This window comes from Cuculus canorus, chromosome 1 (genome assembly GCF_017976375.1).
Source record: "Cuculus canorus isolate bCucCan1 chromosome 1, bCucCan1.pri, whole genome shotgun sequence".
NCBI lineage: Eukaryota > Metazoa > Chordata > Aves > Cuculiformes > Cuculidae > Cuculus > Cuculus canorus.
This window is the reverse complement of record NC_071401.1, coordinates 28,950,558-29,068,115: the sequence shown is the minus strand read 5'-3', so window position 1 is coordinate 29,068,115 and position 117,558 is coordinate 28,950,558. Positions and strand designations below refer to the sequence as shown.

General features: G+C 40.5%; 2 protein-coding genes and 2 long non-coding RNA genes across 8 annotated transcripts; 2 read left to right on the top strand and 2 right to left on the bottom strand.

Annotated features, from left to right (window-relative positions):
* The first annotated feature begins 306 nt into the window (after positions 1 to 306).
* TRIM13 (tripartite motif containing 13) lies at positions 307 to 13,723 on the top strand. 3 transcript variants are annotated; one of them, XM_054062169.1, is made up of 2 exons: positions 307 to 470; positions 12,491 to 13,723. In XM_054062169.1, exons 1-2 carry the CDS (start codon positions 423 to 425, stop codon positions 13,721 to 13,723), a joined length of 1,281 nt encoding a protein of 426 aa, XP_053918144.1. In that variant the 5' UTR covers positions 307 to 422. The 3 variants fall into 3 exon arrangements, with proteins under 3 accessions (XP_053918144.1, XP_053918136.1, XP_053918151.1); XM_054062161.1 differs by having other exon boundaries at positions 307 to 668; XM_054062176.1 differs by lacking the exon at positions 307 to 470 and adding an exon at positions 7,192 to 7,554.
* A 1,623-nt stretch (positions 13,724 to 15,346) lies between these two features.
* Positions 15,347 to 18,175, top strand: KCNRG (potassium channel regulator). Its single transcript, XM_009568715.2, has 2 exons — positions 15,347 to 15,925; positions 17,908 to 18,175. Exons 1-2 carry the CDS (start codon positions 15,351 to 15,353, stop codon positions 18,158 to 18,160), a joined length of 828 nt encoding a protein of 275 aa, XP_009567010.2. The 5' UTR covers positions 15,347 to 15,350; the 3' UTR covers positions 18,161 to 18,175.
* Positions 18,176 to 35,318: 17,143 nt separating this feature from the next.
* LOC128851666 (uncharacterized) lies at positions 35,319 to 61,888 on the bottom strand. 2 transcript variants are annotated; one of them, XR_008449090.1, is made up of 3 exons: positions 61,760 to 61,888; positions 40,353 to 40,420; positions 35,319 to 38,757 (listed from the first exon to the last, which is right to left on the bottom strand). It is a non-coding gene; the product is annotated as an uncharacterized LOC128851666 (long non-coding RNA). The 2 variants fall into 2 exon arrangements; XR_008449093.1 differs by lacking the exons at positions 40,353 to 40,420; positions 61,760 to 61,888 and adding an exon at positions 39,082 to 39,337.
* Positions 61,889 to 76,453: 14,565 nt separating this feature from the next.
* LOC128851668 (uncharacterized) lies at positions 76,454 to 115,195 on the bottom strand. 2 transcript variants are annotated; one of them, XR_008449096.1, is made up of 5 exons: positions 114,927 to 115,195; positions 107,981 to 108,103; positions 107,635 to 107,683; positions 85,585 to 85,634; positions 76,454 to 79,538 (listed from the first exon to the last, which is right to left on the bottom strand). It is a non-coding gene; the product is annotated as an uncharacterized LOC128851668 (long non-coding RNA). The 2 variants fall into 2 exon arrangements; XR_008449097.1 differs by lacking the exons at positions 107,635 to 107,683; positions 107,981 to 108,103.
* Positions 115,196 to 117,558: the final 2,363 nt, after the last annotated feature.

Here is a 117,558-nt window from a genome sequence, read left to right as displayed (position 1 = left end):
GGTAGCTTATTATTCACATATTTAGTCCATTTAAGTTAGAGGATTTTTATTGTCTGTCACACACTGTGGGTTTGTTGCAGTAAATGCTAAATGACAGATGTTGATATAGTTAAAAAAAAGCACAAACATCTTAAAAAGAGACTCAACTGCCATTTTTTTCTCTGGGGTCCAGTAAGTCCTTTCTTCCCCAAAATGAGCAATGGGAACACAAACATATCTCGCCACACGAAGTCAGCATTGCCAAATGAGTTGAACCGAAGGGGGTGGGGCTTTGGTGAGCGGAGGTTGGCCCTGCCTTGCTGCCAGCTTCCTGCTCCACTACTTTCTCAACTTGACAAGCTGGTTTTCCAGGCTGGCAAACTGCAGCACTTGTGGGGTAGAGTGCATGCCACAGCTTGGAAAAGTTGCTTTGGACCACACCGATGCCAGTGCCCATGTGCTCAGTAGGCAGGAAGCCTCGGAGGACCAAGGTCGGTACAGCTTTCATCCCTGCACCCACTCTGTCTCCCACCAGGTGTGGAGCCCATCTGCTGAGTGCTCTGACAACTGCTGGTGACAGCTCAATGTCACGATGCGTCATGCAGAAACAGCAGCAAAGATGTGCCTGTGCCCTGAGTGAAGGCTCCACGAGCGGACAAAATCAAGCAGATAACGTTGGTCCAGGAGAGGTAAGGCAGAAGTCAGCCAGTGAGCTGGTAAGAAACATGGCTTGTTCATATGCCCTTGCTGGAGGTTGAGGTGAGCAATTCCAGCAGGATAGTGCTGTATTTGTAAATGTGCTTGGCAGCCTATTTAGAGCGTATTTAACCTCCAAAATTTTAACATTGCACAAAGAATTGCCCCAAGGAAATTAAGATCTGGGCTCTGATAGTCAGAGGTATAATTGTGCTTGGTAATAAAGGGTTAATTCAGCTTCTGCCTTTCTTGAATGTGCATTTCGTTCACTGGGGAGGCCAAGTACTCCAGACCCTCCCACACTGGAAGCAAAATTATGCTTAGCCTGCCTAAACATGTTTGTTGCTCACAGGGTTTTAACTTTTTTCCTTGAACACTATCAACCGAGATATTTTGTCTGGGAGCCATGTGAGAAGAACGGGCCCCATCGGTTTCACAAATGCAGGTGCACTTTGGCCTGCTGAAAGAAGGCAATGGTCATTGACTTGTTCTGTTATCTAGCTCAGAATTTCATTCACAAAATGCAACTCTCTCTCATTAGTCCTGCAAAGTAGATCTACTGGCTGCAGACAAGGATGTTTCAGAAAGGTTCCCTACTATCGCCAAATTCTCTCCCATTGTTAGAGCATGTAATATGACGTGACTAGTTGTTTCGCAGAAAAATAATTCCTCTTCACCCTACTTGTGAAAATCGCTGGGACTTGCTTCTCAGTTACCACGAGCTTTGAGGAGACATTTATACCTGTAAAAAACTAATGAAAAAAGTAGTTATTAAATATGCTTGAGTGGCTTTAGTAATGTTTCCAGGCAACTTGCACAGAAGTAAATGATGGTGCAGGACTGGAAAATCAAGGTTTGTTTATTGAAAGCAGCCCTTCTACTCCCAGGGTCAGGCCTGTGGTTTGGAAGATGATACAGGCAAGGTCTCAGATGAAAAACAGGTTGTGCCTGTACTTTCGGAATCTTCATTATAACAAGTTCTTGTGAGGATTAACATTCTGTAGTACGTCTTCTGTTTTATACAGTTAATCTGACACTTGCCAAGTCTTAGAAGAAATTGTGTATGAAAATTAGTTTTGTTCCTCATTCTTCTATTTACTTTGGAGGTCACTTCTTTCCTCTTTATGCAACACAAACAAAACCCACCAGAGCAGATCTTTGATCTATAGGCAATCACAAACCTCATTAAAACTGACAGGCACGCTGGCCATGCTTCATTCAGGAAGGAACAATTAAGTTCTTTTATGGCATAAGGTAGCTAAAAACTAGAAACCGTTGCCCATGGCACAGGGCTACATGGCCAAGCGCTACGATGAGCTAACTCGGATAAGCAAGCACTAAGTTGGGGAAAGTCAGAGAGATTTCTTTAGGGATTGCTTGTGAACACGGCAGTAAGAGCACAGATTGGTCACAGCTGTGTTTGCCTATGTGCATGTCTGGGACCAGAAACACCACACAAGAGCCAGCAGACAGTGGGAGAAGCAGTGGTGCATGGCTCTGAGAAAAAGCCAAGGGACAGCTTCTTCTGGGCAAGCATCCTGGCTAGAGCAGCAAACTTGGACTGCCGCATAGCACTCCCTCCCATGTGCTTCCTCTGCATGCAAGGAAATGGGATGTGGCTGTACATTTTTTGTAAATAAATGGGATTATGCTAAGGAGAGAACTGAATTCATCATCAATTCTTCCCCCCTCCCTCCACCCCGCAGGAAAATCGGGCAAAGTGTTAACTGCTATATGGGTCAAAGTTCTGTTTGTAAAACTACAGAGCTTTTCAGTATTGGCAAAACAGTCATCAGAGACCCTGCAGATATGAAGGCAGTCTCTGAAATTCAGTCCTCAAAACAGCAGTTGATCATTTCAATCGTTGACAATCCTTCGTGGATCATTAATGCCTGGTATTTCTACAATGCATACTAAAAAGAACTTTTATGGAACAATAACAAGAAACTGCTTTCTCTGATCCCTCGTTTGGAGTGTTTATTTAATAGAGTCCAGATGTATCTATTGAAAAGAAATGTAGTCAGATACGATATAGTCATAAAACTTTTATACATGAGTATGGTGTTTGATACATGGAGCTGCTTTGAAAAGTTTGTGTTGTCTTACAGCATCTTCTTACTGAGCTGCTATCAGCATCAAAGCTCTGACAGATTTATTTCCATATTTAGGTCCCCACAGCAACTGCATAGCACATCTTAGATCATCTCTGTCCATTTGAGGATATGCTTATGCCAGCACAGCTGAATAAAGCAGCATGCTTCAAGAAGTCACTGTCCCGACAACAGAGGGTACTCTATGTATACTCTGACACCTCTGCCACAGGACAGAAAGCCTTAACCTCCTGCAGTGTGATGTGACAGGCAGGCTTGCAAGACTGGAAAATGCCCTCAACTCACCTCTTTCCTTGGCGTTTCACACTAAGAGACAGTTACAGTCTTACAGGTCTTTGGTAGCATGGCTTCAGAAAAGCCTTACTGATGGGGAATACAAACCTGGGGGGGCAGGGGAGGAGGAGGAAGATGCTTTTAACTCTAGACGCATTTATCAATCAGTTTTGTATTACACATCTTCCCTGGCACAAAGGATGCCGGGGGCCCAGAATGAGCAGCCAGTGTGGGTGAAGGGCAAGGCTGTGTTACTTTTGGCAATAGCACTGGCAGTAGCTGGCTGGAAGCACTTGTGAAGCTACAGCCTGCAGGGGCACCTCTGGTTTATGCTGATGTTTGTGCAGGCTGCCACCAAAATGGGCCCTCTTGCTGGCTCATCCTGGCATCGGTATTTCTTTGGCCGTGGAATTAGCTGATGCCAAAACTGATCCTGGTGAAAACTTTTTTCTTTTTTTAAACTGGATCAGCTTTCAGCTCTGTTGGCAAGAAGATCTAGCCTAACATGTGGCTGCGTGAATGTCGGAGCCAGTGGAGAGAAGGCATCAGGAAACCATGACTAAGGGAAGGGAAAGGGATGGAATTATCTCTTTTGCCAGCAGCACAGTCTCAGCTTCGTTTACACCCCTCCCCCCCAGCACTGAATCTACCCCTCAGGATTACAGTTTGAGTCACACTAATGGCTTGGTTCCATAGAACAGGAAAAATCTTGGTTCTCTTTTCCTCGCTTTTCTGATGTTAGGCGTGATGATTGTCTAATCTTGCACTGAACTAGTTTAACTTATTGAATCAGCAGAAAACTAACCCAGGCAAAGAAAAGGGAATAGCGTTCTACTGGCTTAGCGGGTTGAATCAGCTCAGTAAAGCCTCTGCTGAGGGTGGCAGAGCTGGTCCAGGTGAGGAGGGCAGCAGCAGTTAGCTCTGAGGTCACTGACTGAGCCACAGTGTACAGCTTCAGTGTCAGAAATCTCCTGTCATAATGCTTGGTAGAAGAGCCAGGATCTGGGTTCTCTCTGTAGTTTAAAGATGACAGTAAGTGCCATTATCTTACAACAAACACGGTGTTTGTCTCGTAAAGCTGGAAGTTGTCACTATTTTATGATTCCTTTCAACCTCTTACCCCTGTATTTTCAACCCTCTCATGGATAAGCAACATTTATCCTTACACCTCCCTTCAAGCTGGGCCGCTTCTTTGAGCCTAGATTTCCCTTGAGATTGTTTCCTTATTAGATAGGGAAATACTGCCACAGATCTACTGATACTCTTTTCCATCAGCCAGAACTTTTCTCTGAAGCGTTAACAAATGGCCTCTGATGCTGCTTTGAGAAGACATTCTGTGCTTTCAGATGCAGCAATGCAAGTTCATAAGTGAACTGCTATTGAAAAACCTCTATAAACAAAAAAGCATTTACAAAATGCTTGTAGAATCATAGAACCACAGAATCGTTGAGGTTGGGAAAGGTCTTCAAGATCGAGTCCAATCATAAGCCTAACACTGCCAAGTCCTCCACTAAACCATGTCCCTAAATGCCACGTCTACACCTCTTTTAAATACCTGCAGGGATAGTGACTCAACCACTCCCCTGGGCACCTTGTTCCAGAACTTGATAACCCTTTTGGTGGAGTAATTTTTCCTATTATCCAATTTAAACATCCCCTGGAGCAACTTGAGGCCATTTATATAGATAGTATAGAAAGACGGACTTAATGCGTGTAAAACAGTTGTGTGCAACAATATAAATCAGTAAGAATGCCCACACTGTATTTGCTCATGCTCAGTTCAGCCATGGTACGCTGCCTGGGCATGGTCTCTGTGAACCAAGCACTGAAATCCCATGCTGCATTTGCCCAGAAGTTTAAAGTTTCATCTTTGGCAGAAGAAGGACCAGGTAAGGAGAGACAAGAACATTTTGAGATGGCCCTAATGAAAAGGAGATGTCCCAGCTGGGCAGGTCACCACTCTGATCCCTATATAGCTCCTCTTTAATTTATAAAGAGACAAATAAGATTACCCCAGTCCAAAGAATTAATGGAAAGTAAAATATACTCTAAAAATGTTTCAGGAAAAACATTATACGAGAAATATACGAACTATAATGAGTAAGGAATCTAAAATGCCATGTTGTTAATACCTTTAATAATGAATGAGAAGATTAGTAGAATAAATAAATTCTTGATATAAAAATGGCTGTTGAGAAACTGCAGACAAGGGGCCTACACTTGGAAAAGATAAATGACTTGGACATGGTAAATTCAGAAGCACTGGGATATCACTCAAACACCATTTAGGTAGCTGAGGAATGGATTAAAGTATCACTTTTCAGAAACTACCTGGAAATACTTGTTTTTAACAAATGTCAAAGAAGAAACAAACAGCCAGACAATTAAGAAGAAACAAACAGGCTGTCGAAGCACACCTAAAGGTCTTGGTTGCTTTTGCTTGGCAATTCTACCTTCTGGGACCATTCTCCAGTAAAGAGAGGGTGAAATGCCCAAGTCTGTGAACGCTCTGGAGGGGATTGTCAGAAATACTTGTCCTTGGTCAAACTGTTCCAATTGAGTCCAGCTGAGAGGGCAGGCCAGCTTGGATGGAGGCAGGAGAAGGAAAGGTGAGGAAGAAGAGAGCTCTTCCTCTTCTGGCTGCAGTAAAATGGAGTTGGACTCGATGGTCCTTGTGGGTCCCTTCCAACTCAGGTCATTCTATGATTCTGTTCCTTGTGTGGGTAGTTCTGAACATGCATAGTTTCCCATGAGTGACGTGACTGTGGTGGGTGAGTGAAGAGCAGCGGAGTGACAGGGGTACAGAACACAGAGTACTTGCATTTTGGAACCGCTTTTGATGTGTTCCACAAAGTCTAACTCCAAAGTAAGTTCAGTTTTGCTTTGATGTGCCACCTGTTATGTTGCCTGAGGACTAACAGAAGGGCTGCAAGGAAAGATAACCATCCCAAAAATTCCCTGTATTTCCAGCTGCAGTTTCATAGTCCTGTAACTAGAGGGTCTTCCCAGGTAGGGAGGGATCCTCCAGGCAGGATCCTTCTTGCCTCAGAACTACTTGTTGTTATTGAGGGAGTCCTGTATAGGTTTGCCAGGCTGTGCTACGCTCCAACAGACTCACCAGAAAGAAATGGCACCACAGCAAACAGGAACATGTCTCCGTTCTTTATGAAGGACAAGTCTTATGAGAGGCAACTGAGGGAACTGGGGTTGTTTAGCCTGGAGAGGAGGAGGCTGAGGGGAGACCTTATCACTGTCCACAGTTACTGAAAGGAGGTTGTAGCGAGGTGGGTGCTGGTCTCTTCTCCCAAGTAATAAGTGACAGGAAGAGAAAAAATGGCCTCAAGTTGCACTGGAAGAGGTTTAGATTGGAGATTAGAAAAAAATTCTTACTGAAAGAGTGGTGAAGCATTGGAACAGGCTGCCCGGGGAAGTGATGCAGTCTCCATCCATGGAGATGTTCAAAAAGCGTGTAGGCGTGGCACTGTGGGACATGATTTAGTAGGCACGGTGGTGTTGGGGTGATGGTTGGACTGAATGATTTTAGAGGTCTTTTCCAACTGCATCCAGAGAAGAAGCTGGTGAAGGGGCTGGAGAACAAGCCTTATGAGAAGCAACTGAGGGAACTGGGGTTGTTTATCCTGGAGAAAAGGAGGCTGAGGGGAGACCTTATGGCTCTCTACAACTACCTGAAAGGAGGTTATAGAGAGGTAGGCGCTGGTCTCTTCTCTGAAGTGACAGGCGATAGGATGAGACAGAATGGTCTCAAGTTGCACAAGGGGAGGTTTAGGTTAGACATCAGGGAAAATTTCTTCACCAAAAGGGTTGTTGGGCATGGGAACAGGCTGCCCAGGGAGGTGGTGGAGTCACCATCCCTGGAGGTGTTTAAAAGACAGGTAGATGAAGTGCTCAGGGATCTGATTTACTAGTGGACAGGTAAGGTTGGATTCAATTATCTCAATGATCCAGGCAAGCAATTCTATCGTATGAAATTCGTTTGAAGCTCCTCAGCAGGATGGGCCTGTGGGTCTGTGCCTCAGCCTGAGAGGGGTGCCTGGGGTGGGATGGTGCCTGGCTGGGGTGAGGCAAGGTCACAGCAGTGAAGATGCAGAAGGAAGGAAGCCCTATGGACCTTTGTTCACAGCCCTCCTTGAGCGTCCTCCTTGGGATGAGCCGTGCACAAAGCCATGCGCAGGCTTTGTTGGGGGAGAAGCGATCGGGGCTGCAGCAGCGCCGGCGAAGGATCAGCAGGAGAGCAGCTGCCCGGCCCCGTTCTCTGCTGCCGCCCAGACGATGCTGTTTCTCCAGCCGGTGCTTTGGGGAGGCGGCGCCGCGCGGGCCGCAGCCACAGCTCTCCATTAGCGCCGTTCATAATTAACCTCGGAGCGCCGCGCTCCCCCCGCAGCTCCGGGGCGGTGGCGCTGCCCGCGGGGCGGCGATCGCGGAGCGGCCGGGCCTGCGCGGCGGGCGGCGAGGAGGGGGCTGGGCAGCGCCCGCGGTGAGGGAGCGCCGGGGGGAGCGGGCTCGAGACCGGCCGGGGGGGAGAGTGGCGGCTCCGGCGCGGCTTGGGGGGGGGCAGCAGCCTCGTATTTGGGGGGGGGGGGGGCAGCCTCGTGTCCTGAGGGAGGAGGGGGGCAGCAGCAGCCTCCTGTCTCGGGGGGGAGGGGCCGCAGCCTCATGTCTTGGGAGGCCACAGCAGCCTAATGCCTGGGGGGTGGGCAGCAGCCGCGTGTCTAGTTGGGGGTGGAGGAGCAGGAGACTCGTGCCCGGGGAAGCTGCGGGGGGGCAGCAGTCTCGTGCCTGAGGGGGGACGGGGGTCGACACACGACGGCAGCCTCGTGTTTAGTTGGGGAGCGGACAGCATACTCGTATTGGGGGGCGGTGTGTTCGGGTCTCCCCGCTCCTCCCGCGGTGAAGCCCGAACACTCCCCATCAGGCGGTGGCCTCGCTGTCCCCGGGGAGCGAGGAGTGACCCTGAGAACGTGACCCCAACACCCCCCCCGCCCCTCCCGAGGTTCTGTGAGGGGCTCAGGGTCACCCCAGCCCCCGCCCCCCGGCAGAGGTCAGGGTCGCTTTCCTCATCTCTTTTTGGCTGCCTGGATACCTGCGGCACCTGGAGGTCAGTCATAGAATCATAGAATGGTTTGGGTTGGAAGGGATATTAAAGATCATCCAGTTCCAACCCCTGTGCCATGGGCAGGGACACCTCCCACCAGACCAGGCTGCCCACGGCCCCATTCAGCCTGGCCTTGAACACCTCCAGGGACGGGGCAGCCACAGCTTCCCTGGGCAACCTGTGCCAGTTTCTCACTAGTCTCATCGTGAAGAATTTCCTCCTTATGCCTGGTCTAAATCTGCCCCTCTCCAATTTAATGTGATACCCCCTCATCCTATCTCTCCATGCCTTTGTAAAAAGTCCTTCCTCAGCTCTCTTGTAGCCCATTCAGGTGCTGGAAGGTCGCTATAAGATCTCCTTGGAGCCTTCTTCGGGCTGAACAGCCCCAACTCGCAGCCTGTCCTTATAGCAGAGCTGCCTCAGCCCTCTGATCACCTTTTTAGCCCTCTTCTGGACCCATTCCAACAGTTCCATGTCCTTCTTATGTTGAGGATTCCAGAACTGGACACAATATTCCATATGAGGTCTCACAAGAGAGGCACAGAGGGGCAGAATCACCTCCCTCAACCTGCTGGCCACGCTTCTTTTGATGCAGCCCAGGATATGGTTGACCTGGGCTGCGAACACACATTGCCAGCTCACGTCGATCTTCTCATCAATCAACCATCCTCAGTTAAAATGTCTACACTGACCCTTAGGTAGCATTTCCTTGACAGGGTGAGCAAAGATCCATTGCTGGTGGAAGGAGGAGCTCCTTTCCCCCTGCCTTCTGTCTTATCTGTGCTGCACGCTTTCTTGGGCTGGTTCAACACACCAGCCTGGCAGAAGGCTAGTGGCAGTGCTCACCGAGGTTTTGATAAGAAGAGCGGCCTTTGCAAAGGAGGGAAGATAGAGACCTCTCCTGACTCACTCAGCTGCTTGTGGAAATGCAACCTGACTTGGTCGAGTTTTATTTAGACTGCTTACGTGCCATTGATGGAAACATGTAACTCAAGAGTTGTCTTTTTGTTTGAAATGTAGTGAAATTTTGGTTTTGCTTTCAGCTTGCTGCTGGCTGATAAACCCAACTTCTGTGCTGAGAAGCATGCTAGATTGATTCCTCTCTGGAGCGTGAGAAAAAACTACTGTGTTTGGTCTTTGCATTTATGGTTTGATTTGTTTTGCCATTCTTCTTCCTAATGATAGAACTGTTGCGAATTTCTTTTTCTGATGGGTGACATCTGCTGAGTTTGTACCCAGAGAGTTTATGGAGTTGAGGTGAAGGAAGAATCCTCTGTGCCTTTTTCGCCTTTGAATTCTAGGGCTATCCATCTGGATTAGAACTTTGACAGAGAGAGTCCCAATGGAGAAATTGAAATGTTGCTAGTACAAAGGGATGTTTCAAGCCACAGGCAACTTACTCTCTGAAATTAATGTCCTTAAGAATGCAGAAGTTCAGCTGTCCCAATCAGGCATACAAACTGTCAGTATTAGAAGCATAGAATCATAGAGTCGTAGAATCATAGAGTAGTTTGGGTTGGAAGGGACCTTAAAGATCATCTAGTCCCAACCTCTCTGCCATGGGCAGAGACATCCCACTAAATCAGGCTGCCCAAGGCCCCATCCAACCTGGATTTGAACACCAGCGGGAAGGGGCATCCACAGCTTCCCTTGGCAACCTGTTCCAGTGTCTCACCACTCTCATTGTGAAGAAATTCTTCCTTATGTCTAGTCTAAATCTGCTCCTCTCCAGTTTATACCCATTCCCCTTTGTCCTATCCCCACAAGCCTTTATGAATAGTCCCTCCCCAGCTTTCTTGTAGCCCATTTCAGATACTGGAAGGTTGCTCTAGTAGATCTCCTCGGAGCCTTTTCTTCTCCAGGCTGAACAAGCCCAACTCTCTCAGCCTGTCCTCATAGGGAAGGTGCTCCAACCCTCTGATCATCTTTTTAGCCCTCCTCTGGGCCCGTTCCACAGCTATTTTTGGATTGGTATTGCTGGTGTGGCAAGAGTGGAGGGGAAAAGCTCTTAGGCTTGTCCATTCTTCTTCTAAAATCCTGGAGTTCTAATGATGTCACGTAATGGTTTTGAAATTAAGTTGTATTTATAGATCATAATTATTTAATTGGATAAGTGGGGTTGGAATGCACCAGGACAGTTTAATTTGGATCATGAAACCATTTTGTGTATGTATTTTTGTATGTTTAGGGGCTTGAAAGCCTTCAATGTTTGTCCTGCAGTTTTAATGGAACATGTTGTAGTAAGCACTTTGTGCAGTGCTTTCCCATCCTCACTGTCAGGCATGCAGAGCTCCCTGACTAAGAAGTAAAATCCTCTCTGGTAAGGGAGATGGACCAGAGCAGGAGATGGACCAGAGCAAATATTTTCTGGACTGTGAATTTCCATTTACTGAAAGATGGAGAACTGTCATTTTAGTTTCATAGTAGTTATCCTCTTAACACACAAGCAAAACTGGTCTTTGTGCTGCTGTTATGGCTGAAAGCTATGAGTACGAGTTGGAAAGAGGGAATGATTTATAAAGACAAAGACTCAAGAGTATGGGCAGGACAAAAGCATCCTCTCCCTGTCATCACTTTCTTTTTAGCAGTAGGAAGAGGATGGAAGAGAAACCTTGACCGGTCTGGCATCAAGAGGTCCTTCAAAATTACTTTCTTGTCACAGAAAATGAAGTTTCTGAACGGGGTCTGTGGTCTTACAGGAAACCTTAGGTGGTGAATGGAGTCATTGGATGTTTTAGCTGGGGCTTTGTCCATAGCTGTAATGATGCCTTCTTCTGCCTGGTGACCATAGTCCTGAGCATAAGTGGAAAAGCTGGCAACTTTTTCAAATTCTCCTTATGCAAACAAGCACAGGGCAATACCCCTTTTCCTCAGCGCTCGTGAAGCATGGGCGGTTTGCTTATTCCTCTCAAGAATGGCTCTTACACTGTGAAGCTTTGCTGGCACTTTGTTCTCTTGTTAAAGAAGCTGAGAACTGACCTTGCCTTTCTTCCCTGCAGTTACCTTCACTTTGGTGTTGATTTTACTGCTCTTCTTGTCCTGTACAGCATGGATCTTCCCTTGCAACTCTCCCCTTGCCTCCTATGTTTGCCCCTTTATATCTCTCTGAGGGGACAGGAACCTTAGTAATAACATCAAAATTAATTAAAAGAGGTCATTCATATGCCTTACTGTTGCAGGACTACTTTGATGCTCTTTTTTATGATCTATCTTTTAATTTGTAAGAGGAATTTTATTACATATCTATATGAATACATATTGTATAATCAGGAAGGAATTTCTACAAGGGAAGCATCTAATTATAGCTCCAAACTAAGTGTTGGAGAGGTTTGGCTAATACAAACCATCACCCGTTTTGGTCTTTATTTGCTGCTTGTTTTCTTATGGTGTGCTGTAAATCACAAGGTGTCTGCATCTGAGAATTTGGGTTGCGTTAGAGGTGCTGGAAGGGTGGTGTGCTGGGTCCCTTCACTGAGACTTTGCAGTGCAAAGGAGCACGTGATAAATCCTCTTCCCTTAGGTCCTGTCCACAAAAAGAAATTGATGAGGCATGGATGCTGTGAGAGTGGAATTGCAGATGAGTGAAGATGGTTAACAGTTTTGTTTCATGATGAATTATTGAGGATTATGGACAGTTGTTCTTTGAAGTATTTTAACTTGGTGTTGAGTAGCTCAGGGATAGCTTATTCACTTGATTGTTTACAAATATTTCAGGAGCAAGAGAAAAGCGAGCTTTTTAAGTGAGTGGTGTCTCCCCTTTGTTTTGTCAGGTGGAGCAAAGACCCACATCTGTAGCTGGAGAAGTTGTGAAGCTCAGCTTTTTTGGTCACCTTTAATACTGCCTTCTTAGAGTAGCGGTGTGAGGGTTTTGAAACTGTAAGATTTGGATGAGTTGAGCAAGCAGAGTAATTGCATCTTAGCAGGGCTTATTGGCTGGGTAATCTTTTGTGAAAAAACACTTTCTGGGTATTGCATCAGTGAAGAAGGGTGTAAGTCTTGAACTGCTACTGTGAGTACATGAGTTATTTTCATTCAAAGTCCTTGCTGGATTTGGCAAGCCTTCTTTTCCTGCATTTCTAACCGAGAATCCAAACTTGGTTTTGCCTGGACACCCAGTCATTCTTATGCCTGCCATCTGGTGGCCAAATACCACAGCTAAATGGGCTGGTTGCAAGATTACAGCAGAGGCTGTGTCTTAAGGATACTCAAGAAAAAGTAGATCCTTTTCTCCCTGAGCTGCCTTGGATGGAGATGGGTTTTCACATGGTTTCCCTGGAGGAGAAATAAATTCTGTTACCATCTTTCTTCTCTTTCCTAGGATATCATGGAGCTCCTTGAGGAAGATCTCACCTGTCCCATTTGCTGTAGCCTGTTTGATGATCCCCGTGTCCTGCCCTGTTCACACAATTTCTGCAGAAAGTGTCTGGAAGGAATTCTTGAAGGAAATGTGCGGAATGTGCTTTGGAGACCATCGCCTTTCAAATGCCCCACATGCAGGAAGGAAACTCCCGTTACTGGAGTCAACAGCTTGCAAGTCAACTACTCCCTGAAAGGTATCGTGGAGAAGTACAACAAAATCAAAGTCGCTCCAAAAATGCCTGTGTGTAAAGTGCACAGCGGGCAACCGCTTAACATTTTTTGCCGGACAGACATGCAGCTCATCTGTGGGGTTTGTGCCACCCGTGGTGACCACACAAAGCACGTGTTCTGTTCTATCGAAGAAGCGTATTCCCAGGAGAAGCGGGCTTTTGAAACCCTGTTTCAGGGCTTTGAAACTTGGCGTTGTGGAGATGCCCTCTCGCGGCTGGATACTTTAGAAACCAGTAAGAGGAAAGCCCTGCAGATGCTGACCAAAGATTCGGACAAAGTGAAGGAGTTCTTTGAGAAGCTGCAGCACACGCTGGAGCAGAAACGGAATGAGATCCTCTCTGACTTTGAGACCATGAAGCTTGCAGTGATGCAGGCCTACGATCCAGAAATCAATAAACTGAACACGATTCTGCAAGAGCAAAGGATGGCTTTTAACATCGCAGAGGCCTTCAAGGATGTGTCTGAACCCATTATATTTCTGCAACAGATGCAGGAGTTCAGGGAAAAAATCAAGGTGCTCAAAGAAACCCCTTTACCTTGTTCCACTGTGGACATCAGCCCTACAATGAAGAGCTTTGATACCAGCCAGTGGAATGGAATAAGACTAGTTGATGTGGACAAACTTTCCTTGCCTCAGGAAAACAACACCCATAAATTCAAGATTCCCTCAGTCTTTTCACGCAGATTTATAATGACCTCTCTTATTTGCTTGCTTATTCTTGCTGCCACCAGAATGTCCTTCGTGGAGTCAGTTGTTGACAATCTCCAGTGTTGGAAATCTCAGTTCTTTACAATTGGCTTGTCCTATTTGGCAGATACAGTGGAAATAGCAGACCATGCAGTCTTCTACTGGGAACAAATGACAGATGGAGCCTCACTTCTAAGAGAAAAGTGTAAAAACTATACATTGGTTGTACTGGATAATGTTGCACAGTTTGTGTGCAAATACAAACTGTTGTGAAGGCCTTACTGAAATGTAAGAACCAGGAGAGAGCTGGTGAAGAAAACATAGAACTTCGTAAAAATTAATTGTTCTTTTAAGACTTCCAGTGAAAACATTCGAAGATTCAAACCGTTTCCAAAATAAACTGGAAGATAAAGTGGAGCTCTGAAAAACACGGTGTTTCTGGATTCTTCTTTCAGTGGTGTTTCTGGGAATATTCACCGTCAATCATTTTTCCTACCAGAATATAGAGCCAAGCTGTGTATTTAGCTTAATGTTAATGTAATTGTTGAATAAGATAAGACGTGTCACTTCCTAAAAGGTGAGAATTAAAAAAGCTTTTTCGTAATTGGGAAGGGGCCTGTAAACACGAAGAACGGTTGTGACTGAAGAGAGCGCTGTACCGAGAGGCTTGTGGAGGACTGCAAAGCGCAGAATGCATCGTTCACCTTCTGGAACCACTTTCTATTTGAAGATGTGACTTCTCACTTGGAATAGATAAATGCATTTTTTTGCATAATCAGATGTTGTAATTATCCTGTGTGCTCAGATTACTGTAGATACTGGTTATTGTTTACACACTCTATACAGAAATACATCTTCAGGGCAAGCATAAATTCTAAGGGTAAAGAGAAATCAGCTGAGGTTGGCAAGAGGAGAATGAGCTGCAAGATGGTACGTACTTTGCAGGTTGTATGTACTTTGCAGTTTACTTTTCCAGCATCAAGTTGTTGGAGTATCTGAGCTGTCTTGTTAGATACATGTTTCTCTGAAGCCACACGTTCTTAAAAAGGGGCCTTAATGTAAACAGTTCAGTGTGGCGAAGGGCATGAACAGGCCAGCTGTGGTGAGGCAGCTTTGCTCTGACCCTACAAAGGTGAAAGGTAGAGCTGTTTTTCTCTGCTCTCTCTCTGTCTCTCCAAATAATAATTCCAAAAGCCAAGAGAAAGGAGGGGATGATTCCTTGGAACAGAGTGCGTAATGTGACAAGAGTATGGATGTTGGTGTTCAGAAGTGCTTTGGCACTGGGACATACGTAGGCTCTTCTGTTACCATATTTTCACATACCTTGTTTCAGGAATTAATTGGGTTTTCTGAGTGCATTGACTTGGCCATAGGATGACAGTGATTTAAAGTGTACTGTAAGCTTGAGTTCTTTAAGTTCCCTTCTTTAAGAGCATACGATATTGAAATATATTACTTGAAGCACATCTAACCTCTTTTTTGCAGTGGTCCTATGAACAGCAATATATAGAGTGAAAACATTTAGTTGACATTTCTGGGAAACAAACGTAATGCTTGCCATACTTTAGGGATGTTTGTTGGCCTCTCTCAAGGTTTAATAAGTTGTGACAGTCAATTCACTGTCTTCCAGTAGTCCTTGCAAGCTGTTCATTTAAAAAATGAAACATTAAATTCCAAGAATCAAGGTTTCCAAGCAACCAAACCCTGCAAACAAAACTATTGTACATGGTATTTACATCTTTGTTGCCTGGGAAGCCTGTTGCCGCTCCACACCTCACTCCAAACACTTGCTAAAAGCACTGAATGGCCCTTGCAGCGGCAGATGACTTGCAGTTTAGGAAAGATCAAGTCACAAACACGTAAATCAGACAGTTACAGTTCTTGAGTGGCTGAGGTAGCGATGAGTAGCCAAGAGATTATTGTTCTCAACGTAGGAGGTGTGAGGTTTGTAACCCGGGCTTCTAGCTTGCAGCAGTTCCCTGAGTCCAGGCTAGCACGGATGTTGAACGATGATGACAGGGAATTTAAGCTGGTGAAAGGAGAGTTTTTTGTGGACAGAGATGGAACTTTATTTAGTTACATCATGGACTTCTTAAGGACTCTCCAGGTCTCCTTACCTACTGATTTCTCAGACTATCAGAGGCTGCAGAGAGAAGCAGAATTCTATGGGCTTTACCCTCTGGCTGACCTTCTGAGCCAGGAACACTTGCTGAAGCCAAGGCTGGAGATATTGGAAGTGTGTTTTTCTCTCCAAGAGATGCAAGCGTTTTTCCGAATCTTTGGTTCCTGCAGTGCCACTGTTGAGGCGCTAGCTGAACGGATCACTGTGTTTACAGGGCAGCAGTCAGGACAGAGCTGGAACAGCCCTTTTCCTTCTCAGAAGCCACTCGTTCCACATCCTTTGGAAAGGCCTTCTCATCATGACATGGTTCTTCGCTGTGGTTCTGACTATGCTGGTGACCAGTTTGTGACCAGGTACTCTCCCTAGGGCTAATTCTCATTATGGAAATGTCTGTGTGACTTCTAGTTCATGAAGGACACACTACGTGATAGCAAAGCTCCTTGTGAAGAAATTGTTGGGACAGCTGTCTGAAAGCAAAGCAATATGTTTCCTTCTTTCTGGTAGTTTAGTGTTGTCTTTTTCCAGTTGTGAAATTTCCAGTTTAGTTTAGAATCATAGAATCAGAATGGTTTGGGTTTGAAGGGACCTTAAAGACCATCTAGTTCCTCCCCACCTACTTGCCATGGGCAGGGACACCTGTAATTTCTGTTACAGGGATTTGCCTGTTCTTCAGCTTTCTAAAATACTGTTCTCTCTGTTTGGTTTTGAGTTCTGTGGGTCTTTCTCTTTTTCTGTCTTTTCCTCTTTGCTTGCTCTGCTTTAGAATTTCGTGACATCAGTGACCTTCTAGAAAGCTGGAAAAACAGAAGGTAAAATGAAGCAAGGGAAGCAAAATAAATAAGGAATGAGGTCCTGGAGAAATCTGAAATCTCCGCTAGCTCATAGTCCAAAAGACTTTCATGTCGAAAAGAGGGAGAAAAGAATAGCTAAACAGAGTTGGCTGAGCACCAGTGGAGCTGAGATTGTAATTCAGGGACAGGAAACTCTTTGTAGAGCCTTTTACTGGGGAGGAGGGAGAAGGGGTAGATTATTTACTATGTGCTACAGAGTGGCTTTTCTTTGAATTCAGAGCCAGGTTCTGTTTTTATTAAGATTACTGTATATCGGTGATTTTGTGATAGCAGTATCGTATTCTAATGACAACTCACATTTTTTAAAGAAGCTCTTGCTGGATGTCTCTATTGTATGGAGACACATTCTTACTGCATAAGAAAATGCAACCTAATTTGTTTTCTGTGGCTGTTAGAACATCTGGAATTCTATGGAAATTTCATTTAAGTATTTCCAAAAGGATTTTTCTCTGTGAATCAACACAGCAGTCCTTTGATTATTAAACAAAATGTTTATCTTCTAGCTTTCTTTAGCTGAGCAAGTAGAAGAAAAACTACTTTGCATTTGCAAAGCAGCATATATTTATACACCAAACCCTCATTTTATAATGTATCACTAATTTTAATGGACTAACAATTGGTTGAGTGGGTTACGGCAACTTAAATAATGGGAAAAATATTTCTGATTCTGTCCTTTATTTCTTCAGACTTGGTAAAAATTTTCCTTTCCAGATCAATAGAAAAGCTTATCTTGAGTAACGACTCAAGTAGAGTTTGATTATGTTGCCTGCTGAGTTTCTGTTGACTTGGTCCTTGTGGTGCCATGGACCCTTTTGCCTTTTTTCGTGCTTTCAATGACTGTTTGGTGTACTTTCTGCAGCCTGTGGAACAGTTTCACCCCTGTCAGCTTCTGCATTTTGTAATAGTATTTTTACCTGACTTCTGTTCCTCAAAATGCCTGGATAGACTCTTAAACTGTACTTTATATCAAGTAAAATCATTCGAGGCGATGTGAAAATGATTTCGTACTTGTTCTCACAAAACTTGCTGTACAAGGTAACTTTGCAATAAATGTCACTGTTTGTAAGAGAGTTCCTGTGTCATGGCAAGTGTTGCTATTGGGGTGAATGTGGTTTCTCTGTCTTTTCCATCATCTCCTCTTAACCTGGAAAACTGTTGCAGCGCTCTATAGAGCATGCATTCTCCTCCATGGAACGAAATGAGATGGAGGTTGTAGCTATTCCTTAGGAAAGCAAGTTTTGGTGTGGGGATGAAAGATAAGTGCATCCTTTTTAACACGGCACTGGACAGGCTGAGAATTGCTGTTCTTATAACAAGGGAAAGACTTAAACTGTCCTCAAAGGAGGAAAAGAATATCCAGAACCTTGGTTGCTATAAATTGTGCTGACTTGCATCATCTGAGGACCTGGTTTGTTTCAAACAAAATTGATTCCATCCTTCAAGAAGTAATAAAGTGCCTTGTAACTGTTTTTTTCTGGTTTTAGGTATGTTTCCATAAAGCCTGATAACAGAAAGCTGATTAACGGTACTAATGTGCTAGGCCTGCTCCTTGACATGTTACTCAAAGATGGATTTCGCCTCATAAGCACCAGGATGGTCTCCAGTGAAGAAAAAGTGGAATGCTACTGTTTTGAAAGGACAAAGAGGCCCACAGGCCTCACCCTCACTGTGCACCAAACCCCAGGGAGCTCCGGGGCTTCAGGGGCAACAAGAAGCCAAGCGCAGAAAGGGAAATAAAGCCTTTTCCTTTCGTCTTTTGAAGGTGGAAGGAGGGTGTGTCAGCAGTAGTGGCCTTTTTTTGTTTGAAACTATTGAGGGAAGTTACAAACAAACTATTTTTTTTTGTTTTGAAGTATTTAGAAAAAACAATTCCTTTCCTGCCTTTTACCGCTCCACCCTCTTCAACTCTAAAAGGAGAGACACAGAGTCAGTGCTGGTTTTGTGGACCAGATTCCAGCATTTTCAAAGGTGCCTTTTTGTCTTTTCTGTAACTAAACTTTATAGAATCATATAATTGCTTGGTTGGAAAAGACCATTGAGTCCAACCGTACCTGTCCACAATAAGAACTGGCGAAAAATCAGCCCTTCCTTCTAGAAAATCTTTCTGCTCTGTGCTGATCTGTAAGTAGATTTTAAATACGTGATAATAAGTGAAGAAATAGCAGCTTGAAACAAATGTCATCCGGACAGTTTGGAGAAGTTGGCTGGAGGAGGAACGCGAGCTTCAGTGATTGAGTAGTGCTTCTACTTTCAAAAGATACACATAACACTAGTTCTCTTCCTGTGAGCTGAAAGTAACATAAGGGACAACCCAAATCCTATCGCTGTGTGGCTCTAGACATGAGAAGCTTTGGGAAGCCACCACCAGTGTCCATTAAATAATGTGTTATCATCTCTTGCAGAATACTCTGTCCTTTCTTCACACTCTGACGGTCTTAAGCTGCTTTTCAATGCTGAGAGATAAATGACAATGGTCTTTGTGAACAAAAGGTCAGTTAATTTTTAGAGCTTTGACCACAAAAATAATGAAAATGTGATAAACTGTCCTTTGGAGGGAAGAGAGAGTACCAGTTTAAACAAAACAGTACAAAGGGGGTTGCTTCTTAAGTGTGTTTAGGTGGAAGGCTTGGCAGAAGTGGCTTTAAAAGCCTTGGGACTGTTAACTGCACAATTCCTTGTGAAAATGCCAACATCAGCTCAGGTAGAAGGAGAGGTGAGTTAACAAGGCTTTATAAATTAAGAATCTTTTGCCCTTCCTTCAAGACAGGGAAAGAAGGTAGCAATAATTTCAAGGACTTGTTATTTGAATCTGATTTTTGTTGCTGATAAAATACCATCCTTCCAAAGTTGCAAACAACTAAGTAGAGCTCATTTGGGATTCCTCAGCTGACTGATTGGATCTAGCCTCTCATTAGCTTTAAAATGTGAATTTATTGCTTTATTTGCAGCACTTAAATGGTGGGAATCATTGGCCTGCTCCTTGCCCTTAGGAGTTTCCATGAAATGGATCTCCCCACACTGCTGGTGCCGCTATTGGACGTCTGTTTTCTTTTCACAGAATCATAGAATAGTTTGGATTGTAAGGGGTCATGAAGGTCATCTAGACCAACACCCCTGTAGTGAGCAGGGACAAACAGCTTCCTCCATAGCCTTTCCCCAGGCCAAGACAGCCCAACCAGCTCTGAAAGTATCAGCTCCAGTCTTTTGCTACCAGTGTAGTGGGTTTTAGCTTGATAGAAATCCAGAAGTTCAGCAGCAACAATGAGTTCCTCTTAGAGCTTTCTGGGTTGAGAACAATGTGATGGTGGGACTAATCTCCTGAGCTGATCGCAGGTTATGTAATATGGTAAATACTGAGGAACGTAAGCCTGGATGCTCTCAGTTCAAACAGGATTTTTTCAGTCAATGATGTCAAGGTATTCATATTTGTCTTGCTGTAAAACATTGCTTTTACAGTGAAAACCATTACTCACTGGAACAAACTCCCCAGGGATGTGGTGGAATCCACATCACTGGTGATCATCCAGTTGGACAGAGCACTAGATAATCTCACCTGGGCTCCCGTGAAAGGTTGGACCAGATGATCTTTCACGGTCCTTCCCAGCCTGGGCTGTTGGATGATTCTTTGAAGCCCTCCCGTGTCAGAAGGCGTATCTGTAGTGGAGGGCTTGGAGGCCAGACTGCAGATGGCAGCATTTGGGTGACGCAGCAGACAAGCTGTGCGGGATGGCTGTCCCAACAGGTTGCTCTGCTACAGAGACAACGCTCCTTGTTTTCTAAGTTCATTTTGAGTTCATTTCGAGTTCATTTCCAAAAAGTTCCCGTGCCTCAACAAGGGATAAAGCTGAAACACGTGAGAGGTATTGAGCGAGTCAGTGACTGTGAATGTTGTTCATGAAGAGAATTCCCAAGGACAGGAAGAAACATGAGGTGAAAGTGATAACTTGTTACAGGGAAAGGAAAAAAATAGGAGACAGTCTTTAAATGACTGCTGATAAAAGAAGTGTAAATGAAGTGAGGTGAGGTTCAGAACCCCTTCTAGTAATAAAATCAGGCTCTTTGACCACAGAAGTGAGTTTATTTTCATTGTCGTAGCAGCCACTCTGAAACTGAAGTTTGGACGTCTTTTTTTTTTTTTTTTGAAGTGAAAGAAAATATGAAATATTTTCATTTTTTTAAAAGCCCTGGAGTTCACAGAATCATAGGATCATTTGGTTGGAAAAGACCTTTGAGATCAGCGAGTCCAACTGTACCTGTCCACTACTAAACCATATTACTAAACAACTCATCTACCTGTCTTTTAAATACCTCCAAGGATGGGGACTCCACCACCTCCCTGCACAGCCTCTGCCAGTGCCTGATAATCCTTTCAGTGAAGAAAATTTTCCTGATGTCTAATCTGAACCTCCTCTGGCACAACTTGAGGCCATTCCCTCTCATCCTATCGCCTGTCTATTGGGAGAAGAGACCAACTCCCAGCCTGTTCAGATCCCTTTGCAGAGCCTCTCTGCCCTCAAGCAGATCAACACTTCTGCCCAGCTTTGTGTCATCTGCAAACTTGCTAAGGGTACATTCAATCCCCTCATCCAGGTCATTGACAAAGATATTGAACAGGACTGGACCCGGCACTGACCCCTGGGGAACACCACTTGTGACCAGCCTCCAGCTGGAGTCAACTCCATTTACCACAACACTTTGGACCCGGTCATCCCACCATTTTTTTACCCAGCAGAAGTTACGCCCGCCCAGGCCGGAAGCAGACAATTTCTCAAGCAGAATGCTGTGAGAAACGGTGTCAAAGGCTTTACTGAAGTCCAGGTACACCATATCCACAGCCTTTCCCGTTAAGTGGGTAACCTCTTCATAGAAGGTGATTCAGTTAATTTGGCAGGACCCGCTTTTCATAAGCCCATGCTGACTGGGCCTGATCACCCGGTCGTCCTATGTGTGCTGTGCACTCAAGACCTTTCCACGACCTTCCCCTGCAGAGGTCAGACTGACAGGCCTGTAGTACCCTGGATCCTCCCTCCCACCCTTCTTATGAACGGGCGTAATATCTGCCAGCGTCCAGTCAAGTGGCACTTCCCCAGTGAGCCAGGACTACCGGTAGATGATGGAAAGGGGTTTGGTGAGTGCTTCCACCATCTACCTCAAATACCCTTGGGCCCATCTGGCCCCACTGACTTGTGAATTTCTAATTGACTGAGCAGGTCTTTAACCATTTCTTCTTGGAGCTTTGTTCTGCAGGGGATCCCCTGCTCTTGCACCATCAGGATTTCCTTCTTGGAGAGCGCCCAGCCCTCTTGGGCTCCTTTGCCCTTAAGGACTGTCTCCCATGGAACTTTATCAACCAATCTTCTGAACAGTCCAAAGTCTGCCCTCTGGAAGTCCAAGGCAGCAGTTCTGCTGTTTCCCCTCCTTACTTCTGCTAGAACTGAAGATTCTATCGTCTCGTGATCACTGTGCCCCAGGCGTCCTCCAGCTGTCACATCTCCCACATGGCCTTCTCTGTTCACAAAAAACAGATCCGGTGGGGCACCTTTGCTAGTTGGCTCACTCACCAGTTGTGTCAGGAAGTTGTCTTCCACAGCCTCCAGGAACCTCCTAGACCGTTTCCTTTCTGCTGTGTTATATTTCCAGCAGACACCTGGTAAGTTGAATTCCCTCACCAGAACAAGGGCTAGTGATGGTGGGACTTCTGCCAGCAGAATTCCACCACCATGTCTGCCTTACTGGGTGTTCCACAGATTTCTACCCATAGATGCTCAACCCTATCATCACAATCGTCACCCTGCGGCGTCACTCATGCTGCCTGGCTTTGGCAAAATGAATGCTCTGTAGGTCCACTTCAGTAATGACCGATGACGGGCAACTGCTGAACACTTTCTGGTCCCCTTCATGGGCTAATTTTTATTTAGCCCAAATATCATTCTATGGATCAAATATTTTGGCTCTGGAAAAATACAGCAGTGCAAGTTCCTGTCCTTTAAAGAACCACACGTCCTTTACCTTGACCTTGTGTGGCAGCATGCTGTGAGAATCCCCAAGTTCTTCTAGCCTTTGTTCTTACTCAGCACCAAAATGAGACAAGTTGTGTCACCTTCCATCATTTTTGCACCAGCAGGGAACATAACAAGACTCGTACAGTGCTTTGGGGGTGTTTTTTTTTTAACTGATAGTTGCTTTGGTAAGTTTGGGAGCATGTCTGTGTCAATAACCCAACAGAAATTTGGTCAAAGGATCTGAGTGTTCCGTCCAGCAAAAACTAATCAGTAAGACAACAAAGACTTTTTATTGAAAATGATTTTGTATTAAGCTGGTTCCTCACAGAATAGCACCTTCCGGGATTTCTTTGTACAAAACCCAGTTATGAAGAAGTAGTGTCAAATAATTTCCCTTCTGAGGTCCCAAAGAGGCAGGGATGCAGCAGAGCAGCTTGTGTGGTGTATCATCATCATCAGAGCAGTTCATGCTGGTGCGTTGCCACTTGAAGGTTTTGGCTGTGCCAGTAAAGTGAACTTGACTGATGGGAGCCCAGATTAGCTGTAAGTCTGAATGATTTTAGAGGCCTTCTGGTCAAAACCAGATTGTGTGTTAAATGGAGTACTTTCACTCAGATCTTGGCAGGCAGTCAACTCTAATATCTCACAACACGATCTCTGCTGGACTGAGAGTGCATTGTAGGTGGCGTGGTCATGCTTTTACATACAATAGAATCAAGAGCTCTGATGGCTCATATCTAGCTCTATTTTTTATTAAATAGGAATGAGATTTTGAAACATCAAAGATATTTTTTTCCAGTGAAGTTGGAACTTGTCATCCCTGACACGATCCACTTCTTCAAGCCATTGCCAACTTTCTCAAGAGAACTCCTTTCTCCTGGGAAGGTGCAAAATCTGCTGATTTCAGTAAACTTACTGCTGTGTTTGCCTTTTTATTTTTCCTTGGATTCAACAAAAATCTGCAAACTGTGGGCCTGAGATGCTGGAAAGCGACTGCTGGGGGCAGCCCTCTCACCTCACTCACTTAGGGCGTGCAGTGAGCTCTCCTGCTACTTAACACACAAGCGGACTGCCAGAACAGTGAAGTCACTGGGAGGGAATGAAACTAAACAGTAAGGTAGCACTGTCATTCTGTCCTGCATAGACTTGCTGGATTTGCAAAAGGCAGATGATTCAAAGACACCACCTAATTTGTCCTATATTTCTTACTTTAATCACTTTTCTCTCCTTTATAGTTGGATTTCATCCTGTATTTCTGTATTCAAGACTGTCAAGGGCTTTACCAACAGAGGCTTGTGGTGCCTGTTGGATATCCAACAGGATAGAGACACCACACCTTTTCCATCCCCCTGCTCTTGCACCGTGTTGTTTCTTAGTGATTGATTAAATTTTTGTGATTTTATGTTACATTTTATGTGCTTCTTTGCACACTGGCAAATTCTCTTCAATCCTCCTTATCTCTTCTGGGGACGTGTCATTTCTTTACCACCCAGACGGTTCAATAACATGCTGATCGCAGGAAGGAGAGAGACTGACGTGAAATTCCTTCCTATTCTTTGGGTATTGATTTCAATATGACAATTCATGAGGGGTTTTGTCCTTTTAGGAGATGCAGTCACTGCACTCTTGCAGGCTCTGCAATCAGTGCTAATAAGATTGTGTGGTTGATTAAGAACAGAAGTTTAAATAAAGATATTGCCATTGATATTGTGGACTAAAAAAGACTGATGTCTCAGTGCTGGTCATAGTACTAAGAAGTACTTTACAAATAATTTCAAACCAATTTTCCTTTCCCTGCATAACTGGATCTCATGGAAACAGAAGACTCCACCCTAAGATGCAGTATATGTGGAATTAATAGTCATACGGCAAAAGAATGATTCCAGAGTAATCACATCCTGCTCTGCTTCTACAGGCTTGCAACAGGGGTAGTAACTTCTATTCTGACTTTGGAGAAACTTTTCTCCACCATGGCTGTTCCCACTTTTCACCTATTTTGGTTGGTTTCCAGTTTTCCAATGCTCAAAAATAACTCCTTTAATCTGAGCTGAGCAAGGCTGATGTGCTTTTGTCTGTCTCTGGAGGGGACAAGTCTAAGGTACATCCAACACACAGTCTGGGCAGACTCCGTTTTGATCTGCAGCTGAATCCAGAACCGGAAAGCCGCCAGAGTGGATCAGAAGTCCTGCTCGAGATCACAACGAAATGTTCATAACTTTCAATATTTTAGAAAAGATTTGATCCCAAATTGCTGAAAAGTGTTATTGAATATTCATTGGGAAACAAACTGGGAGCTATCCAAGAGGGGAGAGAGAATTATTGCCTCTTACTTCTTCCCTCCAATTTGTGCTGGACCATTGCCAAGCTTTAACTTTACAGGGTTTATTTTTATTGATTTTCAACAATAAACAGTGGGAATAGCTACAATAAAAGATTTACAGCGCATCACGAGGAAATACAGCTCCCTACCAAATATTATATTGATCTATTCCCAAATGCTACTGAAACAGCGTATAAAACTGAAACCAAGCCCAGTGATGGAGGACTTCCTCTCTCTAGTGACAGATGCGTGTGACTGTTATGTCTTCAAAAAACAATAAAAGGGAAGGAAGTGACTCTGCTTCTTTGACCATATCTTCAACAGCCCAGTTAAATCTGTCAACTCAATGTAATCCACATAAATAAAGCATTTGGGAACCAGGGGAACTGTTAGCGTGTCTGAAGATTCCCATGCTTTGAAGCTGCCTCTCCTGCTGCAGTCAGGCCATAATTACTCACAGAAGGCCTTGTTGTGACTTGTAAATGGAGGGACCAACAATGATTTGAATAGCCTGGAACCGGCCAGAGATCTGCCTGGGAGCCTGGATAGTCTCAAATGGGTGGGTGGGATGTAAATCACTAGTCATCATATAAAATACAAATAAATCTGGATTCTACTAAAAAAAAAGAAAAAAAAAAAAAGAGGGAATGCCAGTTTTCTAGACCATCATGCAGTTTCTGCTGAAACAACCCCCTGAAGTGGGATCTGGTGTGTCAATTTAAACAAAAAATCCTTCCTCCAGTTCTACTCCATTTCCAGTTCAACGCAGTGATTCGATAATTGGTGGTTTTTTTCTGGTCAAAAGGATGATGAATGTAGCCCTGAAGGTTGGAAACAGTAATGTGTAAAAGTCTGCTGTAGAGAATGAATTTAGGGCTTCGCTTTCCAAGCAAGTTTCTGCTACACCAGACGGCTAAGTGCTTGCTGAAACTGTGAAGAATTAAACATTGCAACATTGTTCCATCCAAAGTCTCCATTGGAAAAGAAAAAAAAAAAAAAAAAAAAAAGGCAATAGATTGGAAACATCAAGTCTGGGGTGTTACTAGCACTTTGGAGTCAGGAACTCAATTTTCTTTGAATTTCAAAGGCTGTTTGCAGCTTTCATTGAGGGCCTTCTGAAAAGACTCGTCTTTGGGTTTTGTTTTTGTTCCCCAGTGATAACTAAACTGAGTAATAAAATAATTGCTGACATACCGTTTTATTTACAATGCTGTGTTCAGCAATAAATAAAATGCATGCTGATCCTTCTCTCCTTTAATCTTTGTGTCTCTTTACTAATTCTTCAGCCTGCTCCTCAGCCTGGTCACTGGTGAAGGAAAAGGCTACATGATAAGGGCAGGCAGGGAACCACAGAAGAACACAATCTCACTTCTTTCTCATTACAGAGGGAGAGTTAAAGGATAAAATTAATTTGGAAAGAGTCACTGCCTTTGTGGAACTAGAGAGACACAACTTCCTGTATTGATGGGAAGACAGTTAACAGAGCTGTCAGGAATTTCGGCGCTACCGGACAAGGAGCAGTGGAAGATGCTCAGGTGCATCAGGAAGGGCATCACCAGCAGAGATATAGAAGTCATTCTCCCACTCCAGGCCGCACCTGGAGTACTGTGATCAATTTTGGTTTGTTCCCTGCTATACAAAACAGATGTGGACAGGCTGCAGAAGGTGTAGAGAAGGGCCACAAAGATGATCAGAGGACTAGGAAACCCAAGAACTGAAGTATGGCCAAGAGAACTGAATTAACTGAGTTTGTTCAGCCTTGAGAGGAGAAGGCTTAGGAGAGACCTCATTACGATGTACCAGCATGTAAAGGGTAGCTACCAAGAGGACGGAGACTCCCTTTTAACAAGGAGTCATGTGGAAAAGGCATGGGGTAATGGGTATAAGTTGCTCTTGGAGAGATTCCGACTGGATTCCAGAAGAAATTTTTTCACCATGAGAACAGCTAAACATTGGAATCATCTCCCCGGAGAAGTGGTAGATTTTTCTACAGTGGACACTTTTAAGGCTCAGCTTGGCAGGGTGCTGGGCCATCTCATTTAAACTATATATCACCTAAAAAGGTTGGACCAGATGATTCTTGAAGTCCCTTCCAACCTGGCATTCCATGATTCTATAAGCTCTTACAGGGGTGAATGAATGGGTAGATGATAGCTGCTATGGGAATGTGGAAAAGGCACAGAACACCTTTGGACATTAAGGAGACTTATTTGTTCATGAGACTGTAGGGACAGTTTTTTTCCCCTAATATGTTAGGCAAGTGGATCTGCAGAAGATCTTACATCAGTAGTTTGCATACCTGAAGCACAACATTTCTCTCTTGGAGGTGATTTCTCCCTTTACAATATGAAGTGAAACACTGCAGGATCCAGACATAAGAAGGGTTAATCCTGTTGATACCTCACATCTGGAAACAGAAGCTACGCTTTTGGTGGCCAAAGAGATAAAGTCTGAAGACTACGCTTTTGGTGGCCAAAGAGATAAACTCTGAAGACTGGAATATCAGCACTGCTTTGGCAGCACTGGGGTTATAAGCCTCCTGGATAATTACTGGATACATCCTGCTGGTGGCCTTTGTTTCAGTTCTAATTGCAGCATAGTGAATATAGTGAACCCCTGTTAGTAAGTTCCTAATCTTCCATAAACTGGAAACGGATCTTCTTCTGGAACAGACTGCTTTAGATTGTGTTTTCTCCATCTGCATCTATACAAACAGATTACAAAGCATTAAATAGCTGCTGGCACATCAGAAAACCCATCAAGAAGTCTTTATAAAGATATCCACTCCCGGGAAAGGATATCAATACAGGATGAGGGATGACGTGATTGAAAGCAGCCCTGCACAGAAGGAATTGGGGGTGCTGATTAATGAGAAGCTCAACATGAGCCGGCAATGTGTGCTGGCAGCCCAGAAGGCCAACCGTATCCTGGGCTGCATCAAAAGAAGCGTGGCCAGCAGGTCAAGGGATGGGATTCTGCCCCTCTATTCCTCTCTTGTGAGAGCTCATCTGGAATACTGTGTCCAGAGGAGGGTACAAATATGATTGGAAGGCTGGAGAACCTTCCCTATGAGGATAGGCTGAGAGTTGGGCTTGTTCAGCCTGGAGAAGAGAAGGCTCCAAGATCTTACAGCGACCTTCCAGTACCTGAAGGGGCTACAAGAAAGCTGGAGAGGGGCTACTTGTAAAGGCTTGTGGAGATAGGACAAGGGGTAATGGGCATAAATTGGAGAGGGGCAGATTTAGACTAGACATTAGGAAGAATTTCTTCACTGAGAGTGGTGAGAGTCTGAAACAGATTGCCCAGTGAAGCTGTGGATGCCCCATCCCTGGAGGTGCTCAAGGTCAGGTTGGATGGGGCCTTGGGCAGCCTGATTTAGTGGGATGTCCCTGCCCATGGCAGGGGTGTTAGAACTAGATGATCTTTAACTTCTCTTCCAACCCAAACTATTCCATGATTCTACGAAAGTTGTTATTACTATACATACTCTCTATTGCACCGTTATCTAAATTCCCTCCTAGATATCTGTGGCACTTCTTACTATTACAAATTAGTATTTGCCATTCTTAATTAATAGTACTTCATTTAGCTTGCATGGCTTCATAGTCTGGGACCCCAATTTTTTGAAAGTACCTCTTCCTGCAGCACAGAGAAAACAGAATTTTACACTCTGTCAATTTTTGCTGTTATTTGAGACAGTTAACCTTCCAGAGAAGGCTGTCCTGAGACGAAGTTCTACTCTGATGGCATTTAGCAATGGTTTAGAGGGTAAGCGTCAGGAGGATGGGGCCAGACTCTTCAATGATGTTCAGCAACAAGACAAGGGGCAATGAGTACAAGTTCGAGCACAGGAAGTTCAATCTAAACATGAGGAAAAGCTTTTTTACTGTGAAGGCAATGAAGTGCTGGGACAGGTTGCCCAGAGATTGTAGAAACTTCTCTGGAGATATTCCAAACCCACCTGGATGGGCTCCTGTGCAACCTGCTCCAGGTGAGCCTGCTTTAGCAGGGGGGGCTGGACTGGATGATCTCTAGACACCCTTCCAGCCCCTACCTATGATTCTGTGATCTAGCATTTTGTAAAACTGCCCTGACAATTGGATCTGTGAAGGCTTTGTACTCACTGGATGTAGGTAGGTAGTCAGGAGCTGCCCGTTGATGAGAAACAGATTGACTGTATTATGCTAGCTGATGACACAGCAACACAGGCTTCCTTTGAGGGCTGAAGTGGAAGGTCTGCATGACACCTCGAAGACTTGTAATTTAAGAAATGCTAATGAGAATATAGAGATATTCAGGTCTCTGTAAACTACCCTAGGGTGAAGCACATTTGACCTCTCTACCTAGTGTAGGATGACCAGCTGAAGAGAAGCTTACAGAAGAACCTTTCAGTCCTTGTCTAGTTCTGACTGTGCACAGGAACATTTTCTATTGAACTTGTATAGAAAATTCTATTGAACTTGTATTGAACTTATAGAAAACAATTTCAGTACCAGCAGAGTAGAGCACGGTTAAATCAATATCAAAGGCTCGATATCAATGGAAGTTTATAAGGCAGCAAGTCTGAGCCTGATGCGAGTGGAGTGCTGGACTGCTGTCTGCTTTCAGCTGAAAGATCCAAAGGTGATTTAGCCTTGTCAAAATTGATTTTGGTATCGTCACTAAATTCTGCTCTATCATGGATGCTGAGGGACCCTGGGACTGCAGATCATATACCGTGAAATAGTCAACATAATTCCAACTCTGCATCACTGGACAGTGTGGTGTTCTGAAGTCTGAACTATGTTTAACTTCAGAAGAATTTATGTAGGAGAAAACGAGGATCCATTTTGCAAATGTTCTGTTCCTCATCACCCTGATGGCAGCCTCAACATGTTGGGAGCCTTGCTGATGGGCCAGGGCAAGAATTGGAAACAGCAAAACAGGGCTGGTCCTTCTCAGTTTCTGCTCAGGCAAACTAGAACCAGAAGCCAGGTATCTGTAATCACTTGTGACATCGTGAGGCAAGATGTCTTGCTTGCTCAGCCTTCCTAGAAGATTCCTGTAATGCTCAAAAAGACACATAAAATGTATCTTATGCAGATAGCCTTTAGTTACACTGCTATAAAACATGTTAAGCGCCTGACTGCTAAGGGAGGACTTGCTCATTCAGTAGGTGGCATACACATTGGTATGGATTTCTTCCTAGGCTAGAGCATCTTCTCTAACAACAAAAAATAACACTAATGCTACAAGTTCTAAACCAAATCTTAACAGCAATGTAAGTGTTAATGTAAGTGTAAAAAAGTGAATCATAAAAGACCACCTGATATGTCAATGGCTAATGAAAAGCTTTATTCATAGCCATTGGCAGTCTGAAGAACACGGGGATGGCAGGATTATTGCTGATTTTGCAGACGTGGTTATTGCTTTCACAGATGCTGCTGAACAACCTTTTCCCATACAAAAGCATCAGATGGACAGTGGTTGCATGCAGTGCCTATGTACAAACACAAACACATGTGGAGAATTCCAAATACTCTCCAAAATATTTGAATCCAGAAGGTTGTTTTGGTTTTGTCTATGTAATACCAAGAGGAGGGTGAAAGAAATTAGCAAAGGTAAAGAAGCTCAATATGAATTATTTGGTTTTAATAGAGAGGGTGAAATAGAATTTCATATCCCAAGAATGTGCTTTATGGAGAATCAGAGTAGTTTCACCTGGCCTAGATGTCTCAAAGGAAGAGCCTGTTGGCAGCCTGAGAACCTTAAACACTAAAAATCACCAAGACCATGTGCTATTTTTACAAGAACTCTGAACTAAATGTAAAAAAATAGCAGTACAGTTAAGAACTTGTCACTTACCATTAAAAACATCCATTGCTCTGGACAACTGTTCATAGATAAACAGAAAAAAGGACAGTTTTAGAGGAAAGTGACTGAAGATACTTTCATGGTGTAAGGTAGTGCCTTTCTCAGGCTACCTCTTTTATGCCTGAATAAGCATAAAATAATGAGATCACAGTATCACAGCGCTGCAAGCGACCTGTGTGTTCTAAGCTACTAGAATAACCTGAACAAAATAAAAATTACAGATACTTCAAGAATCATGAGGAAGTCCAAATTTAATCCCAATTTGGAAACCGAGTAAGTAACCACTCCTCAGAGGAGGAAAAAAAGTTGTAAATTTTGTGATCAGGGTAAGGTATTTGAATATTCTTCAACTCAGAACAGGCTTCTATTGATCCTAGATTTCTTTACTGAAACTGTTGTCAAGCACTGGAACAGGCTGTCCAGGAAGGTGGTCGAGTCACCATCTCTGGAGGGGTTTTTAAAAGACAAGTAGATGTCATACTTGGGGACATGGCCCAGTGGTGGACTTGACAGGGCTGGAGCAATGGTTGGACTTGATCATCTTAAAGGTCTTTTTCAATCAAAACTATTTGGCAATTTTGGAGGGAAATTGTAAGAACAATTAATTAGAAACCAGTTTGAGGGTAGATTGAAAGAGGCAAATCCCCTTCCTGGCTGCTGAACAGCCATGAAGTTGTAAAGCTGCTAGCTACTCCCTGCTTTCTCTCTTCAGCAGCTATAAAGCAGGAACACAAAGCAGTTTAAAGCCACCTTTACCAGTGCATTCTTCAGCATAGAAACCAGAGCTTTGGCATAACGGAGGTCCAGGATGCCATTTGCAAATATTCAGTTATCTCAGTGTTCAACTACGGGAAATATAAAGTACGTCTTTAGTGAGCTTTAATGGGTATTTATCTTCATTGTATGCTCATTTTACTGTTAGTTCAGGAAACATCTTAGGAGAAGAATATGGAACTTGGAAGAAAGTGCAGTTAGTCCAATAAAAGCAAATTCCACTCCCCTTTGAAATCCTACCTGCAGCTTTCTTTCATCTGCCACCAACCTTTGAACAAAACCACTTGGCGACTTGACTTCTCTTCTTTATTAAACATATTCTTGATTTAACAAGAAAGATGGGGAACACCTGTGGGCAGCTTCCACAGGGTACTTTTTTGGAAGCAGATGTGAGCTTGAATTCCCTCAGGCTTCTGAAACTCAGCTTGTCTTTTTCCTGGGAGAGTCCCCTCACCTTGAGATTACTTCTTCAGCCAGTTTCTTAAGCTCTTCTGATGGATTTTAACAAGTCGTGACAATTTGTAAGCGGCTCTTTGGTCTGTCTCTGTCTTTCCCATTACCTCCTCTTCAAGCACAGTATCCTTACCTTCCCTTGTTTTTGCGGACTGTGGTATCTGATTACAGTCAATATTATGATGTGCCAAAGGGGAAGGGGAGAAACAAAAAAAGAGGTCTTAAGCACTCTGGGTTTCTCAGTATCATGCCAGTCTTTTGTTCTGTGCTGTAGTAGGCCAGTTCACACATCCGCTTCTCCATTACTGTCATAGCTATAGATTTTTAGCCACAAATCAAATTCTTCAAATCAGGATGCACTTTTATAACCTAGGCTATACAGAAATGATGTATGAAAGAGATCACCTCACAGCAGAAGATCCTGTACCTCTGAGATAAGAGTACCTCCTGTAAAGTTTCCTTGGGTCACCTATTTCCATCACAAATAGTGCCTTTAAAGCATAGATACATCACCAGATTCTAGAAAATCAGTACGTACAGCATCCTGTCACCACATGGATACAGTGACCATTACAAGGCAGATTTTATGCTCCCTTGTCAAATGCTTTAAAAAAAAAGTCAAAATATCCAATACATGTCCTTCAGTTTTCCAGTATTTTTAGACATCTTTTGAAGAACAAAAGTTTTCTTAACACATGGGAAAACACAAACTGGAAGTAAGCAGCTAGGTGCACTGGAAGCAACTTTAGCCACATACAAAAGAAGACATTAAAACAAAACAAACATGAATAAAATCCCCCAAGCATCTTGGTAAAACTGTACTTTGTCAAATAGCAGCAGCTTTCATAGATGTGCCCGCAAGAGAGTCCCAGTTATTAAACAAAGCTGGAGCCCGTCTGGCTAGTCGACTAACATACAAACTTGTGCTTTAAAATCTATTACCTGCATTCTTCACATAAGTTTAATTAAATAATTTGAATTAGCCAGGCTATAAATGTGATATTAAAGAATGCAATCTTAACTTTTGGCCTCAAGGACAAAGTACTGTTCTAAATTTTTACTGTGGCTCTTTAAAAATAAGCTTCTGTAAGGACATTAAGAAACTGAGTGCAGGTACTCTATGTAACCAAGCTTTCACATTTACTTTATGCACAAGGCTAAAACTTGATTCAAAGGTAATTCTTACATACGCGCCCAATTCCCCCCCAGCCATTTTCTTTATTTTTGATATGGGAATGAAAGAAAAAGCTTGTTGAGTGCAATGCAGTGCCGAACAAGGACACTTCACTTCTGGAACCTCAACAATACCACCAACAGGGGGCTGTCTGGCTACACGATGTTATCAAAGCCACAGAAAAATCCTTTTTCTGACTGTACAACCTACCAGCCACACAGCTTCCTGGTACTGGTTGGCACACAGGTAATTTAACAGATTTCATACCTCCAAAACAATATAGCTCTTTATCTTTGTCCAATGCTACTGGAAATGTCTTATTTTAGTGCCTGAAGTTTCATTACACACAGATGGGTAACATGGTTTATAGATACACATTGATAGGTCTGAAAATAACAGATATTGCTTATTGGACAACTGGGAGACTTTCACATTGTCCTGATGACAGGAAAGGTGTGTCATAGCTGTTTCCATATGCTAAGAAGCTGTATCTATGTGAACATTTCTGTGTTAGTTTCACATGTAGATACCAATCTTCTGTAGAAGGAAAGATATAGACAAAGATGTTATCCCCTTTGAGACAGGGCAGGCGAAGTCTGTCTTTAGGAGTAAACAGAAAGGAAGAATAAGGCCCTGAATATTCCTTATGTTGGTTTAAGGAATGGAAATGGACTTTAATACTGGACTGCCATTCTCAAGAGTGGAGGGGACTTTTCCTTGGTGCCAGCATATTCAGCTGGCTGAGCTTAAAAAAAACAAACCCAAAGTCCTTCAAGTGAAACCACCATGGAAACATTTGAGCCAGGCTAATATTGAAGGTAAAGGAAAACTTTGACAGTCTCAAACTTGTCTGTCTTGAGAATCACAGGACTGCAGAATCAGTCGTATATTACAGTTGACTACTGTAGCCGGTCCAGCCATACAATCCCCTTAATCTTTTCTTCAGCCTTTATTTCAATAAAACATTGAAAATACATACATCTGAGACTTTCTATTCCATAATTTATGCCTTATAGAGTTCAAATTAAGGGTTCTTTTGAGTATTTTATGAGAGATTCCAAAATGTTTTACTTTTAAAACCACTTAAAAGTGTAAAAGCTGCTGACAGAAGGTTCCTTTATAGGTAATAAAGTCACACGCTTGCACTGCAAAAAAACATAGGGAAATGTGAAACTTTCTATCTATGCCTGTTTCCTATGGCTATAAACAGCAGAAGAAAACATTACGGATATGTTAGCCCCATATCTCAACAGATGGTAAAGTAAGCCAGCCTCTAGCTACTCAGCACTGTATACTTAATCAAACTGGATAAATGCTGCTGTAATTAATTTGTTAATTTCAGAACTTTTGAATATGAGGTTCAAATTTTACATTAAGAGGCAGAAGCAATATTAGATAAATATAATTAGATTTATTAACATACAGCTATTATAAGTGAATCAAATTTGGAAAAAATATTGACAAGTTGCACCTGAGAGACATTAAATAATTTCAAACAGAAATAAGCTGTTTAATTTAGAGTGAGAAATACTCTAGTGCGTTTTTTGTCCTCCTCATAGAAAGATGAGCAATGCCACTTGTGCCACTGCATTTTCTCCATAACTTTTTCTTATTTCTGTTTATAGTTAAACATTTTCTTCTGATATACAACTGCCACATTAAAAATCAGACTTACATACATGTCAGATGCAAGTTTTCCTTCAAACACATTTTAAACTTGTTGTTTACTTCAAATGAAGAATTGCTACTCTGCCTTAAGTGAAACTGTGGTAAAATAGTAGATGATCACTTCGGATATATTTCTGTCATCATTTCTTGTGACTTCTATGACAAGAGGTGGTGATGAAGAAATAAAGGGAGTCCAAACATTTCAATATCAATTATTACTGCTAGCATTGCCACCTGATTAGGAGAGACTTTGCCCAATACTTACAAGATTCCATGATTATGGGAAAAGCCAAAACATGTTCAGATCTCTATATAAGAATATCAAGTTCAGAACCACTTTAAAAGTGCCACACACAGTACAAAGAAAACTGCTTTTGAAATTTGAAGAACAGTGGCATGTAGAAGTCCTAAATACACAGATGTAAGTCACTTCACATTTTTAAAGATCACTGTTCACCACTGTCTGTAAGAAATTGAGTGTTACAATTTAACTAAGTTCATTCTTTCTGCAATATAAGCCTTAACAGGTAAATTTAATGTGAAATACGCTGAAGTTCAAACACGAATGTTACCTTTGTTATTTAAAAAGTTTTGCAAAATACAGAAGATGTTACTCATGAAACCATATTCCAAAAATGGGACAAACAAGTGTTTCATAGTAATGGCTATATGTGCAAAAGTAATCACTGAGAAGATAGCACACAAATCAAGAGTATTTTGGAGTTCACAGCACTGGACGAGTAGATCATAAGTTGACAACATGGAAAATCTCGGTTTCTCAGCTTGACCTTGTAACAAATAAAGTTGATTGCAGATCTGGTCCTTAAAAAGATGCACCATACTCACCTCTTCCTCCAAGATCAGAATTAATAAATGCCACAGAAAATTCCATGAGAAAATGCATTATTGTAGTACAGCTACTGAAGTGGGTTTTTTTTAAAGAAACAAAACCCTCTAGGTAAGAGCTTATTATCCCTATTTCAAATGTGACACAGAGGTGTAGAAACTACAGTAGTATGCAACAGTTTGAGGTACCCTGCTTAAGAAGACAGGAGCCTGTCAACAGACATAACATTACATAGTATTTCAACTCACATGCCAACTCCTAAGAAGCTGAGCAGCAAGTGTGAACAGCCAGTGCTTCTTAAATCAGACACCTCTGAAGTGAGGAATACAAAAACAATGGCCTGGTAACTTGTTTAGCATCATATAAAAATAAAGGCAGAAAAACATCATGTCCAGTTCCTAGGAATTCTCATTTGACGTAGCCACAAAGAGGTGGTGGTTTCCTCTACTTACAGTCTTTTGTTGCACTGCCTACAGAATTTTCTACCAATTTCTGCAGCACCTATAGCAGCATCAGGTTTCTTGCTCACACAGCTCACACCACAAACACCTTCCTTGGCTCAGCACTAGTCCCTGCCAATCCTATAATCAGATTAAATACTCTATACGATCATGAAGATTGCTTTGTAGTATACTAACACAAGGGGGCAAAAGAAGATTGCAGAATCTTAAAGAAGGAGTTATCTAACTTCTCAGCCTTTTGCTTTGGGAGATTCATGTTCTTTTTACAGTTTTTACAGTTAAGTTATTAGGTTGTGTTTTGGGCTTTCTCCCACCAAAAGAAGCATTTCCCTCTGAATTTCAATTCTCATACTTGTTGAAACATTTTATTTACTTCCACAAAAGGCCACAAACACAATGAGAGAACTGAAGCATCTTTCATGAGAAGAAAGGCTGAGAGAGCTGGGACTCCAGCCAGGAGAAGAAAAGGCTTGCGTCTGTGTATTCTTAAAGATTAGAAATGCCTGCTGATGGGGGTAAGGAAGAGTAAAGATGACATAGCTAGGGTGTTCTCAGTTGTGTCCAGTGACAGGACAGGAGGCAACAGGCACAAAATGAAATGCAGGAAATTGTCTGAATAAGACAGGTTGCAGAGTCTCCATCCTCGAAGATATCTAAAACCCAACTGGACATGGCCCTAAAAGAGCTGCTCTGCCTGAGCTCCTGCTTGGACTAGATGATCTCCAGAGGTGCCTTCCGACCTCAACTTCTTCATTATTTTGTGATTCATTTTCAGGACCAAAATTTCCAAAGTAGCTGAGAGCACTGATAAGGCTGCCCTCTTCTATGTGGAATGCACTGAGGGGCATGAAATTGACAGCAATTTCAGAGGCTGCTGCTTTACAGTCTGCATTCCCTTCCAAATCTCAAGTGGAGAGCACTCTACTGAATGTCAGGAATGATCTAAGGTGTGCAAACCCCTTTCCCCAAGCCTGACTCGTGTTCTCTTTGCCTCAGACCAGTTCCCTTCTGTTCAGTTGCTCCTTCTTCCAATTTCAAGAACCACCCCCAAATCTTTGCCTAAGCTGTCCCAATCTTTCCAATCTTCTGGTTCATCAGACCTGTCCTTCCTGTCAGCACCAGATTTTTAGACATGCTTCTCTCACTAATCATCTTCACTCCTATACAGCTACTTGCCTCAGTTTATTTAGAAGCAGGCCTATCGTTTCATTCCCTTTTATATGAACTAAGCATCTTTTTTCCCCATACAGTTCCTAAGAGTAGCAGAAAATAAGCACCTGAACTGAAAACAGCAAGCCATCCTTTCTTACATCAGGTACAATTCTTAGGACCCCAGACCTGCAGTGCACAGGGAATTCCATTCAGCCATGGGCTATGGCACCCCCAATGCAAGTAAATCTCTGGAAAATACAGTTGCTAATACTATTTAAGGCAACTGTGAACCATGTGAGAAATAGGACATTCTTTTCAAATGTTTAGGAACTTTTCATCACCTCTAACTGTTACAAGCTGCTAGGTTACAAACAAGAGAGCGCAATCTTTCCCCTTCTGCTTCTTCCCACTCCCTGCCATATCCTGCCTTGTACCAGCTACAAGGTGAACCTTGTAACAAGTCTGTTCCACTATTCACAGGAAGGCCTGCACGAGCAACAGTGAAGTAGGTAGGAACAAATGTTTTGGCCACTGGACTTTGTTGAAGTCATGCAAACTGACTGATTTGTTACACACTCTTAAATCTTTCTTACTGGCACTTTAGATCCACAGCTACTCAGAGAAGTCCTGAAGAACAAGCCTAGATACATTAAAGAGATCTACAAGAGCAACAGGATGGAGTGCCATCTGCAAACACCACAGCCTGCAGTCTGCTAGCAAAAAGCAGTGACCTTTAAAGGGAGGGGAATAGTGAAAGAATAATGTCTTTTTCGTCTATAACCCACATAGTCTGGTCAAGCATTTTAAGTTTTGAAATGGCTGAAATGTAAGTGCAGGTCTTTAGTATTAAGCAGTAACAGATAAGCCAATACAAGACAGTACTACTTAAAGAAGCCTCAGTGAGAAAGCTATCAAACTTTGAGTCAGATAGCATATCTTTTTCTGAGTAGTCAAGCTCATTTTGCCACACAGAAGTGTTCACTTTACAAAAAGCTGTAGGCTAATACTGGAGAGCTTTACTACTGAGAACTGCTCAGGTCTGAACTAAATTGGAAGTTTTAGCCATCAGTAACCTCACTGGCTCAAATCTATAGCAGGGATAGACAAGAAAACTGATTTTTACTAGTACATACACCAGGCTGAAACTCTATACAGTAAAATTATGCAGATTTATGAATCATAAGAACTTAAATTCATATTCATCTATGTCATGTTTGTACCTGTGCAGCTGCACCAATAGCAGGCTTGCAAAGCATGAACTCAAAACAAATCCCCACTGCATCCAAGCTTCTTTCTCCTTTGAAAAGATCTATATGACACAAACTTGAAGCTGCGAGCACTTATTTGAAGAAGTCATGTGTATTTTAATGGTAAAATAACAGTGCTAATAAAATGAGATTAGCAAGTGATACTGAGTCATGATAGTGAAGAAAAAATCTTAAAAGGAAACACACTTTCAGATCTTGACTGTATCTAAAATTAGTGACATTTACATAACCATTAGTCTACATTTGACTCACCACACAGTTCTTGCATGCAGCTTTTAAAAGGAAAGGAGCCCAAGGAATTTTCATTCTCACTGCAGTGATTTCAATCATCTCAATGAAAGATTCCCCTGTAAGAAAAACATCTTTGTGGAAGATGAGAAAAAAAAAATTAGTGAATTCAGAGTCAGATACAGTTTAAACTTCTAAGCATAAAATTGATACCTGTCTAAAGACATAGTGATTTCAGAAATTAAGTGTTTAAAAAGTTTTGCTAAATGTTTTAGAAGACACATTTTGCTTTATGTGCACACTTTGCTAAAAACATGACAAAACATTTCCTGGTTCCATTAAGAAAATGCTGTAAAGACGAACACGCAGTTTTACAAGTTTTAATAAAGAAATAATGACACTAAAAGTAACACCATTTTTTGTAACTTTATATTATATAAAAAACCAAATACACTTACCAAAGGATTGTTAGACAGGTGCAGCTCGAGGTGGCTCCTTTAATAAAATCAGCTTTCAAGTAAACCGAAGCATTCAAAGTTACATATAAGTCTATTCTATATTTACTATTAGATATTATGAAGTCCTAAATATTGTTCTTGAATACATGAAAATACAAACAAGACCCAAGGAAATGTTCATAAATAACCAACTCAAATTATACTAGAAACAAGGCATCATGAAATACACAAAACGTGGTTTTCCATGACTCACAAGCAGAAGTGGCAAGCCTTACTTCAGCAGCACAGTTAATACTGGAGATATTTACAGTCTTAACACCAATATTTACGTGCTGCTAAAGTATGACAGACATCAGCATCACAGGATTGCCTAATTTGTGACATTTCTCTTCAGGATGATGAAATCCTTGTATTTTTGAGGCAGCACAATATGGCCTGCACCTTTTCAAAATCCACAAACCATTATGTGCTGCTACGGTATGCCAAGGTGTCTACGACACTTCAGGAGAAATGTTTGCTGAAAGCTGAATGCAGAATTTTCTTGTTAAACATTACTTTTCATGCACTGGCATCAGTTGTATTAATAAACTGCAAAGTGTTTATAAAACATTTGTCCATTGCCAAGCTGACTGCTTATTTACAGTGAAGCTCTAGACTTCATTCTCAACTGTGCATAATACCTTGATGGGACACGAATCAGGAACTTGACAATTGTGTGTCTGATTAGAGAAACTAAGGATTATGCAGATGTTTATTTCAAAACAAAGCAGAAAAGTCTAGGTTATTTTCTGATAAAACTTCCGGTCATCTGGAAACTTCTGATGTTAACAAAGCAACTTTCCCATATAAGAGATTAAGAGCTGATTTCAAAACAAGCTTCTGTCAAGTACTGTATCAGTCCTCAAGATGTTTGTTACCTTTACAGGTTATCCTTTGCCACAGTTTAGGGGCAGATGGGTTTACAAGGCCCCTTAGTCCGTTTCAGGTAATAAAAAAAAAGTATCAAAAACCCCACCAAAAAAAAACCCCAAACCAAACATATTTTTAGCAGGAACAGTAACTTGTCTGCTGTTAGGAGCAGGAGTTCATCTGCCCCAAGCCTAGAACGGACATGCTACTTTACACGAAGATGCCATCCCTGCCAGGTATCTTTTTCTTGTGCTAAAGCATATCAACATTTGTGTACAATAATTTTAATGGTTCCCTAGGTAACATGAAATATGCTTTCTTTAATGTTTTTATACCAAATTATTAAGACAAAAGCTACTTACACAGACTGGACTCAAGCTCTCCATTCCATTGTAATAAGCCTTCCGGTCAGTTCATGATAAAATCGTTTCTGTAAATTAACAAGGCTATCTGTAAGCATAAGAATTGGTAGGCCACAAAGGGGGAAAGATTGGCCAGTTTTGCTTCTCTCCCTTCCCACTTTTGCTCCTACAATAATACATTAGGATGATCTCTGCTAGTAGGGTTTGTAGCTACAGATGTGCCAATTAAAGTCTAAGTTTACAGGTAGCTGCTGCAACACTGAGGTTTTTATATAGCTATCTGGGTAGGCACAAATGCTACTTTAGGAAATGTTTAAAAAGAGCCATTATCATTATACATATATTTTATACATTTTATACATATATTTTTAGCTGTCTAAATCAGACAGCTAAAATAGGCAAGATAGATTATCAAGGCACAACCCACCCACCACCTCAGTGAAGTAAAACCCGAATGCAAAGTCAAAATAAATCTTAAAGATACGGTGTGACTGTTTGTCTCCCTGCTGAAGGAACTGTGCTAGGCATAATCCAAGAAAGGAAGAGGTAAAGAAAAATCTCTACCATATACACATAATAGGAAGGTAAAGATAAAAAGACACAAACAAAAATGCTAGTCAGCAGCAAGAGACTTAAAACTTTTCTGGGAAAATAATATGAAAGATTTTCTCCAGAACGAGAAAATAGTGCTTCTTAGATGTAGATTTACCTTAAGAGATTGAAAAGAAATTATTTAAATAAGACAGCTGCAGCATTTACTACCTTTGGAAGTACATTTCTCATTTGGATGCTCAGGCCAAATTCTTCATTTGTAAACTATGTGTGTTTAACTAGATACTGTTGTTTTGATTGACGAGTTGTTTTTAGCTTCTAGCATCTAGCTCAGGGATGGAGTTTTTTTCTATTGTATACGTAAATCCCTCTAAAATTAAACTACACACACATGAAACGAATACTTGGCAGAACTATTATGTTTCCCACCGTAAGTGTATTAATAAGAGAACTTGCAGGTAATTCCCCCTACCCACCCAAATACTCACATGCATTACAGCATTGTGGTGCTGGTGGATTTTTTTTTTCATTTTGGTGGGATTTTTTTTGTTTGATTTTGGGTCTTTGTGGTCTTTTTTTTTTTTTTTTTTTTTTTTAACTGTATTACCAAAAATGCCTCACATCAAATCAAACAAATAAACAAAAAAATTGAACACCATGACTCTATATTTTCTACATTAGTATTCAAACATATTTTCTCTGTAAGGAGAAGCAGCAACTTTACACATAAAGCTGAAGATAGTGTAAGAGAAGGGTTTGAAAACCAGAAAAAGGATGGAAAGAGGAAGAGTAAGATAAAAAGTGTACTGATAGCTGAGCCAGAAATCTACTGAAATTCAGGAGTATCTGCACAAAGCTCTGTACCTCTATGGTTTGGTCATAAAGCTAATACAGTCATGCTATAAAAAGCACTTCTCCTACCTCTGTCCTGGTGTCTTAAGATGATGGTATGTATGAGAAAGACAGACAGACAGGAGAGATCTTGATAAAAGCTGGGAATCGTGTATGTAGGCAACTCCACCAGATCCACCCCCAAGCCCCTGCAAACAGGGGCTCTAATGAGGCCAATGGAAGAAGGAAGGATTCTGAAGACAGAGAACTGGAGTTCCATAGAGGAAGGCACTCTATATGCACACAGAAGTCAGGAATGTTGCTAGAAAAAGCAATTAAACTGTTAAACAGAAGAAAAAAAGGGTGTCTGTGTTTGTGTGATTGGGTTGTTCCCAATCAAGAAAGGCGCATTTCCTTGATTTCAGTATTTCTTAGTTGACTTATCAAAACTCAAACTTAATATAAAATACTACGTTAAATTTTTACTGCTTTATGGTTGAGTTTATGACAACACCAAGCCCATTTGAATCTCTTTCTGACCCCATGACAAACAACTACTACCGTAACTACTAATAAACTGCTTAAATTCTAAGTAACATACTGCATCCACATAGCCACTAGCCAGCAATCCAACAGTTCTGTGATTTGCACATCAAAGCCTTTCTATTAAATACTGTATAGTCTCAGATGCCCAAGAACACGACATGAGATTAAACATTTACATTGTGTCTTTTGCTTATACAACAAAAGAACCATCTTGATATTTCCTGGCCAAAACACCTTTCCCACTGAGCGTGTTATACACCACTTGCACACAATCATACTCCATTGCTTGTTATTTACTTATTAATGCAAAGAACACAGATCCACTACGAAAGCAAGGCTAGTGCTTCATTGTTCACTGCAACCCTTGCCCAACTTTATTTCAGTTCAAAATTAGAAATCTGAAGGTGAAATACACTGAAAGACTCTTAGTGTTCCACATCAAAAATATTAAGTTATCTGTCCACTAGCCTTACTCTTCCCCACAGCACAGACATCATAAAGCACATCTCCTGTACCTCAGTTTTCCAAGTTCAGTTTCTTAAGTTAAACTAGAAACGAGACAGGGTTTCCACTCAGAATGAAGTGCCATAGTTCCGAGAAGAGTGTCTTGTTATGTGTGTTCCATGAAAACAGCAGTCACTTACTCATATGGCAGACAAGACATTTTGCAGTGATAGCTTTTTTGACAACTACTGGCAAGTTTGCAAAGCTCTTCTCTCAGAGGTCATAGTTCAGTGACACTCACACACCATTCAATATTAATAAACTCTTGCTTCAACTATTGCTTCAAATATACATATATACACACACACACACACACACACACACACAAAAGTCATCTGGGCAAAGATAGAATCTCACTTCACTTCAGAAATATAAACACTTCTATTCTCAAGCATCAAAACTGTAAGATCTAAAAGCATATGTAGCTGTGCGTTGATAAAACAGTTTGCTTCCTCCCCTTCCCCCACCAGTTTAAACAATAGTAGTTTCACTTTATTTTTGTCATATGCTTACTCAACACTAATATTTATACTGCAAACACACTAGAATTTATAACCCTTGCTCATTCTTAAAACTTTAATATTTAGAAGTAAATGCAAGTTTAATACTCTTTGACTTCTGCCTGCTGACTGCTTTTATTAAGGATCTCTCTTCACCCCTAATTTTTAATATCAGCAAGCTTTAGAGTGGTAGGCATGTATTTAAAAAAAAATAGTCAATTGAAATATTGAAATATTTCAAACTATTTTTAGAGGTATCAGTGTGCATTGTTATTATTTGGTCCAGGTACAACCTATGATACTCAGTTAATTCACTCAACTTAATTGAAGCTACTTTGTGGTTATAGAGGAAAAAGAAAAAGAGAAAAACTGTACACTTCAATTGCTATTCTCCTGAAGTAAGATTTTGAACTCATATTTAAGACTGCAGTTCTAAAAAAAAAAAAAATCTGTCTCTAACCTAGCAATTCTGTGCTAGGGCTGTTGTGAGTTTGTCTTTTATTTTTTTAAATAAATTATTATGATCCAGCAATATATTGGCCCCATTTGCCTCAGAAAGCAGCAGTCATTCAAGATGAGGCTTATAAGCACCCTCCATGTATAAAAGATCTTTCTATACCTTCTAGCAAGCAGTTGCATATTTCTACTATCCGTTTGTATTAAAAAGTCACAATTAATGCTTTGGATAGCTTTCTGAACACAAAGATGAATATTTGAACAGAGAGAACTTGCACCGATGTGGAGTTTAGGTTGTAAATCACGGGTAAGGTCAAGCACACAAACTTCAACAAAAAAGGGATCGTCTGTTAACTATTTCCTGATCAAGTCAACTATTGTCCCCATATAACATAGCAAAAGACTGGGGGAACTACAGAAGTTGTCTGCAATATAAAATATTAATAATGAAAGCTAAGCAGATATCTGCTGATTACCAAAATCTACTGTTACTAAATCTGGAGATTCTATATCATGTGTCCAGCCATCTCTCCGAAGATCATGAACAAACATATTTAGACTAGCTGAAGAACCACTGCATAAGATAAATGTAAAGTTACAAAGCCAATTAAAAATAAAAACCAGGAAGCAAAACATTAAGAAATTCAGGAATATAAAAAGCTGGAAATTTGGAAGTACATTTATGATCTATTAGCATAAAATTCAGTTTTACGTCCTTTTAACTTCATCACAGCACTCCATTCAGTGCTTAAACCAGTTTGACTCATATATGTTTGCATGATGTACACTTTTAGTTTTTTTGGTTTGGGTTGTTCCTTTGTTTTTGTTGTTTTCCCATTGCAGCCGTGAAAACAAACCAAAGTGAAGACAATTACTTGGTATTGCAATACTAACAATTCTATCAGAGCAATGAACAGCAACCAAAATGCAGTGGATTTATGTCAAAGGCAAGCAAAGGCAGTCAGTTTTGACTCAAGCAAGTACAGGATAGCAGTTCTTATAGCTAGCTAAAAAAAAGCTTAACTAAGGGAAGCTGACATAGCACACATATTACCAATGTATATTTTACTATATTACCAGTATATTTTAGTATCAACTCTAGCTTAAAAATAAAGCCAAATAAGACTAACTCCTCCCACCTGTTTTCCCAGCTTCCGAAGAGTGTTTTGTCAGATGCTGATGCATTAACTAGACTGCTATATGAAATACTTTACAGGGAACTTGTAAAGTGTAACAGGCTCTGGGATTCTAACAGAATTTGTGGAAGCTGTATTTCTGAAAAGCTTTTCAGATCCCTCGATTGCACTGGTATAGCTTGTACACATTTAAAAGTGTCATCCCTGCACCTTTGGCATGCACAAGAAATCTGTGTGAACACTTTCAATCTGTACTGGCATTCTTTCTGCTTGAAAGGACACAGACAAAATTAAGAAAAATGAAGAAGCTATTTTATAAGTTCTACAAAGTAAGTTTCATATTTCATCATAGTGGTCATCAAAACATTCCTTTCTCCATGATTTGATTGCAAAAAAATATTAATAGTCTAGTGGATCTACCAAAAAGAAAGCCAGGTCTGTCTTAAGACAATTTAAGTTTCTATATCAGTATTTTAAAAAAATTTTGTAACATCTTTTCAGATAACAACAAAAATCAAGATTTTTTTTTTTTCCCCAAGTTCTCCAGTAAACATATCCTCAGATTATCAACACTATTGCCTTTAGAACAAATTATCCTATGATTATAGTTCAAGTTGATAGAAGCAAAATTATATAGAATTGTTGCTGGTAATAGAACAATGCTTCTCCAAATTGCAATACCCATAACAACACAAAGTAGTCATAGAATGGAAAGTTATTAAGATAAGGAAACAGGTTCTCCTCTCAAATACACTAGATTCTTAAAAAAAAAAAATTTCAAAACAGCAGCTATTTGTTTTCTATTCTTTTCACTCACTTCTAGCTTTCTTAAGAATGATAATAAAAAGTAGTTTTATTAAATTCTCAGAAGACTTGCTCATTTAGCCCAGGAAGCAGTCACAGGCCTAGAGTAAAATTTTGTGTCCTCCTAAGCTGGCACTCGGTCTTTAATGAAAGAAAGGCTCACAGGCATTGCCGTTTAAATCTTCTAACTCTATAACATTCAGCAAAGCATTTCTCCTCCTCAACAGAATACTTAATACTCAAGTAGCATCTTGCAGGAACCCTGGTGGTCTGTGCACAGGATCGGTTTCCAAAGCACTGCTGGGGAAGTGGAAAACACATTAGTCAGTATTAACCAGAATGTCTTCCTACTTTCCATCTTATCTGAAATTGGTAAATAACAATAAATCATGACAGCAATATATATATATATAATAATATATATAAAAAACTGGCCTGATATGTAAATAATACCACCTGCAGCACACAAATCCACCAATGTTAAATTTTGTTACATCTCAGCTTTACACAGACCTATGATGCCTAAAGACAAAAACCAGGCCCATAGCTCAGAATACAACCTCACTTGTAAAGGGCTAAATTTGCTTCATGTCTGCTTCCAAACATTTAGGGTCAGAGTGACAATGCTATAAAATAAGGGTCAAAGCTCAAAAAAAGGGAAGGCCACAGAACAAAGAGCTTTTCGTGTCCTGAAAGAAGGTGCTTCTTGTGAGCCTGCCGTCTGGCTCAGACAGTACATTTATCTTTCTCTTGACATCATCCCTATATGATTTCTGTAAAATGCCAGACAACAATATGACTTACGAAAGGTGAGACTGAACTGTTAGAAAAAAAATGTACTCAAGTGTGAAGGGAATCCACCCGTTAACAGCAGAGGAACACCTCCTAGTAATAGCTGTAACCTCTCCAATCTTGAGCTGTATTTCTAAAACTTCATTATTTAACTGGTCACTTCAGCAGAAGTTTCAAGTGTTCTTACCACCTTTGGGGTCCTAGTCGTATTATCTACTTAGATTACTGTTTATTCAATGGTAGCTGAGGAAATTTGCAGAAGCAGCAACTCAGAAGGCTGTTTTAACCTTCTCCCCAGCCCTCTGTGAAATACTCCTAGAAGAGAGATCCCATTTAACACACAGATGTACATACTCCTTTTCAAAAACATTTATAGGTTGGTTCCACACTTCCCCATCAGTGAGACCCACAACTCACAGAACTGAGCTAACACAAAATAAAATTGTGCCTTCTAAGGCTGACAGATTGCCAAGGAGTGAAATTCATTTTTCAAGCTAGAAAATGAACTTCACTTCGGATATGCCTTTTCAAAACAACAATAATTTTGCCAAATGAAAGGAAGTTTATCCACTGGGGAGGGAGAGGGAAGAAAAAAAGATAAGGATGCTGGGTGCCTTTTATGGCTTTATATTAAGCTAGATTTTCAATATTTCACTAACAAGCTTAAAGTAAAACCCTGCTGAATTAACTAGAAGTTAATATATTAAGAAAAAGATTTATAATCCAATACCTGAAGAACACTAGTAGGAAAAAAAAAAAAAAATCAAAATTGTACTCAGCCCAATGAAACTGTCTAGTAAATATCCACAAAACAAAGAAGACGGCTCTCTGAACAGCTAGCATTTGACTTTTTTTAAAATAAAAAGCTAGCTGACAGTACGTTCTTTGAGCAAATATCAGTACTGCAAGAATTGTCTCCATCATAATCCAAATCTATATGAGAGAACAGGAATTATTGCTAAGTTGTGCATTACCTTTTTTAGCAGGTCTAAAGCATGACATTTTGCAAATCACATCTTCTTTCAAGTAATTATTTTCCCTTAAAGTTACTGTATTTAATTTTTTTTTCAGTCCTAACTTAAAAGCTGGAACTGGAAATTCAGGTATGTGGAATTAGGTCAAAAAAAATATAGAAAACTTACCTTTCGACTGTGGAGATCTACAACGTTTGAGTTTCAGTGCCAGCAAAACAGAAGTTTCATGTTCTTAAAAGGAAACAGATTCCTTTGCTTTTACTTTGCATAAAGTCATAATAAGTCTGATTCCTATTTTAAACATTAAGTGTAGTATTTAAGAACGTTGGTTTTTTCTTCCTTAAAAATTAATAGTAAAAAAATTTCTTATGATAGGAAAAGGCTAATGTAACATATGAAAGGCCTACTCCAATCATCCTACACTTTCTGAAGGAAATGATTACTCCTCATCTCTCAAAAAGCACTGGTGCGAGTGTACTGATCTTCCTTGTGGTGAATAGCAGCCCACAAGTTAAGGAACTGATGCAAACTGGCAGATTTCCCCTTCTAATTCTGAGTCATATGCGTCATCTTTTTGTCAAAAGCTGGGGAGAGAAGGAAAAAAAAAAAAAAAAAAAAAAGAGTCTCTCTTCCAGCCTGCCACATGAAACCACCTGCTTAAAGACAGAACAGACTAATATTGCAATATTGGTCTGCACATTGCTGGTACTTACACGTTTGCTCTTGCATTGTTCAAATAAAAAAAATTCTTAATGTTAACTTAACAACATAACTTCTCTCTGCTTTAGGGCCACAAATTAAGCTGGTAAAAGGAAAGAAAAAAAAAAAGAGGATTTATACCGGCATGAAAATGCTTGTTCTTAAGTTGATAGTGTCTTACTTGTGATAGTGTCTTACTTGCAAAAGACTATGGATTCAGTTCCTTAAAAGCTTACATGGATGCTTGGTTTAGCACTTGAGTATTCAACTAGATTCAGTACAAATATGCACATTCCCAAAATCAAGAGTTCATGTGTGTGATTAAGACCTCTTTATCACTGCATATGAATATAAACTAATTCTTCAACACTCTTCCCTTCCCAACAGACCCCAAGCCCCAGAGAATCTAACAATTTCAGTGGGTTAAATTCCACACGTTTCAGATTTGTTTGTTTTTTTTTTTTTTTGGTGCATTTTGCAAATTAAGAAGTGAGAAAACTTATTTTCTTCATTCATACATGCATCAAGATCAGTCATCGCTGGGCTATACACTGTGTGATAACACAAGCCCTCTTCCAAAGGCTCCAGCACTGACTAAGGTTGGACACGTCACTGCCAGCAGATTACATATATTCAAATTGCACTGGAGTGGTTGATGAGACCTGCAGGAAACTGGTATAACTGTTTACTATAACAATGCATGTAGTGTTTCTACTGATTTGTGGCACTGCTAGATTGACTGTTAAAACAAGGGTAGATTTGACTTTCATAGTAAGTTGTGCAAAAAGAATGCAAATATAACACTACTTAAAAAACTGGTACAGAGTGTTGGAATGGTCATGACATTTTAACCTTTGACTGCCATTTTTATAAGATAAGTACACCTAAAATACATGTACAGATATAAAATTAGATTGAGAGATAGGTAGAAGCACAAGCATAAAATGCCCTTGTGTTGAGATCTGTACTGTGGCACAAGCATTTACATGGCTGGATGCATACATTTCAATATAATGAGAGAATTTGCATTGCTAAAATCAGAATTCTTGAGTGCTTTTCAAGAACCATGACATCGTCATTTGCATTACAGGTTATTACTTACAAGCATTCAGGATGTTCTGTAAAGCTATAACGAACATTCTAACTCTGAAAACTGTAATTTATTATGTAATGCACTTCTATATAAATTGTTTAAATTGTGCACAATATACACAGATGATTTCTCCTCCTCAGTTAAATACTAAATATAGCAGCTGAATGCTCATCTCACTTCAACTAATTTTTTTTTTCATTTTGTAAATATTTTTCTCAATAAATTTGTGGACACAAAGTATCTGTCTGATGTCTTACCCTGCTCTGGTGGGGTTGGTTTTTTAAAACTGAAATTAATTATTTATATAATCTTATTAATTGCCATAATTTTGCAGTACTTTGTAAGACATTTGTAACAATATATTTTACTCACCATATATTCCATTTTCCTTGATACTTAACAAGAAACATTTAAGTTTCAGTACAATGTTACCTCATCTCCCAAACCCCAGCACCTTTCAGACAAAGGTTCAGTGTAGCACATCGGGGCAAATTAGAAACAACCCAACCCACCACTGAATAAGTTATGCCTTTTTAACAGCAGCAAGAGTGAGTGAGGTAAGCCATTATGGAAGATGTGTTTTAACTTCTAATTCAGCAAAGAACAAGAACTGGCTTAACTTCCTCCTCATTCAGTAGAGTACTCAAGGATAATAAAAGTGAGTTAGATAAATAAAGATAAATAATTTAGGAGGGCAATCACAAAACCCAGCTTCTGCTGGGGGAGACCCTGGGAAAGTCTCTGTAGGTTCCTTTCTGGATACGGGGCCAGAGGCACCCGTAACTGCTCTGGGGTGAGCTGCTGCTTTGAATTGCCCTCTAGTGTCAGCCTTCATGAATTCCCACCTCAATGACAAATTCTGTTCAGACTTTTACACAATGAAAAAGTGGGTCAGCAACGAGTTATATTAATTTAAAAATAAAACAAACAAAAAAATGAACAGGATTTTGAATGATCATTTTCAGGTCAGAAGACAGCAAAGTTGACAAATTAAGTATCACACAACAAAAATGCAAGAAGAAATCTGTATATCTAAACAGCAAAAAAAGGACAATGAGTTTAAGAGATAACTTATAAGCACTCTTGTATTTTATATTTCCATTACTTTCTTGCGCAGTTTCACAACAATATCAGTTCCTGAAACAAACACTCAGTATTCACACCCAAACTCACTGTAATTACAGTGACACAGTTGGGATCAAAAAAATTGAAGAGCTGCTGGTGTAAAAATGGAATACAGTCTAGCAGTACTAATTCCCTGGAAGGAATTATTCTCTCACTGATAATGCAAGAGTCTCCTAGTTACACTCTAAACCTGGATGCAAAACAGACACCATGGAAATGAAGATCCAGATTTTAAACTTGGTAATTCCAGAGAGAAAAGTGCAAGTATTTTCCTGTGAGTTCATTCAAACCATATTTTATCTACTCTTGAATTCATTAGAGAGGCCATGAATTTAGGAGTTAAAGAAGTATGGAGAACAAATTAGTAACACTCGCATATCACACGGGCTATGGATTTCCACATATATAGCGTTAAAGAATAGCACATGACCCTCTGTTTAAAACAAAACTCTGGTCATACAGAACTACAGTCCCTAACTAATACTCACTCTGCTGAGAACTGAAACACATTGTTAGGTGATAAAACAGATAAAGAAAAACGCACATTTGACTGCTGCTTGTATAACTCCTGTGCTTGACATGAAAACCATCATTCTCCCTTCTCCTGAGAAGCTGAAAAAAGTCTTTTAGTTGTGGGGAGTGCGAGTACAGGGTAATCAGTACATAGCCATTCCTTCTGATATGGAGTATTTTTGCCTGTGCAAGTTACTGACAGAAGTGAGACATCATCAGAGAGCTCTGTTCTGCAACAGACTTTTGAATATATATTTTGATTTAGAGATAGCCTTTCCCAGAAGAGCCATTACAACACTTCACAACAGATGGAGAATCCTACTATTTCTTGGTCTTGACTAAAATATGGACTAGCTTGTAACAGGAGGAAGCAAAGTGTTTTCAGAATTACTGAAGCTAAAACACACTTAGATTGCAGTATCTATCCGTTCTACCAAGAGAAAATTTTGCTACACAAGAACACAGAAATTCTAAAGTAAATCTTTTATCAGATTCACTGGATCCAATGGGAGTCCTGTCTGAATCTAAACATGACTTATATTATTCTATATCTTTTTTGAAGTAGGAAATTATCAGTCACAGTAGGCAAGTTCATACACATTTGATATTACAATAATTTCAAAATGTTTATGTTAACTTTCATATTAATTCTTAAATTTATTTCCTTGGGAGGGGGGAAGAGGGAACATTTAAAAAAAAAGCAATAAAAAAAATCACTCTTCATACTAACTAAGAAGTGGATGGATAAAATAACGAAAATCATTGGTCAGAAGGCTTAAAAAACCTAACAAAAACCCACAAACAAGAAAACCCACAGGACACTCACAGGAAGTAAAAAGCAAACTCTTAAAATTTAGTGGGTTAATGGAGAGGTGTAAATATTTTAGAGATACATGCACATGGCTAAGATTTTTAGGTACTGCACAAACTAAAAAAATATATATTGCCGATTTCTTGCTTTGACTAGATTACCTTTGTAGTGCATTTTGCAAAAAAGCACTAATTTTCTCAAAATATTGCTGCAAAAATTCAGCATAATCTAACAGAAAACTTTTTTCTCTGAAAAAAAGTCCTCCCCCCAACAAATTTACCAAAAAAATTTACTGTGAACATCCATGTATTTAAATTAAAAATTAAAGGTAGAAACAGTGGTTTATTCAAACTACTCCATCAGCAGCTGCAACTTCATGCATGTTCTTTTTCATGTTAGCATGCAAACAGCAGCCTAAACCAAGGGGAATTAAGAAGCCATCAATACAGTAGGTGAACATTTAAGAACTCTGACTACATTTTGCATCTCCTCCACAGCTTTAATGTATGGGTTTACATAAATGCCTACTTACGTTTATGTATTTGTTTATTTCAATAAAAAATTAAAAATAATAAAAAATGGGCAGCACCTTACTGTCATATATGTGCATTTCAGTGAGAAGAATAAGTATTTAAATATCACAATTAGCATCTCTTAACTATTTTTCCTAAAAGAAAATTGTACTTAATTTGGTTTTTTATCCTGTTGCCTTGCAAGAACATTTTATCAACAGAGAAGGAAAAACAAAGTGCATCAGTCTTAAACCCATCCTAGGTACATGCTGCATTAAATGTCTAACCTAATAATAAAAGTTAATGTCTATTTAAATCTACCAGTATATAAATATCTATTTTAAAAATAATGTTAGGACTGGTTCTAGTTTACACTAAAAAAATCCAGAAAATTCAGTTGTTTTAGATTTCAAAACTTAAAACAGCCATGCCTGAGTTATGACAGGGTTTCAAGCAATGGCTGATTTTACATGTGTTGTAATTATGAGACATGGGCTGCATTTATATCTACACCTCTCTTTCAGGAATATTATTTAAGTTGCCTTTGAAAAGCAAGAGAAGCCCTTAAAGAAAGCATGGAGGAGTTGACAAAGTAATCTGCAGCAGTCCTTTTGGATAAGCAGTAAGCATGTACTGTCAGCTTTCAAGCTATGATCCAGTCAGCTGGGTCTGTAGAGCCTCAAGTGCAGACCCATAGCACAAACAGCAGAAGTGGCCACAAAAAGTTACACACCAGGAGCACTTCAGAAAAACAGCCTGTACATTTTTATCTTTTCAGCCTCATTACAATTAGATATTGCAAAACAGTTTACAAAGTCAAGCGTTCACTTTGCAATAGCCACACCAACAATTTTTAAGGGGCCAGCACTGCAACCCTTATTTCAGGCTCAACTTCCAACAAAATAAATAGTAGTTTTGCTAATAAGAACTGCAGTAGCAGAGGCCAGGAGTAAGGAAATAAAACAAACACACCCCACAACTCTTTTGAAAGTTTCACCTACAATTTGGGTGATGAAACAGCTGTGCTGACTGCTAAATACAAAACAGTTCTAGAAAATAAAATTAATATGGGCCAAAATTAAGCATAATAATGTTCTAGAGCCAACGACCACTTAGAAAGTAGATTCCAATGATAACTGACAACTGCAGCACTCCTGAAAGATATTTGAGCTTCTAAATGTGCAAGGCTCATTTACTGCAAAACTCTTCTCTTTGGACTTCATAAAAGTTACTTATATTGGTCTTAAAATTCAAAGTACTTCAGTATCTTTTATTCATTAAAGGAAGTAAAGTTTGCATCTAATGACAACATGATACTGCAAATCCTTAGCCATGGCAGTGAGTCACTAGGACTACTTGTGTACTCAAAAGTTTACAGGATTAGGCCCTAAAATGTGAAATTCCTTTGATTTACAATTGCGAACCAGAAACAATATTTTTTTGCTGAATAAGAATCTACGAGAAATACTCTGAACTTGTCTCAGACCAAGGAACACTCCATCAAACTTTCACCTTTTAAATATGTCACAAGGGAGCCTTAGATACCTTTGCCTTGCAATATGATCCTGATTTTCATTAACAAGAACATAATTGCTTTTGTACAGGAAAGAAAAAGAATGGACAAATTCAAAGAAGTGTTCTGTGAAATCCTGATATTGCTAAGAGAACTAGAAGAAAAAAGGAAAAAAAAAAGAAAACAAAACCAAACAGAAATGCAGTACATTTAGAGCAGAGTTTCTGGACAGACTGTGAAATATTTATTTATTTGGGAGCATAATAGGCATGTTACTGGCACAGCATTAATAAAAATACTTTCACTGTGATTTTTAATCACAGAAAGAAAGAAAAGATTAAAATGTAAAGAATGAGTTACTCACTAATCAAACTGCAAAGCTTATACGAAGTTATGTTTCACTTCCTATCCTTTCTGCATTCAAAGTTTTGTTTCTCAACTGACAATTTTCCATAGGAGGTCTTATCTACGTTAAAATCATAGTATCATATAAAAAAAACCATATTCATAACATGTCTCCCTCAAATACTTCTACAACAGGAGCTATATTACTGGTAAAAGCCAGCAATTCTTCAGTCACACTAGCCATCAGTTACAACAATGAGGAAATACGAAATTTACACCTCACTGTATTTGCTTGGTATAAATTAGCAGTCACTGGGATAATCTAAAATTTTGCGTTTTTTAAAACTTCTCTTATTTTATGGTACAATTACTTCCTATCAAAAAAAAGCGTTCTTGAAGACAGACAGATTTGATTAAGGATAAAAACCGGATTCCAGCTGAAAGCTGGAATTGCTAAAGTCATGACATGTTCATAAAATTTGTTGTACTGTGATATATTTTGCTGAAGATAAAGTCTTACAGTTTTTACTACTCCATTTAGTATTTTAACAAATTTACTCAATCCAAGAACGGTTACTATTTTAATGTCAATTGTTTATGTAAATGGTTAGTTAAGATTATTCATATACAAGTAGATAGGTTACAATTACTGTGAATGGATTTCTCGGTTTCAGCCGAATTAGTACTTCCAGTGCAAAGCAGGACTTGCAATATGAGTGTAGCATAGTCCATATTTACTACTCTTCAATGTTCACTGTTTAACTATATATAATACCCACTTACCAACAAATAGGTAAAATAAGTAACATCTGACTATTCTGGTACAGGTGGAGGGCTCTGAAAGCTACTTTTTCACTGTTTTCTGCTTCTTTGCTTGTCAGGTAGCTTTATTAGTAGTTTATTAATGCTTCTAACACCAAATTTTGTACAGTGCATTGAAATGCACTCAGTGAGCTCTCTATTCTATTCTTTAACACAACCTTCCAACCAAAAAAAAAAAGTTATTTAAAAATAAAAAGTATATAATATAATCTATACTTCATTTCTGGATTAGCAACATTTTGGTTGGAGTAATTCCCAAGACAAGAATATGAGAACAAAACTACATGAAGAATTTATATAATTCCAATGATCCATGCTGTTGCAAACTCAGCTTTTTATACATGTTTCTGGTCACTTCATTTCCTTCTGAGCACAGTTCGTGTGAATACTTCTACTTATTTTTTTATAATTTTACAGGAGGAGTGTAAAGAAGAATTATTTTAGCAAACAGAAAAACCTTGAACAAACCCAGCAGAACCAGCCTGTTTTGAATAACCCAAATAAGTTACACTACTGTATACATTTTTAAAAATAAAGAACATAAGTAATAAGGGAAATGCTAATACATAAATATACCATGCTTATGCTCCATCAACCTTCCAGAGAGAGTTTTTCAACCACAGGAGTAAGCCGTTCCCCAAAATCAGCTCTCTATTGAAAGGTTGAAACCTGCAATAAAAATGTCATGTATTATAACATATTTCCAACACCCACAGTTTCATGGTTGATCCCCAAACATAGATGTAGGTCATCGGCTTGACCCTCACATTGTCTATGTTACAGGAAATCCTAATTTTAAAAATACTTTTTTTTTTTTTTAACCAAACTGACTTGATTAGGAACACCTGTGATATGCCCCTTTATTATCAGAAGCCTCCTGAAACAAATCAGATTAGCATGTTTCTGCTTTCATTCTTCCCACAGTATTTTAAGATGAAAGTAAGAGGAAGAAAAAAAAAGGGGGGGAGGGGGAGGTGTTCTCCCCCTCCCAATCTCTCTCTCTGCCATCAAACACGCAGGTAAGCATAAACCACTCAATGGATGCGAGATTACTACTGTTGCATTTCCTAAAATATGCTATTGACTGTTAAGTACTTAACTTCTAGTGTTTTCCTTTAAGGAGTTTTAATTTTTTTTGCTCTTCAAGAAAGTACCATCATTGCCTTTATTAAAATGTAAACTACAAATATTAGCCACTTTAAAACTTATAATGGAAATGTTACAGTCATACAACACACAGAGAAGAAATAAAATTTTAGAACTTAAAAAACCAAACAGCACACCCACTCCCCCCCCACCAAAAAAAAAACAGCCCTGAGAGTAATCAGCCATGATCAGGTAAGAACAAAGTATAACTTGACAGAGGTAGTAACTACAGCAAATATCTACTGGAGGAAGCAATGCACTCACACAGCCAAATTCTTAAATTTATTTTTACTTTACTTTGACTTTTGCACTGTAGATATAGTGACAAGACACATCCTATACCTAATAAATGAGTAGCAGATGCCCAGACCAGGTCACCTGCTTTCAAATATTTCCATAAATTCATTCTTTATTCTTTAAGTGTAACCCAGAAAACACTAAAATCCCCTCACAGCTCTGGAACCATAATAAGCACCTCGCTTTAACAAGAAAAAGGAATTTGGTTTTATTTTCATGTATTCCACACATCTTCTATTTCACCTTCTCAAAAAAAGTTCCTTTTCTTAAACCAGAAACACAAAAGTTCTCAATATAAGTAAGGGAGGGCGGATTTTCAGAAGATTTAACATACTTGAGAGATAATACTGGAAATGGACTAACATAAAACCATTTAAAATGAAAATACAAACTTAAGCCTTAGTCGATGTGTAATTATCTTTTTCTCAGACCAAACCTTCAAGTGAATTTTAGTTCTTGCTAAAGAAATTACTTAGTTGCCACTAGATTCAATGTTGAAAAGTTTATTAACAATATATTTACTGTGGATACACTCATTGCAGCGTCTGAAAACAAAATAAATAGGAACACTCCCCCCCCCCGTGACTATTTCTAACAGTGGTTTCCTTTAGACATTAATAACGATCACTAAAAGTCACTGCTATTTTCCAGTTTTGAGCAATGTAACAATATTATCCTCAGTTTTAGGAGACATCTTGGGGAAACTTTCAACAAAATGAAAGCTAAATGTACATAATTTACATTTTCTGCTGTTGTATGTATACGGTAATAAATGTGTCTGTGTCAGATCATCCTTATACACCAGCAACTCTTTATTACTGAGATACGGAAAAGTCTTTAGATTTATATAAAGTTATAAAACTTCATGTTCTCTGAAAAGAGAACCTTCTTTTTTTTTGATGATACACTAAAATATTATTAGATGCAAATTTCAAAGTTAAAAGTTGTCAAACAAGTGCTAGCTGCACTAGAGCTCAAGTTCTGCCACCCTCCCCTAATCTTCAGGCAAGCCTGCTGAAGTTCTCACACAAAAACATACGAAGCAGAGATCAGAACTATTCCTCAACTGTGGTACTGTCAACTGCCCAGTGACTAGATACAGCCCCAAGTTCCTTTAGTAGAACTGGAGTGTTATAAAACCTTACAATAAAGGGTTAAAAAAAAAATCAGTACAGATGTTGCCTTACACCCTATTAAACATGGGCATAAATTTTTATACCTAGCTCATTCTAACTATTTCTAAAATTGTCCAGTACCCAAAATTAAGATATTTTTCAATAAAGAAACTCCATTTCAAATCTAACTTATCCAGCTTGTTATGTATTAACACATCAGTAACCCAAAAATTCTACATAACCCCTGGCAATAAAGCAGAAACAAAAATAAAAATGCAAATCAACATTTTCAGTGAGTAAAAAAAAGTTCCTGGAAATCAGTAGCTACACATCTCCACTCTGTCTGATGTCCTCTTCGTATTTGTGGGGCATATTAATTTTTCCCTATCTTTAAAATACATGACTAGTTCTGTTAAAAAAATAGATGTCTGTCAGAAGTCACAGAGGCACAGCTCACACATATGTTAAAAAAAAAAAATTAAACAAAAAAAATTAAAAAAAATTAAAAAAAATCTGGGGTGCACATCTGTTGGTGTATATGAAGTTATTTTTAGTTTTAAAAACTTTATCATAAAAATATTTTCCCGTTTGTACACAACAGCCCACAATTTCATTCCCTATTTCTTTCACAGACAGACAGAACTCCGTCCGAGATGCGCTCCACCTTTGACAGTTTGTAATGAATGTAAATTACTGGAATGACTTGCACTGGGCCTTTGGGTGTGGGTGGATGACTGCATCTGCAGAACAGAATAACCTGCAGCACATTCATAGAATACAGTGATAAGATGCTCAGTTGTCCCTTTTATATTCAGTAGTTAATCGCTTCCCTATGCGAGTAAGAAAATCTAGTAAGTTCCTGTAAAAGCAAAGCTAACTGTTACAGGACTATTCCTTATGCTGGTAGCTATGTCAAAGTGCTACAGAAAAGCGCTGCTACACCTGTTTGGATGGCTATGGACATTCAAGATGGACGAGATGTTCACCTTCCCTACAGTGCTCACAAGCAGGGTGTACACAAACAGGTAGTGTGCATGCCAGTCCAGCTGCACTTCACTTCAGAATCTGACTTATAGGGATGATTAAGGAAATAAAGACTACTATTTAGCAGCAAAATTCTTTCCATAGCACTGTATTTTGGATGGAATAGTAAGAAGTTCGGAATTCCAGAAGTTAGCAGAAAAACCCAAACAACCCAACAGAAAAAGAACCCCATGTCACCTTTTCATATGTATAGTCCGACTTTGAAATGTTACTGCAATCAGCTTCCTGAACAATACTGTCCTGAACATGGAGTCACATAGATATACAGTCACACTTTCAAATTACTGTCATTTCAGAAAATTAAAACCTCCAGAGTCACGCCACACTTCAGCAGATTTATATCTATAAAATGAAAGAAAGAGAACCTTTTGGAAACTGCCCGTACAACTGAGTGGGCTTAAAAAACAAACAAACAAAAAAAGCGCTAGCTGAAGCTTATTTGGATGTTTTTCTTAAGAATCAAGATAAAGGATTAGACTTAAAAGAAATACATTAAAAAATAATAATAATAATAATAATAATAAAAATATGATGCTACATGGTAGCCCTAAGCAATATTCTATTAAGCACCGAACTTTAACTTTCACTTATCAATACAAAATAAATATTTGTGTTTAGATCTTTAAATTCTTTAAGTTCATTTGACAATTCCTCCAAATGTAACTTTTCCAGGGCCAAGTAATACCAGTTAATGTTTGACATTTTAACTAAGGAGAAAAATGCAAGCAGTTCAACAAAGGTCTATTTAAGCTACATGATTTTTTTCCCCAAAATATCTCAAAATAAGGAGTACAACAAATATAAGAAAGAAAAACCTACTTAACATACACTATACATTGATATTTGATTGCTTACTGCTTTCATTTTGGCCACACCCACCTTTATGTAACTGTAAAAAATAGGAATGGTGCAGCTGAGAAATAAAAAAGCTGAAAAGAACAGTTGTTTTATGTAATTAAATATGTGCTAACCACAGACTTCAATTAAAATTAAAAATAGGTATAAACTGCATGCTATTGAGCATGACTATCAAATAGTGGGAAAAAAGCACACGCACCTGTACAATACTGAATTATAGGGTTTTTTTGTAACTTAGCATTGAGTCAGGACAGTTATTTCCTTGAAAGTGAAAGTCAGTGTCTGTGTGCACTTCCATTGCTAAATACTGTAAATCTGTTCAAATCCTGACATTTCAAAGCATACATAGCTACAATGAAACAGCTTTGTGCACATTCCCATACTAACTGTTAGAAACGGTCCTGACAAGAATCTGAAAGTAATGATGCAAATCTAAAGAAATAAGTGCTAAATTTCCATAGACCCTTAGTAGCATCACAATTTCAGAGACTAAGATGAATTTTCTAGCTATAGGAGCATAAGGGTATAAATCGTGGAGGCAAACGAAGCAGCTATTCCCAGGAAAAAAAGGACTGCAAAAGCATAATTTGCGTACTGGATTAAAAGGATCCAGGGAAACTAAGGTTTCGAGGCAGAAAACCCTCCTTGAACTATTGTATTTCTGCGTTGCACAGAAAATACCTCGAATCACAATCCAGTTGCCATGCTGGAGACGCTAAGTTTTGCATTTCACTTTAAGACTGCACGCTCTCAGCCATGTACACAGAAATCTTTTGTACAGCACTTCTGCACCCCAACTCTTCTCTACGTCCCTCCTACGTTCTCCGGTTAACTCGTTATTTTCAGTGGCAAGGGTGCAGAGAGCAGGGCGGCCCGTCCTGACTCGGAAAGCGGCAGAGGGGGATGGAAGGCAGGAGGGGAAAGAAGCGGGGAGAGACTGTGACCCGGGCCAACCTCCCGGCTCCAGCCCCACGTCCCCGCGGGCAGCCTGGGGGGCAGCAGCCGGGCCGGGAGCCTTCGCTGCGCATCCTGCGCGCTCGGGAAAATAAGCCATAATGCCTTCCTGCCTCCGAAAAAAAAAAAAAATTATAATAAAACCAAAATAATAATAATAAAAAGAAAAAGCCGCACGGCCGAAAGCGGAGAGGGAAGTAGGAATAAAAAGTAGAAATGGTAGCCGGGAAGGAGCCCGCTGGCTGCCAGCTCTTCCCGCGCTGTTTTAGAGCCGCAAGGCGTTATCCCAGAGCCACAAAAATAAAAAAAAAAAAAGCTGCGGCGTTTTGCGTGTCTGGGTGTGCGCGACTCGAGGAGGCGAGCCCGGCGGCGAGGGGGTTAATCGCGGTGGCGGAGCGTCGGGCGCGGTGTCACCGATAGCGCTCCGAGAGCCACCGCCAAACGACATAGAAACAGGCACCAAAAAATAGCTTAAGCCAATGACAAATAGCGACCCGGGCGACAGAGACGGAGAATTTCGTAGGCGGAGAAGAGGAGGTGAATGGCCAGCGCCGATCGAGGCGTTCGGCTGCGCTGCCCGCGGGGAGGGAATTTACTCGGGTTTTGGGGTGCGTGGGAGGAGAGGAAAAACACCTACAAATAGCTGGCACGATTCGAACGGCCTCGGATTATGCCTGCCCCCCCCAGTCAGGAAGGAAACTCGCGTTCGAACGCTAAAAGAGGGGGGAAAACAACCCTGTGCAAGAGGGGATGAACAGCGCTTGGTTCCTCGGTTAATTCCGAAGGGATGATGAATGCCAGAGGGAGCGGAGCCGGCACCCGGGTTTCTGCTAAAGGTGGCTCCGGTACCGCGACACGGGAAATCGGTGAGAGGTGGAGAAAGCGCTTAAACGGAGAAGTTAATCTGCTAAAGCGGAAAGGGAAGAAACGGAGGAGAAAAGCGAAGGTTGTCCTGTTATTTAGGGGAGTGGGAGGGGAAGAGAAAGAGCGAAGGGGCATTAATCCGGGTTACGAAAACACGGGGAGAGAGGAAGAAGGAGGAGGCGGGGGGGTGGGGGGGGGAAGAGAAAGGGAGATGTGATGGGAGCGGGGAAATATCCGAGTCCCGAGCGCTGACCCGGGATTTCCACGGCGAAGGCGGGAGGGATAGAAGGAAGGGACGGATGGAAAGAAGGGAGAGATAAGCGGGAGGCGCAAAGGAGCGGGGAGGGGGAAGGGAACCCGAGCACAGCCCGTCTTGTCACGGCACGGGGCGCGACCCCCGCCCCGGGGTTACCAGCGGGAGAGGCGGCCGCTCCCACCGCCGAGGCTGCGGGAACCGAGTGACAAATCCCCGGGAGCCTCCCGCCCGCCCGGTCCCCCGGCGGCTGCTCCGGCGGCCGCGGGGCGCAGCTCGTCCCCGTTCTCCCAACGGGGGGCTCCCCCCGCGTCAGCCCAGTTCCCTCCCTCCTCCTCCGACTCTTACCGCCCGTGCCGGCCGCGGCTCCCGCTCCGCATCGCGGGGATGGAGTGGCAGAGAGGGAAGAGGGAGGCGAGTTTCGGCGGCGCGGCTCCCCCGCGGCAGCGATGCGATCGGGCATCACTCGAAAATGGCGCCGAAAGAGCAGGGCTCTTCATTCAAATTCGTTAGAGCCAGCCCCGCCGCCCTGGGGCATGCCGGGAAGGGGGGGGGTGGCGCGCGCGCGGGAGCGCCGCTCGGGCAGCGTTTTACGGACGCGGCGGCGCTCGCTGTCAATGCCGCGCCCCTCCCCAACCGCTCCCCCCCCCCCGCCCGGTGCGCGCTCCCCCCGCCCGCCCCGCCAGCGCGCGCGCTCCCGCGCTACCAACCCAACTGCCTCTAATGGGGGGGGGGGGGGAATGTCACCCGGGCCGCGGAGAGAGGTGGCGCGATAGGGATGAGTGTGGGACAGAGAGACAGACCTCCGCCGGCCCCGCGGACTTGTCAAGGTAATAGCGCCTGGGGAGGATGGGGAGAATGAGGGGGCAGCAAGTTTTGGGAAGGTAGGGAAGCGGGGGGAAGGGGCGGGGGGGGTTGATGCGCGCCACAGGGACCTGAGCGAAATATGAAGAGCGCCTTCCCCCCCCCGCCGCGCCATGTGTCCCCGCTGCCGAGGACCCCGCGGCTCCCGCAGCGCTCAGGTTGCAGTCGGCTCCCCCCTACAGCCCCTCAAAACTATTCCCCCCCACCCCGCCAACCGCGCAAACCCCGCAGCCGCGGAATCCTCAGCCGCACGCCTCACACCCCCCCCCCCCCCCCCTTTCGCGGTGTGGGAGCGCTCGGCGCGCGCCCCCCCTTCCCTCCATTCGCGGTCTCGCGCGCGCTCAGCCCCCCCCCCCCCCCCCCCCCGCCCCCCTCCTGTACAGTCTCGGAGCGCTCAGCGCGCGGTCCCCCCGCCCCCCCCCCCCCCCCCCCGATTCCCTGTCCGGGAGCGCTGGGCGCGCGGCCCCCCCTTCATTCTCCCGCGCGCGCGGAAGCGTCCGGCGGGGTCCCGAGCCCGCGCCCCCCGCCGCACCGGCTCCGCCACCCCCCCCCCCCCCCATATGCGGGCGCATCGCGGGGCAGCCCCGGCCCCGGGCGTTTGAAAATAAATATCATGTGCGAGGGACTTGGTGGGAGCGAGGCCGGGCTCCGGGAGCGCCCCGGCCCGGAGCCGGGAGAGCGGGAACTTTCATTTTCACGCCCCCGAGCAGGGACCGATCCCCGCGCGGTACCTGATCCCGGGATAGCGCTGCCGTCCCCGCCCCGCCGCGGGGGAGCCGCGGCGAGGAGGCGGCGTGCGGGGTCGCCCGCTCTGCACTTGACTTCGGCCGCGCGCATCCCGGACCCCGCAGCGATCCGGGCACCGCGCATCCCGGGCCCCGCAGGACCCCGCGCATCCCGGGCGGTTCGGGATCCGCGCATCCCGGGCCCCGCAAGATCCCGCGCATCCCGGGCGGTTCGGGATACGCGCATCCCGGATCCCGCAGGATCGCGCGCATCCCGAGCCGTGCGCATCCCGGACCCCTTGCATCCCGGGCGGTTCGAGGTCCGCGGATCCTGGACTCCGCGGATCCTTCGCATCCGGGACCGCACGCGTCTTGGATCCGCGCATCCCGGGCCACTCAGACCCCGCGCATCCCGGAGGGCTCGGAGGCCGCTGGCAGCGCTCGCTCGGCGCGGGGGTTTTGGCCGGTCCCGCGGCTGCGGGGAGCGCTCCCCAAAGTCCCCGGGCAGAGCTGGGAGCACGGTTCCCACCGAGCGTCCAAACCCGGGGCTGCCCGGGAACCTCTGCTCGACGCTGGCACCGGCGGGACAAGTGGGGAGCGAAGAGGTAATTTCTTTCTCTCTCCTTTTTTTTTAACCAACTGACACGGTGGAAACCAGCGAGCGTTAGGGCTGGAGAGCACAGACCGCCACGGCCACGAGAGCTGCAGAGCTACCCCGAAAATAGGGAATTCTGGAGCTCCTTAGCGAAAAAGTACTGCAAGGCGACATGTAAGTAAGCACACAGCAAGCACTGCTCCTTTATGTTCTGCATCTGCCTCGGGTTTGAAGTTACGTATTGCTGGAGAAACTAATTGCTAACGCTTTAGGATTTTTTAAGGATTTTTTTGGTATTTTTTATGCTTTTTTTTAGGGTTTTTTAAGGATATTTTTAGGATTTTTTAGGATTGCTTTTAGGATTTTTAAGGATTTTTTTAAGGAATTTTTTAGGATTTTTAAAGGGTTTTTTTTCTATTTTTTTAAGGACTTTTTTAAGGATTTTTTTGGGTATTTTTTAGGATTTTTTTTAGGATTTTTTAAGGAATTTTTTTGGATTTTTTTAAAGGATTTTTTTTAATTTTTAATTTTTTTATTTTTAGGAGTATTTTTTGTGGCTTTTTTAAAAGACTTTTTTGGTAATTTTTAAGGACTTCTTTCAGAATTTTTTCAGAATTTTTTAGGATTTTTTTTAGGAATTTTTTAGGAATTTTTCAGTATATTTTTAGAAAGTTCCCAGTGAGAATTAGCCAGATGAAAAAAACTTTAGTTTGTGACCCCTTTCTGTTAAAAAGGAGGAAATGCACAGTATATTGACATTTTTGCTCTTATTTTTTACATTTACCGTGGGTGGATGAAATTTTCAAAAAGTGTGCCTTTCAACTGAGGAGACTGATAGGAAATGTCTTCTAAATTTTTTTTTCTGAAGGTTGTGTGCCTGTGAAAAGAGAACTTTGCAGTAGAAATAGCAATGAAAACAGCAAAGAAAAATATAAAATTAAGGTGTTTCTGATACCATTTCTCCGTATTTACATTATGTGTAGTTTTGCCCTAAAATAATTCCAGTTATTATTTTTCACCCATTTTTTCACCCACACTGTAAGATACGGAAGACATGGTGTCCTCTTAAATGAATCACATTGTTGTCCTTTCAAGTGTCATTCCTAAGGTTTCATTAAGATTTTTAGTGAAAGTGAAATTTTTATATCCCCTAGTAATTAATACTTGCTCTCAGATTCCATAGTTAATGTGCACAGGCCCCAATCCTTTGCAGGCAAAAACGTATATTACTATGTGTAGGCGCAAGGAGTAGTTCTCTTCATTATTATGCTCTTGTATTTCTGACTTAAGGAGCTAATAGTGATATTACACAAGCATTATTCTCAGTATTACTTAGGACTGCCCAAAACATAGACCAAATGTAATAGTCTTGATTTACATTTCCCATTTGTATCTCTGGAACTTACATTAATTAATGCGCAATTATAATAATGTAAGGATCAGAACGGGTAAATATTTAACTGAGTATCAGATGAAGTGAGAAAGGTGATTGCTGTAGTCTAAAAATCCATGTAATATGAGGTGGGTATTGCATTCTCTGCCTGCAGCATCTGAGAGAGGATCATCAGTTTTGTTTCCTCAGTGACTAGTGGTGCCAAAAAGTCACAGCAGGAACACAGCTGAGGGCAGAAGGGAGAGGAAAGGGATTTAGAGCTTCACCAAAAGTGATGTCAATTCTTTAGATCGAATTTTCCTTCCAAACAACTTGGGCTGATCAGAATGGCGAAAGTCTTATCTGCTGTAGTAGATAAAAACCAGGTTAAACTGCAGTTCCTGCAATGGACTCCTATCTTCAGACAGTTCTCATTACAGCACTACCTGAACACCTTCTAGTAGTGCCTGTCCTCTGTTACAGATTCTTCTCCTCCAAGTGTGTCATTGTATTGTCAGAGAATCTCCTCATACTGTAAGAAGTGGCGTGACCAGCATTTGTCACATTGTCTGCTCTTGTTGCCAGGGGAAGGAGCATGTGCAGTTGAATGCTTACAGTTTGTTTTAGCTGTCTTTTCTTCCATAAAGGTGTTACGGATTTATGTTATTGAGGGAAGGTCAAAGTTAACGTGTTTTGTTCTTCAAGCAAAACACAGTTCTGTTTCTGATTGCCCTCAGCTCCTAGGCATATTCATTCCATAGACTTGCCTCAGCTTCAAGGAAGTTCTGTCCCTAGAAATGACAGCTTTTCCTTCCCAGTTGCCCAAGTTCTCTTGTGTCGGAAGAGGGGAAACTGTTGACAACTGGATTCAGTCTAGAGATCCGTTAGGCATTTCTTTAGGAATCCTGGATTTAGGCCCTGGAAGATCTTGAGCCCCTGAATTTGCAATTTAAAATTCTAGAGAAAATCAATATAGAGTTGAAGAGAGGGACTTAGAATAACGCACATTGCTGAGTTGACATCCCCCCAGCTTCTTGTACTTGGAGTTTCCTACATGCAGCAGGTTGTGGTTTTGGGGATACTGAACTGCCTGGGTCTGGTTGAGAGGTAGCAATACCAAAGCAAGTTAGTTACTGCCAAAATGGCACAGAAGCTTACAGCTCATCAGGGATGATTAGAAAGCTGGAGGCTGTCTTCTGACTCAGGCAAACATTACTTTACAAATTACCTTGCTATGTGTTTTTAAGATTTATTTTACAACCATGAGGATTAAAGGAATTTGTTGTAATGAAAACTGGCATTATGTCATTGCCGTGTAACTCTCCGGTTAGATTCTTTGGCTTTCCTGGGTACTTGCATGTTACTCCATTACCTTCATCTGATCCAGTTCCTAGCTAAGCTAAACCAGCTGGGGTCCACCAGCATACACCTAGGTGTAGTAATTATAATAATATTTTCAATAATTGCACACCTACTTGTTATTTTGATATTATGTTTGTGTGGCATATGGACATATGGCCAGTAGGAATTAAAAAAATTCTGTATTTATTTCTCTAATTTGAGCCCTGCCTCACTCCTGATGCTTGCTTGTCCAGCGTTCTAGGCCCCTGTAACAGATTAATCTAAGCCTCAATGCAGACCTCTTCTATAAATTTGATATCAGTTGAAGTTTAAAGTTTCAGTTTAATAACCTAGTAACTGCAGTTGAACATTCTCTTTCAGGTATGAGTTTTCCACTTCCTTCAGCCACTCAGTGTCTGAATTACCCTGACAAATACAGGATCTGGAATTCAGAACTTCTGCAGTTTCGGTCTGTTAGTAGTGATAGAGGTTGTAATCTAGAAAGGATTGACGTGCACAGCATTTGCCATTGTGAAGTGAAAAAAAGAGTTCTGAATTTGCCAGTATAGACCTGATCTAGGGATGTGTCTGTAGGCACCACAAGAAGTATGTGCTGGCTTAGCACTTGCATGTGCTTTATTAGATTTTCTATAAAATTCCAGATTAAAAGAAAAAAGTTTTTTTTTAACTGTGGACTACTTCCTGATTTTTGAGTTGACAACTTTCAGTTTAATTTGTTTTCAACCTTTGAAATGCTCAGAGTAGCACAGAGGCTAGTGGTGTAGTCAAAAGGCTGAATTTACTATATTTCATTCGGATCCTATAATAAACTCTAAAGTACCTATAGGTCTGACTCATAATAATAAACATATCCCCGAGGATTAAATAAGAACTTAGGTTGTGGTAAGATCTTGCTAAAATGGCCTAACTGTAACTTATAAATCCTTTAATATTTTGGTGGATTTAATGGCTGTAAAAAGTGCTGATTTGGTATCTATGAAAACTGAGGCCCATTCTTTATTCATGGATTAATTACAGAAAATGAGTTGCCAAGTGGTCTTCCCCACAACACCCATGAACTTCAACCTTGAACTGAAGAGGACTCATCAAATGGTGAGAAAATGGTGTGATTGTCAATGACTGTGAAGTTATTGAGGGGGTGCTCTTTTATTTTTTAATTCCTAGCATTGTTTCTGTTATTTAGTAAGTATTGAAGTTAGATTTTTGTAGGGTAATTGCTAGGGGCTGTAACCTAAATTTTCCCCCTCCCCCAGTATTTCAGCTGTTAATTTCTCAAGCTTTTCTATGTTCTTAGCTGTCTTTGACTTTTCAGAAGTAATTGTTATTGATACACTTATTACTTGCTTTAGCCTTAGTCCTGTGCATGTGCTTAACTCTGTTCACCTGAGTAGTTTTATCAGTAGCACTACTTAGAGGAGTGAAGTTCAGATATGTGGAATTGTTTGAAAGACTGAAGCTTCAACTTTGCAGATATGTATGCCTGCACTGAAATGAAATGCTACTGAAATGAGTGCAGGAGTGTGGGATCTGGAAATGCTTTAGCTAGTACTAATTTGTTTGCTTTTATGCTGTTCAATTTATTTCTTCTAAGACAGCTTGATGTAAGTCGTTAATTTGCTTCTCTAGTTTCCCAATTTCTGGGAAATTTTGAAATCTGAGCTTCAAAACATTTATAAAATTTTAGTAATGCTCATAATTCTCTTGAGAAGAACAAAACATTCTTTTATTTAACCATTTTATGAAAAAGTGACTGAATCTATAGAGGAACTAATTCTTTCTCTAATTCACTGCCTTGATCAGGTCCTTACTGTTACTCTAGCATTCATTAAGTAGTGATTCTTACATGTATGGTTTTTTTAAGCTTACATCTTAAAAACAGGGAGTTTCCTTTTTTACGGCTATGGATGAGGGAAGGCATATTGGTAGCAAGGGCATGCGCATGTAAGAATATAGTTGCTGGGCGTTGATATTGGTTTCCTGGTCATTTAGACAGGAGACAGCTTAAAATAATGGTGCAGAGAATGATCCCTGGTTCAGGGACAGATCTCAATAATCAGAAGTTCACAGGATGCTGAGAGATGCCCTGGAGGTTTTTTGGTTTGCTTTTATGATCTGCAAAAGCGGCTTCATTTCTGTTTTCCTTTAGTAACTGTATTGTAGAATAAGAAGTATAAGGGATAGAACTCTACTAGCGGATTGTGGTTTCCACAGTTTCCCCAATCTCCGTGGTTGTTAGAAGGATACTAACTCTCTCCTAGCTGTTTACCAAATCGGGTTTAGAAGTGCAAGTGTGTTTAAATAGGTAGGAGAGGTTGTGAGCCCTTTATACCAATAACTGAACTATACCCTATGTTAAGAATTACTTTAGCACTGTTATCAACCACTGAACAAATTTAACCTTTGCTAGGATTATATACCATTTTGTGTATTAAAAATAAGATGTAATGCTTCAGCCAGAAAGAAGCAGTAGTTTTCAGGCAGAGTGCATTGAGATATAACCCAGAGGTCATTTATTTTTAATGCAGATTCAACAATCTGTTTTTTTTTTCTTTCTCGGCCACTTTTTCTTTAGTTTTCTTTTTGAGACCTGATTCTTGAATTAACTTTAAGCGCTTAATTATTTACATTCTGCTTCATCGAACAATTAATCTTGTACTCAAGTCACAATACCTTCATGAGTCTGGCTTTTGAGAGAAGAGTTTGAATCCACATCGGTCTCTTGTGTCTATTACTTGACTTTGCCTATCTGATAACCAGTGGGCGGATCCAGACTAGTGACACAGTGTGAGCCTGCAAGTTAGCAGGGTAAGGAGTTTGGGCTCAGGTGTGAATGTGTGCTCGATACTACAGACGTAGTGAATGATTACAAGATTATTTAAATATATTTTCAAATTTCAGTGCTTCTTTAGTTGTGTAGCTGAACAGGGTTTAGATGCTCCATATCCTTAAAGTTAAATGGTTCTAATTATGTGGCTTAAAGGTTTTCCTAAAGCACTTTTGGAATCTATGGAGTTCTTTTACTGCCATAGAAGAAGAAATAGGTCAATGTCAAACAGTTTTGAAAAGCTCATTCTCATTGCTTTGCTAAGAAGATAATTTTGTTTCTTTTATTCCATCCCCTTTTTGTTTAAATCACTTTTGCTTCGCTGACTCTTCTTATATCCACTGTTTCCTGCTAACCTTTCCTCTAATGTCCAGTTTTCTATTAACTTTCCACACTGACTATTCTTTGTCTCTCTTCTTTTTGCTGGAGTTTTGGAGAGGTCATTATACTTTTTCAGTTTCTTTCCTTCTTTCATCAGTTCCTGGAATCAAATAAACCCCTCTGATTTCAACTATGCCTTTTTGTTGAGAAACACAGAAGTAAAAATTTAGCGCTAGATCAAAAAGGAGGGGAGGCAGAGCAGTGTGGGTGCCTTTTATAAAAAAGGGAACTGGGACTTGGCATGTTGTTAAAAAGTGTTCCCTATATTGGGATATCAGGATCTGGATCCACACAGTGGGATCAGGATTTAAGGTGATTCTTTAAAAATTGCTATGCTTATTCTAAAAATAAAAAAAAAAAAACAAAAACATAAAACCCCAAACAGCCAAAACCAACACAAAACATAAGTCCAGGTATACTAAATACATTCATTGGACTTAGTGTCACTGTTCTCTTATTGAGCTGTGTTTCACTGACCTTCTCTTAAGCCTTAGGAGAGACAACATGGAATTGAAAAAGAAGCAGGGATCTCTCTGAAGGGCAGTCGACTACAGTGTTGGTAAGCTCAAAAAATATATATAAAATTTTATTTCTGTTAAATTTTCACCTTTATGAAGCAACGTGTACTTAGGGCCATGTTCACAGTGGCAAAACCAAGCTAGTTTTATTGCCACTGCTTCTACGTTCTCTGGATTCATTTATGCTATCACCACGTAAAAATCTGTGTTCTGTTATAGCAGTGTTTGTGGTGTAACTCCTGAATGAAAACAATAAGCGACATAAAATTCATTAGCTATTTTCACAGTGATTATGCTACAGTGTTTTCATGCCCAGTTTCTGAACAAAGCAAGATATATAGGATTGTGTTGTCTCCTAATAACTTTTGAATCCACCACTTAGTTTCAGCGGCATTTGATATAGAGACAGAGGTCACAAAGTCAAGTTTCTACAATTTGAGTGAAACGTAGCAGCTGGAAGTACAGAAAGGACTCAAATTAGTGTCCCTGGGGTAGAAAAAGCTGCAACACGGACTCAGAAATTTTCTGTTCTGTTCAACCTGTTGACTTGCCATTCAGCATGCTTGATCAGTCTGCCAGTCAATGCATATGTAGCTCAGACCTAGCCACAACGTGAGCTGCCTCTTGTTCTCCTAGATGTCAGAAGCTGGTGTTTTCTGCAGGAATTTAGGAAAATCTGTTTAGAAGGGAATGGGAAACCAGCCAGGATAGTGTCAGCCTGGGATTACTGCACAAGTGTGTTGGTGGCACGTACAAGCACACTGATAGGTAACAAGACTTCATGAGTCCTGGTAGTACATGAAAAAAACCTTGGTTTGCCTGGACCTTCTACTCTCCCAAACCAGTTGTGAATCATTCAGTTTTACGGTAGTTTCTGTACCTGGGTTAGATGCATGTTTTTCCCTGTCCACATCAGAGTAAGGAACCGTTGAGACAGCTTCAGTATTCCATTTCTTTGACTGTTTAGAAGTCAGCTCTGAGCTATTCCTTAGGCTGTCAAAATTGTAAGATTGTGTTTTCAGCTCTCCCCAGAAACTGACTATAATTCAGACTGCAAGTATGTGTCCCTGACCCATCCTATATCCTACACTCTTGGGGCAGTGCAGGAAACATGCATTGTATTCCAATTAACTTCCTTTGTGAACAAAGATGTGAAACTAAGCACAAGGATAGAAAACAATATTAGGATCTGGCTGCATCAAATTACCACGTTGCTGTGCAACTTGGGAAATGCTAAATCTGTTGCTGCGTGATTATGGGCATTATGATTGTCCTGAAAGTTGTGGTCTGTCCGTTCTTCTCAGTCAGTGAGAAGTGGGGAGGTTACATTTGCCAGAGGCACTGGTTCACTCGCTTTGCAGGCTCAGGTAGGCAGCAGGAACTTGGCAGATATCTGATATTTTTAAATTTTCTGCGTGATGTTAGAAAGGGGTCGAGCTATCTTCTAACACTTTTTAAACAGAACTTAGCACTGTGGCCCTGTGCTTTAGAAACAGTATAATTTCTTAGGATGACAGAAGTCATGTATATTAAGCGTAGAATTTAAAAGCAGCATCATGAGAAGAAACACTTTGAATTCAATATAGTAAGACAGCTGCCTTGAAATTTGTCATAAAGTCTGCAATATGTATTTTAAATTTTTTTGTTTGTCCTCCTGCCCAATTGAAAAGTGTCAACCTGGCAGCAAGGAATGAAAAACTGTGATACTCCTCTCCATTTTCTGCTTATTTTCACATCTGTTGTTTCAAAAAATGAAAGCCAGTGAGAGAACAACTAGTCATTAAAATAAAAAAAAAGGACTGCATTCCATTTAGATAGAACTTTTGGTGCCTCTATGAGATTCTCAAATCCTTTCATTTGGTACCAGCTTTTTTTGTTGTTGTTGTTTTCTTTCCTGGAAAAATATTGTTGTTTCCCAAATGCTGTCTGTGTTACAAGAATGAAGAAATGTCTTCTGCATGTTTCTAGGATCTGATGGTTGTTCTTATAGCCTTTATCACTGGTACGCTTGCATAGTGTCACCAGCTAAATATTATTTCCTGGAATCTATGGCTAACCTGTTTTTAAATGGTTAATAATATATAAAACCATTGTAACTTACACTATTTTCCTTTTAAAGATCAACATAGATGTGTCTTTAGTAAGAACAGCAAGGTCAAATCATGAATGTTAAGTTTTTTGTGAACAGCAAAGTAATACTATATTCTTGTTTAACAGTATGTTGTTGTGCTTCCTGTGTTTTAAATGGAGTTCTCTAAGAGCTTAATGCTTTGCAAATTATCAGTTATAGTTGATTTTCATAAGGTATTTTATTTTCAAAACACTGACCCATTTTGGTCTAAAAATGACTAATACTAGCTGCTCTCTGTAGTGTATTTTTGAAGATCTTGGTCTTGGATGCTGCTGTATGTGGTCAGATAGTTTCACGATTATGAAGACCTCAATGAATTCCCAGACTTATGCTGTGTCCCCAAAATGGGTGTCGTGGGACAGATTTTAAGAAGGCTCAAGCACTAAAAAGCAACTTGCATCACAGAGCAAAGAAACTAGGATAATTACTTTTTAGAAAATAAATAAACATTTATGTTTCAAATGCATATCAATAAAAGCTCCAATCATGTGCTGTCACTACATGTAAAACCCATAAGCAATTTTAGGCCAACATTCTTTAAAGAGGAGCTAAAAATTCGTACAAATAATATGCAACTTAAAGATGTATGGAACTACTTTATGATGTGCTGAATGCTGTAATAAAACAGACTATCAGTACATTTTGCTACATGTTACTAATTTTCTTTTTTTTTTGTCCCGATGTTTTTGCAGGTGTGTGGAGGAACAGGTCCTGTTCTCGCTGTTGTTACTCCCACATAGGAGGACTCTGTAATTGATTGTGTGTGGGTGGGTCCCTATTGAAATTAAGGAGATTCTGCAATAGTGCAGGGTTCTTTTTGTGAAAGTTGAGTTGCAAGATCAGGAGCCTACTGTGACCCCTTACTGTGAATTCTGTCAGTGTATCATTGCTTGTGCTGGAACCTGCCTTTTGGGATAATGTAAGTCCTGCTTTTCCCCCAAATGTACTTTAGACGTGAAATAATCATAAAACATTTCTGATTAGAAAATTAATATCATTTACATGCATTCTTTTAATTATGTTTTTTTGGCAGTACCAAATAATATATTCCTCAAAACTTCTTAATGGCACTGAGGCTTTGTGGATAGTTGGTCACATGATGAGAAAATTCAGCTGTAAGTACACTGCAATGATTGAATTTTTCGATAGTTAGTCTTTACTGATGTTGACAACTAATAATGATAAAAAGGTGACTCAAGAGATTTGACTTACATCAATTGACTTCAGTTCTATTTAGAAAATATATACAATATATCCATTAAGAATTTCATTATTTTGGGGTAATTCACCACGTGAACCTGGAGTCCTTCCGTACTGCTATTAGATAGGGAGTTCAAATGTGTTTGTTTTCTTTATTCTCAGAATAGTATGTCTCTGACTTGCTCTGTATTTTCGACCATAAACTTTTTGAAATTTATAGATCTATAAAAACTGTTTATAACACCAATATTTGTGTAGATACTGTGAACAGAGTTACTAACATATTTGTCTTGCTGAGTTGAACATTGAAATGTTAATAAATATTCACTTATACTTGTGTCAGTGTAACTTGGATAAATTAAACTAAACTGAGCTGGCATTATGAGTGAATTTGATCAAGCCGATTAGTTAATAGTCTTAGGCAGGGACTATGTATTTTATTGTGCCTAAGTACTTTGTGCTTAGTCAATAATAAATACCCATATCGTATGTCAGTGGATTCACCCAAAAGAACTATAAATATCTATGCCTGGATTAAAGAGGAAGTTCTTTTCCTGTAGCTATGGGTACAGTCATTGCTGTGACTCCTATTTTTATATCCAAATGAGCAAAAAATACATGTAGGTGTTTTACTTGTATAACAAAAGGGGTATTATAAACTCCATGCCCTTTTTTATGATGCTGAATTTCCTTTCTGGTATTCAAATACAAGAATGTTTTCAATGGGATCTTAGTATCTGAAAAATGGAAGAACTGGAAGTGTAATTGAATTTGTTAATAGTTATTAAGGGGCTGTAAAGGACTAGTGGAGTTGCATGTAAGGAGAATTAGATCTTCTTTCCCATGGAGCAAGGGCACAAATAATAATTGATGAGTAAAGATTAAGGAGACCAAAGAAGAAATCATAAACTCAGATCAAAAGCAGACTAGAGTCCAATTTAAAAACAAAACAAACAAAACCAAAAGCCATAAAAGGCATGGCAAAAATATACCCGAAAGGAGAACTAAATGCTTAGCTACTGGTATTTCTCATTGCATTGAACACATGAGGGATTTAAGTTTAAAACTTACTCAGTGTTTTTCTATTTTTTTTTTTTCTGTTGGAGTATATGGGCTTTGAAGAAGACTCATTGAGGTGTTGTGAATTACCTGTATAAATTCGAGATCTAAGATGACAGTCACAACTAAAGAACAGTGGGTTATGTATGCTAAACTACAATTCATGGTAGAAAGAAACCTTAATTTCTTGTTCAAACACAGAACTTGATGATTTTGAAGTGTATCATCTTCAACAGAGCTCAAAACACAATTACATTATATTTGTTGCAGGATAGGAGTTTTCAAAGTTCTCATTTTAAAACTTAACAGTGTTTCTTTTGAGAATTTGCAATATAAAATGAAATTAAGATTTTTCAGTATGAAATTAAATCAAGATTTGAGAACACTCGATGTTTCATTTTCTGTTATAAATTTGATCAGCATATTTTGTTTTAAAGATGGCTAGACCTAATGGTTTAATGTTTCCGCCTTTTAATCCTATTGGCCGTGTTTATACTTACTTGAATTAAGTTGGGTAAAAGAAAGAAAAGGAGGGGGAGATTAGGGGATTGCAAAAAAAGAAAAAAAAAAAACAAACCCAAACACAGCCCTCTAGCTGTGTCTACCTGCCCTGCCCTAATTCAGATCAGAAGTGCATCAGAGGACATGTAGTTTCAGAGGAGAAAAGGGAGTAAAGTGACCTGCTGGTGAGTGGGGCATGAGGAATCCCCTGGATGTTTCATAGATATCCATTATTTTCACTCATCATCACCGAGAGGCAGATCACCTAGGTATGACTTTTTCTCATCATGGCAGCTTTCCAGTACTTTGAGGGGGATGATGTCAGGGTGCAGGTTTGTTCTGCCTGCAATAGTGCTGCTACGAATATTATTTGGAAGAAAAGGAACTCTGAATTGTCTCCTGCTGTAACCAGCTCTCCACTACGCACTGCTGCTAACCCCTTGATCTGATTGTTTCTTTGGCATCATTATGCCGTGATGCCATAAATGATTGAAACGAGGAGGACAGTGAGAAAGCAGATATCAAGAGAAGGAGTTATGTTGAGGAATGTAGAGAGTGGGAATTTGCTACACAGTTACACATTGTATGGGCTTGGGAATACTTCAAGAGCTGGAATACGAAACTACAGCAACAGAGAGTAAGTTTTCCTTTAGTGGCAAATGGAAATGATAATCCTGGTTCTGTGCACTAAGAAAGAAGAGCAAAGGAATGTGCCTGAACATTCAGCACGTTAGTTGCTTTAAGTTGTGAGATCTTTTTCCCTGCTGCTTTTTGCTTATGGCTTGTATTGTGACTGTCCTATCTTTAAGCTGGATGCAGCACGTTTCTGTTTATGTCAAATGAGGCACTCATCGTACTATAATGTCATGAACATTGGTTTTTTTTCAACCCTTGAAAGTAAAAATATGGTGGCATAGGTAGCTATAATAAGTTAGTAATAAACGTGACATGGAGGTATTTTCTCATTTCACAGTATTTATAGGAAAAACAATGTTTTATGTGTTTTGTCTACTTCCTTCCATCTTCTTTTCCTCTCCTAAGCAGATCTAATGCATGAAAATTTTCTTCGGTAGTGCCCTCAGTTCTTTTTTTCTAGTTACAGTTATTGGTCTTTTGTTATTAGGGTTTTTTTCATATTTAAGTTGAGGCCTTCAAAAACCTCTCCGCATCCTCTATGAATGACACCACCATGCTGTTGTTTGTTTTAAGTTCCTAAATCTAGGCTAAATCTGTGAGCTTTGGGCAATATTTTTCCAACCCTTTAAGGATGGTCTTTCTTCTTTGTCAGATAATTATATTTTTCATCCAGGTTTTCCATGGATCATGTCTTTATTAGAAAATCTTTTTCTTTTGCCTTGACAAATGCAGTCTTGACATACTCGTTATCTAGTCATAGTGCTACTCTACTGCAAAAATCAGTTTTCAGACTTACTCTTTTGGTATTTTCAATTTCCTCCTTCAGTTTAAAGCAATAAAGATAAGCTGTCTGTCTGTATTTACAAGGCCCATCAAGACTACTTCTACCTGATACCTCTTCTTCAGTATCAAGATGTTGACTCTTGTTTTGATCAACATATGCACCATATGCCAGCTTCCATCGCTCGATCATTAAATTTTCAGACTACACTGGATATTTTCTCCTCAGCTGCCTGTCATGTATTGGTTGACATCTTCATAAACAGAACTGTTCACTATCTTCCTTTAAATATCTTCTTAAAGTTTTATGTACTGTGAAGCTTAAAACAATCCAACTAGACAACAGTTATATTGCAGGTATATTAATGCACTGCTTATCACAATAGTACTGTGTCATTGCACCCATACTCTGCTATAATTTCTCTGTTGTCTCTTTAGGTAGAATTCAAGCACATCTTAATTTTTGTTGTGTGTTTATTCATGGCCCAGCATAATGAGAAGTGGTCTGGTGTGAGGCCTCCCAAGATTTATGGTAATACCAATAAATAGTAGTGAATATCCACCGGATACGGCAGTGATTCTGCTGTGACTTACACCACATCATATTTAGTGCAGAAAGGAGGTGCTCCAACTAGAGGCCTCGCAAAAGGGAAAGAAGTGAGTTGCAGCCAATAGATAACATGCTAGCCCTAGGGGCCCTCTCGGCTGTCAAACCCAAGTCAATAGCTTCTGGCGTTGTATCCTGAAAGCATCCCTCTCTTCTCCACAGCAGTAAAGAACAGACTCTCCCTTGTCACAGAAGGGAGTAAATGCGAGTATTACAAAGTTCCGCCACGTGTGTAAAAGGTTAAAGGACTTCTTATACTTCCATAGCATCCTTCTGCTCCTTAGTGCATTCCCTTTGTGACACAGCATCTCTTGGACAGAAACCTTGCGTAACCACAGGGAGTTGTTGCAGCCATACTGTTGGTCCGTCCCTTTTCAAATGCCATCAGATCACTGTTGAGAAGAAACCTACACCAATTTTGACTTTGTATCTTGCTACATTGCTATCTCCTAGTGCTCCGTTTCCTTTGTGCCTTGAAGGTAATGATTCTTCAGAAGTGTGGTAAGCATGAATTCCATCAGGAATTCCTCAGGTATGTCACCATCCTCTTTCTGGAAATGGGTCTAAATGTATCTTTTTTTCAAAGGGACACTGAAACGTCAGTGGAGAGATTATATAGAGATAATAGAATGTTTAGTGCCTAGCTGATACAGAGATGGTAGATTGGACTATGCAGACAAATGGCGCTGCATATACCAAAGAAAATATGGTCAAATAAGTTGATTTTATCAGAATAAGCCACAAAACATAAGTACAAATGGCTCTGCATCTGAGTGGGAGAAGTCTAGTAAGAGCTCAGAACTAGTTGATGGGATGGAGGCAGGGACTGTGAAATACTGGTCAGGCTATACAACCGGAAAGCTTGATCATAACAAGTTCTTAGTTATCTATGTGTAGATTGGATAAAGTTAACATTAGGGCACCATGCACAGGCTGTATTTTTAGGTATGATCAAGAACTACATTTTGAGCAAACCAGCTAAAGAATTCATTGGAGAGCCCTTGATTTAATCTAGATTAGCACTCAAGAACAGACTATAGGAGAGCCATTCAGTAGCAATGTATCATACTCAGGTTTCTCATACATGTAGGTGAGAAAGAGTCCAGTATTGTTTTAAAAACAATTGCATACAAATGAAGATACAGTCTAAATAAACACTAAAAGTGACACAGAATTTGCTTTCTGATTCTAACCCAAATAAGTAAGAATTATCTAACACAACTGAACAGTAAAGGAAGTTACTAGAAATAAATAGAGGTTTTTCAAAAAATGAAATCTGTACAAGCAAAGCAGAAAAGAGCACAATTCTGGCAAGTTAAATGTAGAACTATTATAAGGCAGGACAAAAAGATTTTTAAATGCAACAGGATAAAATCCTAAAAGCCAAAAAACTTTTTTTTTAAGTGTAAATCTTGCTACTGGGAAGGAGAGTTCAATAGATAACGTGGATAAAGAGAATATTTAAAGACAAAGCCATCGCAGAATTAAACAAATGAACTTATTTCCATTGGCAAGGTTTATTAAAGGGAAATTAGGGACATCTGCATGTGAAATTTGTTCTTTATAGGGAATATTTCAGTTTTTAGAGATCGATAAAGGATTTTTGAAGAAATTGATTGAATAAACATTAACAGATTGCCAGATAGCATTTTGTTCATTCAGTAGTCCTGGAGAAATTCAGAAATTAAATCATGGGCCATGAACTGCATTGTATAATCTATCAATTAAATTAGCCTTGATTACTGAGGAATGGAAGTAACAAATTTGATGCTAGTTTTAAAAAGGGCCCTAGGGGTGATTGTGGGCCAATAAGTCTGACTACTGTGACAGATAAAATGCCAGCGGATGTGATAAAGAATATAATTAATAGGAACACGGGTAGGTGTAAGAGGCAACCATCATTCTGGCTTTTGTACAAGGTAGTTTTGTCTTAAAGCCTTGGTGTTATTTGAAGGAGTCAACAGATACACAGAGAAGGGTGACCCGAAAGCTCCATAACTGAAGACTGTTAGCAGAATGAAATATTGAGTTAATTAAAATTCTTTGTGGATTAATAAAGTGTTACAAGCTAGGGAACAGTATGGCAGCTAATGGGCAATTCTAACAATGCCACCTAACAAAGGTTTGCACTGGCACCTTTGCTGGTCCACCCGTTCCTACATGGGCTGAAAAAGTGCAGTGATAAAGACTGCAGATGGTAAAAGGAAAACATTCAGTTGGAGTCAGACCTAGTGCTGACCCTGAAGAGTTGCAGAAGGATTTCACAGCAGGACCTGTGGTGATCCAGGAGCCGTGGCTGTCACAGAGGCCAGTTATCGCTGACCCCGCTGTTCAGCGAGATCTATCAGCAAAGAGCGGCAGTGGCTGTTGGATTACAGCAGCCATCACCCTGTGAACTGTGAGCTCAGCAGGCTGTGGCTGGTCCTGCTGCTCAGAAGGCAAGGACTTGTAGCTGATCTTTTTAACCACAGCAGGGGCTGCAAACTGAAGAGAAGAGTCTTCTTCCCTATTTCTCAGGGATTCACAGCCCCGATTGAGCTTCAAGTATAGGTTTTGGTCCTGGAGTTCCTGCCTGTCACAAGGGTGGAATATCATTGTTAAACTGATAAGTAGTGTCTGGCTGCTGTGAGAAGCCAGGGTTCTCAAGCCATCCTACCAGTATTTGCATGTATTTTTAGCTGCTCCTGCAAATTTCCTAAAATCATTCTGGGTGGAGTTGATGCTAGCAAAAAGTGACAAAAAGCATTTGAAACAGAGAAGTGGCATTGGCATGCTGCTCAGTTTCAGCAGTGATGAGAACTGCATATGATATAGAAAAGGATGACTAAGAGTTATAGCATAGATCTGTACAGGGCCAGTAAATGGATCCAGATTCCTCAGTTTGAAGGGACATTGAATGAGGAGCAGGTAATGTGAGAAAGATCAGTACAACCATGAATATGTTGAACTGTTTAATAGGAGACTATAACTCCCTGTTTCTCGTAACAGAAGGAAGGAGAGACCTTTGATCACTCATTTGTTTAATTTCATTGATCTTTAAGATAGCAAAAGGCTGCTTATCACCAGTTTTATCTGCTGTAGTTTTGTGAATACATCTTTTCAAGTGTATAAAACCCAGCTGTTTGCTGGTCTTGAAAACTCCACTCATCCTGAATCAGCTGTGCCCAAAATCCAACCTGTGCAGAACTATAGCTTTTCCGTATAAAGAAGTTTGTAGTCCTCATTGATTGTTAATGAATTTTCAAACATGAGTCGAATGCAAAATGGTCTCATTTTCCTAAATCTACACATATTTTTATTTTCTGCTTCTATCTGTTCCTTTATCTGGCAGTAGCAGTGTTGCGGATGGGCAGATCAGTTTTGCTTCTGTCATTTACAAGTCATAGAATCATAGAATGGTTTAGGTTGGAAGGGACCTTAAAGATCATCCAGTTCCAACCTCCCTGCCACGGGCAGGGACACCTCTCACCAGACCAGGCTGCTCAAGGCCCCATCCAACCTGGTCTTGAACACTTGTATGGAGGGGAGATCCACAGCTCCCCTGGGCAACCTGCTCTAGTGCCTCACCACCCTCTGAGTGAAGAATTTCTTCCTAACATCTAGTCTAAATCTTCCCCTCTCTAATTTAAAGCCATTCACCCTGTGGGCAATGGAGAATGCCAGTTTGCTGCTGCTTCAGAAAGCTAAATCGGTAACAGGCCCTAAAATTAACCCCAGGAGAAATCAGATAAAGCAGCAGAAATGTTTCACACCAGAAGGTCTGGAGAGGGGGATGGATTAGAAGACATCATTGCATCTTTGAAACAGCTGGAATGGTTTCCAAGCTGTGGTCCACAAGCCCCTGGTGAACAACAAGGCTGTGGTAAGTTGAACGGCTGATTGGTCAAACCATAGTTAACAGCAATTTAAATAGTGCTTCCAATTAAAAGTTTGATCAGATGGGTGTGTGGTGTTCTTTGAAAAATGTTAAGGGCTGATAATGACCCGTTGTTCCAAAAATATGGGAGCTACTGTTCTGGAGTGCATGGTAAAGTAGAAAGCACTCTCCACTTTTTCAGCTTTAGACAGGTGGCGTGCCTCTTCTCCACAAGCAACAGCAAGAGGTTCTGAGAAGGGAGCTGAGAAGAGCAGTTCGGTAGCATTAACCCTTCTGTCCCCACTGCATCCTTCTCACTGACAGAATCCAGGGGTTCTAAATTATTCCATTGTCCTTCAGTACTACCAAAAGTCTTCACCACCCCTACTTTTCATTAATACTCATAACCAATAGATTTAGTTTTCTGAGGAGTGTAATTTTTCAAGTCTTGCGTCCTCATCAGACAAATATTAAACTTGCTAGATTACAATATTTATCTGTCCTGAATTAATAGCTGAACTCTCATTGCTAGAAAACCAGATTTTATATTTTTCTATTCTGTCCTGATTAACAAATGTAAACTTTCCTCACAAGTATTAGCATGTCTTATTACAGTATCTGTTTATCAGTTTTGAAAAAGTCCCAGTTCTATTTGACCCAGCTCTTTTAACTTATGTCAGCTCCCTGCATGGTAATTTAACATTGTAAAAATTTTCTCTGCTCTTATATCAGGTCTCTTATTACCTTTTTTTCCCTACTGAAAAATTTCCAGAATCATTATGTATGTTCATAATCAGTGCTTCTAGTTGCCCTTGACATAAGTTACTTCCCAATGCCTCAAGTACCATGCAAGCACATCTACAAGGAATTTGAAGAGATTTTCTTTCCAACATACTGCACATCTTTATGTTAGGAGTTATGGTGGCGTTGAATTTGAGAAATGCCAATTGTAAGCCTTATTCAAATGGTATAAATGTGTTTATTGTGAAGAATTCGGTTGTCTAATCTAGAATGACTGTAGTATATTTTATGAAATCTAAGCAAAATACTGGAAACAAATGCTATTGATATAATGTTTTAAAAGGAACTAAAGAAAGTTGGCAGGTGACCATGCACTTCGTAACTGTTTTTGTTCTGTATGTTTTAATATGTGTATGGAGAATGAGGGGGTTTGTGTACATTTCTCTATGATCTTGCTAAATACTTGTTGCTAACTTACATGATTCTGAAGTTATCTTTCGGTTTTCTAACAGGCATAGTACGTGAGTTTGGTTTGGCTTGCTCAAACTGAAGCTACTAGCTTCAGAGATTGAGGAGAATCTGTGCCTTGTGTCAGAAAGGAACACATAAGGGAGGAGAGAGCAACTTCTGTTGTAGTGTGAAAAAAGATTTCTTGGTGTCACCTGTGACAGAAGAGAGGGATTCATGAGTCCAGGCAAGGCACAGGGTCCAGAAGCTATGGTGGGGTGTGTGGGTAGGACTGGAGGTGAGTGTATCTGAACAAAGAATTTGGAATAGGGATCAGAATAGAGTTTCTATAGGAGTTGGAGATACAACTGGATAAATGCACTGAGGTCGCTTGCAAGTCACTTACCAAAGAACAGCTCTCTATCTGAATTTAGTTTAGTCCACAGTTGCCCTCACTACACTCTTCCCTGTGTCTTCTGGAGCCCCAGCTTCTTCACCACTTCCTGCACCTGACCATTTAAAGTGGAAGACCTACTTTGCTGCTTACTCCAGGAACAGTTACACACAAAGGTACAAATGGTCCCACAAATCCCTCCCATCTAAAGCTTCTCTTCTGTCCTATTACACTTTCTTCTGCCTCCTGCCTATGGGGTTCTGCTCTGCGGGTGCAGACAGACAAATGAATCATAGAGTCACAGAATCATTTAAATTGGAAAAGACCCTTAAGATTATTGAGCCCAACTGCAGACCTAACACTGCCAAGTCCACCACTGAAGCATGTCCCGAAGTGCCACATCTACAAGTCTTTTAAGCACCACCACTTCCCCGGACAGGTTGTGACTCCACCACTTCCCTGGACAGGTTGTTCCAGTGCTTGACAACCCTTTCAGTGAAGAAATTTTTTCTAATAGTCGATCGGAACCTCTCCCCTGGTGCAACTTGAGGCCATTTCCTCTTGTCTTATCACTTGTTACTTGGGAGAAGAGACCAACACCCACCTCACTACAACCTCCTTTCATGTAGTTGGTAGACAGCAAAAAGGTCTCCCCTCAGCCTCCCCTTCTTCACCCTAAACAGCCCCAGTTTCCTCAGCTGCTCCTCTTAAGGCTTGTGCTCCAGCCCGTTCACCAGCTTTGTTGCTCTTCTCTGGACATGCTCCAGCACCTCAATGTCTTCCTTGCAGTGAAGGGGCCCCAAACTGAACACAGTGTTCAGTGTGCGGCCTCACCAATGTCAAGTAAAAAGGGACTCCAGTGAGATGCTGTGGAAGTGCTGGGTGCAAAATAAGAGTGCCTTTCCTTTCCAACATAATGCTTGAATCTTCTCTGAATGGGATATGTCACGTTGTTTGAAATCTGCTCATCATACATGATTGTTCTTTTTCCAGTCTTCTTGTAGTACTATTTGAAGGTGATGGTTGTTTTTTTCCACATGATGAATTACAATATTTTAGATAATATTTATCTTACTAAAGAGCAGAAAAAAAATCTTGTATTTCTAAATCCTGGTCCCTTTGACTTGCATTTTTCTTCCTAAAAATAAATTTATTAAGCCAGTGGATGATTGCGCCTACTGATGATAAGTTGAAGCTTACTGACAGAGTGGTTGATTTTCTTAGTTATGATTTTGCAGACCCCTTAAAAGTTTTCCACAAAGACTAAGGAGTCTGCAGAAAGACTGAAAGCAGTGTCTTAGGGCATCCCCCTAAATGCAAGGTTTTTTTTAAATGGAGAGGTTTTCTTGGCACAGATCTTTTCATAAGTCTTAAGCTTTTATTTAACAGTTTTCCTTCTTAATATATGATTGCATACTTAATGTCAATGACTAAACTTAGCTGGCCAGAAGCATTATTTCTGCAAAAGTTTAAAATTCAGTGATTAATTAATAAGTCTTTCAGCATGTGACAATACAAACAAGTTAGGTAGCAAGATCACTGTAACAATAATAAAATAAAAAGTACTTTTCTTTCTTTTTTTTTTTTTTTTGGTAAGTGTACAGTTTAATGTAAAACTATTTTGATGTTTCTTTTTTGGGCAGTTTTTATAGTGGCTATAGAGGTCACTCCTTCATTTTGTAGGCGTCTGTCCCTAAAAACTGGCTCGACTCTTACTGTGTGTCGTATGCCATTTTATCTATAAAGATTGCTGGAGTTCACAATTACTAAGAGGTAACACCTTGAAGTTTTGGCACTGTTCCTTACAAAGTAACTTAACGCTGAGCTGACTTTCTGTTATCATGTCAGTGAAACATCAGATATTAATACTATGTGTGAAGCAACATTTGATACAATGGCTATTAAGTTACTTGAAAAAAAATCTTGTAAAGATGGATTTTATGTTTAGAAGAGCTGGCATCTAAAAATGTATGTCATGGATACTGGTAATAAATGTTGTTTATGAATTGCTGCAGGAGAAGAAATATTTACATTTGTGTACAATATGCTAGTCTTAACTCCAGCTATTTTTATCTCCTAAATATCTTATTGTAAGCTAGTTATAAAGTATTTAAAGGTACGAATCATTTCATTTGTTGAAGCATTCAGTGCATTATTTAAAATGGCTCCTTAAGGAGAGAAGTGGATGTGCACTTCTCATAACGGCTCAGCATAAAAATAAGGCATCAGAGACAATAGTTCAGTTCCAAATCAGTAAAATCATTGTTACGTTTTGCTGTATGAGCAGAACTCTTCACAAAATTATGATCTCATTCTAAGATTACAGTTATCTAAATAGATTTTCATTGCTAAACTATATGCTGATGAATTTTTGTCTTTGTTGGAAATGAGAGAACAGAAACACTTCAATTTTGAGTCACTGATCTTTTGCCGCATTAAAAGATTTCAGAACTTTGTATTTCACCCGAGGACTGTATCCATAACTGTTTTAGATTTTGGAATTTCAGAACTGTGCAGGTGAGCAGGAAAAAGGAAATGTGAAAGGAAGGAACTGAAATGGAGAGGAGGAAATTATTTTCCCTTTTAGAAGGAAGGGAAAGATTAAAAAAAAAACCAATAATCATAGCGGAAATAATAGGGTGAAAAGGGAGGCATCAGGTAAGTATTTGTGCTAATATTTTGTATTCAGTGCTCAGATGTGTCATGCATTATGCTTGTGTGGAAAACAGATTTACACTTCAGCTTTCTGACTAACTACTGTGCTGAGCTGTATTTTACTCTCTGTGCATTTTTACTGTAGCATGGTTCTTCTAAGGAAGGCTTTCAATTGACTTTCAGCGCCAACCAGAATCACAAAGTGCATTACCTACTAGAAAATGATGACTGCCCCAATATTCTGTCTTCCTAAGTTAGGTTTTTAAAAACATACTATTTACCATTAGACATCAAAATAACAAAGCCAATTTTTTACATGTATTTCTGTTGTTGATTCCAGTCAGTAGCATCTGGAGTGAGGCATGAGCAGTCAATAACACTTAAGAGTGGCAAAATTTGTGTGCAAAACCTAATTGTAATAATGCTGAAATTGAAAATCGAAACTGCTAATTAATCATTCAACGGGACTAGGTAAAGTCAATTAATTCATAACAATATATAGCTGTAAAACAATGGGTTACTTACATTGGCTTTCATTACAGGTTAGTAGTCAGTGTGTAGACTTCCTCCATAAGCTGTAATAAAACAAAATTAATTAGTAAACTGGCACAAAAGTTTAATTCAGTAATTTGTTCATTTATGTGCTTAGTTACTGCACATTCCCATGAGTATATATGGTATTGTAGTGGAGTAAACATTTAGGGAAATTATGTACTTTTTAAACCGAGCAATTAACTAATATTTATATAGTGACTATAACTGGTCTTCATGAATTACCATGCTAAAAACTTGTTTATTTTTAAATACAAAGACCTCCTATTTTCCCATGTTCAGTTGATGACGCGCATAAAACACCTTAACTGTCCCCCTGTGCAACACTGAGTGAAACTGAGCCCTGAGCTGAGGTACAGAGAAGTAGCATTCACTCTGAGACTGCCACATTTCTAACTGCGGACAGAAAGAGTGAAAACAGGGGGCAAGGAGAGCCATTGTGGTTCTAGTTCATCAATAATTTTGGATTGGTAACATCTACTTTTTGGAATGTAGTGTATTAATTACTGCTGATGGAGAGTCATAGGTCTGCATAAGAATTACACTATAAATCACTGTGTGGTAGAGTTCCCTTTCCTATGCAGTGCCTGTGTCACTGAGCAGCTGTTTTTAAGGGCACTCAGTGAAGATATGAATACTGAAAAACTGCCAGAGCTGTACTCTTTGTGTTCACTCTGAAAAGAAAATGAAATCAAATATAGATACAACTTTTAAAAGTTCTAAATAAGAGACTTCACGCTGTATATTATAATTAGCCATTACTATTATGTTGGTTTGTGTTAGTGTTACTCTAATTTATGTTACAGGACTCTAGAATTGTTTGCATAATATAAATTCTTTAGTGCAAAATCACATTTCAAATGGACCATTATTTATATTTTGAAGTTATCTTTTTCATTTCATTGTAAGTAGCAGCTCTGCGTTGTCCTCATGTAACAGTCAGCGTCCAGATGACTGTATCTGAGTAGTCATTCATGGAAGACCATTGTATGCATAGGTCTCCGGTGAGGTACAAATTGCACAGTCCCGGGTTTATGTCTCTCAGGCTTTCTGTGCCAACAAGGAAGCGCAAACTGTGAACTGTCCCCCTGGTGTACATTGCTGCCTCCAGAGCAGGGCTAAGAAGGAAAGCTCCCTTTCCCATCCTCTTCTCTGGGTATTTATGTTTTGGTATTGCAGTTCTGTAAGACCAGAGTCTTGTTTCTGCATTTGGTCTGGCAAGCTGCTGACAGTGGAATGAAGAGGTTGTCCCCACTCCACTCCGAAGTTTTCCGCTCAGAGAACGGGCTATATACCAACTTCAAAACCAGCCCTACACCCATGAATCTTGTATTTGATTATAGATCATTTAAAGTAAGCATTATAATGTAAGTATCCATGGCCATGACGTAGGATTTCAGCATCTTTTTATTTTTCACAAAGAGTATTTACTGTATTTAGTAACAAATTACAGCAGTACCATTTTAAGTATCAGCTAAACGTGATATTCCTGAATCAGGTCTTCGTGCTAGGAATATAGAATTCCAATGATGTCAAGCTTTGATTTTTACTTACAGCAGATAAACTTAAAGCCCCAGTGCTACATAATTAGTCCTAACAAAAAAGCAAACTGTCTTTTATTTGGGTCAGACTTTATTTTTGTGTTCAGTATAGTGAACACGAATAATGTTCAGCAATAAAAAAAATATTCTGGAGCACAAACCTATTACATGTTCCATGCAGATGAAAGTCGTTAGTAAATTTTCTTTGTTCAGGGTAAAGGAAGTTGAAAATATGCTGTTTCTCATATTATTTTAATCCAAATGTTATTTTCCTTAAGTATTCAGCTTAAACATATGCTGCTACGTTTGCAACTATGTAGTAAACTTCACAAAATTAATTATATTTCAAGAGTCTAAGATTCAGACTGTAGGATGAGATGAATTACCCGCTAGAGGTGCCAATTTCAGTCTACTGTCTTCACTGAACTGACTAGCTCAGGCTAAAAGTTAAGTGAGTGGCCTGTTACCTTAAGAGAGGAATAACTCAGCATTGCAGACCATACTGGGTCTTTAATGTAGACTTCTTTCTTTTTAAAAATGGCAACTGTATTACTCACCTTTTCTGTCAATGTTCTTTTCCTATTTCTAAGATGAATAAGCGCGATTGTTACTGTTGCGATTTCCTGTGGTGGTTTTTTTCCCTGTCTTTTTCAATCTTATCTTTCCCTGTTTGTTTTTTTTGTTTCTTTTTCTTGACTCTTTTTAGCTACCATCTGTTCTGAAGCTTTTCACTTGCTACCTCTCTCACCATCCTACCTTCCGTCTTGAGAGTATTGTCCTAACGTTTGATGTGGAAGATTGCTGACCCCTTCCTTTGATGCTGATACCACTGTTTTCTGTAAGAGATAGTGCTGTAGTGAAGACATAGAGAAAGAAGAATGTGGCACTTATGTGATTTTTATATGGCTTTGAATAGTCAAGAAGTATTGTTCTTCTGCCTTGACATAAAATGTGCTGGTTTCCCAATGTACTTGTAATTTAAAGACGTTTGTAGAAATGTAAAATCAAATGTAAAGAATATAAAATCTCTATTAAAGACATTTAAATTTAACAGAACATAGCATTAGTCTTTATTTTAAACATTGAGTCCTACATGACTCACTTGCAAAAAGTGGGATAAATTTAAAAAGTTGTTTAGTGGTAAAGTCTGTTTTATTACAAGGTGAAATTATTTTCTTCCTCCCTATGGTAATGTTTTCTTGATTTATATCTATTAAATATCTGCCCTTCTCTTGAGGTCTCTGTCTTCTCCCTTTTTTGTTCCTTTTGTTAACATAAGTTTCTTTTCCTTTCTGCACTGGACTCTCCTAACTCTTTTGGTTCAATGCTGATCCATTTTTCTCTCATGTATATATCCATTTCTCTAAAATATTGTCTTGAGCACGATCATATATATATTCAAGAATAAATCTGCTTCTAAACACTGATGGGTGTGCTATTTTAGGACTTCCAGTAAAGCAGATAAGAAACATAACGATTTAGTGACAGCATTTTAAGTTTTTTGTGACACATGTGCCTTCTTAGGATCTAAGTACTTTGGTTCCTACATCAATGGAATAATAATTATGGACAGAGATAAACATTTCTGTAAAAATACAGGTACTTTTTCAATGTAGGAATGCTAACTTAAAAAGAGCATCTGAATGAAATCAAACATGCTACATTCATAAATGGTACGGCAGAAGCTTTCAGATTTTATTTGCAGATAAAGAGAAATGCTAATGGGAAGAATGCTTTGTTATTTTTTTGTAATAAAATGAGTTAAAGTTAAAAAACAAAGACAGCAAAACTAAGAAATGTACATCCATAAAATCAGGAGAATTTTTGCAGATAATATTTGCTATAGCAGAAATATTAAATGAAAGTTAATGTTTTTCGAGGGGTAGATACCTACATATTTTATTATCTATACTAAATGTTCTGTAGATAATCTGAATTACTTGAATTGCAGTAAAAGGAATGCCAAATACATGATAAAACGTAACTAGTGACGTTCAGAACTTTTTGCTTTAGGTATGTAAAATATAATTCTGAAGCCTTTTCTAGTACAGTAATTCACAATAACAGTAACAATAGCAACTTACAAGAAAATGATTGGAGGTGTGGCTGAGAATGTCATTGATGGTGCCTAGAAGTTTTTAACTAGTGCAATTGTCAGCAGGACTTTGCCCATTAGAAAAGCACTTCCTTTGCCAGATTCATTTACTAAGCATGAGGATGGCATTAGAAAAGAGGATTTGAAAGCAAAGGAAATTTGGTATCTCTAAAACAGTTCCACTAGGGATGAGTTTTTGCATTGTACAGCAGTAGCAGTAAATTTTTTGTTAGCATGAATCAACTGCAGCTAATTTTGTAAGAATGAACAATATGAAAGCTATCCATAGGAAAATAAATAATGCTAAAACTATGTAAAACCTGTTAGGATTTTCTAGGGTATATCCTCAAATAGTATAAATTGGCATGCATAAAGTTAAGTCACCATTGCTTACTGAAGATTTGTCCTTTCTGTGAACTATCTAATACAACACAGACCCTGAAATAGTCACTTACTTAGTAACTGAATTCATGTTACAGCAGAGCAGTTATGGAATAAGGTCTTACTCATCATGAGGAAAAATACAATTCTAACAACTGTGTATGATTGTTAGAAGGAAATACATCAAACTAACCTGAATTAGCATAGTTTTAGAAAATGACTAGTTTTGAGAGTACTGTATTGATATCATGTGTTAAGGTACAAAACTATTGCTCATTTCATAGTACTAATCTAAACTGTAGAGTTGTAGTTAAAAGATAAAATTATTTTTACACTCAATTTTATTTTGAATATATGAAGAACAGTGAGGAAAGCATAGCTGGAAATATTAACAAAACAGGAAAGATTTTTCAGCAAATGAATAAGAGTAACTGTAAGGAAACATTTATGAGAGGAGAGGAGAGTAAAGTTGAGTGAGTATTGCTGCATTGTCGTGTGAAAACATACTTTATCTATAAGGTCCTACAGGAAATAATAATGAAAAAAATAGGTCTTTCTGTTGGTAAACAGCGTAGGTACTTGTGGTCTTGAGAAATGCAGTACTCCCTCAAATTCCGTGTTCTTTAATCACATTACAAACAAGTCTGGCTAAGACTTAAATAGAATATAACTACCTGTTGCTATATAAGAAAGATAAGGTGAGGGAAGCCCAATTTATAAAACAACCACTCTGTCTGTAGATCCTGCAACTCACATGGCTGGCAGACACAGATATAATTTCACAAATGAAAATGGAAGATGCAAAATCCACGAAGATTGTGTTGAAGGTTTGTTCCATTTGACTTTCTCTAGGATTATGAGGATGTCTATGATTATGATATATAATATGTGTCTACTAAACATACATATATTGCTATGTGTATGAAAATAAGTGTGTAAAAAGTTGTACAAGAGGAATTTGAGTTACATGCAAGAAAGGTTTCAGAATAGGCTGCAGGAAGATATTTTTTTTGTATAGTACTTAAAACAACTGGAAGAAGTAATGAGAGTTAATTCAGTCCTGGATCTGATAGTGATCAGAAAAGCATATATACTAGGTCTACAATGAAGACCTTATGAATGTACAATATTTCTGGTTTAACAGAGACCAGAAAAAGGGTAAACATACTGTGGAAATCACTGACAGAAATGTAAAGAGTTTAAAGAGTAATAGCAAAAAGCTGGTTCAGCACAAGCATTGTGATAGAATAAGAGCAAGATTCCACTGTAAATAAACATTTAGTGAAGTATAAAGCAGGAGAAAAGAAAATGGGAACTTCGAGCTTGTCATCATGCAAAGATAATACGGAAAGAAAGCACTGACCATGTGATGCTACTGGAGAAAGCCTGATTATCTGCTTAGTATAGTTTTGCTAATGTAATCTAAAAATATGTGAAACTTCTAAAGAAGTACTAGAAAGCAGATTTTTTCACATTTCTTCAACTTCTAATTTTTCTCTTTGTTTCTAAGAGAGAAATAAATATCTGAATAAAAGGAAACCTGAGACCACTGTCAACAGATCACATAATTTATTTGAAGATATAGTTGAAGAGGCAGCAATCAAAAATGGTAATTGAAAATAGAGAAAAGTATCTGAAAATATGAAGGGGGACAGATTCTGACCCCCCCGTTCTGCCCACTGAAGGTAGCACAGGGCAGCCAAGATCCATTTCTACTCACAGGCTGAGAATCTGCCTGCCGTAGGGAAGTCACGGTCAACCTAATGCTAGTCTATCCTTCTCCTTTGCCAACAGCTGTCATCCTTCGCTGTTTGGGTATCGGAGCCTAAGAAGGCACGCATAGTCTCTACCGGTTTTCAGCTACATTTAATTTCTTAGGTGACATCTCTACTAGAAAAAAAAAATGGACCAAAGGGCAGTCAAAAGTTGGTGGTAAATTACAGCTCACATTCACTGTTCTTGCTGCCAACTAAGAAGTCTGTAACCCACGCTCTTCCCCAAATCTTGCTGGGTTTTACCTGGGTGCTTGTTGGTCTCAGCCAAAAGCACACCAAAGAGCATGCTAACAGTTAAATGCCATGGATTATCACATGGTAGAGCCCAATCATGTGCCCTGTTTAGCTCAGTAGAACAGATGTAATCTTGTGAACTACATCCAGTTGGCAATAATTACAACTGTATTAGCCTGCTCTAAATTAAAATCGCAATGGCGTGAATACTAATAAGCTTTACGTATCTTTCACACTACTGTTTCTTGAACAGAAATTTCAATGACTGTATAAATTTGGGTGCAATGTATGACTTAAAAGGAGAGAAAGCGTAGAAAATCTGAAAAATTGGTGAATTAAGAAAGAGGAGGACAATAAAAGGCAAAACAGTACTTATCTGATGTGGAGATATTTTTAAATGGAAACTGGAAAGCCAGTTATATGAGTGAATATTCTTTTCAAGGTAAGCAAGGTTACAATGAAGAAGTCAGTATACGGCCATTTGGGTAAGTAGAAATAATTCATCATTAAAATGCAGTTTGGCCCCCACCTCTTTGTAGGAAATAATGCATTTGCTTCTGATGTTTTATTCTGAGACTTGAGAAGGACCTAATGCTGAAGTAGGCACTCTTCAATATAAAATAATGACCTCATCATGCACATGATGGGATAAGTGCTTTACTGAATATTTATACAGATTTCAAAAGGGGATATGCAATAATATCTTGGGATTAACATAATCTCTGTATAACTTGGACAGTTTTCCAGTATGTGATGTAATTACTATTAGGTTCCAGGTCATATTTTATCCTAGTGAAGTCAACAGTTATTTTCATGATAATTTCTAATTTTACGGGTTGTAGAAAACTATGTGCGGGATGCACAAAAAAGGCAAATAAAATTACATCCATAGACTACATTGTGACCTAGGATTAACTGCTTAAGTGTGAAGACAGAAAATAAAAAGGGAAGGGAAAATGTGGCAAGTCAGACAATGTTGGAACATAATGTGCTAGCATTCAGGTTAATGTTGTCTTTTAAGTTACTCAGAGGTAAAGAGAGGAAATAAACTGCTCATATAAAATCCATAGGCATATTCCAAAAAGGGGTCAGCTCCTCTGGTGAGTACTTGAGGATCTCTGCTTCCTACTTTACTTTGCAAAATCGATGCTTGGAATATCTGTCTAAAGCGTGGTAAACTCAAGAATTGTATCACAATGCCATTGGGTTTATGTGAAGGAAAACATCACTATTTTGTGACTATTTTGTAAAATAAAGGAGCTGCTTGTTCTGTTATATATAGTGCTGTTATAACCACACCTGTAATGCTCAAGGCACTTGATATAGTGTCACATAATATATGATATAGGTAACATAAAAGGAAACAGATAAGTGCAAAACAAAGTTAATACACTCATGAAAACATTCTGAATTTACTAAATGTAATCCACAGACAAAGCAATTTGGGGGTCATCAAATGTATACATTTAAATTTTGTCTGTATACAAAGGACATAAATGAAAGAATTGAGCAAAATTTTAGGATGCTATAGATTGAAGGAAAATAGCCAGAAGTTGAGAAGGAAGGTAGGGAATAGGTGTTTGGAAACAATTCTTACTAGGAAATGATTCTTAATGGAACGCTGGGAAGCCAATAGACCAACATAACTATTCAGCAATAAATTTACCAACAGATTAAGTAGCATAATTTATTTGGAGAAGCAGTCTTGCAGGAATGCAGGCAGAATTCCTAGACGAACTAATTGGCTTTTCTGGCTTCACTGTACTGCCATTGACTGCATGTGCAACACCATGGGGAACTATGTTGGGAAAAACCTCTTCTGTAAATTGAACTTGTGATTCTGTACCTTTGACATGCTTTGGCTTCAGTAGAGTCGTGCTCTTGTGAATAATAGAAACTACATTAAAAAAGTAAGAGAATATCAATGAAAAAGGCGCGAAAGTAGATTTTATACACGTAGATGGAAAAAAAAACATAAAGCAAATCTGTCACATATATTACATACCTAGGTGGAAAAAAAAAGTGTTCTTTCTTGTGATGGCCTTGTAATTTTGAAGTGGGACTGCATTATACAGAATTCTAATAATATGATCCCCTGGAGCAGAGTTTTAGAAAATTACATGGAAAAACCAAACAAAAATATTTGAAGTTGTCCACTTCTCTCTGAATGTGTTGCATATTCTAAACCTAATGTCTGAGCTGTCAGAACTGGTAGTTCCTGTTTTGAGGAAAAAAATTTGTTTTAAGTCTTCCACGAAAAGAGATTCTGAAAGTTGTTGTGGCAAATACAACTGTCTGCTAGAGAAGTGTTCATGAACTGCTTCTCTCTTCTCTGCAAATACATTCTGTGCCCATCACTCCTGCTTAAATAATCACTTGGTGGGGATTTGCCTCTTTATGTTTCCTGGAGCAGTGGTAGGACATAGTTTTTAGAAGCTGATGGAAGCTGTGTTGGAGTATGACAAGGAGGAGGTGACTACATCAGAATTTTGTTTGAAGGGCAGAGGAACTGTAAAATGGCTTTTCCGGAGATGGGGAATAGGTGGCTCTGAGCAGGACTGTAAGGCTGCAGGGAGCCCTTAAGCCTATTTACTCATTTAGTGTATTGAGAGCACACCTAAGTATCATGGGATTTGGATGCTTTGCAGTTGGATAGATTAACTAGATTACGAAGAAGAACTACTAAGTTTCAGGAATTAATTATGAAAGCACCCTATGAATAAACTGTATGAATATTAAAAAGCAAAACCAAACTATAGAAACCACTTCTTGGAAGAACTTTCATACGTGGCTGTGGTATAGTTGCATAGTCTGCACAAGTGAAGTAGAGCAAACAAGCAGAAAATCTGGGCTAGATGTCATAAAGGGCTTCCCAGTTTTTTGTTTATTTTCTTCTTTCCAAGGGAATAATTTCGGGATTCATGGATAAACTATCACTAGTTTAAAGAAAAAAAAAAAAAAGGAAAGAGTCTAGATTCTCTAGAGGCAGGTGTCTGGAAACAACTGTGAAGACAGTCAGCCACTGCAGCATTTAGAGCGCTACTTTGATCTGTTACTATCTTACATCCTTTATTTTACTTTTCTTGGTGCAGAATATTTCTTCTTTATTCAGACAAAACTCATTGAAAACAATGCAGAACATTACACTCTTTTACCACTAACTAATGATTGTGTAATTATCAGAAAGAGACTCCATAGACTGCCGGTTCAGTTGGCAACATCCTTCCTACCTCCATCTGAGAAAACGTTATCTACTTTGACACAACAGAAAGATACAGGCTTTGAGTCAAATCTTCCTTCTATTATGCTTGATTCTCAAAGAAAACGATTTATGCCTGCCTGTCTACCTATCTGCTTATATATTAAGAGGTTTATAATTCTTGTTTTAGCTGTTAAATGTAAAAATAAAAGTTACAGTATTACTGAGTAGAAGGCGTACAAAATCCCTGTTTTATCCAGTTCTTTGAAGAAAAGGAAGAAAAATAAGAACAAGTGAATTATTCTATATTCAAAGAAAATTGTGTTATTACTGATTTCCAAAAAAGTTACTGAAGAGATGGACAGATGCATTTTGTTTCAAGGGTCTGCGGGGTCTGCTGCTCTAGAGCAACGCCACATTCCAAAGGACATTGATACTGCCTAGTTTTGCAGATGAAGCAAAATTAAAGAATGCTCATGCAAAATGGCCAGAATAAAAGTCAGTGAATAAAACTGTTGTATCTCTGTGTCAAAATAAAATCGGGAAAATTATTTTGATGTCCAGGTAAAGGTGAATCCACGGGAAAGCAGATGAGTGAAAAGGGGTTTGAAAAGCAAGGTTTATCAGGCGCATTTCCAAAGAGTTGTATTTGTTTTGTCTAGAGAAGAAAAGACTGGGGAAAATAGTCTGATGTCCGAAGATTATTGTGTAGAAGATAGTCATCAATTGTCTTTTGTGGAAAGTGGTGGAAGGACAAGAAAGAAATTTACAGTGAAGAAGAACAGGCTACATGTTTGGAAAATCCTTCTAAGTACAAGGACAGTTAAAGCCTGGAGCCAGGCTATCTGGAGCATTTTCCGCACTGGCAATTTAGAACAGATTAGACAAAAAGTTTCTGTCATCACAATCCTCTTACATCTATCTTATTGCATAATTGTTGGCTCTACCCAGTAAATGATCTGGAATATTAAGAAGTAACTTGAAAAATAAATTTGGATTGTGGAGATGAAACTGTATAGAGTGAACACATGATATATCATAAAAAATGCAGGTATCATTTTTTGGTCAATGGATATATTTTTGTATTTTATATGACTTTCTATATTTTAATTTTCATTTATTTTAAAGTTCATATACATATAATTTCTATTTACAGATCATCAATAAGGATAAAGCATTTTACCTGTTCATGCAAGCAGTACTGTTACTCTGCTCACACTACTTGATCCTCCAGGCAGGAAGCTGATTTCAGCCTCTGTCAGTACCCTTTTTCCTTGGCTTCTAATTCTATCTAGCACATGCTCTTCAGGTATGTATAGCTTTGTAGATATTATGGGTAAATATTCTGCGTTCAAAACGTGTAATTTCTTTTAAGTCATGTGTAAATAGCTACAGTTTATTATTTGACAGAATATCTGAAAAAGTCTGATTCCTAAACGAAACCTTGATGATGAGTTTTACTTTCTGTGGTTAACAGCCTGTTTTTATTCTGATAAGTAAAGTCTGTAATAAAAATGAAACGTAGTATCTGTGCCATGATAATGGAATACTAAAGTGAAATTAGTGACATTGGAAAGTATCACTTGTAATTCTGCTCCAAACCTCAAGATATTTTATTTTCCTGTACTGCAAAAAAACTCATTAAAGAGTATGAATGGTTTGTGTTACCAACATTCATGGCCTTCATTAGAACATGAATAATTTCTGTATATGCTTTTGTTAGAGCATAAAATATCTAACATAAGAGAGCAAGGATATTGAAGGAATGAAGGTTATGTATCTATTCAGAATACTGACAGAATTCAGTCTATTCAGAATACTGGCTAGCATGTCTGTTCTTTCTAAGAAACTAAATTTGAAGGATTATGAGAAAACTGTTTATTACTGTGATAATCTGTTAGCTGCTTAAGGACTTCCTGTGTCTATATCAAACAATAATTAAAGTCTTCTTCACATTAAAGAATTTATCTTCCAGTGTTTTTTCTTGTACTGAGTCTGTGACAGGAAGGCTGTGAACGTGTGCAGGTGGACATCTTATTGTAACTTATTCCTTCAAATTGTGTCAGAAACATTTCACTTATTAGAAGCAGCTGTATTAAAAATGTGAATAGTGTACAGAGAATCTAGTGGCTTTCAGTCGCTTAACCTCCTAGAGAGGAAGATCTAAGTAAGAGAAGTAGCATCCCTTCACTTCTGTAGCTCAGTGTCTTGTTATCTTGATATAGAACCAAGGGGTTCCCGTATAACTTTTCTGGTTAATACTGTACTTGAATCATCTAGATTTACCTGGCTTTGGTTTATTGGTAGATTTTGGAGTTTGTTTGTTTGTTTGTTTTTTAAGTAGGAGACATCTACTTATGCTAGTTGAGTATTAACTTGAAAAGAGACCACCTAAGTATTAAAACCTTTATAATACAAGCCAACCCGGAAAAGATTGTTGTCAACTTGATGTGTTTTAATTTTGGGAGACTTATTTGCCAACAATAATTGCCTGCATTATAACTTTGTTTGCTACAGGCAAAGTATGCCGTATGCTGAAATTCCCACAGAACTGTGGAATAAGAATATGAATCACATACCACTACACCTTTATATTATTACAGTTTATGTAGAAGAAAAACAGTATAGGTCACAGAAGCTTTTGGAGGAACATGTCTAGTGAATAACTTTAGAATGTTAAAACACACTTTTTTACAAGAATGGGAAAATATAATTTCTGGACATAAATGAAATACTGCTTCAAAAAAGCCTCTGAAATTTGAGTGACTTGACTTCTCATGAAAGTCAAAGAAGTAGCTTATGAACTAAAATGTTTCATGAAGAGAGAACGGCGATTCTAAATTGTGAGATGGCTTTACAAATTTAACAAATTGAGAAAAACAAAAAAATGAACCACTAAGGCTCCTTTAACTTACAATTGAAATCTACGCTTGTCTGGTTTTACTTGTCAGAACTTGCTCTTCAACATGATTATTAATTTAATAATTTTTGTAATTGAACATTCACGTTTATATTTATAGTTTGAAGTTTTAAAATGCAGACTATGTTTTCAACTTCCCATTTAATATTTTATTGAACAGTTTAAAAATATTTTTTTTGCAGACTAATGAAAATATTTACTTAGCCAGAGGTGGGTCATTATGAGGAGAAATTTAGTTCTCTTGCATTATCTTCAGAGGCCCAGTGCAGCTACTACAGAAATCAATACCCAGCAAGGTTCTTGTGTCTATTTTGCATAGTATGATACTAAAAAAAATACCTAAAGCTAATAATATAGAAGGATCTAACCTCCATTTGCAAAGACGCTGATGAATTTATCCTGTAATGATTTTGAAAATCTTACTTACGGATTAAATAAGGACAGTCAGAAACAGTAAGAACAATTAAAGAGTGGTTAGGAACAAAAAGAATCACAGAGTGGTTGGTGTTGGAAGGGCTCTATGGAGATCACCTAGTCCAAATGCTTGCTAAAGCAGGCTCACCTGCACAGGAACCCATCCAGGCAAATATCTCCAGAGAAGGAGACTCCATGACCTTTCTCGGCAGTCTGTTCCAGTGTTCCATCACCCTCACAGTAAAGAAGTTTTTCCTCATGTTTAGAAGGAACTTCTTGTGCTCCAGGTTGTACTCGCTGCCCCTTGTCCTGTCACTGGGCATCACTGAAAAGAGTCTGGCCTCCATCCTCCTGACACCTGCCCTTTTCTAAGCAATTGATATTTCTAAGCAATTGATAAGATCCCCTCTGAGTCTTCACTTCTCTAGGGTAAACAGACCAAGCTCACTCAGCCTCTCCTCATAAGAGAGATGCTGCAGTTCTCTCATGTTCATGGCCCTCTGCTGGACTCTCTCCAGTGGTTCCTTGTCTTTCTTGGGCTGGAGAGCCTAGGACTGTACACAGTACTCCCGATGGGACCTCCACAGGGCAGAGTAGAGGGAGAGGTTAAACTCTCTTGACATGCTTGCCACACTCTTCTCCATGCAGCCTAAGAGACCATCGGCCTTCTTGGCCACGAGGGCACGATGCTGGCTTACAGTTAACTCGTTGCCACCAGGACTCCCAGGTCTTTCTCCACAGAGCTGCTTTCCAGCTGGTCAACCCCTAACCTCTAGTGGTGCAGGAGGTTATTCCTTCCGAGGTGCAGAACCCTAGGTCATTGATGAATACGTTGAACAAAACTGGACTCAGTACTGTTACCCTGGGGACACTGCTGGCTACAGGCTTCCAAATAGACTGCACCGCTGATCACAACCCGCTGCATCCAGCCAGTTCTCAATCCACCTCACTGCTCATTTGTTTAACTCACGCTTCCTAACCTTACCTCTGAGGATGTTATGGAAGACAGTGTCCAAAGCCTAGCTAAAGTAAAGGTCGACAACATCCACTGCTCTCCCCTGCTGCTCTAACCCAGCCAGTTGTGCCATCACAGCAGGCTATCAGGTTGGTCAAGCATGATTTCCCCTTGGTGAATCCATGCTGGCCAGTCCCAATAACCTTCTTTTCCTCCATATCCATAAAGATGACATCCAGAATGAGCTGTCCTGTCACCTTTCCAAGGATAGAGGTGACGCTGATTGGCCTCTAGTTTTCCTGTGTCTTTCTTGTCCTTTTTGAAGACTGGAGTGACACTGGCTTTTCTCCAGTCCTCAGGCACCCCTTTTGTTCTCCATGACCTTTCAGAGATAATGGAGAGTGGCTTAGCAATAACATTTGCCAGCTCTCTTAGCATTTGTGGGTGCACCCCATCAGGGTCCATGGATTTGTGGGTGTTACCTAAATGATCTCTAACCTAGTCCTCCTTGATCAAGGGAAAGTCTCCAGACTTTCCCTCTTTCCTCGGGGGTTCAGAATTCTTGAGGGAGACATTCCACGTAGGCCTTAGCCTTCTTTGTTGCATTCCTGCATACTCTGACAGTGTTCCTATGTACATCCCAGAATTTTTTTCCACATTCTATAAACTTTCTTCTTCCATTTGAGTTTTTCCAGAAGCTCCTTGTTCATATATGCAGTTTGATTAAGTGAAGTGAACAACCATATACAAGGAAACTGAAGTGATATAATATTTATTTAAGTTGGCAGGAGAACGTATAATTGGAGGTAGAATTGGGAAAACATGGTGTGCAGTTATTTTGAGTTACTATATTTTAGCAGACTTAATAATGTTTTAAAGTGGTGGTAATCACCTTTTTAACATAACCACAACTGAACTGGACAAAGTAGTAGAAACTGTAGTTTAGAAAGACAATCCTATGGTTGGATATAGGCTGGAAAATACAAGTGTCAGTACTTAAAAGTATGAAATTTTTTGTGGCAAATTTTGAGAAATAAATAAGAAAATATCAGAATTAAGAAAATATTTCTCTGGAGTACTAGAAAGTATATTTGTAAGTAGTTTTAGACTCTAAAGACTAATATTGTGATGAACAGTAACAGTGTAAAGAGATGGCTGCTTTCTTAATGCAGTTTGTGGGTGTTAATTTGCTTAGCCCCGTTTTCCATCTGAGTTGGCCAAAGCACAGACAGTTAATTTCCCAATTTTTATAAAGTACATGAATAACTCGTCTGAGATGCTTTTGGTTGCTTCTTTGAGTGGTTGTGTAGATGGATTTCAGTGCTGGTGTGTCTGTGCCTTATGAGGGCAAGGACAAATTATTTGGACAAACAGAGTCTATTAGATGGTATCAGCAGACTACTGCAAGAAGCATCCTCCTGTCCTCTGTATTTAGGGCATTAAATAGGGACAAGAGCACAAACATTCTTGATTTCATTATTTCCATCATACCACAAAGATGGAAATAATGCAATATATATGCTGTGTGATTAATTTAACCTTATATGTAATAGCATAATTAATTTCATGCAGTAAAGTAAGTCCTTATGACCATTAGCAAAATACAGTTTGAGTTAACGTACCAGATATATATCTTCTTACATGGATAACAGAGTCACAAGATGCTGGGGTTTAAGATGTTCCCTAGTGTGATTCTTCAGAGGGCAGCATGTTCCATAGTAACATTTCCTTTTTCCAAGAGAAAAAGTATGGTGAAGGAGGGAGAAGACTTTCCTTGAAGAGAAATCAATTCATTTCTAAGTCACACAAGTAAAGCTGTAGCTATAATTTAAGACAGTGTCTCTTAGTGTCCTAAAAGCGGTTATTCTGAGCTTATGGGAAAATCTCCATTACCAGCTTCCACTTGTATTGACAGGGAAGTCTGATGGAAGTGAGAGGAACATGAGTCTCAGCACAAGTTGCTGCCCATGCACATAGCAAGGAATAAAAGATTCATCAGCAATATGGTGTGTCTTTGATTCATGTATTTTAAAGTCCAGGACCTGAAAAAAACTATTTTATTACTTGTATGCTCCCTGCAGGCACCTTGATAGTGACTGGCTTTGTATTGAGCACCACATGTATTTATAACCCTGATAGTAGCGATTGTGTTTTCAGTCCCATGTATTTTCAGAGCTGAGTGACTTGTTGGTCTCATGGCTTTCTCTCTCCTATTCTCTAACAAGCTACCTGGCTTATTAGAAACAATAAACACAGAAATAGATTCCCTTCTATGACTGATCATGGAAGCAAATGTACCATTACAAACCAGTGACAGAGCCTTCTGTATCTACAACAGAAAGGGTTGAGGGGGGCTAGCAGTTCAGCGTCAGCTATCAGTGCTTCAGCACTTTCATTTGCTATTTCAAATTCAGACTGGAGCAGTATCCGTAATCTCCTAACCAATCACTAATCCTCAGGGATTTTGAACTGCCAGCCTGCAAGATGTCTATTTTTACATACATAGGGGTCCATGCAGCAGAAAAGAGACATTAAGATTCCTCATAAGAACACTGGACTGCGTTACAGAGTGCTGTACCCTCTGGTATTTTTCATGAACCAAGCAGGAATTTTTTGTTGCTTTTGTGTTCTCCCCTCCCAGAAAAAGTAGCCATCCTCACAGCTTGTCTTAGAAGATAAAGAACTGTAGTACCACACAGATTATTTATTCAGTTCACACAGATCTAACACTGTATGATCGATAGTTCCTAGACTTACAAAAAAAGGCACATTGATTTAGAACGCTTGGTTAAGGTTTTGCTGTTATACATCATATTATCAAGAGCTTTTTACTTCCCAGAGGAGAGGTCCTAAACAGTAACAGGTAAATCAAACTGGTTTCTGAGTCATCTTATAAGATCAGTGAAAATATCTCAGCATTTATAGCTTCTCACAAAACGTTCTGTGCTTTGCCTACATCAGGCACGGAGTTGACTGAAACCACAACCTTGTAAGTACCTGGTACATGCCGCATCAGATGTCCGTGGTACACAAAGAAGTTCTCTCCTCATTAAACTTTGGACAAACAGTACTCAGTACAGTGTCATCTTCATACATTAATGTACCAGGGGTCAGGCTGACAGTCAGGTCTGTTCAGAGACAGGGATTTGTTCACATTCAAAATCTCTGATGCTCAGGGGATGCTTTATCTCCATCTAAGTATCTCAGAGTCAGGACCCACTGCCTTGAACAAAAAGTACATTTGGTTTTGTTCTTCAGGGACTTCCAAACAAGTGCTGATAATCAACATGATAATTAATTAAATATTTTGTCAACAAGCCACTGAAGGGCAAGACTGTTTTCAGGAAATTTTATGTGACATGTGGCTCTGAATTAAGCCAGTCAGAACCAGACAGCATTCAGAGTTAGAGTTGGTAAGGTTGAAGGTTCTGAGCCTTTCTAAACTTCAGTGTATCCAACCATCATAGCGGGGAGGCAAAAGCAATGGCCTGTCTTCCAGAGTTAACTTTTTCAAATGGGGACTCCTGAACATGCACTTGGTCATAACAGACACAAATAGGTGTCCTGTTCTAACCAGAGAAATGCTGACAGCTCCTGAAAAATGTTTTCTTTACCTGTTTAATAACATGGGGTTTGTATGCCTTTTTTTTTTACCTGTCTTTGTGCCTTGTGAAACTTTCAGTACAATCTCTTTGGCTGCTTAGTCAAACATTCTCTTCCAAAATAATAATTGGATCCTGCAGCCAAACCCAGTATGATTATAGCTGATAGACTGGGTGTTGCCTTGGTGAAATCTGCTGACAGAAACTGTTTTGCAACAGTACAGATAATTTCATGTCAGAGTCACTTTAACCAGAGTTACTCACATACCGAAATGAGAAGGCTTTCTGTTTGAGTATCCTAGCATCATCAGCCTCTCTTAGCGTCCTCTACTTCAATCGTACGGGACTGTTTAATAGCTCTGATGCTAACTGGACTTTATATAATTTCTCTAAGAGTGCATTTTTCTGCAATAGCTGCTTATCTTCTGTACAGGGGTACAATGTCCCTTACCTTGTAGTGAGGTTTCTGAAAGGCGTTTGTTTATATTTTTACCCAAGATGGAGACTTGTCTTACCTATCTGTATAATTTGTTACTAATAGAACTAGGCTTTCCTGCCTGCTTGAGAAGTATTCCTGTGCCTTGTAAAACACATGGCAGAGAAAATGGGATTATACTGCATGGGTTATGAATCTCCTACTGAAATAATAGGAAACTCTCCCCAGCTTCTATTGTTTTAATTATTATGTTAACTGTGCCCGCTTAAGGTCTACTGCCAAACTCTAGAAACAATGTGCTCCTCCTTCAGAGGAAGCTTAAAATACTTCAAGTTTTCAGATATAGTTTATCTTCAGTTTTCAGATATAGTTTGCAATGATTCTTTGAGCTTTAATTCTTAGCAAGTAATTTTCTTAGAATGGGACTAACTTCTGTAGATTGACAATTTCTTTTCCTCTATTTTCACTCCCTAGTATTCTTTTAGATTCTGCTTGCAGGAAGAACAGCAGGGTTTTAAGAGCACAATATGCATGACTGCATCTTTTCCTCTGGTGCTTCTTCCCTAACAGTGGGAAAGAATGGCTCACTCAGAATGTGCTCATCTAAGCTCACAGTTCTCCAGGATCTTGGAAGGACTTCTGTGCAAGAGCAGTTTCCACATCTGCTACAGATAGCGGGCAGACTGGTAGCTGATTGGCAGAGCTAAGAAGAAATAGATTTCCAGCACTGGAGCAATGGACTCTTCTTCAGAGACTGTAATTAAAGTACCCCCCTAACACTTCTTCGAAACAGCAAGAAATGTTTCAAAATCACACATGAAAAGGATGGACAGGGATCAACTTCCCACCTTTTCTATCAATAAAAAAAGGGGGGTGGATATGACGAACCTGGCAGTAAGCAGGTCCAAAGCAAATAATACAATAAATTATAGTTTTCTATGTCCATGAGTAATCTACTCATGACATTCTTTGCCTAGACAATGTGAAAGAAGATCACACAGATCTGAGGAGAGGCTGCACAAGACCTTGGAAGAGAGATACAGTAAGGGTCACTGATTAGACAAACCGCATCAGGCTCAGGAACCCACCCCTCCCTTCCCCAAGCTAACGCAAAGTTGGGTGCTGGAACCCACAGGCAATATTAAATGTGCTTGTCCTGGTCCTGCTGTTCTCTGAGAGGTACTTGGAAAAGAACTGGCTTATATCTATTGTTGGAGATAAGTAAATGGTCCAAGTGTACGCCTGGCCTGAACCAGACTGACCTGCCTTGTATTTTTAAAATATGATTTAGTTATAAATCTTGGCATAGTTACAGTCTTACCAAAACCGAAACAAATACTCTCAGGACTTTCCCCTCTTTAAATACTATCAGCAAGAATCAACTGTATTCAGTCCTTCTCTTCCCTGTTGCTGCACTGTCAGCTTTGCTAGCTGCATAGTCTGTGATACTTCAAAGATTTTATGGCATATGTTAATGAAATGCCTCTACCTCATCCCCTTTTCCTCCCTTAAGCATGCCCTTACATGAACCGAACTTTCTTTATCTCTTTAGAAACTTGTTGCTACCGTTGTAATTTAGAGTAGTGACTTTTCTTGTTCCTTATGCTGAAGATTCTCTCTGCTACAGAGAGGAAATATTTGAGCCCACCAAAGGAAAGAGCAAGAAGAAATGGATTGAGAATCTATGGGATAATGTTGTTCCCATCACAATAATGTGGGAGGAACAATTTTATTCTAATTCTTTTTAAGGGAATAAGTCAAATCAACAGATCTCTAGTGCCAGAACTGTAAGTCACTTTCCAAAATTCAGCTTTTTTCAAAATTCAGCTTTTTCCAAAAGGACCACAACCTTTATGTTGTATTTTCACAAATAACTTCCCTTCTTTTAAGCTTGAGGAGTTGTCCTGATAGTAGGTTTATTCTCCTAAGTCATTCAGCAAGGAGAAGGAAATTCAATGGGAAGTGTCTATATTTAGCAGAGATTAAGGTAGTCAGCGCTAATATTCAGTTTCCTGGTTAGCTTAAAGTCCTTCACTTCAGTAGATGGGCATGGGCAAACACAGCAAGAGCTGGAGGAGCAGGGGAATGGAAAGGGATGGAGGAACAGGGGAGGACCTAGAGCTCTTCACAGCACCTTTGACCCTCTGCCTCCTGCTGCTGGTAAATCTGCACCTGAACAGCCAGTACTTTAGAAAAAAAGACTCTCCTGTTTGGCTTTTTACTTTTAACACCACAGGTGTTAAGCAAATGAAGGCAAACCTCTGTGCCAGAGCTCTGTCTCTTTAACTTTGCATGTTTACCAGCAGGCACAGTAGGAACCCGTTCTGTTTTGAAGCATAAGTGGCTGATAAACCCGAAAGGAAGGAATCCCTATTTTCTGTTGCTTGTGTGGCCTCTTGGAATGATTAATATAGGTTTAATGAGTTCTATATATATGCTTTATTTAAATTAAATGATTCTTTTTCAACAAGACCACTTTAAGAAGTATGGAAGTAGGGCAGCCTGTATTAAGGTTAAATTTACTATAGTTATTTTAAAATAACACAATAAAAATACTATGCAACATATTTTTCGATGCTAAACTTTTAAGAGAAAGTCAAACCACCGAAGGGTAGAAGTCACTAGCAGTGCACTTGGAACTATAACCTACAGAATGCTAAATCTGCTTCTGGTAGCTTTTTTTTCTTTTAATGTACTCATCTACTTTATACTAATGACTAGTATGTTCAAAATTGAAAAATCCACTGTGAGTTAAAAAAACAGGCAATTTCACTTTTTCTCATCAGATCAATGAATGAAAACAGCAAAAGGATGAGATGTACTAATGCTAAGTCTTGAAGGTCATGCTGACCACAATCACTTCAGTTCACCAGCTAACAGTAATTAGTCCTTGTTGAATAAATCAGTTTTCAGTACGATATGTTCTGATATTTTTTTCCTTACGTATTATGTGCATCTATAGTTATTTGACTGATTAAAAATTATGTGCTCTTTTGCTACATTTTAATTGAATTCCATCTACATGCATTTAACAAATTATAAACGGACGACTGAATCATGTGGTAAAGAAAAGCCATTAAATTTTCTATCATAAAATGTAATAATGAAAAATCAGAGGTTAGCTGTATAGATGATTAAATAAAAAGTGTACGGGCATGGAATAACAATCTGTATAGGAAGAAGGATCATATTTTGTAAAGAGGATATATTTAGTTGAATAAGGGCTTTTAAAAGGGAAAAACAATGCTAATGTAAAATCATACCCCAAGAGACTGCATAAGACAAAGTCTTTATCTTTTCTGTTTTAGAAGGTAGTTAGAATTGATAATTTGCTTCAGAGACACAATCCAATCCACCCAGTCTGCTGATAACATGCACTTGTAGTTCTGGGTCCTAAACAAACACAATATGGGCCTTGCAAGTGCTTTAGAAAGCCCTGGTTAATAATCAGTTGTCCAGGAGTCCCCTCTGACCTGCGTGGGCCCTCCTTCATCTTGGAACAAAACCCCGGCAGCTGCTGCTTACATGAGCCATCACAGTGCAGAAACTTCACTCCTTGCTGCTGCCCTGCCTCTCTCGGCTTTCACCCTGCACGAAGCGAGAGAAACCTGCTCCTGCAACTTACCTGCAGAGCAAATTAAAGAAAGCTGGGCGACTGAATTACTGAGACCTGCCCCAGAATAAGATAGGAGGAGATGACCTCGGGTTAGACGACCCTGACTATCAAGAGTGTTGACTTGACAAATAATAATTGCTTGATGATTGCTCTAGACTTGGAAAACATATGTTATCGTGTTCATGCTGTATCCTCTGATAGAGATTGTTTTCATTACGCATACTGGCTATTTCTTAACTCCGCTGAACCTACTGATGTGTGAAAACAAAGATAAGTTCAAACTAGAGGTCTCAGACTTGGAAGATTTAACCTCAAAAGTCTCTCCTTTGTTCAAGTGACTGCTTTTGGCTAGCGGATGTCTGTCTTTAACTCAAGAATCAGTCTATGTCCAGCATCTACAGTGGTCTTTGAAATGCTTTTTTTTTTTTTTTTTGAATGGTGTCTTTGTTAAAGCTGGAGAAGTTTCAATGAAAGAATATCTCAGTTTTGTTCTTGGTGAATGCTATTGTATGAATTATCTCCTTACATAGGTTTTCTGCATTAAGGCTGTTGGACACATTAAAGAGCAGTTCACAGTCACAACTCGGTATTTAAGGCAAATGCACAAGTTTAGCATTGATTACATATTTCATACTGTAAGATTGTAATTTTTTTTGTCTGTTATGTAACAGAACTTCCTTTTGAACAGTCTACAGTTACTATTTCTTCCCCTTTCGGCAAAAGTTTTAGTGATAATATAAGCATGAGTCTTTTCCAGTTGAAAAAGATTTAATTTTCTTTGAAATAAAGTACTCTTTTTTCTGAAAAGCTAACAAGTCTCTCCCTGAAATAATCTTTTTATGTTTTTCTTTTTACCTTCAACGTGTCTGCTTAAGCAGCGAGAAACTTCTCAGTGCAAGAAGGGCTGTGGAGAGACATAAAAGATGGTATGATATTTTTTGGGCAGTATAGGTTGCTAAAACAAAAAAAAAGGAAGGGGAGGCAGCATGCGATGTATAGCAGCCATGGGCTCTGGTGGTTAGAGAGGTGTGTGCTTGCTCTATTACAGAAAAGGTGGATGGAGTCTGGCAGGGGTCAGTACATGGTCACTCATGACCTCAGGTGTAGAGAGGTAGAATGCTTGTGACATGATTAGCAAGAGAATGGGGGGGGGGGGCTTTGATTCGTTCATTTACAAAGTGTCAGAAAGTACGTAGGATACCACTTTCTTATTTGATGAAGACTTCAGTCATCCAACTCAGCACCTTCCATTACAATTCTTTTCTCTCCATTTCCATGTGCCTCTTCCCTGTTTCCGGCAGGCTGTCCCTCTAGAATGATGGATCTTATGCATGAGAAAACAACAGTTTTGCTACTACTGATAAATCTGTTGTCATATGACACAACCCATCATTATTTTAATTCTTCCTTTAAAATGAAATGTCTGCCAGACTGTATGTTGAAATCACGTATTATTAACAAGCACAACAGTAGTACCTAGATCTAATAGACAGCTTTTTATCTATATATCTCAACCTTTTTTCAAACCTGGAATAATGTTTTGTTCCTTTTAAAACTCACAGAGCTTGGGTAGAAGTGGCTGAAGCAAGATTAAATGGCATTTATACCTTCTCACTGTTGGGCTGCTTGACAGATGCTACTGTGGTGATACAGCTCTTCTAAGCCTCTGAGTGACACTGACTCACTGCATCTACGCAGAGCTTTGTGCAGACCCTCCTGCTGCTCCCCAAAATTTCCCTGATTCCAGTAGGAGGAGGCTTATGGCTTCCTTCCGTAATTCCTACAGGAAGATCCTTCCTGGGATGAGATACAAGGTTTTTAGTGATCTTTTCCAGTCAAGTCTTCATATCTAATGTGAAGAGTGGAAGATTGGTAAGGATTTCAGTGACCATAATTTTTGGTTCCTTCATGTGGAAATACGATACAGCATGAGAACTCCTTTAAGGGAGATCTTCCTAGCTGGATTACCCCTTTGACATTCAGTAGGCACTGCTAACTAGGCACATTGCCTCTGGAATTATGATTTTTCCATTTTGAAAAGATAAATACACAGGTAAACAAACTGTTGCTAAACACTTATTTCAGCTCTTAGGTGATTTTAGACTTTTTACCTTACTTGGGACATCTTGTAAGCATCATTCTCTCTGTTAGATTCAGTGGGAGGTAGGACAGGTTTAATTGTCTGCATCTTAGAATTGAAAAGCCATTGGTGAAATTCTGAGCCAGGGTCAGGATTACGGCACTCGTTTGAACTCCTATTCCCAACCTTGGCCAAAGCACCACCCATCTTCCACCTTGATACAGATTAAACATCAGCTATATGATTTAACCTGAAATGTCTGTAAGAACTGTAACTAGTAATCTGTGCTCAAATGGTGGGATGAAAGAGATAGCAATTTTATTCTTTAATGTGTTAATGAATCCATCATATTTAAGCATGTTCAGGAAATTATGCTAAGTCATTCAATTCCTTTTTTTTTTTTTCATTTATTCACAGGTCTACTTTACCTGTAGTGCTGAGCTGTTGTGATGGTTTGGTTTTTATGACTTGGGTCAAGCATGAAGCTTTCAAAACCACATGTCAAAGGTAAGTTAGTTCAAAAATATTGTTATTTATATACATCCCTAAAAATGCTGTATGTTTATGGGGGGAACTTTCATCCCTTAACTGAAGGCTCGGCTCTGTTGATAAGCCACAGTCCTGCATAAAGGATGTTGTGAAGCAGTATGCTTTCCTGCAGAGAGCTCTCATAGAGCTCTATTTCCTCCCGGTGCTCTCCAATATACCAAGGAAGCGTGCCTACTGCACCAGCTTTTAAAATAGTGCAACCTGATCCTTTCTTTACAGATCAAAGGGTGGGGGTGGGGAGCGAAGGTGGAAGAATAGCAGCCTAGATCCTCCTTTCCATTTTGGGTCTGATTTTCTCTCTTGAGTCAAGAGAGTATTAATCGTGCGTGACCATTATGAGAAAGGACCCTTTGCTCTTCCCCTTCACAGTTCTTGTGACGTAGGCCAGGTTTAATCTAGTCCGTGTTAGGAGAAACTAAGTACACTTACAGGTTTATAATGAGCTTCCCCCTCATTTTCGTTTTCCCTCACTGGTATGTAAATCATTACTTGCAAGGGATAAAAATCCGTAGGAGTTACGAAACTGAAGTGATTGCACTAATGTGGAGCTCCTTCTAGTTAGTCTGTGGTGTTTATCATGCTGTTTAGTGTTGTAAAACTAAAATGAAATAAACTCCAAATCAAAAGAGACCATCTGATATTTCTGTAACCAGCTAATAAAAGTAAAATTGACAGCTAAAGTAAATTACTAAACATATCTTTACAAACAAGCATAGACAATATGTAAGTCAGGAAATTGATTTATTGGAGTTTCACTTGTGGGTAGGGATTTAGAAGTTGTCCAGATATAGTAGTTAATAGATTTAACTTGGAAAGACTACCAGCATTAATATTTAGTCAGTATTTGTGACAGCCAATCAGTACACTGTCATACAGTGGAATCTTTGTGAAATGTATTATTTTATAAGAAGCACATACCACATTCAGCCAGAAACAAGGATACTGAGAGTTCTGAAAAAGTACAGTGCTTTTGATATTCTCTTTTGCCAGCTAGTGTTATCTAGTTTTTGGCATATTTATTTTTTACTTCTCTGTGCACTCTAAAAGGCATATTTCTCATCTTTTGAACTACTACTGATTTCCTAATTTCTATTGATCTAATACAAAATATTTATTTGTAGCTCTAATCTACTCTGAGAGCACTTTTCTAGTCTGTGCGAAGTATAACTTGTGTACACATTGTGTACACATTTTTAAGTAATGCCCTGATGAGCTAATACCTGTACATATATGGTGTTGAGAATGTTAACTGTACATGTAGAAAATATTCTTGAAAAGTACTACAGTACTCAAAATTATTCTGAAAAATATATCACTTTTTATAAAGCATTAATTGCAAACTTGAAAACTGTTCTATTACACATATTGCTAGAGGATACAACTCAAAATCCTGAAGTAGGTTCAAGAGAAGGAACGGGGGAAAACAATGCTTCTCATTTTCAGATACTAGAAACGAAACTTGTGTAAAGATTTCTCCAAGAGTGCTATCAGTCTTTGGTTAGAAGGGTCATGCCACCATTGCTGAGCTGCTGGAAGGAAGGGAGAGTTTTCTTTCCCTCTTTCCGTAAAACACCAGTTACTATAAAAAGATAACTGGAGCTGTGCTGCTTTCTTCCTGCGCCTCAGGCTCTGTTTTTTAAAACTTTTTTCTCCCCCTGAATCTTACCCATCACAGTCACCTACTCCACTTTCCTGCTGTTAATAGTTTTGTCATAGGACTGCAACAATATGAAATGGACGTTTTGGATAACTTAAGAGCTGGGTACAGGCTTCTAAAAAGCAGTAACTGGACTTGCAGTCTTGTTAGTTATGCATGGCTGCTGCTTGTTAAAGTGCTACTGTGCAAAAGCTGAAACACTGGAACTGCCTGCTTGCAGAACCAGGAAGGCTGTGCTGTCTGAATCAGTCAAATTTCCAAATGAAAGCTAGTAACACCCTTTGCAACTGGAAAGATAGAACTGTCTTTTAGGTTTTAAACAAAAAGCTGTGGAAATTCATAGCATAGGCCTTTATGGTCACTGGGGAAAACTACTTATTGTCATTAGGAATTACGAGGCTGCATTTTCTAGAAGAACTAGAGAGGAGTAGAAAATTATATTTCAAAAACAAAAAGTATCCAAGTATCTTGGATACTTGGATAAAAAGTATCTTTTTATCAAAAATAAAAAGACACCAAAGGGTATGGTCAACATGGTCACTACACTGCAGCAGAAGTTGACTGTTAATCTTTTTCAAGAAGGAAAAGGGAAACGAATGGTCATTCAGATAATCATATGCTAAATTACTCATTTATATAATTCAGGTAATCAAAAGAAAGGCCTAGAGAAATTAATAGTAAACAAGCTATATTATATAAAACAAACAAAAAAAACCCTTGATCTTTTAGACCTAAAAACCCTTTATATATATAACGTAAAATCAAGTAAACGTTACATACTGTATATATTAAAATACAGGGTTCAGCCTCCCAGTGAGTTAATACAGTTTCACGTTTCTTTGTACTCTAGTAACCCAACTGTAGTCTCCAATCCTTTTTGATAGTAAAACCAGAAGGGGCTGTTAATGCGAGCAGATATGTGTGTGTGTGTGTCTGTGTGTGTGAGTGTGAGTGCACATATGTACCTCCTTCCTTGACAAGTTAATTTAAGACATATATGTAATACACACAGTGTGCTTCTATTTTACTTGCTCAACGCTAATACCTTTATGTGAGGGAGACTGAATGAACGTTTGTTTATCATCTCTGGGAGCATGACAGATCTGCAGAAAGATTAATTCCAGTCCCAAGGCCATAATTTGAGAGCACAGTGGGTTTGAGGTACACAGAAACCTAGCTGACGGTGACAGGAGCTGGCTCCAGTTCCTGTGCCTCGGTCTGTAAGCCACATCCCTACCCAAGCTGCTTTTCCAGTCCACCTAATACATCTATCCACCTTTTGTTTTCAGCAAACGGACATCGTTGGGGTTTGCTTTATGCTGTTGCCACTTTCATTTCTTTTCAAGTTCCAGAGCGGCAGAGGCAGCCTGGCAGCAGCACTTGGGCTCTGAGCACAACAAAACTAGTGAGCCCTCCAGGAGCCAGTTACAGCTCCCGGTCACCGGCCAGCCGTTGCTTGTCGGAGTTAGCATGCTTAAGTTGACATTGATCCCTCGAGGGACTAGCTACCAGCTAAACAAAACTGGAGCACAGGGGTAGCCAAGCATGGATTCTCTGTGACCCTGTGTCAAGACCTGTGATCTTTTTTAAAAGGCAGCTATGTTACCTCCTTGCCCTCTGGGACTCACAGGGAATCCCCAAGTAAATGAGGCAGGAGTTATTTACATCTCCTTGGTGTCTCCATCCCAATCTCTTTTGGTCGATTTGGTTGGGGTTTTTTTTAGTAACAACAAGAGATGATGGAATACTTTAAAAAGGTGGATTTGTTCCCTTATGAAGGCTTACTGCAACAAAGCAAGAATAATTTGCCCCATCAATTATAGATAATGGAAAATGTGTAAGTGTCTACGTGGTTAAAAGAGTGAGTGTACTGCCATTGATGGTACCGTGACTGGAAAGGCTGATGCATTTGAATTTTACTAGTAGGTTAGAATATTTAGAAGCCAGGAGACCTATAAAGTCTAACTATTAAACATTCTGAGGGTAGAAAAGCTCATTTGCTTGTGCAGAGGAAATAGAGCAAAGATACACCAGGGCAGAGAAAGCCAGCAGGACAAAGGAGATACTATTGACTCATTCCAGACTGCCGACTTAGCAGCTCAACTTTGTTTCCTTTTAACTTTTGTAACAGTAGGAGCTCAAAGCCTCTCAGTCTATTTTCTGCACACATAGAAACACCCAGACTTCAAAAAGTAAAACACTTTGAAGAAACCCAAACCATTAACACATTAAAAACTGTGCGTACTACTAAACAAGGCTTCACGGTTACTTGAGTTTTGTAGTGAGTAGATGATGGTGTTTTAGTAATAATTTTACACTGCTGCGTTCTAGCTGACAAGTATCAGTTTGTAGAACACTTATGGTTGGTTTTAGTGCGATATGGATTTATTGGCTTTGCAGTGGGTAAGTACTGCTTCAATATTTTCACAGACTGAGTAAACGTGAGTAAAAATTGAGTCTGTGAGACTTTCTTCCCCAGCAGCAAATATGCAACAAGTTTCAGCCCTATAACACCGCACTCCTAACCCTGGGAAGCACACCATGCGTGCAATTTAGATTTTGACCTCGGTGCTTACATCTGTGTCCCGTTTAAAACAAAACAGCTTTTTATTGTTCCCTCTTGACAATGACGTGGACAAGGCCACTGCTCTGACAGCTTCTACGCTCCTGTGTCCCTGTGCCAGACCCTGCCAGGAGACTGTTTCTCTGCAGGGACCCGGGGGGGGGGGGGCGCAAACCTTGGGAGAGCGCTTAAACTAACCAAGTACCCCACTTTTTGCCAACACAACCTCGCCTTTCACCCCAGAAACCGCTTCGAAAACGTCAGAAACCGTCAGAAAACTCTAATTATTCGGCGTCGTGCAAACCACACGGGGTGGGTTCGGTGTTTCGGGGTGGGTTCGGTGTTTGCAGCATTTCAGCCTTGGGCTGGGCTCCCCCCCGCCCCGGTCCCAGGGAGGGGCGGCCGTGTGTCCCCCCCCGTTGGCGAGGCGGGTTGTCACTCAAAGCGACGTCACAATACGCCTGTGTGAGCGCTGTAAACACTCGGCCGGGCGTGTGTGTGTGTGTGTGTGTGGGTCTATGAGGGATACGGGGGCGAGCATCCCTCCCACCCCCCCCGGCCGGATGGGGGTGGGAGAATGCTCGCCCCCGCCTGCATCCCTGCCGCGCATGGTAGCGGCACGAAAGGTAGCATCACTGGAGCAGGGGATGATGTAATTCTCCCTCCGGCCAGTAACTGCCTGCGCTTGCACCGATCCGGCTGGCAAAAGGGGGGGAGGTGGGGGTGTTTTACGCGTGATCTCCCTGACTGCGCACCCCCCGCCTCTTTAAAAGCCGCTCTGCTCCCTCCCTCCCCCGCTTCTTCTCTCTCCGTGGGGCGAGGAGGAGGGAAGGGCTGGGATTGGGGAGAGAGGAGGAGGAGGAGGAGGGGAGCCCCGTGTCGTGTGTGCAGGGTAAACACACGCCGCGGGGAGCGGTAAACAAGTGCCTTTCGCCGCACGGTAACTTGGTGCGGGTGTGGGGGGTTGTGTGTGCGTGTGTGTCCCCCGCGCACACACACACGCAAACACACACACTTCCCCCTAACAAAAGCCGTTTAACAGCGGCGTCAGCTTTTGTTCGGCGGGCGGTGGCAACCCCCTCCTCTCCCCATCACCTTATTTCACCGAGGGGTGTGTGTGTCCCCCTCCTGACTCCATACCCACAGGTCTCCCACGCCCCTACCGCACTAAGCGCCTCCAAACACCTTCCAACCCCCCCCGTCCCGGTCCCTCTATGGGGCAGCGGGCAGGTGAGCGAGCAGGCAGCCCCCCAATTCCCCATCCCCCATAGAAAAGGCAGGAACTAAATAGCACTTACTGTCAGAAGAGGAGGGGGCGGGAAGCTTTTCTCTCGGTGCAAAAGCAAAATAGCCACTCTCAGGACCGTGCCAGCGTACGAGACAGCGAGGAAAAAAAAAAAGAAAAAAAAATAGAAATAATCTTCCAGTAGCGTGCGTGTGTGGGAAGCTTCGCCTTTTAACCGGAGGAAAAGAAAATAACAAAAAATAACCAGCCCCCCCCCCCCCCCGCCGCCCCCCGGTTGCCTTTTTTGTGCAGTTTCAGCAAAGCTGCGAGGAAGTTGGTCCTTTTGTTCCACTATTTATAGATTGCGTCAACATTGCGAAAAGGAGAAGGCGGAGCAGTGGCTCTCGCTCCTCGCCGGGGGGGGGGGGGGGGGGGGAAGGACCGATCCTGGGGCGGAGGGGGCGCACCCCGCACGGCCTCGCGCTCGCAGGCGGCCTCCGCGCCGTCCCCGCCGCCCCGGAGCGCGGGGGGAGCCGGGCGGTGCGGGGAAGGGCGCCGCTCCCCGCCCTGCATCCGCACAGCACCGCCCCGCGGCTCCGAGCGGGGCCGCATCCCGCATCCCGCACCGGCCCGGGGCCGCCCCGCGCGCTGCACAGGGCAGGTGCACGCACCGTCCAGACCCGTTTTCTTTCCGAAGGGTTAGTGTAGGGGGGAAAAAAAACCAAACCCAAAACATTAAAACCTCGAGGGTCCTCAAAGTTAGAGAAGCCTCTTCGCCGCCGCCCGAGAAGGAATTGCGGGGCGGGGGGAAGATTGGGAGGAAGGGACACAGGACGGGACGCGACACCGGTGCTTTTCTGGCCGAAAGCCAATGTTTCTAAACTGAACGTAAACAAAGAACACTGCAGCCACCCTTGCGGGGCCTTCCGCCGCCGCCGGGGCTCGCAACGCGCTGCCGAGCGGGCGCCGGGCTCTGCCCGCCCCATCCCGGGCCCCGCGGCCGCCGCCCTCGGTGCGGGGGGAGCGGCGGGGCTCGGCAGACAAAGCGGGAGCCCAGACAGACAGAAAGAAGAGGGGAAAAAAAAAAAACCCACGTCTTTTTGTTGCTTTCTACTCGGTTTTTTTTTCCCCCTTTGGAGAGGCAGGGCTCGCCCGTCCCGCCCCGCAGGCAGAGCCGCCGGGCGGGCGGCACTGGGCTTGCCCGAACCTGCCGGGCGCTCCCGGGCTCCGTGGAGCTGGAAACAGTCCCGGGACTCCTGCTCCGGTGGCAAAACCTGCTATGTTTAGACGGGGAAATCCTCCCTGGGTAGCAGCAAGGCCGGCGGGGGTGGCTGCGGGGTCACAGAGGAGCGGGAGGGGTGCGGGACCCGTCCCGAAGCCCCGTGTCGGACACCGGGCGATGCCCGCGCCCGGCGGGGACGCAGCCGTCGAGGGGGCGAGGTCGGGATGTTTTTCCCCTTTCCCTGCTTTTCTTGAGATCCATGGACGGATTATTTCCTCCCTTAGTTTTTGCTTCGTGTCAACAGGCGCCTTCCCGATGAAGATTTTCTAGGGGAGAGTGCGAGTCCCTGCGAGCTGCCCCGCCACAGCGCGGCCCCCGGCAGCGCAGGTGATGCCGGGGCGAAGCTCCTGCCGAATACAATAAAATCCGTTATTGTGGTTCCTTTCTTGAGGCGTCCCCTGGTCTCGGGCTTTCTTCTCCTCTACAACTTCGTGCTTCTCCGTCGCACTTCGCTGCTCTTGCAACAGAACGCGACGCTCGCTCCCCCTCCGTGAGCTCTCGGGGGGGGCTGCGCTGCTCTTTCTCCCTCTGCGATGGTTAAATAAAAAATAAAAATAGTAAAAAAAAAAAAAAAGAAGAAGAAAAGAACGAAAATTACTTAGTTTAAAGACGAATAGTGTTTAGTGTCGCTCAAATGACGGGTCGTCTTTTGCGTACGCAACCCTTGGCAAAAGTGAACTCTTTTAACAGCCCTTTAACTGATGGTGTAAAAATTAACTGGTGGTGGGAAGTAGTAAATAGCGGTAATAAAGAATAGACCCAAACTATGAACCGTGAAGAAACCTTCCTGGAAAGAGTTGGGAACTGGACAGAGAGTAGGTAGACAATTCGCTTGCTTTCTCTGAGAATTTAGAAGAAAGTGGGATTGTGACGCGCTGGCACAATTTTATTTATTTATTTATTTACTTTTTTTTTTTTTTTTTTACAACACGCCTTTAAAAAAAAAAAAAAAAGTAGCGTTGTGGTGGAAATGGGCGAGGGAAGATAAAAGGGAGAGGGGAAACGTGTGGGTACCGCAAAGGCGGCGTGGCTGCCCCCAGCCCTGCCCGGGGGCTCCGAGCCGGGGGCTGAGCTCCGGCAAAAACCACGGCGTTCAGAAATGTTGCAACAGCGCTTTGGAAGTCTCTAAAGAAAAGCTGAGTTGTTCGAACTTAGGTAACTTAAGGAAACTCGTTCTGACCTACATTGCTTTTCTGAGGCAGCAGCCGCAGCCCCGGAGGGTCCGTCCCCTCCCCGGCCCCGGGCTCGCTGCTTCCCGGGTTTACAAATAAACTCGCCTGGGTCGAAACGGCTTCACTTCTCCCGTCAGGAATGCCTCCGCCTTTGGGGCTGTTTTTTTCCTCTTTTCGCAGGTTTGCGGACAGAGCAGTGTGTCTGCCTCGGCAGTGGGTTGCTAGCTGGTTTGGGAGAAACATAATATAAG

Coding starts and splice junctions, on each gene's coding strand:
- KCNRG (XM_009568715.2), top strand. CDS start 15,351: ATGAGTAGCCAAGAGATTATTGTTCTCAACGTAGGAGGTGTGAGGTTT. Junction 15,926..17,907: donor GGTGACCAGTTTGTGACCAG/GTACTCTCCCTA, acceptor TTCTGGTTTTAG/GTATGTTTCCATAAAGCCTG.
- TRIM13 (XM_054062161.1), top strand. CDS start 423: ATGCCAGTGCCCATGTGCTCAGTAGGCAGGAAGCCTCGGAGGACCAAG. Junction 669..12,490: donor ATAACGTTGGTCCAGGAGAG/GTAAGGCAGAAG, acceptor TCTCTTTCCTAG/GATATCATGGAGCTCCTTGA.